The sequence below is a fragment of the Bos taurus genome, chromosome 1, assembly GCF_002263795.3.
Source record: "Bos taurus isolate L1 Dominette 01449 registration number 42190680 breed Hereford chromosome 1, ARS-UCD2.0, whole genome shotgun sequence".
NCBI lineage: Eukaryota > Metazoa > Chordata > Mammalia > Artiodactyla > Bovidae > Bos > Bos taurus.
Window position 1 is genome coordinate 148,144,086 of NC_037328.1, and position 144,179 is coordinate 148,288,264.

The 144,179-nt window shown below is 43.7% G+C and overlaps 1 long non-coding RNA gene across 1 annotated transcript; it reads right to left on the reverse strand.

Annotated features, from left to right (window-relative positions):
* Nucleotides 1-227: 227 nt before the first annotated feature.
* On the reverse strand, nt 228-114,697 carry LOC104971070 (uncharacterized). Its single transcript, XR_001501674.3, has 4 exons — nt 114,617-114,697; nt 99,967-100,091; nt 50,900-50,995; nt 228-3,562 (listed from the first exon to the last, which is right to left on the reverse strand). It is a non-coding gene; the product is annotated as an uncharacterized lncRNA (long non-coding RNA).
* Nucleotides 114,698-144,179: the final 29,482 nt, after the last annotated feature.

A 144,179-nucleotide genomic window follows, 5' to 3' on the forward strand; every position in this document is an offset into this window, starting at 1 on the left:
GACTCTGCACTTCCACTGCCGGGGCCTGGGTTTGATCCCTAGTGAGGGAACTAAGATTCCACAAACTGAGCTGTGGAGCCAAATAAAATAGTCTGAGTCTTATTATTAGGAGAAGGCAATGGCACCCCACTCCAGTACTCTTGCCTGGAAAATCCCATGGACGGAGGAGCCTGGTAGGCTGCAGTCCATGGGGTCCCGAAGAATCGAACACGACTGAGCGACTTCACTTTCACTTTTCACTTTCCTGCATTGGAGAAGGAAATGGCAACCCACTCCAGTGTTCTTGCCTGGAGAATCTCAGGGACGGGGGAGCCTGGTGGGCTGCCATCTATGGGGTCACACAGAGTCAGACACGACTGAAATGACTTAGCAGCAACTTAGCAGCAGAGTCTTATTAATGATCAAAACACAGAGAGAGGAGAGGAGAGGAGAGGAGGGTGTTTGGGTTAGGAAAATAGCTTCAGCAAAGGAGACAAATTATGAGCTGTGTTTGATGAGCACAGGGGTGGAAGGTGCTATGGAAAAGGCGAAAAGACCTGGGAGGAGGGAGACATGAATAAGAAAGGCTCAGAACCTGTCTGTGAGAACGTCATCCTGAAAGCGTAGAAAACAACTCAACTTCAAAACAAAAGTGCAGACCAGGGGCATAGCAAGAGCATCACTGAATTAGGCACCAATCGATAAAAACGACACTTCCTGTCTGCTGGACGGGGGCAAGGAGAGTGCCCTGCTGTGTTCTGGAACTCACCTTCCACACCCACGCTGTCATGACTTTGGACAAGCAAGTTCACCTCCCAGGGACCCGCTGTCCTCATCTGGGCAATAAGACGAACTGACCCCCTGGTGCCCTACTATCCTAACACCCCCATCACTCTAACACCAGCCTCTGATGTCACGAAAGTCACATCTGTCCAGAACCAGCAGCATCAGAGGGAAGGGGGCATTTGAAGGTCAGACGCCACACACAGTTCTCCTGCTGTGAACTTGACAGAGAGGTTTGCAGAAAACGAGCCTTTCTACAAATAGAGTGTCGCTGTGTCAGTCTGGGAAGCTCTGCAGGCCAATACAGCCACCTGTCCCATCTGCACAGGAGGAGGAACCCAAGAGATGGACATGAGTCCTGAGGGAATCAAGGGACAGTCTGTTGTGAGACAGGAGGACAGAGGAATTTCGAAGGGCAGCCCTTCCCGCTGAGTTCAGGCAAGCCAACCACCATCGCTCCTGAATCTTAACAAGGAAATTGATCAGGTGCATGTTTGCTAATTCCCCAGCTACTTCCTTAGCTGCCAAGAATCAGTTAATAGCTCCCACATCTGTAAAATTGAGAAATTTGTCATAGCTTCACAGGGTGGAGGAGTGAATTAGAAGATCCCCTCAAGGAGGGCATGGCAGCCCACTCCAGTATTCTTGCCTGGAGAAATCCCATGGGTACAGGACCCTGGCAGGCTACAGTCCATGGGGTTGCAAAGAGTCAACATGACTAAAGCGACATAGCATGCACACACGCACAGGTTACGTAAGATGCAAAACCCCGTGTCTGGCCTAAAGGACAAGTCAGTACATGTTCACACATTCTAAGCATGCTGTTCTCAAACCTGATTATTTCCCAGGATGCATCTCTGATATGCTGCTTCCTTCATCCTACATCCCTGTCTCACCACCAACACTCTTCTTTGCCTTTCTTTGGGTCTGGAAACTCAAGGCATTCTGTAAGTGGATGAAAGAAAGACCCAGAAAATACAGATCCAATTGGGCATCTCAAACTTCTTCTTACAGTTGACACTGTGATGTTAGCTAAAATATTGGAATAATTTTGTTTTCCATTATTAGCATGTTTCTTCCTTACCAGGGTGAAATATGGTTTCCTTTGGTTTTTTAAAAAAATGTTGCAAAAGATGAAGTAATGCCTAGTAACCTTGGTTGTTTTTTAAAACCCCTTCCTATCAACTTCTTAAGGGACTTGGTTGTAATGTTGATCCATGCCACAGTATATTTGCTTCATGCCCAGATTCTGGCTGACCTCTTAATGGGTAAATTAATTAGGTAATATGAGTCAATTAATCAGAATGCATAGTTATTTTTATGAACTCTACTGCCAGCACATGAACTCATGACATGTGTTTCATAAATGGGAAGAATGGCTAAAATATAGGTATAGATTTTTACATGATATATGGTTGTAAAAGTCAGATGCTGTGAATAATTCATCTGTTCATTCACCCAAGAAGTGTTCATTAAGGATCTACTAAGAACCAGCCGCATTTCTCAGCACTGGGTGTAATAGATGGATCAAGACAAGGAGGGACAGTAGGCATGCACACACAGATTTATGATGAGGTGGGGTTGGGGAACACAGATTTATGATGAGGTGGGGATGGTGAACACAATTTATGAGGAGGTGGGGATGGAGTAGGATGGTGCACGCGGTGGGGGCCACACCCTTGCCTGAGGGTCAACCAAGGTTTCAGAGGGGCAGAGTTACATCTAGAAGGATGTTTAGGGAATCAGTGGTGGATAGACGGGGAGAGAGGATATAATGACAGAAAGGCATACCAGGTATTGGGAATTTCCTCTACAAATGCCTCCAGGCACCAGGAAGCAGCTAGAATGTAAAGTCCTAGGGAAAGAGGAGGGAAGTGATGAATGGATGCCAAGTGGAGAAACAGACAGAGCCTGGAAGAAGACCTGAGCAGTCCACTGAGGAGTCAGGGATTCCTCCTGTTGCTCAGTGGCTAAGTTTTGTCCGCTAAGTTTTTGTGACCTCATGAACTACAGCACACCAGACTTCTCTGTCCTCACTATCTCCTGGAGTTTGCTCAAATTCATGTCCATTGAGTCAGTGATGCCATCCAACCATCTCATCCTCTGTCGTCCCCTTCTCCTCCTGCCTTCAGTCTTTCCCAACATCAGGGTCTTCTCCATTGAGTCAGTTCTTCACATCAGGAGGTCAAAGTATTGGAGCTTCAGCTTCAGCATCAGTCCTTCCAATGAATATTCAGGGTTGATTTCCTTTAGGATGGACTGGTTTGATCTCTTTGCTATCGAAGGGACTCTCCTCCTATAGGCAAGGCAGAATTTCTGAAGGGTTTTAATCACAAGGAGTGCTGTGGCCAGATGTTTAAAAGATCACTCTGGAGACAATGCTTTTGGTGGATTAGGGAGGACAAGACTGGCAGGAAGATTAGCTTAGAAAAGATATCATTAGACCCAGAGAAGAGATGGTGAAAGTCAAGGGTAAGTTAGTGGCATAAAAAAAGAAAAAAAGAGACAGTAGATTTCAGGTATATTTTTCCAGTTTTATTGAGATGTAACTGACTCAGCTATATTTAGTAACCCAAATCATCAGGGTTTGTTCATGGTTGGAGATACAGTGAATGGGAAGAGTCTGGAGTGGTAACTGGATGAATGGCAATACCATCAACTCAAGTCATGGGAAGAGTACGGGTGTTGGAGGATAATGAGCTTCAGTCATCCAAATTCAGGTACCAGAGGGATTGTACAGGTGGGGTGAAGCTCAGGGAATGCATCTGGACTGGTGAAAGGCATTCAGAAATCATCAATGCTGTGTAAAGAAATCAAGAGAAGGTGTGTGAGGGGACTTTCCTGGCAGTCCAGTGGTTAGGACACTGTGCTTCCCCTACAGGGGCACAGGTTCAATCCCCAGTCAGGGAACTAAGATCCTGCATACCATTCAGTTCAGTTCAGTTCAGTCGCTCAGTCGTGTCTGACTGCAACCCCATGGACTGCAGCCTGCCAGGCCTCCCTGTCCATCACCAACTCCCGGAGCTTGCTCAAACTCATGGCCAATGAGTCGGTGATGCCATCCAACCATCCCATCCTCCGTCATCCCCTTCTCCTCCTGCCTTCAATCTTTCCCAGCATCAGGGTCTTTTCCAAGGAGTCAGTTCTTTACATCTGGTGGCCAAAGTATTGGAGTTTCGGCTTCAGCATCAGTCCTTTCAATGAATATTCAGGACTGATTTCCTTTAGGATGGACTAGTTGGATCTCCTTGGAGTCCAAGGGACTCTCAAGAGTCTTTTCCAATACCACAGTTCAAAAGTGTCAATTCTTCAGCGCTCAGCTTTCTTTATAGTCCAGCTCTCACATCCATACATGACCACTGGAAAAACCATAGCTTTGACTAGACAGACCTTTGTCACTAAAGTAATATGGGAACTAAGATCCTGCATGCCATTCAGTACAGCCTAAATAAATAAATAAATGAGAAGATGTTTCCTGCTTAGGAGAGGCAGAGGGAAGAAGAGGAGACCAAGAAAGAAGTAAGTCCAGGGATGATCTAGCAAGACAAAGGATTATACAGAGAAAGGGGGATGGACATGGAAATCATGAGCACAAAGAGCATCTCAAGAGTGGGCTATCAACAGTCGAATGGCACAAGGAACGCACACTGGAGCACTGGATGTGTCCCGGTTTGCACACTTCAGCTCCCACGAAGTCAATAGTTGGCACTGAGTATCCACCACAAACAGGGAGGTGCCGAGTGATACAAAAGCAGATAAAATCCGGTGGCTCTCAAACTTTAACATGCGTCAGGAACACCTGAGGGACTTATTTAAATACAGATTCCTGGAGCCCCATCCTCAGAGCTTTTGATGCAGTGGGTCCATAGGTGATCCCAGGAATCTGCATTTTTAACAAGTACCCGAGAGAATTCCTAGAAGGGATCTTAGAGGATCCAGTCTTAGAAACACTGTGAAGGCACCTCCCATAAAGTCAAAACAGAGAGTTTTTTTCACAAAAGCATTTCATTAATAGGAGTGTTCCCTGGGAGTCCCTAAAATCCATCTCTCCCACTCAGAGAGACTGAGAACACTCCTGGATTGGTTTAATCTCCCAAGGGACTTCAATCTTACAACCCTCCGTATCCTCAATAGGAGATCAGCAGTCTCCACAGCTGGAAAAATAACCTGGGTGTTTAATATATAGACAATGTCCTAGTTCCCAGAGGTGGAGCTCAGGAATCCAGAAATTTCTAGGCTCCCCAGCAGATTCTGTAATTCAGCCAAGTTTAGAAACAATTGCACAGATGATCTCTAATCCAACATCAGTCCTTAGTAGTCCATCTGCTGGAGAAATCGTGTTTTGGCTGCCAAAGCATGGCCCCCATAAACCTCCCCATCAAAAAGGAAGTTTAAGATTCCTTGATGTCAGCAGAGCGATAGAAACTTTAGTCCCATTGTGAGTTTTCAGAGTAAATATTATTACAATGATGTAGAATTTTAGCTGGCCTTGTTAATTATGCAGCTGAAGGCACTTGGATGGCTCGTGCGTGCCCTGATGTAAACGTTCGGTTCCGTAATTGCTACTGTCAAGTTCAATGGCCTCTTCCAATCAGTCAGCAGAGATTAACCATTGTTGTTATAACAACAAGAGGAGTCCAGGAAGAATGAATCCTTTCATTGGCTCTGAAATAAGACTCGGGAAGCATATTTTTAAGTCAGTGCCAAATGATAAATTCTCTGGCTAATAAGAATTATTAAGGAAAACGAGGTGCCTAATCAGTAACATAAAGGGCTGGCAATCACTATCCTTCCAAAATGCCATTCCTCCGGAGGTAAAGGTGACAAATACTTGCCAAAGAGCCAGTCACCCCCATAACCTTGTCTTCTTTCCTCCTGCAGTGATCTCAGTCCTGTGCTAGCAATGGCCTGTGTCCCCAGACCAGGGGGTGCTATAAGAGAAGGCAGCTGAGGAACAGGGGGCCACACGGCAGATCAGCACTGAAAACCCTCTTGTAGAGTCTGTCTTCGTTATCTGTAGAATTTCTCTTATGATGGCCCCAGAGAGGTACCATCAGCTTCCTACAAAACAGAGGCAATTTCCCTGCTGAAAAACCTCAGTAGGATCCCCAGGGCTTACACAATAAAGCTCATATTGTTTATTGAGGCAAGAGTGTTTTCCACGAGGCCTTCACCCTCCTCTCTCCTTCCCACACATCCTTCCCTGTCCTGACTCCCACACCCTCCACAGGTACACACCCTCCACTCATGAACGCTGAACTTCTTACTCTCCACAACTCAGGGACTTTTTCTGCCTCCAATGCAAACCCCTTCCTACCCCTTTTCCCTACCGGGCAAATCTCTTCATTTTCCAAGACTCAAACAACACCACCTTGGTGAAGACTTCCCAGATTACCCCAGATGAAAAATAAGGACCCACCCTCCCTCAAAGCTCTGGAGCACTTTTTTCAACTCCTATAACATCAAAAACCCTACTAAGCTATCTTATCTAACTGCCTATTGAACTCTGCTGCTGGACTACACGGAAGCTCAAGGCCAAGCTCAGAGCAGATTCCCTAAAATATCTGATGGATTTACAGAAAGATGGATAGATGGATAGAGGAATAGAAAAGAAGGAGGCAGAAAAGAGAACCAGGCTGGAGTCAAGCTATATTTCTTTACCTGTTGTTACAACAAACATGTTTTGGGAGTAACTAACAAGTTCCAGACTGTGTGAGGAACAAGTAAGACAAATAAGGCATCCCTCTGACCCCCACTGGAGGCTCTCAGGCTAGCAAAGAACACAGGTAACCAAATACACAAGTACACGAATGTCTATTAAGTCCAGTGGAAACATACATGAGAAGGTATGATACCTTATGTGCTAAGTCACTTCAGTTGTGTCTGACTCCATGAGTATGCATAGACTGTAGCCCACCAGCTTCCTCTTCCCATAGGATTCTTCAGGCAAGAATACTGGAGTGGGTTTCCATACCCTCCTCCAGGGGATTATCCTGGCCCAGGGATCAAACCTGCATCTTCTGCATTGGATTGCAGGTTCTTTACCACTAGCGCCACCTGAGAAGCCCATGATATCTTATAGGAGCATTAACCAAAACAGTCCAGGAGGGTCAAGTTGAAAGCTGAATCCTAAACTATGAGTGGATCTGGAAGCAGTTCACATTTCCAGTAAAGCGACAGGATGTGCAAAAGTGTGAAAATAAAGAAAAGCTTGGGCAAAGAACAGAAGAAGAATGCTGAGGTGTATGTTAGCATGCAGGCAGGCGAGATGAAGCTGAAGAGAGACGCAGAGCGTGGCTATGGAGGTATCTAGAGTAAGGGCTTCCCAGGTGGCTCAGTGGGCAAAGAATCTGCCTGCAATGCAGGAGGCACAGGAGATGTGGGTTCAATCCCTGAGCCAGGAAGATACCCTGGAGGAGGAAATGGCAACCCACTCCAGTATTCTTACCTGGAGAACCCCAAGGACAGAGGAGTCTGGTGGGTTACAGTCCACGGGGTCACAAAAAGTCAGACACAGCTGAACATGCACACAGCAGACATGTGCATGGACTTGAGAGAAACCAGAGAGAAAGCTCTCACTGAACCCCAGGCCTTTCTACTTAGAATTAGGTCAGATTCCTCCAGCCAAGACCTGCCCTTTGCTTAGAGGTTCAGGAACCCTACATTCCCCCTTTCCAACATGCATCAAAGTTCTCCGAAGTGTCCTGTCTAGTATCTGATTGACCCAGTAAACTGAAGATTCACCAGGGCAAGTGTGTGTTTGTGCGTCATCGTATTTCTAGTACACAGAAAGTGCCTGACCTATAGTAGCCTTAAATATTGGTTCAGTACATGAAAGGCTGCATTGCAACAAGACTGCATTGTCTTGTTGACCAAATCTTTCCATCATGGAATCTATGAAATAATAAAAAGAATCTCACTTGGAAGGATATTTGAGAAAACCCATGGGCTTCCCAGGTGGCCTTAGTGGTAAAGAATCCATCTGCCAATGCAGGAAACATAAGAGATGTGGGTTTGATCCCCGGGTCAGGAAGATCTCCTATAGGAGGAAATGCCAACCGACTCCAGTGTTCCTGCCTGGAGAAGCCCATGGACGGAGGAGCCTGATAGGCTACAGTTCATGGGGTCACAAAGAGTTAGACATGACTCAGTGTCTGAGCACATGAGGTAAAAATCCTAGCAGAGATGGTTCGTACCCAGTTGCTGACCCTCAACCATGATGAGGCCCCCAGCAAGACAGGGCAGCTCATCATGCCTTGGTTTCTTTTTTGCCAAATGGGGCTCTTGGACTGGATGAACACTAATGATGCTTGGCACCCCACTCCAGTACTCTTGCCTGGAAAATCCCATGGACGGAAGAGCCTGGTAGGCTGCAGTCCATGGGGTTGTGAAGAGTTGGACACGACTGGGCGACTTCACTTTCACTTTTCCCTTTCATGCATTGGAGAAGGAAATGGCAACCCACTCCAGTGTTCTTGCCTGGAGAATCCCAGGGACGGGGGAGCCTGGTGGGAGGCCATCTATGGGGTCGCACAGAGTTGGACATGACGGAAGCAACTTAGCAGCAGCAGCAGCAACTCATAAAAATCAGCGATTTTCCCATGGCAGTAGTTCCAAAGACGTGATGACTCGTGGCAAGGGGTTCTTTGGTGACACTAAGTTGGGAGAAAGAGCTCAGTGCCACTCACTTCTAGAACTGTGGTCTCACTGACTTTGCACTCAGGGAAGTGGGTGCAAAGTCCACTCTTGACTCTATTCAATGTGAAATCACAGTCGGAGATGAAAAGAGAAGTCACCTTTCAATGAAAGATAACTTTTTTTTCAGTGATTCCCCAAGAGATGGATATGGAGAGCCCAGTGTCTTCCACTTTCAAGTTGAAAAGGCCCAGAAAGAGTCACCATCCATACCTCCACACCTGGGCACAGAGCTTGTTTGAGGGGCCTCCCGCAGCAGAGGGCCACGTGGTCTGCTCTAGGCCTGGGAGATTCAGAAGATTGTAAACGAATTAAGCCATGACTTAAGTAATTCCATCTATGTGTTTCCAGAGATTAATTATATTTATTGCATCTGACACCAGTCAGGGATAGCAAGCGTCTTTTGTGAGTCTTACAACAAAAGTTAAAAAGCATTAGTCGTAACGGCTGATTTTGTTTTATTATATCTGACTCTGAGCCAAAGGTAGACAGCACTTAGAGCTGTCTGTGGACATTAATGTTTGGAAAGCAACACAGACCGCTCCCCCGCCCCCGACCTCCCACTGGCACCTGCACATGCAGCCCACCCCCTTGCAGTATAAGGATGATGAGGTGGGGGCAGGGAGGCAGTTCAACACCCTTAGGAGTCACTGAGCAGCCGCTGTACCCCAAGCACAGTGCTAGGCATTGCTAGAGCCTCGGAGGTGGATAAGATCCTTGTCTTACGCATCTAACTTGGACTGGTGATCTTAAGGATGGTGGATAAGATCTTAAGGATCTCCACCCTCCATGGATACTCAGGGGTTGCTAATAGTCTAAGAACATTATCCCTCAAAAATCATATTATATGTCATAAGACAGGTAAGATAATAGTAGGATGAGGCTGTACAATAGAAGGGAAAGGTACATTCTAGTTGGGAGAAATCAGGAGAAGAGGCAGCATATGAGATGAGCCAACAAAGAAGAGGCATGCTTAGGAGGAAATGATGGGAATTGATTCAGGGTGCCAAAAACAACGTAAGCAAAGGTGGGAAACTGAGGAAGGATGGGGCATGTTCAGGCAAAGCTTGACACGGCATGTGTCCAGGGGGAGAAATAGCACACACTGGGACAGGAGAGATGGAGCATGTGGTTGAAGGCCTTGACTGCTTCCTGAAGAGCAGGCATATGTTTGGTAGTCAGTAAGGAGCGAGTCCCAGGGACGGGGGAGCCTGGTGGGCTGCCGTCTATGGGGTCGCACAGAGTCGCACACGACTGAAGTGACTTAGCAGCAGCAGCAGCAGCAAGGGGCATACAGTCAGCAAAAACAAGACTGGGAGCTAACCGCAGTTTAGATCATGAACTCCTTATTACAAAACTCAGACTTAAATGAAAGAAAATAGGGAAAATCATTAGATCATTCAGGTATGACCTAAATCAAATCCCTCATGATTATACAGTGGAAGTGACAAATAGATTCAAGGGATTAGATCTGATAGAGTGCCTGAAGAACTATGGACAGAAGTTCATGACATTGCACAGCAGGCAGTGATCAAAACCATCCCCAAGAAAAAGAAATGCAAAAAGGCAAAATGGTTGTCTGAGGAAGTCTTTCAAATAGCTGAGAAAAACAGAGAAGCGAAAGGCAAAGGAGAAAAGGAAAGATCTATCCCTCTGAATGCAGAGTTCCAAAGAATACCAAGGAAAAATAAGAAAGCCTTTCTCAGTGATCAATGCAATCAAATAGAGGAAAACAAAAGAATGGGAAAAACTAGAGATTTCTTCAAGAAAATTAGAGATACCAAGGGAATATTTCATGCAGAAATGGGCACAATAAAAGACAGAAATGGTATGAACCTAATAAAAGCAGAAAATACTAAGAAAAGATGGCAAGAATACACAGAAGAACTGTACAAAAATGATCTTCATGCAGCTCGATACCAGAAAATAAACAACCCAATCAAAAAAATAGGCCAAAGAACTAAACAGACATTTCTCCAAAGAAGACATACAGACAGCTAACAAACATATGAAAAGATGCTCAACATCACTCATCATCAGAGAACTGCAAATCAAAACCACAATGAGGTACCATCTCACACCAGTCAGAATGGCTGCTATCAAAAAGTCTACAAACAATAAATGCTGGAGAGTGTGGAGAAAAGGGAACCCTCTTACACCATTGGTGGGAATGCAAACTAGTACAGCCACTATGGATAACAGTGTGGAGATTCCTTAAAAAACTGGAAATAGAACTGCCATATGACCCAGCAATCCCACTGCTGGGCATACACACCGAGGAAACCAGAATTGAAAGAGACACGTGTACCCCAATGTTGATCGCAGCACTGTTTACAATAGCCAGGACATGGAAGCAACCTAGATGTCCATTGGCAGATGAATGGATAAGAAAGCTGTGGTTCATATACACAATGGAATATTGCTCAGCCATCAAAAAGAATGCATTTGAATCAGTTCTAATGAGGTGGATGAAGCTGTAGCCTATTATACAGAGTGAAGTAAGTCGATATAGTATACTAACCTATATACAGTATAATACAGTATACAATACCAGTACAGTATACTAACACATATATATGGAATTTAGAAAGATGGTAACGATGACCTTATATGCAAGACAGCAAAAGAGACACAGACATAAAGAACAGACTTTTAGATTCTGTGGGAGAAGGCTAGGGGGGATGATTTGAGAGAATAGCAAAGAAACATGTATATTATCATATGTGAAATAGATGACCAGTCCAAGTTAGATGCATGAAATAGGGCACTCAAAGCCAATGCACTGGGACAACCCTGAGGGATGGGATGGGGAGGGAAGAGGGAGGGGGTTCAGGATGGGGGACACATGTACACCCATGGCTGATTCATGTCAATGTATGGCAAAAACCACTACAATATCATAAAGTAATTAGCCTCCAATTAAAATAAATTAATAAATTTTTTTAAAAAAGAAAGCTGATTGCCAAAGAATTGATGCTTTTGAACTGTGGTATTGGAGAGGACTCTTGAGAGTCCCTTGGACTGCAAGGAGATCAAGCCAGTCAATCCTAAAGGAAATCAGTCCTGAATATTCATTGGAAAGACTGATGCTGAAGCTGAAACTCCAATACTTTGGCCACCTGATGCAAAGAACCGACTCATTGGAAAGGACCCTGATGCTGGGAAAGATCAGGAGGAGAAGGGGATGACAGAGGATGAGATGATTGGATGGCATTACCAACTCAACAGACATGAGTTTGAATAGGCTCCGGGAGTTGGTGATGGACAGAGAGGCCTGGCGTGCTGCAGTCCATGGGGTCGCAAAGAGTTGGACACAACTGAATGACTGAACTGAACTGATTGACTGACTGAAGGAGGATGTACTGCTTCCCAGGTGGCTCAGTGATAAAGAATCTTCCTGCCAATGCAGGAGACATCAGTTCAATCCCTGGGTCAGGTAGATTCCCAAAGAAGGAAATGCAATCCACTCCAATATGCTTGCCTGGCGGGCTATAGTCCATGGGGTCGAAAAACAATTTAGCAACTAAACAACAAAGGAGTGCGCATGCCCTTGAGCAGAGGAGTAAGAAAAGAGCTTCACTCCAGGGCAGTTAGTGCAGGGATAGTCTTAGGTATTTTTGCCTAAAAAATTCGATGGACAGAGAATCCTAGTGGGTGACAGGCCAGAGTCAGACACAAGTGAACACAGCACACAGGTTCTTTAAGAAGTTGCTTTCCGTGGCTCAACTGAGAGACCCTTTGCTAGAATTACAGACACATCTGGTGATTACAGTCTGCAGTGCTGCTTCAACACTACAGAAATTAACATGGCGGCCTTGGCAAATTTCAACCAGCTGACCTGGGAACCTAAGTAACATGTGTCTATAGAGAAGTGCAATTTTTAATTTTAAGCCATTGACTTAGAAACAAGCTTCAAAGACAGCCAATGTGTGAGTTGTGGAGGATAAAGATTTGTGTCCTATCTTTAAGGGCTGCTTCCACTTTTCATGGAGAACTTGCAATAGAAACATGGATATGTAAAACTGAACCACTTTGCTGTACAGAACTGAAAAGAACACAACATTGTTAATCAACTACACTCCAATATAAAATAAAAAATTTTAAATACATAAAAATAATTTCTTAAAATAAAGAACAATTAAAAATTAATTTAAAATAAAAGAACTTCCAATCTAGTGGGAAAAAATGAGCATACTTTGGACAAAGGAACCAGGAGATCCAAGCACGAGGGCATTTACATCCACCTGTGGCCATGACATCAGGACAAGAACACAGTCCACCAGGGAGCCACCCCCACCCCCACGGCCAGTACCTGCTGCACAATGGTCTAGCTCCATAAGCCTTAAAGAAAATAACACAGATGTGAAACGGTTCTAAACTCCATTGCATCTTCCCAGAGTTAATTTTACTGGGAAATGGTTCCCTGTTTTTAGAACACTAGTCCCTGAGGACAGAGTACAGAGGGGGAGAAACTTGTTTTTTAATGAACTTGCCTAAGAAAGTTGATACACCCTAAAACCCATCTAGTTATGCAATTCCATTGCATCTGCCCCTTGTTTGTTTACTTTGAAATCACCAATCGAATTCTTGGAACACTCAGTGCAAAATAATAATAAAAGTCTGTTCATTTTTATTAGGGTCTAAAGAAAGAAAGTAGTGGAAGAAAGGAACAAGGCCTCAGTTAATAATTAAGGAAATATGGCAGAAAGTCACATCTAGGCAAAATGAATCAAGATATCATCAAAGTAAGAAAATTTGCAATATTATTGTCCAATATTATGCAGACTTTATTCAAATTTCGTGAATTGTCCAAATAGTGACCTTGAGAACGAAGGAAAATCCGGAAAACATTACATTGGAAAGGAACATGTAAAACATTACATTGATTTGTCATATGTTCAGCCATAATGACCACCTTCGTGTATAAAGAGCAGAGAAACTGTTGGTGTCCTGCAGAATCTCAGAAAACATAATTCCCTGGAGCTCTTCCTGAGGAGTTTACTAGAGCACATGTTTCAGACAACCAAAATGACGGGATAAGCATGCACCCAGGGCAGGTGGTGAGCATTTTAACATGTGATTACTTGAAGAACAAAACTTAATGAAGTTTAAAAGGAAGACTTCGTAGTCTCTGTGACTATACAGATAAGGATCTGCCTACGGGAAATAGGAAAGTCATTAAAAAAATGGAGAATGACAGTAGCAAATGTGATAAAATGAATTTAACCATTTTCAGGAACCATAGTTGGTGGTAATAGTATTATGTTGTTATTCAGAGACTTGTGCGTGTGCTCTGGGATAAAGCAAGTGAGTAATTATGGGATGTTCTAATGCTACCACTGTAATTCTGTGTGCTTGAGAACTAAGGTTTGGGGTGTGAAATTAAGGAGCTATGGATGCAGTAGAGAGACAGCAAAGTGCAAACCCTGTCGTCTTGAATTTCAATTAGAAATCAGTGCGAATTCCTATTTACAATAGGCAGGACTTGGAAGCAACCTATTAATGAATGTCCATCAGCAGAGGAATGGATAAAAAAGATGTGGTACATATGTGCCATGAAATATTACTAAGCCATAGAAAGGGAGAAATTGTGCCATTTGCAGAGACGTGGATAGACCTAGAGTTTGTCATACACAGTGAAGTAAATCAGAAAGAGAAAAACAAATATCATATATTAATGCATGCTGTGAAATCTAGAAAAATCATATAGATAAACTTCTTTGCAAAGTGGAAATAGAGACAGAGACATAGAGAACAAATGTATGGATACCAAAGGAGAAAGGGGCAATGACCTGGAAAACTGGAATTGACGTGTCTACACAATTTATACTACATATAAAACAGATACCTGATGAGAACCTACTGTGTAGCACAGGGAACTCTACTCAATGCGCGTGGTGACCTCAATGGAAAGGAAATCTGAAAAGGGGGAGGGGGGCTGTGTATGTAAATGTATAGCTGATACATTTTGCTGTACAGCAGAAACCAACACAATATTATAAAGCAAGTATATTCCAACAAAAATTAATTTTGAAAAAGAAAGAAATCCATGTGAATTCTCAAGGCACTTTCTCTTAGATAATAGGTAGATAGGTAGGTAGAAAGATAGAGACATACATACGTATGTATTTTCCTAGTTCTGCCCACTGGGAAAGCCTAGAAATGATTACCAACCCAGTTCTAGACACATGTCAAGAAGACACAAGAACAACTAGTCATAGAAGCCTAACTTGAAAAGCTTCTCTGGGTCAAACATGGGACAATGCAAACCTGTATAAGGATGTGAATTGCCACAGACTGAAACTCATCAACTATGTTTAAATCCATGAGCTCACAATGACATTTTTTGCTGGCTTGGATTGGTTTGGTTTGGTTTTTAATTTTTATTAGAGTATGGTTGACTTTCAATACTGTGTTAGTTTCAAGTGTACAGCAAAGTAGATCAGTTCAGTTCAGTTCAGTCGCTCAGTCGTGTCCGACTCTTTGTGACCCCACGAATCACAGCACGCCAGGCCTCCCTGTCCATCACCAACTCCCAGAGTTCACTCAGATCATGTCCATCGAGTCAGTGATGCCATCCAGCCATCTCATCCTCTGACGTCCCCTTCTCTTCCTGCCCCCAATCCCTCCCAGCATCAGAGTCTTTTCCAATGAGTCAACTCTTCGCATGAGGTGGCCAAAGTACTGGAGTTTCAGCTTTAGTATCATTCCTTTCAAAGAAATCCCAGGGCTGATCTCCTTCAGAATGGACTGGTTGGATTTCCTTGCAGTCCAAGGGACTCTCAAGAGTCTTCTCCAATACCACAGTTCAAAAGCATCAATTCTTTGGCGCTCAGCTTTCTTCACAGTCCAACTCTCACATCCATACACGACCACTGGAAAAACCATAGCCTTGACTAGACAGACCTTTGTTGGCAAAGCAATGTCTCTGCTTTTCAATATGCTATCTAGGTTGGTCATAACTTTCCTTCCAAGGAGTAAGCGTCTTTTAATTTCATGGCTGCAGTCACCATCTGCAGTGATTTTGGAGCCCAAAAACATATACGTATATCTACTCTTGTTTAGATTCTTTGCCCATATAGGTTATTAGAGAATTAGGTAGAGTTTCCTGCACTTCACAGTAGGTCCTTACTAGTTATCTGTTTCATATGTAGCAGTGTGTATATGGGATTTACATATACACAGAGTGACATGTTTTAAAAGCCTAACTGGTCAACCTTCAAAGATTGCAAAGAACTAATGCATTATCTCAAAAACTAAGTAAGTGAAAGGAGAGTGTCAAACATTTATCATACTTTCCTATATGAACTAAACCATTAGGTAACCAAATAGCAGATGAAAGACAGTATCTCCTTAAAAAATTATCCCAGCTAATATAGGTGGGATAAACAAAAACAAAAGGGTGGAATTAGAACATCACAATTCTGCAGTGGCCTGTGAATAAATAAATCTAGGCAATGTACATCATATCAAAAACAAGGGAAGGACTTCCCTGGTAGTCCAGCGGTTAAGAATCCACTTTTCAAAGCAGGGGATGAGGATTCGATCCCTAGTCTGGAGACAAATATTCTACATATCAAGAAGCAACTAGGCCCACACCCTGCAACTACCAAGCCTGTGCACCTCAGTGAAGACCTGGTGCAGCCAAAATAAAAAATAAATAAAGGCAAGAGGGAAATGGGCATGTACATGATCAAGAGACACAGCACCACGTACAATCTTCTAGTCCAGGGTCTGAACCTTGGAGGTAAGACCTCTGGATCCTAGCTTCCAATTTATAGGAGGACAGAGAACAGAGGACCATGTTGATCTATACCATGAGCATGCAATCGGCAAACTCCAGCCTAGGGAACACTCCACAGATCAGAGGGCCCAGGTTCTTCAGGTTTGTATATAAAAACTTATTTGAATGGGCAAAACCCATAGTGTTTAAGGTTGTATTCTTTGGATTAACCATAAGAATGCAACAAATTTTATACTATAAAATTCATAAAAGTGATTACTTTTGGTGGGAGTGATAGAGCGTCTAGAGTAACAGGCAAAATTCTGTTACAATTAAACACTTTGAAAATACATGTAGACATCAGAAAATAAAATAGGTGTTGTTTTCAAAAGACTTTCCAGAACAGGAATCCGTTATGATCATGATATACAAACGTGGGGAAACCCTTACGGTATACATCAATATATAAAATCAATGTCTAGACGAAGTCATGTAGCTTGTACACCAAATCAGAAACTGTGAACAAGGGGTGGTACTGATGGGGCCCAGACTGAGATGGAGAGTCAGCTGAGAGGCTCAGCCCATGAAGACATTCAAGTTTAACTCGATGTATTTTCATACTATTTGCATTTCTACAAGTGCATTTTCACGTTTTGTTTATATAGATTAAGTGAATGAATCAGTCAAGGAGAGAATGAACCGAAGAATATGTGAGCTAGTAGGTGAGAGTCGATGAGCAAGTGAATAAATGAGTGAGATAATAAATGAATGAATGAGTGAGGGTGGGAGGGAAGGAGCAAATAAACAAAGAAAAAAGTATCCCAGTAAAGTAGTCAGGTCCTAATAGAAAAGTCTTCAAAAAAAAAAAAAAAAGGTCATGGGTGGGAGGGGGGTGGGGACAGAACATGGGAAATCTGGTCAACCCAGATATTCCATAGCCTGCATATTTGAAGATATTTAAATCCCTAGCCACTGACTCAATAAGGTTACATGCTAAAATTTTATAAATGAAAATTTCAGAAGGATACTTGAGGACAGACCAGTCAAGTGTGAATTCAGAACCAAATGCCACTTTGAAAGATCCTGTGCATCCATCCTAACACCTCCCTGCATGCCCTCCCCTCCAGGAAACTTCTAATCATGAGATCCCAGCAGGAAGTCTTGCTGGCCTTTTCAATTTTATCATTCCCCAAGAATTCTAAAGCACACCTCTGCATCCACCCAGAACTGCAAACATTCCTTTTAAACACAGAAGCACAGCCTCTAAATCAGTGACCTCTCCTTGTCCAAATTCGGAGCAGAGAGACGCTCTTTCAAACTTGAAGCTGTTCAAAAACAGCTAACAGTACCTCCAACCAAGTTTCTCCAAGTCACCATATTCAACCCTGGGAATTCAAGGTTCTGGAAAAGTTGTCAGAAGGAGAACGTGTTGCCTAACTTCTCTGGACTTCAGTCAGGGACTCTATCCGTAAAATGGAAGGAATTCATCACCCATTGCAGAGGGGATGTGGCCTCAATGAGAGAATTATGTGAAATGCTTAATAGGGTGCCAGCTTCATAGCAACTGCTCAGTGGGTGTTTGCTGTGGTTATTTATTTTTATTAAAGGGAAATTCACATAACATAAAATTAGCCATTTTTAAGGTGCACAATTCAGTGGCAATTAGTCATGGTTACAATGTTGTGCAACCACTTCCCTCTACATCCAAAACATTTTCATGACCCCCACAAAAACCCCATACTCATTAAGCAGTTATCTCTCTAATTCCCTCCTCTCCCTGCTCCAACAACCACTAATCTGCCTTCTGCTTCTATGGTTTTATCCATCCTGGATGGACTGTATCATATAAACAAAATAATACATGACTTTTTGTGTCTAGCTTCTTTCACTTAGTATAATGTTTTCAAGATTCATTCATATTGTAGTGTATATCAATATTCCATTCATTTTTAAGGTTGAATAATATTCTACTGTATATCACAATTTGTTTATCTGTTCATCCATTGATGGTGTTTGTGTTATTTTCCCCTTTTGGCTAACCTGAATAGTGCTGACATGAATGTCCATGTACATGTATTTGAGTACCTGTTTTCAACTCTTTGGGCTATAAACCTAGCAGTGAAATTGCTGGATCACATGGTAATTCTACATATAACTTTTTGAGAAACTGTGAAACTATTATTATTTCTAAAGTATTCATTCCAGTGCCTACTAAGAACAGGTACTCTTACAAGGGGTGGTGTAAATATCCATGAGCTATAACCCCTCCCCTCTGGGAACTTATTTTCTATGAGCAGCATTCCTGCAAAAAGAAACAAATAATCATAATTCTCCACACGCTGTTAGTTTTATTCAAAGTGAGTTACCTAAAAAAACTCATGACAATTGAACCTCAAATTTCAAAGTAACCTTTATCCCCCAAAGATATATATTTCAAATATATATGTAGGTAAATAAACCTATTCTTTTAAATAGAGCTTATAACTTCTAACTGGGCCAAATGATGTTCTATAGCCAGTAACTGATAAAATATGTTCTCAGACCTTTAATCATATACACCCTTGCAAGAACAGACGCAAAATGGCAGAAAGTCTGTCTGGTATAATTGCTCAGATGGATCCATATCTTGTAAATGAAGGTTGGAGAAAAAAATGTAGTACCATGTGGAGAAGGACCCATCAACAGAACTCATAGAAACACAGATGAAAGGACAACAGAGTAGGTTTCGGGACAACAAAGCCGGAGCAGAGATTCAAAGAGCAGACCAACGAGACCCCGATACCGAGATGCGGAGAAGATGTGCCGGTTATGGGGAGAGGCAAGGTTAAAAGATGAGAGAAGAATGTCAGTTTCACGCCCTTGCCAATATCTTTCATGGCTGATTACACCCTGACAGCCTATAAATTCCTCTAATAGTTTTCAATGAAGAAACTATTCTTCTACCCATCCCCACAACTATTAAGTAGTGTAGCTGGTTTAGACTAGCTTCCAGAATCACCCAAGTGGTGTTGATTATCACTGGTGGGTGTGGATAAGAAGGAGAAAAAGAATGCATTCTTCTGAGAACCTTCTGGGCAAAAAGCACCATGTATGGTAAATATCAGATTCTGCATATAAAATGTCATTATTTCCCAACTGAAACAAATATCTAAGGAGTACCTCTCCACTCTATGTCTTTCTTCCTCCTGTGCCTCAGACTAAGACTCCGTACAATAGCTAAGCTCTCCAACCAACCATCCCTCAAATTCACTTGTCACAGGCAAGAGATTTATATTTCCCACCATAGAAAAACTCACCATGGAATAATTCCGGCTCCATCAGCTAAGACACAAAAATTCAGTTTTCAGAGACAAAAGGTCGCTCATTTCCACCCAACAGTTTCTTTCATGGTGCTGGATGAAGACAGAGACAGCGAGCACCTAACAGGACTAAATCCCAGCGCATCGCTAGAGACAGCAAAAGAGCTCCTACACAACAGATCAGAGTCCTACAGCAATGCTACAAAGAGCCTAGCCTTTGATATTTCTAGAAAATTCTGTAGAAAGAGAGGGTACAAATATTTAGGCATCTTCTCGTATCACCATCCTGAGACTCTTGAGTTTCAAAGGGAGGGACAGTGATGGGGGTGGTGATGAGAGAAAGAAAGCAGGCAGATGTCATTCCAAAACATTCTAGAGCTTTTAGGACAAGATGTAAATGTGCCAAAGAATATAAGATAGAAACTGGGCCCATCTACAGTTTTGCAAAACGAATAAGGAGATCTCACAAATATCCATACATTTTGTATCTTTTATGCAACCCCTCCACCATCTTAAATACTATTGGAAATTTCCAACTAACTGGGGCAAAAAAAACAGTTCTCAGCCTTTCCTCAAGATGTCTGAGGAAGTGAGACTAGACCCGGGGTTTTTTGACGTGTGGCAAAAGCCACATCATGTTTTAGAAGGAAGATGGGAAGAGGTGTGTCCTGCCCAACCACACAGAATTCCTCGGCTGAGAACAGCTACTAGATCTGTGTCCCAGCTGTGAGCTGCCAGAGGATATTTGCCTAAATGCTAAAAGGACTCCAGTCATGTACTTTTTTCTGTTTGGAAAATTACTCCTTGTTCATTTGAAAAGAAAAAACAAAGATATGAGCGTTGTTCTCACATGTGAGCCTTTGTTTAAAACCAAGCTTTCTTGATGCATCTTGTGGGAACTGAAACTCAGCAATGCAAGGATATAACCCTCCTGCTGAAAGACTGATGTCTTCCCCAAAAGCTATTGGACTCTTCTTTCCAGCCCTAGAGTTCAAACTTATTTCTTTGTTTCCTGTAAAAACTTCAACTTGAAAGAACATACATGATATTCTGAACTCACATTGCAAAAAGAACAACAGCATTCTAAACTCAAGCTTTAAATAAAAATGAAATGCTTCTCTTGCCCCAGATTAGATGATTTAGAAAATGTTCAAAACCTTAATCCCATGAAATATGCAAGGTGCTGTCATGCATCCAACTCTCTTACCCTTTCTGAAGACCCCACCTGGATTGCTCCATCTCCTCTACCTGAACCAACTCCAAGTCTTCCCCAAGCTCTTTTCTTCTAAGTTTACTGAACCTCAGTCTTTAACCCCCCACATTTTCTTGCCTTGGCAAAAACCCTAAAGCTTTCAGGGTGGTTAACAAACAGTAGGTGTCGGCCTCCAAGGGTTAAGAATTCACAGATGATAATCATCAGTATATTGTTCTGGAAAATTAAATACACCTGGGCCAAGTTTCTTACGGCTGTACTCTTTGGAAATGCTTCAATCTTTAAAAAAAAAAAAAGAAGAAGAAGAAGAAGTTCAAGAATGTGAACTTCATTGCTCACATATATTTTCCTAGGATTCTTTTCTTTTTCTCTTTGATATGTCATTATGTGATTTGGGTTTTCCCCAGATTTTTACCTCTTTGATATATGAAAAATGTGCTTGCATCCTGCCATCCTAGTAGGGGCCTGAAGTGACAAAAGAAAGTGCTCATTCAAGAAGGCTTGACTGTGCTGTCATCAGATTCAGGCAATCTGACGGCAGCGCCCTCCAGCAACAAGCGTGAACTTGGTGGGGTTGGCCCTCAATCCAATTCAATCCTTCTACACACCAAACATCAGGCCCACATCAAGTCTCCAGAAAACCTATCAGGATGTTCTGGTTGTCAAGAAGTTCATATCTGTTGGGATAACAGACTAGAATAGAGGTGAGCACTGGCTCTACCCAAGGAGGAGACACCCATCATAGAAGAAAGGCCGAGGAACACATCACATAATGTAGTCACAGGTTCACATGGTGATGCAGAAGCCATGACGGCCTCCAAGGCAGAGAAACCAGTAGGAGAAAAAGTCCAGAAGTGTAAAAGGACTTAGGGGCATTCCTTGCATGCCCAGACCAGGCCATGGGGAAGAGAAACAAAAAATGAAGCCTAGAAATACCGGTCAAAAATGGGTGATGAGCGCTTTGGTGTGTTGGCCTTATTCTGCATTAAGAGGAGGGCAGAATACTCAGATTTCACTCTGGCAAGAGGTCGAACGAGGAGTTGTAACAGGAAACATGACCCAATATAGTTCTCCTCTGGCTTTGGAGAAGTTGTATGAGCAGGGAGCAGACAGCAGCAAAGAATCCTTTTCAGTTGAGGACAGCATGATGGGACTTCAGGAAGAAAGTGGCCCTTGAACCTCTTAAAGGATGAGCAGGACTCAGATGGTGAGTGACAAAGAAGGGCACCCTGATCAGAGCAGGGAGACAGGATGGCCAGCATGCATGGCTCATTCCAGGAGAAGCATGGGACCTGCCAGGGCTGGCCAAGGCTGTTGGAGGCTTAGAGCAGAAGATAGGCTGGCCAGGTAGACCAGATCACATTGTGGAGGCCTCTGATTGCCACCTTAAGGATGTTTTTCTGAAGGCAACAGGAAGCCTGCAGGGCTGGTGATGTTCAGGTTACCGCCTCCCTTTCCCTTGGCTGTGACCACATGGGATGTGAGCAGAAGTGATGGGCTCATCAGCAGATCTTCCCATCCAAGCTCCAGGGCACCCTTTCTTTGCCTTTTCCTTCCCAGCTGGCACTGAGTTCAGAGTATCCTTGAAAATCCAGTGGGCATGACGAAGCCTCCATCAGCCTGAATCTCTGAAGGAATGGCTCTGTGCACACAGTCACACCATGACCAGCTTACTTACCCAGTACTATTGGGTGAGCAAAAACCAACCATCTGTGAATTGTGTACCACTTTATGCATTGAGATCTATTTTTCATATCAGCTCTGCCTAACATACCTCATATTGGCCCCAACTACGAAGATGGCAATGGAGAGAGAAAGACAGAGTCAAGAGACTTGTGGAGGTTAGTCCTCTAGACGTGGCTACCCGTTTTAAGGGCAGGTGAGCATCAAATATGGGGCCAGTATGTCCAGGCAGAATGGAGAGGAGGATTGAGAGGCTGTTCATCTGAGTTACCACGAAAGGAGAAAAAGGTTTGGAAGAAGGTGTGTGTGTGTGCTCAGTCATATCTGACTCCTTGCAACCCTATGGACTGTAGCCCACCAGGCTCCTCTGTCTGTGGGATTTTCCAGGCAAGAATCCAAGAGTGGGCTGCCATTTCCTTCTCCAGGGCATCTTCCCAACCCAGGGGTTGAACCCATGTTTCTTGGGTCTCCTGCACTGGCAGAATTCTTTACCACTAGCACCACTTGGAAGAGGTGGGATCTATTTGGGACCTGTAGGAACTGGGACCCCCAGTGGAACTGTCCAGCAGGCAGTTAGAAACACAGGCAAGGAGCCAAACCATGGAAGCCTGGGAGAACCACACAGATGCTTCCAGAACAGCCTGTGCTGCCCAGGAAGCCTCCCCAGGCACTTTCCTCAATGTTGCAAATATCTATGTATAAAACACACAAGGACCTACTGTGTAGCACAGGGAACTATACTCAATATTTTGTAGTAACCTATTAGGGAAATGAATCTGAAAATATATATATAGTCATGGTGTGGTATGCCTGAAAGTGACACAACACTGTCAAGCAAATATTTTTTAATTGTTGTTAAAAACTGTAGATATCAAGGGTCACAGACTTTCAAAGTTTTCACAACTGCTTAGAACCTACTGAGAACTACCAGCTGCCCTGATTGATGGACGGCTAGAGGCAATAAGCAAGTGCTCACAACTGTTGGAAATGCTCCCCAGGACATCTGTGCTCCTAAGGGGACCGAGCCTTCCTGAGATGGAGGTGTCAAGTGGCAGGGAAGGCCTTCATGCCACAGTTTGCCTTTGGGGCATCTCTAGTCATGGAGAAAAGTCAAGAATCCCCAAGAAACAAACGCCAGTCAGCAAGATAACAATTCCAGGGCTTCTATAATGCTCTTCATTTTCCAAAGCATGCTCATGAGCTTCATCTCCCTTCCAAAAAAGGAGAAGGGAACTCAGGCCATTCTAAGGTCCACGGAGAGAAACAGAGGACACTGGCAGAAAACATGTAAATTGTCTCTCTTGAAAGAGGCTATTTACTGCCCCTGTTTTTCTCTGTCTCAGCCAAGACCATCTGGAGCCCAGAAGGACAGGCACAGCAGAAGGAAGGGGAGATGGCTCATTTCAGCTGCTTGGACACACCCGCCTTGGAAGGGAGCCTCCCCAGAGCATGCGGCTGCTACTGTTGCCCTCAGGGTCTCTTCTCCAGGTTGTTCTACACTCAGGTTTCACTCCGGGCACATTAGACTGGATCAGAGGCTCTGCTACGACCAGCGTGTGTGTTAGTCACTCAGTCGTGTCCTACTCTTTGTGACCCCATGGACTGTAGCCCACCAGGCTCATCTGTTCATGGAATTCTCCAGGCCAAGAATACTGGAGTGGGCTATCATTCCCTTCTCCAGGGGATCTTCCCAACCCAGGGATCGAACCCAGATCTCCCACACTGCAGGCAGGTTCTTTACTATCTGAGCCACCTGGGAAGCCCCTGCTACAACTCACTGAACGGTGACGTGCCAAGAAGTTAAAACCGAAGCAACATGATGATGCTTGAAGAGACTCCAGGGCTGGGGCTTCCACGGTGGCTCAGTGGTAAAGAACCTGCCTGTCAGTGCAGGGGACATGGGTTCAGTCACTGATCCAGGAAGATCCCGAATGCCGCAGAGCAGCCAGGCCCGCCTGCCGCAGCTACTGAGCCTGCGCGTTGCGACTGCTGAAGCCCACACACCTTAGAGCCTGTGCTCGGAAACAAGAGGAGCCACTGGCAATGAGAATCCCGGCACCACAGCTAGAGAGCAGCCCCTCGCTCGCCGCAACTAGAGAAAAACCCGAGCAGCAACTAAGACCCAGCATAGCCCAAAATAAATAAATACATAAAAATCAAGACTCCAGGGCTTCGGGCTGCTCAAACCCCAGTGCCCCGTGCTCAACGTTTTTTTTTTTTTTTAGTCACTAAGTTATGTCTCGACTGTTTGCGACCCCATGGGCTGTCGCCTGCCAGGCTCCTCTGTTCACGGGATCCTCCAGGCAAGAATACTGGAGTGGGTTGCCATTTCCTTCTCCAGGGGATCTTCCCAACCCAGGGATTGAACCCTACATCTGCATTGCAGGTGGAGGGGTGGTCAACTTGGTAGAGCGTCCATTCCCAAGTGGGAAAACCTGGGATGCTATACTGCCTTCACATTAATCCCAAGACACTCTGAGCAGTGGTTTTGAAGCCAAAAATCTCAGGGCAGTTTCTGGGCAGTTTCTGGCCCCATCTGCAGGAAGCTCGACTGTGAGCATCTCCTTTGATTCATCCACCCTCGACCTCACTGCCTTGGGAGCCGCCAGCACTGAGAACTTTCCTCCATGGTGTGCGGGTGTCCCCAGGCTTCCTTCAGGATTCCAAAGAGTTCACGGAACTTCTTCTCCCAGCTACATTCCTTTTTTCTAAGGCTTGGTTCCTATCATACCCTCCTTTTAAAAGGAGGTCAGGGGTTCTATTTTATGTTTAAAATAAAATTTAAAATCATCATTTAACATATATCTTAGAAGTCCTTCTAAGAGTCTCCAGCCCCATTAGCCATGGAATCTGCCTATTCCCTTGTTCTTTTTTGCCCAGCTTGCAGCTCATTTAAGTATCACTGGATCACTGAAGATAACCTGGACTTCCCTGGTGGTTCAGATGGCAAAGAATCCGCATGCAATGCCAGAGACCCGTGTTCGACCCCTGGGCTGGGAGATGACTCACGCTCTAGTTCTTAAAATCAAACTTCCTCTGCCAAATTCAAGACCCTGAATTTATCCAAATGATAGAAACATGCTTTTCCCAACCATCCACCAAAATACCTCCCATTCAGACCAACAATAGCCTTAATGGGTGATTCAGTCCCCTCCAGTTCTAAGGATAGTCTTCCTGCTTCACCATTGGGCCAGCAGCCTTCAATATTCTTCACACCGGCTCAGAAGATGCCACTCACCCTTTTCAAAGAGTGAGGTCCAGGTTTGAAAATGGATTGATTTCTAATTACATTAAATTAATGATGTTAACACATACACAGAAATGTGTCCCCATCAGGTATGAATCTATTTTATTAGGCAGAACTCTAATGTTGTTCCACCCTCAAGCCTTTGAAAAGCACTTATGGTGGGGAGTGGAGGCTGAGAGAAGGGACCCTTCCTGTATTTCCACCCTGGCTTCCTGGTGATGCATTTTTCAGAAAAGTTTACCTTGAACTTCTCCGCACCTCCTACCACCTCCCTGCAAATTTACACACAGAGCACCTTTGTGAGCCTGAGACAGGGACAGAGCACAGAGAAGGTGTGTCAAGCCAAACAAGTTGATTCATGTGCAAAAATCCCCCAACTGCGTTTACAGATTGAATTGGAAAAACTCTCCGCTGCTTCTGGGTGAAATTCCACTGAAACCCTTCACTGGCTGCCTATGCCTTCAGTACATATAGTTGCCAATGCTTGCACCACAGTTCACATGTGCAAACGCACATGATCAGAGGTATGTGAGAGCGTGTGGCTCCCAGATGTCTGTATCATCCGAAGGCCAACGGTTTGCTGCATATCTGCTGTGCATACACATCGCTGTCTCTAATTGTGCTGTAGCCCACAACGTTTAACATGGTTTGCTTGGTGCGGTGCTTGGATTTTGAACTTAACAACACTAGATGCTTGAATGTATTGAGCAATGGGGCGGGACTTCTTTGGTTGGCAGTCATACGTTTATGAAGAGCTCCAATGACTGGGAAGGAACAGTTATGGATCTGCAACTGTACTGTATGACAGCCACTAGCCACTTGTGGCTTTTGACACTTGAAATGTGGCTGGTTCAAATTAAGATGTGCTGTAGCTATAAAATGCACACTAAATCTCAAAGATTAGGTACCAAAAAAGAGTCCAATAACTCATTGATAACGTTTTTGGTATTTTTTTTTATTGAAGTATAGTTGATTTACAATGTTATGCTAGTTTCAGCTGCATAGCAAAGTGATTCAGTGATTATATATATATATATATACATGTTCTTTCTCTGATTCTTTCCCCTTACAGGTTTTCACAAGACATGTAAACTTCCCTGCTTGGAGTATACTCCTGTAGTACAGGAGCATAGTTCCCTGTGCTATACAATATATCGTTGATGGTTATCTGTTTTATATATGGCTGTTGTTTAGTCACTAAAGCATGTCCAACTCTTGCAACCCCATAGATTATAGCCCACCAGGCTTCTCTGTCCATGGGATTTCCCAGGCAAGAATACTAGAGTGGGTTGCCATTTCCTTCTCTAGGGGATCTTCCTGACCCTGGGATGGAACCCGTGTCTCCAGCGTCTCCTGCATTGGCAGACAGATTCTTCACCACTGAGCCACCTGAGAAGCCCATTTTATATATATAGTAGTGTGGGTGTTTAATCCCAATCTCCTAATTTATCTATTCCTCATTAATAACTTTTTAGAATGATAATATATGATATAATGATAAATTGGCTATACTAGATTAAGTAAAATGTTACTAAAATGTCACTTGTCCTTTTTTACTTTTTGTATGTGATCACTAGAAAAATTTAGCTTGCACATATGGCTCACATTATATAGTGACTGTACAGTGCTGACTCAGAGTACTTATTAAAACCAGAGTCTCATAGAAGTGGCCCAGGAATCTGCATGCTTAATAAGCACCCAGGTGATTGAGATCATTGCCATTTGGGGACCCCTGATATAGCAGGCACTGACATGGACCCCAAGGCAGAACACCTGGATTCTAAATTTGTTTCAAATTCTTTCTCATCAACATAATGCAGGGCTTGGATTAGACCTAGAAAGTTGTATGGTTTAAGGCTTCCAGTCCCATTTTTGCTGCTTAGTCTCTCAGTCATGTCCGACCCTCTGCAGCCCCATGGATTGTAGCCCACCAGGCTCTTCCATCCATGGAACTTGTCAAGCAATAATACTGAAGTGGGTTGTCATTTCCTACTCCAGGGGAACTTCCTAACCCAGGGATCAAACACGTGTCTCTTGCATATCCTTCATTGGCAGGTGGATTCTTTACCTCTAGTGCCACCTGGGAAGCCCTCCAGCCCCATTACCCACTATCCAGCAATTTGTGAGATCCCCAGAGACTGATTAGACCCAGATGGATAACAACTTCAGGCCTGAAGTTCCCCTGGAGTAGGAAATGGCAGGCTTCTCTGTCCATGGGATTTCCCAGGCAAGAATACTAGAGGGGGTTGCCATTTCCTTCTCCAGGGGATCTTCCCGACCCTGAAGTTCCCCTGGAGTACGAAATGGCAGGCTTTTCTGTCCATGGGATTTCCCAGGCAAGAATACTAGGGTGGGTTGCCATTTCCTTCTCCAGGGGATCTTCCCGACCCAGGGATGGAACCCATGTCTCCAGAGTCTCCTGCGTTGGCAGACAGATTCTTCACCACTGAGCCACCTGAGAAGCCCATTTTATATATGGTAGTGTGGACGTTTAATCCCAATCTCCTAATTTATCCATTCCTCATTAATAACTTTTTAGAATGATGAACTCACCTATAATGATAGGTCTTCCACTGGGGGGGGCGGCGGTGGGGGGAGGAGAATTGACTCATTCAAAATATTTCTAAAAGTAACCAATGAAATATGTAATACCATGTGGTTTTGGAGGAGGAAAGATAGGAAGCAGAGAAGGAAGTGGGTAAGTCCCACTTCCACCTAAACCCCAAGTACACTTCGGGAAAAGGTGTGGATCCCTGGATCCCTGGATCCCTGACTATCAAGCCCATCAGCAGTGGGTGTTAGATTTGAGATGATAGAATTTCAAGTAAACTCTTGAAATTTGAAGACTGAATTGATTGACTGAATCATGTGTGAGGACAAAGTTTACCAGCCTGCCTAAAGGGAAAAGATCCTGGTCCAAGCCTTCTCCTTAATCGATGTAACAGTCCTCACAGTTCTTCATCACTTAAGTGACATGACAAAGAAAGGCAAAAAGTGCCAGCAACAAGCTGGTCATTCTACATCCTTTTAGACATGAGTGCAGGGATCTTCTATGGCTGGGAACACTCAGCATACACAGAAAGATGATTTTCTCCACCAAAGAATAATAATCCAAGACAGAGGGCTTTGGCACTAGATGTCATGCTGAAAATCAAACACTTGCAGAAGAAGTGAGTTCCTACATCTGGCTTTGCTGAGGGCTCTCCTGCATTCAGCCTCAGACCTTCCTAGATTACATTTTCCTGTCAGTTCAATTCTCAAACCTGACCTAAATGTTGGCTTCTGCCCAAGCTCATTAAAGCAGGACTGGTCTGCCCAACAAGAACTTTACCATCCCAGCCAGACAGTGCTGCCATCAGCCAGGAGGAGGAAGACAAACAAACTTATGAGAAGTGAAATAAACTGAACTGGGACACAGATTATGAGTTTGCACCGTGAATAAACAAACACAGAGATTCCAGGTAAACTGTGGTTCTGTTTACAATGAAACAGGACGTTCTTTTGGGACTTCTCCCAGTTTATCTGATTAGCAGTTCCCATGGACAGAGGAGCCTGGAGGGCTACAACCAAAGGGTCGCAAAGAGTCAGACACACCGAGCACACTAACACACACACACAAACACATCAAATAATAATAGTGAAACTGACACAACAGAAATCTCACCGGATAGGAAAGAATCCCTGTGTTCTAGAACCAGCGCCATTGTTCATGAGTGTTATCAAGTCTTTTCACTGATCAGGGAGTACTAACCTCTGCACAGGTTATGTCCTGTGGATCTAAACTAGATGCCGAACACACCAAACAAGATTGTTCGTATTTTCCACTTAGCTACTTTGCTCTGGTGGTTTGGGTCAAAGAGTTTATATGATTGTTATGAAACAGTGTTCAAAGTTTCAGAGTTACTTTCATTGTAAAAAGCAAACTAACCAAGAAAAAAAAATAATAATGCCAAAGTACGACTTTATGGTTGAGTTTGAGAGATTACAGCCAGATGGTATCTTTTTAAAGTCACATCCTTGCTTTAGGAGTGTGTTCCAGCCACCATGTCTTCCAGCCACAGCATCACTAACTCTAGGACACTTGGGCATGTCCATGTGTGGGACACCTCAAGTGACAGCTCACCACAGTAAATGACAGCTTGAGGCCCAGGAATGAGCACCAAAGTGGACAACACAAACTGTAGAGGAGACTCCAGGGGACAAAGAACCTAGGTCTCTCCTCCTTCAGTATATTCGCCCATGTACTTGGACACGCAGGCATGCATGTGTGTGTGTTACACGTATGCATATGTTCTCCCAGACTGTCTCAAGCTCACTGAATCAGCCATGACTCAGAGTCCAGTGGGCTGACCTCTTGCTGCAGAGCAAAAGCCCCAGCGCATAGGAGTTCTTTTGTTTTCCTACAAGGAAAGAATGAAGAAGATGGCAGGGATGTATCATTCAAATGCTGCTGTTTAAATGAGAGAAAAGAGGGGATTTCCCTGGTGGTCCAGTGGTCAAGACTCCACGCTTCCACTGCAGGGGGCACGGGTTCCATCCCTGGTCAGGGAATTAAGATCCTGCATGCCATGCAGAGTGGTCAAAATTAATCAGTTAATTATGGAGAAAGAAAGAATCAAATGAAAGAGTCCCAGGTTCCTGATGTGGGGGAACAGAGGGATAACAAGGTGAATGCAATGGTAAAAATCAATGATAACAAGAAACACACTGATGGCTCCGGGAAACTCTCACATCCCCCTTCAACTCTAAAATTGGAAATACAAAGCTGGAGTGCCAGTGAGGCAGGGTGTACAGGTGCGTGAGTTCCATGCTTCAGACTACATGTCACTTCACCACAAAAGTAAAGGAAGAGGTCCTAGAAGACACGTGAAGTCCCTGAGATGGAAGGGAGAGGGGAGAGACTATGGAAAAGTTAGCAGTGGTAGTCACAGCTAGAGGTGCCGAGAAGAGGTGGAGAGAGCAAATCCCCATCCAAGGCAAGGGGAGAGGGCGCTTTCAGATCCAACAGGTGGTCACGATGCCAGATGCTGGAAAGAGATGTGGGAAGAGAGAAAGAGGACTGAGATGCAGTGTAGTTTTGCCAGTGACGTGGCCATGAGGATCCTTGGTGGCATATTTGCAATAGAGTGGCAAGGCATCACCACGTGGGACAGTCACTGAGAAAGCACACCTCACGAGGCCTCTAAACAAATGCCGGGAAAGAGAGACCCCACCTGAGAAGGCAGATAAGCAAATCTAGGAAAGAGAGACAGTGTGGGAGGAAAACTTGAACCCAAACAGCTGTGACATTTGGAGGTATGAGCTGTATGGATAAAGGCTGGCTAACTGCAATGGGATGGAAGGGATTTGAAGGGACCCAACCTGGAACTTGAAGGAGTCACTGAGGTGGAGACAGGGTAAAAGAGACCCTGGGAGCAGGTAGACTCAGCCTCCAAATCCAGTCCAGCAAGTACCCAGTGTCCCAAAGGGTTGGCAGCTAGCCACGAGTCACCAGGAGAGGCAGACAGCTTGGGCATGAGGTGAGGGAACGGGCACATTTGTCAACATGGAGAACTGTCAAGTTTTCCAGCAAATAAACTAAACCAGGAGCAGGGAGGAAGCAGCAGCAGGAGCTAGTCTAGGAGGCGGCGAGACAGACAAAGGGCATCAGAGAAGCAGGGCAGATAAACGGGGTCCCACCAGCAGACCCTGATCCAGGGGCAACACGCCAGCCCCTGGGAGGGCTGTCGAGGGCAAACAGAAAGGGCCCGTCCAACGGGAGTGGGGATACCAAGTGCCAGACAGGTTCCCCAGGGAGGGGCTGGGGCCCCATGACTTGATAGAAGCCAGCGGCAGAGCTGGGTGTAAAGCAGACCCAGAAAGGGCTGACAGAGGGATCAACTTCAGCCTGGGTCACTGTGCCAGGACCCTCGGCTCCTTCCCCTAGTAGGGAAGAAAGGGCCTGGATCAGGATGCTCAGGGAAGCCCAGCTTTATCCAGAAATGCCAAGAGAGGGCTATCAAGCTTGAGAAACAGGCAGGGGCCAGAGAAGTGATGCTTTAAGATCTAGTGAGCCTCATCTTAGAGACAGAAAAGGAAGATGATAAGGGAGAGTCCAGAGATAGTCATGAAAAGTATATTGTGGGGAGGAGACCAAGGAAGGGATGGGAAGGGATCATATTCACAAAAAAATGTGTGTCCTTAACCAGAATTGAAATAGACACGTGTACCCCAGTGTTCATCACAGCACTGTTTACAATAGCCAGGACGTGGAAGCAACCTAGATGTCCATCAGCAGACAAATGTATAAGAAAGCTGTGGTACATATACACAATGGAATATTCAGTTCAGTCGCTCAGTTGTGTCCGACTCTTTGCGACCCCATGAATTGCAGCACGCCAGGCTTCCCTGTCCATCACTAACTCCCGGAGTTCACTCAAACTCACGCCCATCAAGTCGGGGATGCCATCCAGCCATCTCATACTCTGTCGTCCCCTATTACTCAGCTATTAAAAAGAATGCATTTGAATCTGTTCTAATCAGGTAGATGAAACTGGAGCCTATTATACAGAGTGAAGTAAGTCAGAAAGAAAAACACCAATACAGTATATTAACACATATATATGGAATTTAGAAAGATGGTAACAATGACCCTATATGTGAGACAGCAAAAGAGACACAGATGTAAAGAACAGACTTCTGGACTCTGTGGGAGAAGGCAAGGGTGGGATGATTTGAGAGAACAGCATTGAAACATGTATATTATCCTATGTGAAACAGATCGCCAGTCCAGGTTCGATGCATGAGACAGGGTTCTCAGGGCTGGTGCACTGGGATGACCCTGAGGGATGGGATGGGGAGGGAGGTGGGTGGGGGGTTCAGGATGTGGAACATATGTACACCCATGGCTGATTCATGTGAATGTATGGCAAAAACCACTACAATACTGTAAAGTAATTAGCCTCCAATTTAAATAAATAAATAACTTTTAAAAAAAGAAAAAAGAAAGAAAGAAATGTATGCCTTTGCTCTCCCCGGGCCTAACCAGCCACAGACCCAGAGATACCATGGGGCAACCACTCATCAAACAAAAGGCACCTTGGAATCAGACCAAATCTGAGGCTGATCTGTCTGAGTTCAAGGAAGGGTCTCTTGATTGTGAAGATGGAGATACTCACACAAGTCCCCATGAAAGGTTATGAGCGTTGCTTCTTCGGAAATTAGTTTGTCACAGTGCCCATTCACCTGTTGTGAGAAACTTTTAGGGTTCTAACTGAGGGCTGAGAGGTGAGTTCAAGACTTCACACAGAACAAGGCAGACCTTTTCCTCCTCCAAGCTTGTCAGCTCCTGGCTGCACTGGGTTTTATGAATCTTCATGTTCAGGATAACAGCTAAAGGCTTCCTTTCAGTGAAGTGACTGAAAAGGGAGAGCTCTTCCTGGCCAAACAAAGGCTTCCTAATCATCAACTCCTGTTTTAAACCTTGCAAGTGACCCCAAGTTCTTAAATACCAACAATGGATCTTAAAAACTTTCTGACTTAAGTTGTCACCTTAAAAATTGTATGCTGGGTAAGTGAAGTCAGATAGAGAAAAAGAACAAATATCATATGATATCACTTATATGTGGAATCTAAAAAAATAAATAAATAAACTTATTAGCAAAAAAGAAAGTAGACTCACAGATAGAAAAAATGAACGGGTGTGGGACTTCTCTGGAAGTCCAGTGGTTAAGAACCCACATGCCAACACAGGAGACATGGTTCAATACCTGACCCGGGAAGATTCCACGTGCTGCAGGGCAGCTAAGCCCAAAGGCCACAAGTACTGAAGCTCGAGCACTCTAGAGTTCATGCTCCACAACCAGAGAAACCACCGCAATGAAAATAAATAAAACCTATATTAAAAAACAAAAACTTGTGGTTACCAAAGGGGAAAAGTGGGGGGATGGGGGGATAAACTGGGAGTTTGGGATCAGCAGACACACACTATCATATATAAAATAGGTAACCAACAAGGACCAACTGTACAGCACAGGGAACTATATTCAATATCCTATAATGATGTATAATGGAAAAGACTCTGAAAAAAATATATATGTACGTAGACTCATAGGAAAAGACCCCAATACTGGGAAACAGCGATGGCAGGAGGAGAAGGCAACAACAGAGGATGAGATTGGTGGATGGCATCACCGACTCGATGGACATGAGTTTGAGTGAACTCTAGGACATGGTGAAGAACAAGGAAGCCTGGCATGCTGCAGTTCATAGGGTCACAAAGAGTTGGACACAGCTTAGCAACTGAACAAAATACATATGTGTACACATACACACACACACACACACACACACACACACACATATATATATACATATATAACCGAGTCACCTTGTTATACACCTGAATCTGAATCATTGTAAATTAACTATACTTCATTGTATGCTTGGCTTTCCTTTAAGGGGAGAATATTTTGGATTTGTTTTTTTAGATGAAGGACCTACACCTTTATATTAACATCTTATCCAAAAGAATAAAGCACTGTAATTCCTCAGCTGCTGAGTCTGGGAAGCTGGGGGTTGCTGGGCAATAATCCAAAGAGAACTTTCAGAGGACGAGGAGCTAGCACCCGGCAGTCTCCTGTTTCTTTCGAGAGATTAAATCATACCTCCCCAGGTAATCAGACTGACCTTAATAAAAGTTCTCAGTCAAGAAATGAAGAGGACACCTTGACCCCAAAATCTCTGGCACATGTATCGGGAATGTGGCAGGGATACATGAGAACAAGTCTGGTTCCAAACTGTGGCTTATTTTCAAATCCAGTAAAACATAGAACATGGGTAAATTTGCAAATTTCAGTAAAAACAATTCAAACATGAAGTTGTTGGAGCTTTGGTACATGTAGTTTTTTGGGAAATCCTCTTTTCCTTTCCTCAATATCATGTATGAGATGCCTAAAAGTAGACTTTTTTTTTTTGACTCAATAAATGTATTTATTTACATGGTTCTAATAAGACACACAGGCATCCAAAACCTAGGAGATAATGAGATACTCATTATTTCATGAATCAAAACACGATTTAACTACCAGAATATTTGAGTTCTCAATAAATCATATTGATAGGCAATTTCAAACACTTCCAGAAAGAAAATAGTCTATTTCCATGGTTTGTAACCCATACGCTGATATACCAGGAATCACTCTCGCCATGCCTTTCCCTGCCTCCATCACCTGGCAGAATCTCCCCTGCCCAAAGGCCCAGGGGGTGCAGATGACAGTTAGCAGGGAGAGGATACAGGAAGCCACAGCTGCTCTGATTTCATAGATGTGGGTTTCCTCCACCCCACAGTGAACCATCTGATCTTCCCTCTCCTTTTGCGTTTCCCCAGTCCTTTCTGCTGGTTGCCTCCATTGAAATCTCCTCTCCAAAAATCCAAGAAACATCATGGGACTTACGACAGGGTAACCCTGGGCTCAAATCCTAACTCCAGGGTTAATGGATACAAACTACTCCATATGGAATAGATAAACAACAAGGTACTGCCCAAAGAATTGATGCTTTTGAACTGTAGTGTTGGAGAAGACTCTCGAGAGTCCCTTGGACTGCAAGGAGATCCAACCAGTCCATCCTAAAGGAGATCAGTCCTGAGTGTTCATTGGAAGGACTGATGCTGAAGCTGAAACTTCCCATACAAAGTGTTCCCATACTTTGGCCACCTGATGCAGAGAACCGACTCATTGGAAATGACCCTGATGCTGGGAAAGACAGAAGGCGGGAGGAGAAGGGAACGACAGAGGATGAGATGGTTGGATGGCATCACCGACTCAATGAACATGCGTTTGAGCGCTCCAGGAGTTGGTGATGGGCAGGGAAGCCTAGCGTGCTGCAGTCCACGGGGTCACAAAGAGTCGGACATGACTGAGTGAGTGAACTGAACTGAACTGTATAGCACAAGGAACTATATTCAACACCCTGGGATTAAACCACAGTGGAAATGAATATAGAAAATGATGTCTATATGTGTATAAAAGACTCACTTTGCTGCATAGCAGAAATTAACACAACATTGTATATCAACTCTGCTTAAATAAATACACAAATAAAGACCAAAAAAGTTCAAAATGGGTCTCACTTGGCTAAAATCAAGGTGTTATCGGGGCTGCATTCCTTCTGGAGGTTCTGAGTAAGATCCTTCCACCTTGCCTTTCCCAAATTCTGGTGGCAGCCTGCATTCCTTGGCTGGTAGCCCCTTCCTCCCTCCATCTTCAAAGCCAACACTGCAGCATCTTTCAATCTCCCTCTGACTCTGCTCTTCCCACTTTTTTCATAGGCACACTTCTGATTACATTGGCTAATCCTGGAAAATCTCCCCACCACCGTAGCTTTAAATTAATCATATCCAAAGTCCATTCTGCCAGGTACAGTGACCTTTTCACAGGATCAGGGGATTAGGATGTGGACATTTCTAGGGATCATGTTTCTGCCAGCCGTAGCTCAGTGTGTAGTGTGTTCTCAACACATAGGAGCTGTCATGGCAGAAGCAGAAGGAGGAGGAAGAAGAGGGAAAAGCAGGAGGAGGGGCCTAATGAAATTCATTTCCTGAATATTGAAAACTGGTTCCAAAGCGAGTTCAAATAAATCCACAGATGGCTCATCCAAAATGTCTGTGAAGGAAAACTACGGATATTTGTGGTATGTCATCAACTTTCATAGGCTAGCGTTAGAGATAACAGCTAACTCTTTCATAGGAAATATGGTTTTAGTACTAATAAACGTGGTTTAGTGATATTTACTAATACTTACTAACTATTATATAAACTGTAAGTATGGTTTATATAAACCACTTAAAATCATGAAGACTTCCATGGCAGTTGGGTGGTTAAGAATCTGCTGGCCAATGCAGGGGGCACAGGTTGGATTTCTGGTCTAGGAAGATCCTACATGCTGAAGGAGACCTGCTAAATTTAATAATACATTTAATTTTCAACAGTCAGGTGACATTATTATTTTGCCTAAGAGAACCTAAGAACACAGAAGTTAGATTCCTTGCTCAAAATCTTATAGCAAAACAAAGATTCAAACCCAAGCCCTCAGGGTCCTAAGCCTAAACTCTTAATCACTCAGTTCTATTTTTCTCAATAATTAACAGATTCATTCATAATGGTCCTACTTACATTTTTCAACATAATCATTTTTGTCCTAAAGTATTTTGATCCTCTTAAAGTTCACAGTGCCAGGCATTGCGCTTTTCTTCTGTTTGCCTTTCAGAGCAAAGACACAGACCCATTCAGTGCTTTAGTATAAAGCTACCCAAATTCCAAGAAAAACGATCTTAATTATTTTAACAAAAGACAACACTTCATAGTTGAAACGAGAATGGTCTCCTTGCCCGTTGACTGAGTGACTGCCTTGCCCATCTGTGGGCAGCACCAGCGCTGGGCCTTCAGCCATAATGTGGTTACCTAAGAGCACATAGATGGTGTCTTCTCTTCTAGATGGTTTTCCAAAATGCCCCCAGCGTCTAACACCTTCTGTCAGGCTAGACTTCTTCTCCAACATACCCATGTTGCAAATTTCTCAAATACTTCATGGATTGCATGTGTGGAGAAAAACGGGAGCTTTGATCACAGCACACACCCCAACAAAAAATTTTTATTCTATACCTCAACTAGAACACTGTTGAAAACAAAGCTGTATGAAGGGTTTCCTCTCACAACATTAACCAAATAGAGGTGGATGGAAAAAAGCAGTTTCAGAAACTGGGCTGAAAGCCTGGGCCCCACGACTAGACTGAACTGGAACCAATTTACATGAAGGATCATATTCAATATGAGCTTTGGAGACTGTCCTGAACAGTCTTGCCATGGCTTTGGCCATCAGCACCTTAACCCTTTCTCCATGTTTGAAGACACTGCCTATCTTCATAGCCTATCACCACCAAAGCTGAAAATGCCCCCACCCGCCTGCTCCAACATCTGGTGGGGAAGGCTGGCCACGTGACCTCTGGTGACCAATCAGACGCTCTGGCTGGGTTTTGCCCCTGGATTGAATGACCCAACTTTATCTTCCATCACCACACTTATCACTCCATTTATGAGCTCATGTGTTGTATTTCCCCAACTGAATATAAGGTTCCATGAGGACAGTCAATTTTGTTCACTGATATATTCCTAGTACTGAATATAATTCCTGGCTCATAAAAGGAATGTGATACGTTTCTTGAGCAAATGAATAAATGAATGGATAGATGGAATTAATGGATCCATGTGTGAAAGAAGGTGAACTTCCCTTTCCCTTTCCCAAAGGATCATGCATGATAAGGAACACATTCCTTCAGCCAACTGTTATCAGTGAGAGAAAAATATGAGGGGCAAAACAAGATCATGTTACTGCTTTGTGGAGGGAGGCATTCACTCCTTCCACTTTGCACCTTTCTCCTGAGCAGAGCTCTACACACTCTGGTCCCTGGTGGTGCATTACCAAAATTTTATTTTCAAAAGGGCAGAGTATCACCATTTGAGAATTGCAACTCCCAAAACTCCTAACATGAAAATATCACAAAATGATGCAAACATACCAAATAAGAGGCCACTGTCAGTCACCTTAGAGAACAAGAAGTGTTTAGGAGCAGTGTTAGGCAAAAAAAAAAAAAAAAAGCCCCGATTTTTTTTTTAATTTATTTATTTGTAATTAGAGGATAATTCAGTTCAGTTCAGTCACTCAGTCACAGCACGCCAGACCTCCCTGTCCATCACAAACTCCGGAGTTCACTCAAACTCATGTCCATTGAGTCGGTGATGCCATCCAGCCATCTCATCCTCTGTCATCCCCTTCTCCTCCTGCCCCCAATCCCTCCCAGCATCTGAGTCTTTTCCAGTGAGTCAACTCTTCACATGAGGTGGCCAAAGTATTGGAGTTTCAGCTTCAGCATCAGTCCCTCCAATGAACACCCAGGACTGATCTCCTTTAGGATGGACTGGTTGGATCTCCTTGCAGTCCAAGGGACTCTAACAAGTCTTCTCCAACACCACAGTTCAAAAGCATCAATTCTTCAGTGCTCAGCTAATTGCTTTACCATATTATGTTGGTTTCTGCCATATATCAACATGAATCAGTCATAGGCACACATATGCCCCAATATTTTTAAAGGGAAGAGGATTTCTAGAATATACCACAATATTTAATATCAACTCCTTTAAAAATCTACAACAGATTAACAGCTATCATGAAATCTGCATATTTTAATGAACATACATCTCCATCCCACCTATATTTCACTCCCCATGCAGAATATGCCCAGCTGCCTCCGCAATTACCTTATGACATATTTTCTAGAACAATCACCATCATAGATGTCCTTCACTTGATAAATCCCAACTTATGTATGTGCATTAGAAATTACAATATCCAGAGCTAGGGGTCAGTCAGTTCAGTTCAGTCGCTCAGTCGTGTCCGACTCTTTGCGACCCCATGAATCACAGCACGCCGGGCCTCCCTATCTATCACAAACCCCCAGAGTTCACTCAGACTCAAGTCCATCGAGTCAGTGATGCCCTCCAGCCATCTCATCTTCTGGTGTCCCTTTCTCCTCCTGCCCCCAATCCCTTCCAGCATCAGAGTCTTTTCCAATGAGTCAACTCTTCGCATGAGGTGGCCAAAGTACTGGAGTTTCAGCTTCAGCATCATTCCCTCCAAAGAAATCCCAGGGCTGATCTCCTTAAGAATGGACTGATTGGATCTCCTTGCAGTCCAAGGGACTCCCAAGAGTCTTCTCCAACACCACAGTTCAAAAGCATCAATTCTTCGGCGCTCAGCCTTCTTCACAGTCCAACTCTCACATCCATACATGACCACAGGAAAAACCATAGCCTTGACTAGACGGACCTTTGTTGGCAAAGTAATGTCTCTGCTTTTCAATATGCTATCTAGGTTGGTCATAACTTTCCTTCCAAGGAGTAAGCGTCTCTTAATTTCATGGCTGCAGTCACCATCTGCAGTGATTTTGGAGCCCAGAAAAATAAAGTCTGACACTGTTTCCACTGTCTCCCCATCTATTTCCCACAAAGTGATGGGACCGGATGCCATGATCTTCATTTTCTGAATGTTGAGCTTTAAGCCAACTTTTTCACTCTCCACTTTCACTCTCATCAAGAGGCTTTTAGTTCCTCTTCACTTTCTGCCATAAGGGTGGTGTCATCTGCATCTCTGAGGTTATTGATATTTCTCCCGGCAATCTTGATTCCAGCTTGTGTTTCTTCCAGTCCAGCGTTCCTCATGATGTACTCTGCATATAAGTTAAATAAGCAGGGTGACAATATACAGCCTTGATGAACTCTTTTTCCTATTTGGAACCAGTCTGTTGTTCCATGTCCAGTTCTAACTGTTGCTTCCTGACCTGCATACATATTTCTCAAGAGGCAGATCAGGTGGTCTGGTATTCCCATCTCTTGAACATTTTTCCACAGTTTATTGTGATCCACATAGTCAAAGGCTTTGGCATACATAGTCAGTAAAGCAGAAATAGATGTTTTTCTGGAACTCTCTTGCTTTTTCCATGATCCAGTGGATGTTGGCAATTTGGTCTCTGGTTCCTCTGCCTTTTGTAAAACCAGCTTGAACATCTGGAAGTTCACGGTTCACATATTGCTAAAGCCTGGCTTGGAGAATTTTGAGTATTATTTTACTAGTGTGTGAGATGAGTGCAATTATGTGGTAGTTTGAGCATTCTTTGGCATTGCCTTTCTTTGGGATTGGAATGAAAACTGACCTTTTCCAGTCCTGTGGTCACTGCTGAGTTTTCCAAATTTGCTGGCATATTGAGTGCAGCACTTTCACAGCATCATCTTTCAGAATTTGAAATAGCTCGACTGGAATTCCAATGTGCAGTATGAAGAAGCTGCTAAAAAATAAATGAAATCATGGGCTACTTTGATCATCACTCACCCTTTTAGTATCAATAGATGTCTATCAAAGTAGCCCATGATTTCATTTTTTCTTTTAGCAGCTTCTTCATACTGCACATTAGAATTGCTCCTAAGCTGATTGCTACACACTCTTCAGATTTCATAAAAAAGATGAAGAGTTGAACTCAGTGACAAACTTAGGATATTCACCTAGTTCCCCTCATGCTCCACATTCTTATAAAGGACTGAAGAGATGATTTTTAAAATACTGGACTATAAGAGGGGTGAAAAACACTAAGCAGTACCCAACATTAACTAGAAAATTTGAGACAAAAAGTCAGAAAGACAAAAACCAGACAGGATCAATTTGTTGGAGGAAAATATAACCAAACACCTGTGAGGAAGAAGGCTTCTACAGAGAGGGGTGATTGCACTGTCCTCCAAGCTCCAAGGCAATGGATCCAAGAAGCAAGAGGGGCAAATCCAGCAAAAAATGATAGAAGGTCAATTAGGTCACTGCATTTGGAGCAGCCACATCTCTTGGCTCCTCACTCTTGCCCTCTTGAACTGAGTGGTGACTAACAGGTTAAAGTGATAGACTTGGGGCCCCCAGGCTGGAGAGGCATCAGTCACCTGAAGCTATGGCAGAAAGTGGCTTGATGCTCACCAAGGCCATCTTCCTCTTCCTGTACACAGGAAAGCTATATTTGCCAGCTTCCTTTGTAGTTCGGTTGAGACAAGGAGATCAAACCAGTCAATCCTAAAGGAAATCCCCTGAATATTCATTGGAAGGACTGAGGCTGAAGCTCCAATCCTTTGGTCACCTGATGCGAAGAGCCAACTCATTGGAAAAGACCCTGATGTTGGGAAAGATTGAAGGCAAAAGGAGAAGGGGGAGGCAGGGGATGAGATGGTTAGATAGCATCACTGACTCAATGGACAAGAGTTTGAGCAAACTCTGAGAGATAGTTAAGGACAGCGGAGCCTGGTGTGCTGCAGTCCTGAGGGTCGCAAAGAGTCAGACACAACTTAGTGACTGAACAACATGTAATTACTTTCTAGCCAGTGGGGGTCAATGAAATGTACCCCTTCCAGGCCTGGTTATGAAAGTGCTGTACAATTATCCTCAGTCTTTCTTCTCTGAAAGTAAAGGATCCAAGGAAGGTCTATGAGGGGGCCCCAGAAGACAATGGAAATTGTCAGGATCCTGAATTCAAGAGAGAGAAAAACAAATCTTTATTGAGCTACTAAGTCTGTGGGTTATTTCTTAAAGTTACCATGAGTTCCCCGACTAATCCCATAGCCCAAGAAACCCTGAGAGGATATGGAAGAGCTACAACAAAAAAAAAAGCTGCACACCAGCATCTCCATCAGGGTGCTTCCAGGAAATGGACAGCATATTCAAGAAGTTTATCAATGAGATACTCACAAATAGACTATTTCAAGAGGTAAAGACAGGGCTGAGGGAATCATCCGGGGATGATGAAGCTCTCAAGGGTCTCAGTGGAGAACATGACCTCCTCCAGGCCTGAAGGGTGAAAGATGGAGCACTTACCAAGTTTTAGGGGAAGACTGTCCCTCAGAGGAGGACTTCAGAATCTAGGCAGAAATACCACCTCTGCCAAAACCAGGACGACAGAGGGAGGGTGAGAGAGAAGAGGAGATCGATACTCCTGTCTTTCTTCCTGTCCTCTAGACTCAGCTGAGTGTCCCTTTGGCTGAGCCAACCAAAAGGGAGTGGGCAAGGGAGCCCAGTGATGCAGAGATCAGCCTCCCAGGGCCCATAGTGAGGCTGATTAGGATGAAGCGTGGATTTGGGAGACAAACTGAGAAGAACCTGAACACCTTCCCAGCAGCCCATCCTGCCAATCCCCAGGCACCAGGGAAGGGCATCTGTGACCAGAAAGAGCATCCACAGAGAGACAAACTAAATGAAGATGACAAAGAATACAAAGAATCAAAGATTTAAGGAAAAAGGAGCACAAAAGCAGAAGAAAGAAGACATCAAAGCCTAAGGAGCAAATAGAAGAGGATTAACACATTTTATCTTGTGAAAATCCAAGAATTGGCTATTGCAAACCCCAGATGGCACAGTGGTAAAGAATCTGCCTGCCAAGCAGGAGACTCAGGTTTGATCCCTGGGTAGGAAAGATCCCCTGGAGAAGGAAATGGCAACGCAGTACAGCATTCTTGCCTGGGAAATCCTGTGGTCAGAGGGATCTGGCGGTCTACAGTCCATGGGATCACAAAGAGTCGGACACCACTTAGTGACTAAACAGAAGCAGCATCATATCTATAAATTAAGAATCAGCTACTATACAAGAAAATTTTAGAAATGTTAAGAATTGACTCAGAAAACAAAATAGTCACTGAATATATGGAGTGGAGAAAGTTCACAGTAACTTGTTGACCTGGAAAAATTGAGCCAAGGGATTCTTTAAGACTATATTACCAGAAGGAAAAAATGGAAAATACATATTTTTTAAAGAGTATGAAGTGCCAATCCATCTAGTGAAAATTCTAGAAATAGAGAACAGAAAAAATTCTAGGAATGGAAAAGAACAAGTAATGAAGGGAAAAAAAAATTTCCCAGGGCTGAATAAACATGAATTAAAACTTTTCATCAAGACCTACTCTTTGATTTTTTTTTTTTACTCTACTGTTTTAAAATTCAGAAGTTCAAAGATAAAAGAAAATCCTAAGTGCTTCTTTGAGAGAATAAAATAGGTTACTTAAAGTTAATGAGTTTCTGAGCAGCATCAAATTTCTCCTTGACAAGACTTAATGCTAAAAATATAATACACTAATACCTTAAAAGTTCTGACGGGCAATTACTTTGAATGTAGAATCTGATTCCTACCCAAATTAACTTTGAAAAGGAAAAACAAAGGCATTTTCACAGACATTCAAAGATTCACACACAGGCCTCCTCAAATAGATTTAACGAAGCAGGAAAGAGAAGTTAGTTCAAATAGAGGAAAATGTGGGACCCATGGATCAACAGAAAACAGAAAAACTAGTAAAAACATAGTTCACTTAGAGATATCTTTAAAAATTTTTGTAGATGGGAGGGAGGTTAGAAAGGGAGGGGATATATGTATACCTATGGCTGATTCATGTTGAGATTTGACAGAAAACAACAAAATTTCATAAAGCAATTATCCTTCAATAAAAAAAATTATTAAAATAAATTTTTGACAATAATTTGCAACTTAAAAATCCCAGAAGACCTCAATATGGGAGGCGGCAGGGTTGGGGAGTAGAGGGAAATTAGTGAAAATAATCCTAAATGTCTAGATTTGTTTGAAATGTGAAACAGAAATATTATAGATAACTAATTTCAAATAATTAATTTGGAAAGAGAGGTAGAAAATGTGAGTAGATGAATACCTATATAAGGATTTAAAAAGTAGCAAACTTGAGTCTTTAAAAAAAAAAGATGGTGCCAAGACCAAACATTTCCTAGGGATTTCTGTTCCTTAAAAAAAGTGGTAATCCTTAAATTATACATCTATCTGAAAGTACACAATAGTAAAGAGAATCCAGACTCATTCTGCACAGTTAACATCACTTTGATTCCAAAACCAGAAGACAAGGTGAACTCGAGACCAAAAGAAAGAAGAAGCCATAGGTCAAAGTTACCTATGTATGAACATAGATATAAAATACTAAAAAATATATTAGCAAATAAAATTCAGAATATATTATTATTTTTAATTATAGCCAAACAGAATCCACCTAGAAAATGCAAGAATAGGTCAATATTAGGAAAGTTATGATGCTGTTGTTTAGTCACTAAGTCATGCTCATTCTTTTGGGACCCAATAGACTGTAACTGGCAGGCAGTTCCCTCTGTCCATGGGATTTCCCAGGACAATATTAGGAAAGTTATGATGTCATCGGCATTCCCAGATATCTCAGTTGGTAAAGAATCAGCCTGCAATGCAGGAGACCCTGGTTTGGGAAGATCTGCTGGAGAAAGGGATAGGTTACCCACTCCAGTATTCTTGGGCTTCCCTTGTGGCTCAGCTGGTAAAGAAAGAAAAGAAAAGAAAGAAAGTGAAGTCACTCAGGCATGTCCAACTCTTTGTGAACCCATGGACTGTAGCCTACCAGCCTCCTCTGTCCATGGGATTTTCCAGGCAAGAATACTGGAGTGGGTTGCCATTTCAGCTGGTAAAGAATCTGCCTGCAATGCAGGAGACCTGGGTTCGATCCCTGGGTTAGGAAGATCCCCTGGAAAAGGGAAAGACTACCCACTCCAGTATTCTGGCCTAGAGAATTCATTCATGGACTATATAGTCCATGGGGTCGCAAAGAGTCGGACATGACTGAGCAACTTTCACTTTGCAGGATTGAGACCCAAGTATTAATGTGGGTTGGAATCACAATAAGAATAAAATAATAAGGGCTTATAGGCGTGAGAATCAGGATAAAAAATCTCTATTACAAAATGTAATGATAGATTTTGGAGAAGAAAATGGCAACCCACTCCAGTATTCTTGCCTAGAAAATTCCATGGACTGAGGAACCTTGTAGGCTACAGTTCATGGGATCACAAAGAGTTGGACACGATTGAGTGACTTCACTTTCACTTTCTTTAATGATATTTTTAATAAGGTAAATGCAGTCATTATGAATGGAAAGATAAAAATTATAAAGATGTTACTTCTCCCCAAATTAATCTGTAAATTCAATACAATTTGAATAATATCCAACAGAACTTTTTATGGAATTGGCAAGATGATTTTCAAGTTCATCATAAAGAGAAAATATAAGAACTTCGTTTTGAAAAGATCAAAGGGAACTATTAAATATCAAAACAGACTTCAAATCTGAGTTAATGAAAAGAGTGTGTTATTGGTACAGAAATAGAGAAATAAATCAATAAAATAACAGAGTCCAGAAACAGAAACAACCCAATGGGAAAAACATGGATAAACGAATGGTGTGGAGACAATTAGGTATTTATTAAGAAAAATTAAGCTAGACTTCCCTTCTATACAGAATACTTCAAAACAAAGCCCAGATGGGTTGAAAAGCTAAGCATCTTTTTTAAAAGACTATAAATATTAGCCAAAATATTGCCTAATATTGCATAAATAAATAAATATTAGGCAAAAATACAGAGAATTTATAACTTTGGATAAAGTCATTTTTAACCAAGACAAAACCAGAATTTCAAAAATCCAAAGATTTGCTATCGTGAACATTTAATGCATTCATAAGAAAAGATTCCTTTTAAAATTAAAACACAAGAAACAAACTTGGAGAAAATCTTTACAACAATTAATGAAGGTAATATCTAGACTCTTTAGAGAACTCATGCAAGTCCAGAAGAAAAAAAAAATTATAAAATGAAAACAAGAAAGGGTATAAACCAGAAATTCCAAATAATATAAAGGTACAAGTGTCCAAAAGCAAACGAAATGCTCTGATAATCTGGAAATTGCTAATTAAAACAAGAATAATGCTTTATGCCCTTATCAGCATGACAGAAATTTAATAGACTGATAAAAGCAGTGTTCATAAGGGTGGAATATGGGGGAAATTGGGGAATATGGGGGAAATTACATTCTTGGTAAAAGGACAAACTGATAAAGCTTTTCTGGTAATAATCTTCAGAAATCATAATCATTATCTTTGATCCAAGAATTCCTAAAGAAACACTCACAGATGTGTTATATATATAATGATATCTGATGCAATATTGCATGAAATAGCAAAAAAAAAAAAAAATCAGAAACATTTATGTGGGAAGCAGTTTAATAAATCACAATCACCAATTTAAAATCATGGGCTTTTATACATAACAGAGTGATATGAAAAAATGTCATAGAATATCTATAGAGCACTATCACTTTTTTATTAAAATGTGTATAAATCTGTGGTGGTAGAAAACCTACAGAGAAAAAACTGAACACACAGTTGTGTCCCCTCACTTTAGCCATCACAGCACACCATACCCAACTGCATTTATTTGTTTTCATGTCTGCCTCCTCCCTGAGCTATCACGGTTTTCTTTCTTTTTCTCTCCACAGAAAGCATTCTGCAGGCATCCGTTAAATGGCTGCATGGCTGTCTGACCTCAGCCCTGTCCTACTCAGCATTTTAGAGGTTAAAAGGATCGTATAATCCAATATGTCTCAGTTTCAATCCCAATAGTGCCATTTACTACTTGTATGACCTTGAGCCCCCCTTTTTTTCATCCATCAGAAGGAGAAATAATGCCTGTGGCATCTCACTGTTAGGAGGACTAAGAAAATACATGAAAAGCCCGTAGTGCAATGCCTGGTGCTGTTCTTACTGCTGTGAACCAACTTGGTCCAAACTTAGAGGTTTAAAACAGCAGCGATTCACTGTGCCCATGAACCCGATCTTGAGCAGGGCTCAGGAGGGAGAGTTCATCCTTGCCCCTCCTGGAAAGAGCCAGGGCCACTCTCCTGGGGCTGATCCATCACTTCCAAGGTGACCTGCCCTTAGCTGGCAACTGTTCTGGCTGTTGGTTCCTCCCCCAGTAAAACGTCTCCGCAGAGCAGCTTGAGTCTCCTCCCAACATGGTGGCTGGATTCCAAGAATAAGCATCTCAAGAAACAGGAGGTAGAAGTTGCCCGTATCTTCAGGTCTAGGCCCGAAAACTGGCACAATGTCACTTCCTCATATCTGTCGCTCAAGCAGTTACAGGGCCCAGATTCAGGCTGCCTCTGGACACGTATTATGTGCAAAATACACACACTGGGAGCAAGCCCAACCAAAGTCTCATTACTGTAAGTCAAGTCCAAGTATAAGTGAAGCTCCTTAGTGTGGCTCTTCCTAAAGAACTCACTGAGGTTGTTCATGACCATCTGAATGCAATGAACTATGGCATCCGGTCCCATCACTTCATGGCAATAGATGGGGAGGAAATGGAAACAGTGACAGACTATTTTCTCGGGCTCCAAAATCACTGCAGATGGTGACTGTAGCCATGAAATTAAAAGACTCTTGCTCCTTGGAAGAAAAGCTATGACCATCCTAGACAGCCTATTAAAAAGCAGAGACATTACCCACAAAGGTCCATCTAGTCAAAGCTATGGTTTTTCCAGTAGTCATGTATGGATGTGAGAGTTGGACTGTAAAGAGAGCTGAGCACTGAAGAATTGATGCTTTTGAACTGTGGTGTTGGAGAAGACTCTTGAGAGTCCCTTGGACTGCAAGGAGATCCAACCAGCCCATCCTAAAGGAAATCAGTCCTGAATACTCACTGGAAGGACCGATGCTGAAGCTGAAGCTCCAATACTTTGGCCACCTGATGCAAAGAACTGATTCATTGGAAAAGACCCTGATTCTGGGAAAGACTGAAGGCAGGAGAAGAAGGGGACAACAGAGGATGAGATGGTTGGATGGCATCACCGACTTGATGGACATGAGTTTGAGCACGCTCTGGGAGTTGGTGATGGACAGGGAAGCCTAGCATGCTGCAGTCCATGGAGTTGCAATGAGTCAGACACAACTGAGCAACTGAGCAACTGAACTGAACTGATAGAGGCTAGTTATTTTCAACCCTACATGCAGACACGTACTCCACACAAAATGGTGGGACGAGCATAGAATAACCACAGTAGACACTCCTGTTCAAAAAAGGGAGAAACAAGAGGCTGCATCAGCACAGTTGCAAAGCAGTTATGTGCTCCAGCTGTACAGATGGCGAAGTTTCTTTCTAGGGCCCTGGACTCTCTGGTGGATGTTGGCTGCACCCTCTGGACTGTCGTCTCTTCCTGTAACATCCTTTGTTTTCCGTAAGAACACTCCATTGGTGCTGTAGCTTTCTCAGCCTACTTCCTACCCATACAAGTTGGAGCTTTATTTTGTCTCTTTCAACTCAGCCTGGTGGTGCTTCCTATCAATAAGGGCTTCCCTGGTGCCTCATTTGGTAAAGTATCTGCCTGCAATGCAAGAGACCTGGGTTCAATCCCTGGGTCAGGAAGGTCCCATGGAGAAGGAAATGGCACCCCACTCCAGTATTCTTGCCTGGAGAATCCCATGGACAGAGGAGTCTGGCAGGCTACAGTCCATAGCTTGACAAAAAGCCAGACATGACTGAACAACTAACACACATCAGTTAGTAAGTATTAGAGTCAAGGTCAGGAAGCAACAGTTAGAACTGGACATGGAACAACAGACTGGTTCCAAATAGGAAAAGGAGTACGTCAAGGCTGTATATTGTCACCCTGCTTATTTAACTTCTATGCAGAGTACATCATGAGAAATGCTGGGCTGGAAGAAACACAAGCTGGAATCAAGATTGCCGGGAGAAATATCAATAACCTCAGATATGCAGATGACACCACCCTTATGGCAGAAAGTGAAGAGGAACTAAAAAGCCTCTTGATGAGAGTGAAAGTGGAGAGTGAAAAAGTTGGCTTAAAGCTCAACATTCAGAAAATGAAGATCATGGCATCCAGTCCCATCACTTCATGGGAAATTGATGGGGAAACAGTGGAAACAGTGTCAGACTTTATTTTTCTGGGCTCCAAAATCACTGCAGATGGTGACTGCAGCCATGAAATTAAAAGACGCTTACTCCTTGGAAGGAAAGTTATGACCAACCTAGATAGCATATTCAAAAGCAGAGACATTACTTTGCCAACAAAGGTCCATCTAGTCAAGGCTATGGTTTTTCCTGTGGTCATGTATGGATGTGAGAGTTGGACTGTGAAGAAGGCTGAGCACCGAAGAATTGATGCTTTTGAACTGTGGTGTTGGAGAAGACTCTTGAGAGTCCCTTGGACTGCAAGAAGATCCAACCAGTCCATTTTGAAGGAAATCAGCCCTGGGATTTCTTTGGGAGGAATGATACTAAAGCTGAAACTCCAGTACTTTGGCCACCTCATGCGAAGAGTTGACTCATTAGAAAAGACTCTGATGCTGGGAGGGATTGGGGGCAAGAGGAGAAGGGGACGTCAGAGGATGAGATGGCTGGATGGCATCACTGACTCGATGGACGTGAGTCTGGGTGAACTCCGGGAGTTGGTATTGGACAGGGAGGCCTGGCGTGCTGCAATTCATGGGGTGGCAAAGAGTTGGACATGACTGAGCAACTGATCTGATCTGATTGAGTCAATAATACTATATTATTAGAGTCAATGTGTGCTATAAACAAAGTGAATTTAGCATGCGTCCATGCATGCTAAATTGCCTCAGTCATATCTGACCCTGCAACCTTATGGACTGTAGCCTGCCAGGCTCCTGTATCCATGGGATTCTCCAGGCAAGAATACTGGAGTGGGTTATCATGCCCTTCTCCAGGGGATCTTCCCGACTCAGCAATCAAACCCATGTCTCAGTTTCCTGCATTGGCAGGTGAGTTCTTCACAACTAGCGCCACCTGGGAAGGCCAGGGGCTCTTACTGTTACTATGATTAATAACATGGATAAAGATACTAAGGTGCCTTACCAAGCAGGCAATATTTACAGAATCTTTGCAGAACACAATTAAATAGGGAAAAAGAACAAGATGACATTTAATAAGGGTAAATAAAAGTCCTGTATGTAGACTTTAAAAATCAATTTCATAATTACAGGATGGGGAAGCTTTGGTTTACTGGCATGCCTGTCTCCCCAACTAAGCTGTAAGCCTTTTGTAGGAGAAAATTGAGGGGATTCAGTTGACAGCAAGCTCACAATGAAACAAAAGCATGAAGAGACACACACTGTAAGTGGCATTCTGACAATGTAGCTTATAATCAGGATGGTGAGGGAAGTAAAACCACATCACAGGAGTAACTTTTGAGCAAAGAAATGACTTCACCAGGAGAAGAAAAAGCCTCAGGGAAGTAAGACCAACCTGGGGGCAGGTGAGCCAACTTCATAGTCTGAAAGGCTGTCATGTAAAAGAAGAGATGGACTTGGCTCCAGAGGACAGAGTTGGCATGGATGGGGTGGTACCTCCAGGAAAGCTGACTTCCATAAGAAAAGCACTAGAGCCGTTGCTGTCAACCTCAGAGTTATTGGCATCATGTCAAGAGTTTTAAGTAATACTGATGCCAGGACCCACCCCCCAGAACAATCCTATCTGAGTCTCTGAGCATGGGCCCCAGGCAGTAAGGATTTTGTCAGACTTACCAGGAGGTTACATAGTGCTGCCATGACGGTATATGTGGGACTGACCCAGATAAGTGAGCAGACTTACAGAGAATTGACTTATCCATCACCAGAGGGGTTCCAACAGGAGTCAGTATTGTGACTGGAGATTCTGCATTAAGTGAGGGACCAAGTGAACTTAAAAAACCCCTATAAGATCCACAGATTCAAGGGCGGTAAATGAATCAACTCCATCACAGAGAACTCAGAGATTTTTCCTTGCTGAGGGAGCTGTGTGCCGAGGCCCACATCCTCCAACCATGGCGCTCTTACCTCCTGGAACAGAGAGCTGTACTCCCTCCTCTCCACAGCAGGGGTCTCTCAGATAGGCTTCTGGGCCCAAACGGGCAGTTTGAGTCAGAGAGTAACCTGTTTGGAATGGTTAAGAAAATGGGAAGTTTAGGGGAGAGCAAGAGAGGAAATGAGGCACGAAAGCCCATGACCTGGGTATTTGAAATTCTGTGACCCCATTTCTACAGAGGCCCTCCTGCCTCCTCAATTTCCACCCACTGAATCCTCAACCCAACTCCAGCTCTTCATTTTTTTTTAATGTTTATTGGAGTATAGTTGCTTTCCCATGTGGTTACTTTCTGTTGTACCACAAAGCGAATCAGCTATATGTACACATACATGCCCTCTTTTTTGGATTTCCTCCCCATTTAGGTCCCCACAGTGCACTGAGTAGAGTTCCCTGGGCTATACAGTCCTTTTGCACAGCAGAGTGTGTCAGTTGCCCCGTTGTTAGGCTGACTCTTTGCGACCCCATGGACTATAGCCTGCCAGACTCTTCTGTCCATGGAATTCTCTAGGCAAGAATACTAGAGTGGGTTGCCACTTCCTTCCCCAGGGGATCTTCCCAACCCAAGGATCAAACCCAGGTCTCCCACATTGCAGGCAGGTTTTTACCATCTGAGCTACCAGGGAAGCCCTTGGCACAGCAAAGGAAACTATAAACAAGGTGGAAAGGCAACCCTCAGAATGGGAGAAAATATTTGCAAGCAAAGCAACTGAAAAGGGATCTATCTCCAAAATATACAAGCAGCTTAATATCACACACATAAACAACCAAATCAAAAAATGGGCCTTAGACCTAAGGAGACATCTCTCCAAAGAAGACATCCAGCTCTTTATCTCAAGCTGAACTGTTCTCTTTTTTTGAATTGCGTTTCTTTCCATTTAGACAGCTAACATTATCTGCCATTTGCTGTTGGCACAGTCCTCGTGAGATAGTTCATTCTTGTAAGTCAGTGTCTGGAGCCTCAGCTACCCAATTCTCTGCCCTTTTCTGAGCTCTCCAGTTCATTTCTAGACCTTTTTATTAATGAAGTGCAGTAGGGCATTAAACATTCCAGCTCTTACCAGCAGCCTGGAAAGGGAAATAACCATTCTGATCATCAGATGATCCACTTCTGCCAAAATTGTATTTCACAAGCAGAATCCTTCCACGTCACGACTCCCGCCTTGAAAGAAGACACCAGTGCAACCCCATATCCCACACACCAAGAGCAGATACCTAACATGTCCAGAAGGATATCTTCTTTTTCCACAAGATCTTAATTGTTTTTCTATTTTCAAATACGGGGATCCCTGACATCGAGCATTGACCAGCACAGGTGGCCAAAAAGAAAAATTTTCTTATAATTTGAATACAGATGAAAGAGGGGGAAAAAAGTGTTCTAAATCACAGCACTGTCTTCTGAAGGCCAAGTGCATATTATAAAACTTTCCCGGTTCATTTCAAGCAACTGTTGAGCTCATCAATGCTTTATTTGTGAAAGCAAATGCCTAGCCTTACAAAACATCTATTCAAACAACCATGACTCAGAATTCTGGGACTTTCCTGCCTGTCTGGGAATTATGCTTATGATACAAATGCCGAGTTAATAAAAGCCCGCCTTCCACGCGTCAAAGACCTTTGCAATCTTAAAGAAAGAGGAAAAAAAAGAAAGCTTGCACTGGCAGCCCTTCTTTTGCTATGTAAATGACATTTGTGAGGTTTCATTGTACTTAGAAATAATCAGAGGATTTTTAGGGCAGTGAAACTACTCTGTGCTCACTGCACTGGTGGATACATGTCATGATACACTGATCCAAGCCCAGAGAAGGCGTAGCACCAAGAGTGAACCCTCATGTAAACTATGGACTCTAGGTGATGATGCCGTGTCAATGTATGTTTGTCAACTGTAAGAAACGTACCCCTTTGGCCAGGGCTATTGGTAATGGGGAGGCCATGTTTGTGTGGAGATAGGGCGGTGTTTGGGAAATCTCTGAAACTTCTGCCCAATTTTACTATAAACCTAAAACCTCATCTAAAAAGTGAAGTCTATTTAAGAGACATCCATGTAGAGAACAAATGTATGGACACCAAGAGGGGAAAGGTGAGTGGGATGAATCGGGAGATGGGGGTTGACATATACGCTAGGGATATTATGCATAAGGGCTTCCCAGGAGGCGCTAGTGGTCAAGAATCCACCTGCTAATGCAGGAGACACAAGAGATGAGGGTTCGATCTCTGGGTCAGGAAGATCCCCTGGAAAAGGAAATGGCACCACAGTCCAGTATCTTGGCTGGAAAATTCTGCAGACAAGAGGAGTCTGGCGGACTACAGTCCATGGGGCTACAAAGAGCGACTGAGCACTCTATGCATAAAATAGATAATTAAAGAGAACCTACTGAATAGCACAGGAAACGCTCTGTGGTGACCTAAATGGAAAGAAAATCCAAAAAAGAGGAGATATATACATAAAAGCTTAGCTGATTCACTTTGGGGTCCAGTAGGAACTAGGCTTCCCAGCTAGTGCTGAGGGCAAAGAACATGCCTGCCAATGCAAGAGACAAGAGAGACGTGGGTTCGATCCCTGGGTCGGGAAGATCCCCTGGAGAAGGGAATGGCAACCCACTCCAGTATTCATGCCTGGAGAATCCCACGGACAGAGGAGCCTGGCAGGCTGCAGTCCATGTGGTCGCAAAGAGTCGGACATGACTGAAGCGACTTAGCACGCATGCACAGTAGAAACCAACATTGTAAAGCATCTATGGTCCAATTAAAATTTTTTAAACCAAAAGTAAAGTCTATTCTTTAAAAACTAACCATCTTGTTGGAAGAAGGTCTTAGTGCTCTCATGGACTCTGAATGAATTTTGCAAGAATGCTTCCTCTTGAAACACAGGAAAGTATGGATACATCGAGGATGTTGCCTTTGGAAGCTGGAGTTTTTAGGGTAGATTGTTACTCCTTTGAGGTGTCTGTACCTATCTCCCAACCTGGAAATCTCTTCCCCCTCCTCCCTGTCACGCTGAACTCAGCTGAAATGTCATCCTCTCGGAGAACCCATAACTCCTTCCTTCTCTCCCTCATCATCCTACCTGAAATAGCCCCCGTTTCTTGGCATCACACCAGCCTGTCCTTCCATCACTGCACCCCAGTCTTAACCCAGTGTGTCATAATGCTTTTCTCTCTCCCTCAGATTAGAGTTTGCCCCGTGCTGAGAAAGGTGTCTCTTCATTCTGTAATATTTATCAAGAACCAATGAACCATTAGAGAGAGGTGTCTGCCTCCATTCCCAGAACCCTGCCCAGTTGATACAGAGAAAGTCAGATCTCTGTGTTAAACCACCAGCAGTGAATCACCAGGTCATCCACAGCATAGATCTATTTGGGGGTTGGCAGGGCTTCCCAGGTGGCTTAGACGGTAAAGAATCTGCCTGCTTTTCAGAAGACCCAGGTTCAATCTGTGGGTCGGGAAGATCCTCTGGAGAAGAACATGGCATCCCATTCTAGTATTCTTGCCTGGAGAATCCCATGGACAGAGGAGCCTGGTGGGCTACAGTCCATGGGGTCGAAAAGAGTCAGACAGGACTAAACGACTAACACTTTCACTTTCAGGAGCTGGAAGAGGACTGAGGGAGGGCAAAGAAGAAGGGATGGGGGAATCATTCAGAAGTTAAGAAACCACACTGTCACTTGGTTAAGATCCATAGACTCCACTCTTAAATGGATATCACAGCCTAAGATATTTATGAATATTGAAAATATCCCACTCCCTTGGGATAATGGCTTAAAAACGCAATGAGGCCACTTATATGCTCACAAGCCTCCCAAGCAATCAGTGGGAAATTTACTTGGAGGTTCCATGGTTTGTTTGCCAACTCCCAAGAATACACACACATAGCAGCAGCAGCAGCATCCAGACCTTCTAACACTCTCGGATCTTGACCTGGTTAGGCAAAACTTGCTAAGTCCCCTTAGTGAGACGGGAGTCACCTCTAATACGCTTTCTCCCAACACCCATTATCTGTGTCACCTCCCTTCCCACATTCTACTGCTCAACACCAAGCTCCCAAAAAGTGTTCAGTGGCCACAGCCATGGTGGAGGAGCCAGGAGATACATACATATTCCAGGGGAGGGAGTTATTTAGTTTCATCCGTGCATTAGACCCAACACAAGGGGGAAAAGTCAGCAAGTGCAAGGGAAAAAGTTTCTTTGATCTTCAGTCTGGAAACAAAACACATTGACTTGAAGCCATGAGAAGCCAGAAACCATGAGAAGCCAAATGAGAAACCACAACTTGACTCTCAAAATTAAACATCATTATCAAGTTTTTGCAGGTCCCTTACGGCCCCTAAAAGCTCCATTTCAAAACAAACTAAAACTATGGCTGGAGCTGAAGAGGCTCTCATAATAGGTGAGCCTGTGGCCTGGGTGAGAGTCAATGTCTTTCTCAGCTCCCCTCGCTCAAAGGCATTAACACCTAAAATCTTCACCCCCAACATAACTCAGTGCGGCCACTCTTTTTATCTTGGCAGCCTCTGGAAAACTTTCGCCAAGGTTCTGGGCTCTTTCAGTCAACATGACCAATTCCACATCCTTTTATTAATTACTAACCATTTCCCCTTGTAGTCCTTCCTGAAATCCCTGCTTTGATCTGCCTGACATGTCATATGGTGAGCGCGTCAGAGACCAACCCCTCCGGTGGCTGACTCAGAACTGGCAGGCCTGGCAGACACACACACAAGTAAGGGAGACATTTCCTGGAGATGCTAGAGGAATTCTACCAGGAAATTGACAGCCATGCGCAGAGAATTCATTTTGTTCATTCCCTCTCTATTTATGGATTGATCGTCTCTTGATATGTGCTAAAAAAACAAATTTCAGGGGCTATCATAAATGCCCTACATCCTGTCCCTAACTTATTTAGTTCAAGAAAAGAGTGTGGATTATGAAACCAGTCAATTCTGATGAGCTAAATTAGGTTCTTAACCAAGAAGACCCACAGACAAGTCCCCTGGCAGCTTCTGTTAACTTTTCCAAAGGCACCTAGGTGTCTGAAGCTCCTGATCAGGTCAGAATGGCTAGTGATGCCACGCTCTCTCAATTCATCCCACCTTCTCCTTCCCTGACTCTGTCCACAATTCTGTCCTCTGTCTGTGAGAGAGTAGCTTTGAAACATATACACTACCATATGTGAAATTAGACAGTCAGTGGGAATTTTCTGTGTAACACCGGGAGCTCAAATCCAGCACTCTGTGACAACCTAGAGGGGTGGGATAGGTTGGGGAGGTGCGGGGGGGAGTTCAAGAGGGACGGAACAAACATGTACCTCTGGCTGAGTCATCTTGATTTACAGCAGAAGCCAATTATATATATATATATATATATATATATATATATATATACACACACACACATGGTGTGGTGGTTTAGTCCAACTCTTACAACCCCTTGGACTGTAGCCCACCAGGCTCCTCTGTCCATGGGATTCTCCAGGCAAGAATACTGGAGTGGGTTGCCATTTCCTTCTCCAGGGGATCTTCCCAGCCCAGGAATCGAACCCAGGTCTCCTGCATTGCAGGAAAATTCTTTACCGACTGAGCTACAGGGGAAGCCTATATATATACATATATATATATATATATATATATATGTATATATATTTAAAAGAATGGCTTGTGATGAGACGCCTAGTCTTGTAACCAGGATGTAAGACGTGAGCTGATGGCCCCCCTCCAGCTCCACTATCTTCCTTGGACTCCTCTGTATATAAACAGCCTTTCTGATATTTCAAATTGGCCTAATGAGAAGCGGGAAGTATTTCCAAGGGCAACATACAAATCTGTTCTCTCCCCGCAGCCTGACAACAGATGCTTCCAGGGAAGTCTGAGGCAAGCATTGTACTGAATTTAACAAAAATAATTGAATTTTTGGAGCCTACCCCAAGGATTGAAAAGAAAATGGCCATTACCAGCAAGCAGCTGATCTTACATGAAGCTGAAACTGGCCACATGATTAAAAACATTAAATGACCAATGATTTGCCCTTAATGAATATTCAGATCATTTCCATTTAACAAAAAGGTGAATCTTTCTTCTTTGCACAGCTTAAGATGCAGGTAAGCTAAAGCTCATCTTAACTTCCTCTTGGCAACCCCTGCACAGACAAGTCGGTCTTGCCTATTCCACTGCAATAAAAAAATTTAAAAAAAAATGCTACATCAACTGTGCTTCTGCTGAAATTGCTGTCTGACACTCCAGTGTTCTTGCCTGGAGAATCCCAGGGACAAGGGAGCCTGGTGGGCTGCCGTCTACGGAGTCACACAGAGTCGGACACAACTGAAGTGACTTAGCAGCAGCAGCAGCAGCAAAGATCAAAGGGGCCTTTTCCCCTGCAGATTACTTGTCTACCATGCCCTGGACTCTCAGTGTGGTCTCAGCGGCTCCCTCTCGTCCCGTGCTGCTCTGGAGTTAGCAGCCGCCTAGCTCTCCCAGCTATAGGATCTGGCTTGTAATGACAGTAATTGCCAGTCTGTTAACTTACCTCCAATCAGGAAGGAAAATGCCCTCGGGCCACACTTCTCAGAACCACATGAAGAGATAGGAATGAATTCAATAAAAGAAAATTATCCAGTCCTGTTCATAGAGTGCCACTAAGACCAGCAGGCATTTTTTTTCTTTTTGTTAATAGGAATATTAAACACTGCTGGGCCACAAAATGGAACAAAGGTCTTTAGTCTGTTCCCTCCAGTGTCCGTATCCTTGACTTCCTTTAACCACCGGAAACCCACCCAGAAGCAATTGGTTCTTGAACATGTCACATCTCTCCAAGTATTGCTGAGCTGGAGAAACCTTTAAGAAGATACCTGCCCAGGGAAGGGACCACCTGGGTTCTTGTCTGAAATGTAAGATGTTTCATTTCATTTCTTCACTACCTTTTCTGTTTAAATTTGATCCTTTTCATTATTGTAGAAAGACAGGATTGGCATGGCCCAGGCATAGGATTTAAATGATCATTTTTGTCTTGTTTCTTACCCGTGAAGCTGATTGGATAATTAGTTTGAATAAATATTAACATGAACTTTTTAAATATCATATCCATTAGCATCTATACAACTTCACGGTTGTTTGTATATGCTAGATTATAATGTGATATGATCCACAGAGATGGGTTTAAAACAAAGGTAACTTAATAAAATATATTTCACTCATTAATTTAACCAATTAATTTAATAATTTATTTTTTGGGGTTCCAAAATCACTGCAGATGGTGACTGCAGCCATGAAATTGAAAGACGCTTGCTCCTTGGAAGAAAAGCTATGATGAATCTAGGGAGCATATTAAAAAGCTTAGACATCACTTTGTTGACAAACGTCCGTATAGGTAAAGCTACGGTTTTTTCAGTAGAGAAATGTGAGAGTTGGACCACAAAGAAGGCTGGTAGTGGTGGTTTGGTCGCTAAGTCATGTCGGACTCTTGCAATCCCAGGGACTATAGCCTGCCAGGCTCCTCTGTCCATGGGATTCTCCAGGCAAGAATACTAGAGTAGGTTGCCATGCCCTCCTCCAGGGGATCTTCCCAACCCAGGAATTGAACCCAGGTCTCCTGCACTGCAGATTCTTCACCAACTGAGCTACGAGGGAAGCCCTGAGTGCTGAAGAATTGATGCTTTCAAACTGTGGTGTTGAAGAAGACTCTTGAGAATCCTTTGGACAGCAAGAAGATCAAACCAGTCAATCCTAAAGGAAATCAGCCCTGAATATTCATTGGAAGGACTGATGCTGAAGCTGAAGTTTCTGTACTTTGGCCACCTGATGCGAAGAGCTAATTCATTGGAAAAGACCCTGATGCTGGTAAAGACTGAGGGAAGGAGAAGGAGGATGAGGTGGTTGGATGGCATCACTGATTCAATGGACATGAGTCTGAGCAAACTCCAGGAGATGGTGAAGGATAGGGAAGCCTTGCATGCTGTAGTCCATTGGGTCACAAAGAGTCAGACATGACTGAGCAACTGAAAAACAACAAATTTAATCAAGTAATGTGCACCTACTTTAAATTTCTGCAGGATTTGTCCTTGGAAACACTTGGGGGCTGACTAAGGTCTCTTGTTTCTCAGCTCCACATTCTCCCTTCTTTATCCTCCCCTCTGACGCTGGGGCAAAAAGTCTGAAAACCACATTTCCCAGTTTCCCTGGCCAACCAGTCCCCTGTTGGGCTCTACTAATGTGAAGCACCAGCAGCAAACTGGAAGATAGGCAGAAGGAAGATGCTCTGTTTCCACCTTTTTGCAGTGCTTTGGCGGCAGCCCCAACAAAGGTGGCACCATGGCTTCTGGATTTCTGCTAAGTGAGCTCAGTTTTAGCAACAACAGAAAACTGGGCTTCCCAGGTGGTGCTAGTGATAAAGAACCCGCCTGCCAATGAAGGAGACTTAAGAGACGCGCGTTCAATCCCTGGGTCGGCAAGATCCCCTGGAGACAGGCATGGAAACCCACTCCAGTATTCTTGCCTGGAGAATCCCAAGGACAGAGGAGCCTGGCGAGCTACATACAGTCCATGGGGTTGCAAAGAATCAGACATAAGTGAGCAACTGAGCACACCCAGAATGGTAATAGACGGCAACATAATATAAGCATAACCTTTTATATATGCACTGGGAAACCAAAAAATTCATGTGACTCACTTTATTGCAATATTCACTATATTGCAGTGAAACCAAACCCACAATGTCTCCAAGATATGCCTGTATCAAATTCCTTCTTTGAGATATCTACAGTGCTTTCTGAACAGAAAATTGCACTGATTGGAAACCGATTGATTTAACTTATACAAGTCATTTAACTGCATTCACAATGAAGCAAATTTTAATCAAATGGTTTCAGGATGATGCTAAAGTCATTTCATTCAGTCTGCCAAACTCATGGCAGAATTAGGAATAAAAGTTTAATTATATAAATTCTCCTGCTAAGGCTCCGTGAAATAAATAGGCAGTGAGTGGTGCAATCCCTTCTCCAATGGCTTTGGTTTGGATTTTATGCTTGTTGGGTTTGGGTTTGCCCATGTGGATCACGTGCTGGCCTGCTGCAGAATTTCAGGATTGTCACTGAGCTTGCACGGCTATTCCCTGACCTAACGAGGCAGCTATTGGATGCCAGAGCTTTGATCCATGCACATGCACAGGATATAGACATTAGAGCTCCCCAAGCAAACTGGAAAGAGTCCCCGTGGGAATACTCCACGACATATTAATCAAAGTCAAATGGCAGAGCAAATTGAACTGGTTCATTAATTATGAAAATTCTCTCCCAAAGTGACATCTTGTTAACTATGTGGAAGCTTAGCACATTTTCACAAGGTCCTTTCTGTCTACTCAGATCTAAAAATGTCACATTGAGTAATAAATTGAGACATTTTTTTCCTTGTTTAGGAAAAAAAGCAACTTCATGCCTAACCCACATCTAAATATACATCCATGTGTTTACCTATGCCCACTAGGGGTAAATAGAGGTATTTATTGGTTAAAGGAAGTTTATAATACCAGGGTTTGTTTTACAAAATACATAGGAGGAATTGGGCTCCCCAGGTGACTCAGGCAGTAAAGAATCTGCCTGCAATGCAGGAGACCTGGGTTTGATCCCTGAGCGGGGAAGATCCCCTAGAGAAGGGAAAGGCAACCCACTTCAGTATTTTTGCCTGGAGAATTCCATGGACAGAAGAGCCTGGCTGACCAAAGCCCATGGGGTCGCAAAGAGTAGGACATGACTGAGTGACTAACACATAGGAGGAATTAGGAAAACAGATGTTGATTATTTTAAAGCCTCTAAAGCCATGTCAAATGGCCACATGCTAAGTCGCTTCTGTCGTGTCCACTGGCTAAAATAGTGAAAAGAATCTGTGTCTTCTCTCTACTATTGTTCAAAGGAACTTGAGTTCCTTGGGTCTTTTCTTTCTTCAACATGTGGGAATGACAAGTTTAAGTCACTAAATGTTCCTTTTCAATATTCAGACCTTTGACATAAACCGAGATGTTCATGAGACACTGTTTGATTACCTCCTGTGTGTCTCATCTACCCACTCTTATGACAAGGCGTGATCGCTGGAAATCCTTTCTGGATCAGTTAGGTTACTAAGCTGGCTGCTGTAACACAGGCCAAATTAACAGTGTCTTTAACTGATAGAAGCTTGTTTCTTTCACACCGTGGTCTAATCATAAGTGTTTGAAGGCTGTTACACTACCTGACAACATCCAAGTCCCAACTCTGTCTTCCTGCTCTGTCACTCAGAACACACGTCTTCTACTCTGCCAGCTGATACGTGTGTATCTCAGCCAGTGCCTAGATGCCAAATGACAGCCCCTACCCACAGCCCTCAAGCTCAGAGCCCATTGGCCAGAATTTAATTTCAAGGCACTCCGCACTGCAAGAGAATATGGGAAAGTTTTTCTCCTGAGCTGCCCTGTGCTCAACAATACTAAAGAAGGAGGTCAGTGATTGGCCACTTCTGCTATACTCTCCCATTTGTTAAGGTGCTATGTGTCTCTATTAGTACAGAGAAGACACAAAATACATAATTGTTCAAGAATAAATAGATAAATGAGTGGATAAAATCCTTAAGGGAATGCTAGTTTAATAACAGATATGAAGACAAATTGCTAGGATGTCCATGGTTCATTTCTTCATCACGCTCTCAGAAGTGAAATTTGGTTTTTATTAGATAGTTAAGTTGATTCAGAAATCATATATTTGTACATGTGAATCAGAATAGCAGTATAAATGTCCCACTGATGACTTCATCAGATTTTTTCTCCAGACCTTCCCAAACTCATACAGTCATGGAACCCTTTTTCAGAGAATATTCACTAACAATTCATGAGTTGTTGTTGTTCAGTGGCTAAGTCCTGTCCAATTCTTTTCGACTGCATGGGCTGCAGCGTACCAGGCTTCTCTGTCCTTCACTGTCTCCCAGAGTTGCTCAAATTCATGTCCACTGAGTCGGTGATGCCATCCAACCATCTCATCCACTGGTGCTCCCTTCTCCTCCCGCCCTCAGTCTTTCCCAGCATCAGGGTCTTTTCCAAGGAGTCAGCTCTTTGTGGTGGCCGAAGTATTGGAGCTTCAGCTTCAGCATCAATCCTTCCAATGAATATTCAGGGTTGGTTTCCTTTAGGATTGACTGGTTTGATCTCCTTGCTGTCCAAGGGACTCTCAAGAGTCTTCTCCTGCAGCACAATTAGAAAGCATCATTTCTTTGGCACTCCACCTCCCTTACGGTCCAATTCTCATGTCTGTACATGACTATGGGAAAAAACATAGCTTTGATTGGATGGACCTTTTCCACAAAGTGTTGTCTCTGCTTTTTAATACACTGCGTAGGTTCGTCATAGCTTTTCTTCCAAGAAGCAAGAGTCTTTTAATGTAATGGCTGCAGTCACCATCCGCAGTGATTTTGAAGACCAAGAAAATAAAATCTGCCACTGTTTCCACTTTTTCCCCATCTATTAGCCATGAAGTGATGGGACTGGATGTCATGAACGTAGCTTTTTGAATGTTGAGTTTTAAGCCAGCTTTTTCACTGTCCTCTTTCACGTCAAGAGGCTGTTTAGTTTCTCTTTGCTTTCTGCCATTAGAGTGGTATCATCTGCATATCTGAAAATGTTGATATTTCTCCCAGAAATCTTGATTCCAGTTTGGCATTCATCTATCCCTGGCATTTTGCATGATGTACTCTGCATATAAGTTAAATAAGCAGGGTGAAAATATACAGCCTTGACTTAGTCCTTTCCCAATCTGGAACCAGCCTGTTGTTCCACATATGGTTCTAACTGTTGCTTCTTGACCCACATACAGTTTTCTCAGGAGACAGGTATAAGGTGGTCTGGTACTCCTATCTCTTTAAGAATTTTCCACAGTTTGTTGTGATCCACATAGTCAAAGGCTTTAGCGTGTCTGACTCTTGTGACTCCCATGGACCATCCGCCGCAAGGCTCCTCTGTCCATGGGGTCTCCCAGGCAAGAATATTGGAGTAGGTTGCCATTTTCTTCTCCAGGGGATCTTCCTGACTCAGAGCTCAAACTCATGTCTCCTGGATTCTTTATCACTGAACTACCAAGGAAGTCCCCATAATGGTGGATACATGTCATTAAACATTTGTCCAAACCCATAAATATACATCACCAAGAATGAACTGTTACATAACATTGAGTAGAGTTCCCTGTGCTATGCAGTAAGTCCTTGTTCATTATCCATTTTAAATATGTACATTTTACATATGTGTGTACATGTCAGTCCCAGACTCCCTAACTAACCCTCGCCTACCCTACCACCTGATAACCCTAAATTCATTCTCTATGAGTCTGTTTCTGTTTTTTAAAAGTTTGTATCATTTTTGTCTAGATTCCACATATTTCTCTTTCTCTGTCTGACTTACACCTGAAATTAACACAACATTGTTCATCAACTGTACTCCAATATAAAATAAGAAGCTTTTTAAAAATCAGATTTTTAGGAAAAAAAATGAAGAAATTAAACTTTCTTTGCGGAAAAAAAAAAGTGAACCGTAAGGTGAACTGTGGACTTTGGGTGATTATGATGTAGTCAATGCAGGTTCATTAACTGTAATAAGTGTAGCACCTGGGCGGGGGTGTTGTTAGTGGAGGAGGCTTTGCATGTGGGGCGTGGGGATATGTGGGAAACCCTGGTATATTCTGCTCAGTTTTGCTGTGAAGTAACACCCCTCTAGAAAAATAAAAGCTAGTTCTTAAAGAGCAGAAGAGAAGTCTTTTCAGAGCACACTAATGATCATGCCACAGTCTCTTTCCGTGGCGGTGAGACAAGCGCGCACCAGCCACCTTCCGTGATAACCTCATCTCCCCGGGATTTTCCAACAGTCACAGAAGGTTAGAAATGCCCGTCCATCTGCCTTCAGGTCCTGATGTCACTGCAGGACTGAGAGAAAACAGCATCAGAACGAAACCTCATGACATGACCTCATTCGAGCCCAGGTCTGGGTAACATCGCTTCCACTTGAAGTAAACACCTAAAAGGGAAGGTTATCCAGACAGATGACCTTTACTGCACTGTTATTTGTGGACCAGGGGATTGCAACCTTCAGTCCCAGGAAATCTGGCATTTATTTGGAGAACACATCTGGATTCTGAAAGGGCTCGACCTGACACCTTCAGAGTATGCCCAGAGGTCTTTGAGGAAGCTCGCTCATAAAGAGGATGCGACTGTGGGAGGAACTGGGACTGATGCTACTTTTATGCTGCAGTTCTTGCTCAAAAGGGAACTTAGTCCAGTTCCCCTTTGAAACAGCTTCTCAGCAGCAGGTGGCCACCAACCACTCACAGAGCAGGCGCATGAAGGCAGCTGTCTTGAAATGTCACTGTTTTGTAATGATTCTCCCCTCATCCATTAAAAAGCCTTGAGGGTGAGAGCAGAGAGGGTTGATTGTTACTTGATAATAGTCTCTTTGGAATTATGAAACTCAGTGTATCACAGAGAGACTGGGTCATTTCTCCTATTTGGAAGAAAATGTTATCAGATGCTTGTACTAATGAAAAGCTAAGTGTTGGAGACCTCTCTGTAATTTGCATGACTTCAGGGAGCTGAGTTGAAGAGGAAGTCCACTGAAAATAGTTTGGAATAGTCTACTCTTCCTCTTCAACTCAACTCCCTTAAACCATGCAAATTAGTTTTCATTTTTCCACTTATGAGTTCTTTTTTTTTTTTTTTTTTTGTCTCAAGGTTTTATTCCAGACTGGCAGACTTTTTTTCTCCAAATTCATTTTTCTCTTAATTGAACTATAGTTGATTTACAATGTTGTGTTAGTTTCAAGAGTACAACAAAGTGATTTTATCATACATATACATATTCTTTTTCTGATTCTTTTCCATTATCAATTATTCAGTTCAGTTCAGTCACTCAGTCATGTCCGACTCTTTGCGACCAGCATGCCAGGCCTCCCTGTCCATCACCAACTCCCAGAGTCCACCCAAACCCATGTCCAACGAGTCAGTGATGCCATCCATCCATCTCATCCTCTATCATCCCCTTCTCCTCCTGCCCCCAATCCCTCCCAGCATCAAGGCCTTTTACAGTGAGTCAACTCTTCACATGAGGTAGCCAAAGTATTGGAGTTTCAGCTTTAGCTGAAATGAACACCCAGGACTGATCTCCTTTATGATGGACTGGTTGGATCTCCTTGCAGTCCAAGGGACTCTCAAGAGTCTTCTCCAACACCACAGTTCAAAAGCATCAATTCTTCGGCGCTCAGCCTTCTTTACAGTCCAACTCTCACATCCATACATGACCACAGGAAAAACCATAGCCTTGACTAGATCGACCTTTGTTGGCAAAGTAATGTCTCTGCTTTTGAATATACTATCTAGCGTGGTCATAACTTTTTCAAGGAGTAAGCGTCTTTTAATTTGATGGCTGCAGTCACCATCTGCAGTGATTTTGGAGCCCAAAAAAATAAAATCTGACACTGTTTCCACTGTCTCCCCATCTATTTCCCATGAAGTGATGGGACCGGATGCCATGATCTTCGTTTTCTGAATGTTGAGCTTTAAGCCACCTTTTTCACTCTCCTCTTTCACTTTCATCAAGAGGCTTTTTAGTTCCTCTTCACTTTCTGCCATAAGGGTGGTGTCATCTGCATCTCTGAGGTTATTGATATTTCTCCCGGCAATCTTGATTCCAGCTTGTGTTTCTTCCAGTCCAGCGTTTCTCATGATGTACTCTGCATATAAGTTAAATAAGCAGGGTGACAATATACAGTCTTGATGAACTCCTTTTCCTATTTGGAACCAGTCTGTTGTTCCATGTCCAGTTCTAACTGTTGCTTTCTGACCTGCATACATATTTCTCAAGAGGCAGATCAGGTGGTCTGGTATTCCCATCTCTTGAACATTTTTCCACAGTTTATTGTGACCCACATAGTCAAAGGCTTTGGCATAGTCAATACAGCAGAAATAGATGTTTTTCTGGAACTCTCTTGCTTTTTCCATGATCCAGCAGATGTTGGCAATTTGATCTCTGGTTCCTCTGTCTTTTCTAAAACCAGCTTGAACATCTGCAAGTTCACGGTTCACGTATTGCTAAAGCCTGGCTTGGAGAATTTTGAGCATTACTTTACTAGCATGTGAGATGAGTGCAATTGTGCAGTAGTTTGAGCATTCTTTGGCATTGCCTTTCTTTGGGATTGGAATGAAAACTGACCTTTTCCAGTCCTGTGGTCACTGCTGAGTTTTCCAAATTTGCTGGCATATTGAGTGCAACACTTTCACAGCATCATCTTTCAGGATTTGAAATAGCTCAACTGGAATTCCATCACCTCCACTAGCTTTGTTCATAGTGATGCTTTCTAAGGCCCACTTGACTTCACATTCCAGGATGTCTGGCTCTAGGTTAGTGACCACATCATCGTGAGTACCTGGGCCGTGAAGATCTTTTTTGTACAGTTCTTCTGTGTATTCTTGCCACCTCTTCTTAATATCTTCTGCTTCTGTAAGGTCCATACCATTTCTATCCTTTATCAAGCCCATCTTTGCATGAAAAATTCCCTTGGCATCTCTAATTTTCTTGAAGAGATTTCTAGTCTTTCCCATTCTGTTGTTTTCCTCTATTTCTTTGCATTGATCACTGAGGAAGGCTTTCTTATCTCTCCTTGCTATTCTTTGGAACTCTCCATTCAGATGCTTTTATCTTTCCTTTAATCCTTTTGATTATTACAAGACATCAAATATAGTTCCCTGTGCTATACAGCCAATCCTTGCTTATTTTACATATAGTGGTGTGTATCTGTTAATATCATACTCCTAATTAACAGTCCTGGGTGTTCATTGGAAGGACTAATGCTAAAGCTGAAACTCCAGTACTTTGGCCACCTCATGTGAAGACTTGAATCATTGGAAAAGACCCTGATGCTGGGAGGGATTGGGGGCAGGAGGAGAAGAGGACGACAGAGAATGAGATGGCTGGGTGGCATCACTGACTCGATGGATGCAAGTCTGAGTGAACTCCGGGAGTTGGTGATGGACAGGGAAGCCTGGCGTGCTACGATTCATGGGGTCGCAAAGAGTCGGACACGACTGAGCGACTGAACTGAACTGAATTTATCCCCTTCCTCCCTTTTCTCCTTTAGTAACCATAAGTTTGTTTTCTGTGTCCACTAATGAATTCTGAGTCTCCAGAAATATTTTTAAAAGATTGTTTCTCAGTTTATCTGAGCAGGAATCCACTTAAATGAAATTAAATCTAGAGACTGAGGGAAACTAGATAACAAAAGAAATACTTATGCTAATTTTAAAAAGAAAAGAAAAAGAGCAAGGTTAATGTTGGTTATGGTCAATATTAATGAAAAATGTGTGTTATTCAGTGTAGTCACTAAAAGGATGGAAATATTTTCAAATGTGATTCATTCCAATTGAAACAGGAAGGGGAGCAAAAACATCAGCATCTGACAAGGCAGTTAACCTCCAGAAGTAAGAGCAGCTCTGCCCCTGTGGGGAGGAAACCACCCTCCTCCCAGTGGGGGCTAGACCAGCTCACTGCCACCAGCATCCTCTGGAGAAACAGTCATGGAAACACAGAGAGAGAGAGAGAGTGAGAGAAACAATAGTCAGCAGGAGAGTGTGAGAGAGAGAGGGGCTGCATCAACCCCTTCAGGACCAGGGCAGTCAGAAAATACCCTTCAAGAAGAAAAGGAATTAAGAAAAAGCAGAGGAAGAAGTGGGTGGAAGAGACAGTCCTCAACACTTCTGGTTTTGTGCTGCCCAATTGGAATAGATTTTTGCTCAAGTAAACTTAAAATTTTTAAAAAAGAAAAAAAAAAAAGTTAACAGAAAGCTCAGGTCAAAATCTTGTTGGGAGGGAGTTGATCCAGTTTTCTGGATTCTGGGGTCCTGAGACAGAAGTCTAAATGGCATTAGTAGGTAACTCTGGTGAGGAAGCCAAAGCAGACTTGGAGGGAAAAGGACTGGTCTCCCAGGAAAACACACTGTGAGTGGGCAGGTCTTGAGGATTTGCGACTTGAAGAAAACGACCAGAAGTTCCCTCTGAAAGCTAGAAAAAGGTACAGAAGGCACAAGCATTTAGGGACTTCCCTGACGGTCCAGGTGGCGCAGTGGTAAAGAATCCACCTGCCAATGTAGGAGACAAAAGAGACTCGGGTTCGATTCCTGGGTCAGGAAGATCCCCTGGAGGAGGAAATGGCAACCCACTCCAGCATTGTTGCCTGGGAAATCCCATGGACACAGGAGCCTGGTGGGCTACTGTCCATGGGGCTACAAAGCGTTGGACATGACTGAGTACAGCACACCCTCCTAATAACTCCTGGCAGTCCCGTGGTTAAGACTCCCATTTCACTGCAGGAGACATGGGTTCCATCCTTGGCCATGGAACTAAGATCCCACATGCTGTACAGGGCAGCCAAAAGGAAAATAAAAGTGAAAACTCAAGCATTTAAAAAAGGAGGTTTGTGAAGTAGAAGAAAGGCAGGACCTTGGCTTCTATGTGTCTATGCTCCTACTTTCAGTTTCCTTCACTAGAAAGAAAAAAAAAAAAAAAAAACACCTTTGTGCAATCATACTTTTGAAACCCATAAGTAGAAAACATGCGGGAAATAATCAGCATGAGCTACCAAAGCACAGATAGTTTTACATTTACCTAACTTTCCTGCAAGAAAAGCCACAGGCTCCACATTACAGAGGAGTAAATGAAGGTCATTCATTTTTTATTTTTTCAAGATTTTTACTTAATGTAATCAAAATAGACAACCACCCTAGGGAGGCAGACCCAGTTATAGCCTTGAGGTATACTCTGATCTAGAACCTTCCTCCTCACTTGCCTGAGCTCAGCATCCCCCATCCGGCTGCACTGGCCACCCCACCATGAGGCCCTGCAGACCCTCCATGAACTCAGTAGACTCCCTTCCCCCACTGTCTCTCCTCTTTAACTTTCACATCCCTTCTCTCAACCTACTCTGCCACTCTCTTCTACATCTCAGTTAATGAGGTCACTACACATCCGATTTCCAATGCTAGGAATATTCTGGCACATCCTTGACTAAACTAACTCTGTAACCTCCCCTCACATAGAGGATAAAATCCAAACCTTTCCAGCTCCATGGAGAAAAGTCCTTCACGTTCAGGTCCCCATCTACCTTTCAATCCCTCTCCACCCTTGCTCCCAACACGGCCATGGGTCCTACAAGGCTCCATGGCCACTCATGCTCCAGGGCCCTTGGACACATTCCTTTCATCGGGGCACTCCCCTTCTTGGTCTGGGGAACTGCTACCCCACTGCAAGGCTCTGCTGAAGTACCTCCTCTTCTGTGAAGAGCCTCCTAAGTTCCCAGGCCAAGTCTGGCAGTCTGACTTTCATCCTCTTGGGTTTATAGAATCACATTCACCCAGCTGACTGGTAACTATTGTGTTTCTGAGACTCTCCTGCCCAGTGAGCGGTTAGAGGGCAGGAAGATACCTTACTAATCTTGAGGATGAGCAGTAAGTATCTTAGTCACCTTTACCTAACATTGTAACATACATCCATCCTGCTGTGTTTTTCTCTATAGCACTAATATATACACAGTTTGCCTGTTCATTCGTTTATTATCTGGCTCCCTCTGCTAGAATATGAGCTCCGTGAAATCAAGTATTTTTTGTCTACTCTGTTCTCCCGTCTGCTACCAAGTCCCAGAATAATACCTGGCATGAGTGCGCTTGCGTGCTAAATCTGTTCCATCGTGTCCAACTCTTTGTGACCCAGAGGATTGTAGCCCACCAGGCTCTTCCATCCATGGGATTTCCCAGGCAAGAATACTGTAGTGGGTTGCCATGCCCTCCTCCAGGGGATCTTCCCTTCCCAGGGATCAAACCCAAGTCTCTTATGTCTCCTGCATTGGCAGACGGGTTCTTTACCACTGAGCCACCTGGGAAGCCTAATACCCAGCATGTGGTGGACACTTAATATTTTGATAAATATGCATCCAAAAATGATTCGAATGGTGTCTGCCTATTCGATGTATTCGTTGTTGAATGAATGCTAAAATCCCACCTGCCCCTTAGAATGTTCTGTGTTCTTTCCACCAACCCACATTGATTCTGGATTAATTCAGCTCATTGCTAGTTTTTTCCAAAAATCTAGAAAAACCAAATAAAGAAAAATAATCACCCACAAACTCATCATCCAAAAACAAACACTATTAATATTAACTCTATGATCTGGTCTTTTTCATTCCACATATTTTTAAATAGGCATCATCATCCTATACATAAAAGTTGATTATACCAAGGTTCTAACTAATATTTAAGGTTTTTTCCCATATTTATAATAAATATTATAAGTATATAATAATTATTGTTTATCCATGAAAATAAATATTTTTCAAGATTTTTTTAGTGTGTATATTTCCCTTGTGAATTTATTCTTTCCCTACATACATGGTTGTGGCCTTGATGATTTTCTTGTACATTTTATAAAGAATACTTTCTGAAAATTGCTAAGACATTAGATTATTAGATTTTTAAATTTTTAACCAAAAAAAGTTATAACTGTGTGAGATGATGTGATTCTTACCTGGAGAATCCCACAGACAGAGGAGCCTGGTGGGCTACAGTCCATAGGGCCTCAAAGAGTCAGACACAACTGAAGTAACTTAGCACACATGCACATACACGAGACGATGTGGTGGATATGTGAACAAACCTAATTGTGGTAATTCACTCACCATACAGGCATACATCTAATCATTATGTTGCATACCTTAAACTTACTCATTTATATAAATCATATCTCAATAGAGCTGACAAAAATTAATATTAAAAAAGAATACTCTTACCCCTTTTTTCTGAATTATTTTCTATGCTGTTTCTCAGTTCTTTGCCTAATACATGCCTAACATTTTGCTGACTGCAAAATTAATGTGACATAATTGGTTGATTAATCATTTAGAATTATTTACACAACCAAGTGATCATGGTTCACATCATCAGTAATAAGTCATGCTGATATGACGTATTTCTTTCTGATATGAAACAATGAGAAAATCATTTCACCTTCTTGGTATTCTTCCCCAAAATCCATAACCCCAGTCAAATCACGAGAAAACATCAAGCAAACTCAAGTTGAGAGACGTTCTAAGAAATACTTAACCAGTTCTTTCAGAAATGTCAAGGTCTTGAAAGATGAGGAAAGACTGAGAAATTGCCACAGATTGGGGAAGGCTAAGGAGACATAATGACCAAATGCATCATGCTATTCTGGATTAGATTCCCTATAGAGAAAAGACATTCACGGGAAAGCTGGTAAAATTAGAGTAAGTTCTGTCATCTAAGGGCTTCTCTGGTGGCACAGCTGGTAAAGAATCCGCCTGCAGTGTGGGAGACCTGGGTTCGATCCCTGGGTTGGGAAGATCCCCTGGAGGAGGGCATGGCAACCCACTCCAGTATTCTGACCTGGAGAATCCCACGGACTGTACACGTATAGTCCACGGGGTCGCAAAGAGTCGGACACGACTTTCACTTCACTGTCATCTAAGCAATACTATTGTACCAATGTTAATGTCTTAGCCTTGATAAGATGCTGTGGTAGATGAGTTGCTGACATTAAGGGAATGCCTGGAAAATCCCATGGATGGAGGAGCCTGGTAGGCTACAGTCCATGGGGTTGCTAAGAGTTGGACACGACTGAGCGACTTCACTTTTGCTTTTCACTTTCATGCCCTGGAGAAGGAAATGGCAACCCACTCCGGTGTTCTTGCATGGAGAATCCCAGGGATGGGGGAGCCTGGTGGGCTGCCATCTATGGGGTCGCACAGAGTTGGACATGACTGAAGCGACTTAGCAGTAGGGTGAAGAACACACAGGAAATCTCTGTATTATCTGTCCAACTCTTCTGTAAATTTGGTTATTTTAACATAAAAAGTTTTTTCTTTTCTTTAAGTCATTCACTCTGGATACACAACTGGCATTATTTCACAGAAGAGCACAACTTTACCTGACACAACCTTAGCTCTTTCATCAACAACTTTAAATGACAAAATAAAAGAACTATTTAATGGCTTCATAATAAATTAGGGGCTTCCCTTGTAGCTGAGGTAGTAAACAATCTGCCTGCAATGCAGGAGACTAGGGTTCTATCTCTGGGTCAGGAAGATCCCCTAGAGAAGGGAATGGCAACCCACTCCAGTATTCTTGCCTGGAGAATCCCATGGATAGAGGGGCAGGCTACAGACTATAGGGTTGCAAAGAGTCGAACACTACTGAACGACTGTCCACATTAATAAATTAGAGGGTAACTGAGACCCAGAAATATTATGTATTGGATGTCAGTCTGCCAAGTTGGAAAAGAGATCAGAAACATGACAAGGTCAGTAAGACAGGTCAAAATCACCTTTCTAAGGCAGAAAGGGTAGACGCTTCCCTTGTAGCTCAGTCGGTAAAGAATCTGCCTGCAATGCAGGAGACCCAGCTTAGATTCCTGGGTTGGGAAGATTCCCTGGAGAAGGAAATGGCAACCCACTCCAGAATTCTTGCCTGGAGAATCTCAGGGACAGAGGAGCCTGGTGGGCTGCCATCTATGGGGTCGCACAGAGTCGGACACGACTGAAGCAACAGCAGCAGCAGCAGAATAGGAATCATGAAACTTTCTTCCTAAGATAAGAAATAGGTTTTGTGGATCAGACGGTCTGAGTCACGGCTATTAAACTCTGCCAATGTACTTTGAAAGTAGCCGTAGAGAATACATAAAAGTGTGGTCAGAGTCTCAAAGAAGAGATTAGCTGGGGAAGAAAAAGGAGAAGGGGGAAGGAGGAGGAGGAGATAGGAAGGAAGGGGAGAAGGAGGAGGAGAAGAGATTGCAACTTTCATATGCCACCGAATTCCCCCATTTCACTGCCAGAATATTGGTGAGGAAGTCCTGTCTGCAGAGCCCTCCATTTCCAAATGTAAATGCTGTTCACGTATTAGCACCTGGGAATACAACAACTATAACATATATTTGCTGTGTTACTTTTAAATATTCAGTATGATTATAGAAGACAAGAAAAATAAGTGAGGTGGCTGCAACTCAAAGGATATATTCAGTTCAGTCAGTTGTGTCTGACTCTTTGTGACTCCATGGACTGTAGCATGCCAGGCCTCCCTGTCCATCACCAATTCCTGGAGTTTACTCAAACTCATGTCCATTGTGTCGGAGATACCATCCAACCATCTCATTCTCTGTCGTGCCCTCCTCCTCCTGCCTTCAATCTTTCCCAGCATCAGGATCTTTTCCAATGAGTCAATTCTTCGCATCAGGTGGTCAAAGTATTGGAGTTTCAGCTTCAGCATCAGTACTTCCGATAAACACTCAGGACTGATCTCTGTCTATGGGGTCGCACAAAGTCGGACACAACTGAAGCAACTTAGCAGCAGCAGCAGCAGCAGCAGGTTGGATCTCCTTGCAGTCCAAGGGACTCTCAAAAAAGGCTATATTACTTAGATAGTAAGTAAGCTAGTGACTTGTTCAAGGCAGGTGGAATTCATTGATGTGAATAGTGAATTCACATTCATAGATAGTGAATACACATATAGCATAATCCAGAAGACATGTATATCTTGAAATAGTATAGCCATGTAGGGATGTATCCTAATCTTCTTGTAAGCAATGAGTCATATTGGATTGGGGCTCACCCTGGTGATCTCTTACATGTGCCCCCTGCAATGGAAGGCCAGAGTCTTAATCACTGAACTGCTGGGAAAGTCCTGACCTCATTTTAATTAAACTACCACTGCAAAGACCAAATCTTCAAACATGGTCACACTATCAGGCACTGGTGGCTATGAATTCAACTGGAATGGGGGGCACAATTCAGCACATAACACTTCGCTTTTCCAACTTCTAGAGGCCTTCTGCATTCCTGGACTCATGGCTCCTTCCTTCACCTTCAAAGCCAGCAGTACAGCACCTTCAAGCAGACATCTAGCTCTCTGAGCTCTGCTTCCATCATCAATCACATCTCTTCTCTAACTGACTCCCCAGCCTCCCACTTTCCTGAAAGGATCTTTGTAATTACATTGAACCCACCAGATAATCCAGGATAACTTCCCCATTTCAAGCTGTTTTATCATGTCTGCAAAGTCCTTTTGGCCATGTAAGGCTCACATTCACAGTTCTAGGGACTAAGACTTGGGCCACTTTGGGGGCCATTTTACTGCCTAACGCAACCAGCCAGCAGGTTGGTTCAGGACCTATGGCTACGTCTGGACATCTTTCCAATAGAGCAAGAGTGTGCTGGCTACAGGCACCTTCCACCTACTGAATTCTTTGCTTAACCTCAACTCTAGTCCTTGTAACCTAATGGATAGCAAGAGTGATGCAACAGATAGAGTCAGAATGTTGCCAAGGGTTCTAGAATCCTGGAAGTATGGTCTTTCCACCCTGCAGACACTGGATCCTAATTGATTCATTACATCGATTTCTCAAACCAGTGTGTTTTGAATTGGTTGAATAAGCCATGTAAATTGAGCATATTATCTGGTCTGTGAGCCTTTCTATTCCATGACAGCTGGGATAGTCTGCCTGGTGGGGGATGTTAGAGGCTGTAACTGCATCAAGGTCATTGCCCACACGTCATCAGCTTTCATACAGAAGAAGATTGTTGAGCCAACAGAGCACAGTGAAATTTGATGGATGAGTGTACAGGGGCCTTGGGCTCAGAGAGGGTGGAGTTAGGTGGAACCCAGCAATGAGCAGCCCAGGATCCCATGAAGGCCTCAGCATGAGAAGACTGGAAGTGAGCGAACATCCACCATGGAGGAGGACCCTGCCAGCCAACTTCCGCTGGCAGGCTGCACAGACCAGTTCTGCCTGATAGTGCCTGAAGCTCATGCCAGGCCAGCTTCCAGGGCACTGTGGCAACTTGCTTTAAGGCAGCAGACACACCAATGATTGTGGAATAGTGTGGGAAATCTGACAGTCAGCACACCAATAGGAGAGCTAGGAAAGGAGCAGCGAACAAAACTCCTGTTTCCTCTTTTGTGCTGTTTCTGAGCCATGACTTCCATAATCTGTGAAATCCAAAGCAGAAAATAAATGTTAAAAGACCTGTCCCTACAAATAGGTTTAAAACACTTTCTGTCCTTTTCCCAAAATACCAAAATCAGAACCATTCCAGATTTCGGGAAGGAAATACATATTTAATTTAATTTTTTTTAAAGGAATGCCATTTGAAAAACATTAAAAGGTGCTCTTGATACCAAAATCTTACTTCTAGAAATCAATGTATTTTTACTTCAGAAAGGCTCTAAAAAGTAAACATCCTTTTTAAGTCAATGTCAACCTTTTAAAAATTAAAAAGAGTTTTTTTCATTGGTAATTGTCACATTTCACACCCTACCTTTTGGATCTTTTTGGAAAATAGAAGTAAACTGTGTCCTCTCTGGTGAAAGGACACAGTGTCACATGCCAAAAACTCTGCCCTTTAGATTCCAAATTCTGCATCAGAATGAGCCTTGTGTGTGTCATCTACATTAAGTCCACCACAGTGGTTGGAATAAAGTGTTTCTTTGAGTGATGGGCATTCTTAATAATTCACATGTGACCACTCACAGGTCCCTCCAAGCGGCAGAAGACCCTCTGAAATCTATGAAGCTGGGTAACTGAGCCCAAACAGCAGAGTTACAAAAGCAGTCTTTACTGACAGAAACCTTCAGAGTTAAGTTGGCAGGAAATACATGCTACTGGTGTAAGGCAAGGAGAAAAATAGCTTTTTTGCAAAACAGAACAATCTGAGTTTTCCTACCCCCAATGTTGTCTTATATGAGGCGATGCTACATGAGAAACACTTTCCAAACTTCAGATACAATCCTAGTTTCACAATCCCCTGATTCAACCTTGAGTTTATAACAAAAAGGAATACCATTTCAAAGCATAAAACAAACAAAACAGATAACTAAAAGGATGGAGAATTCTTCTTGAAAAAGTTTGCATTTTGCTTCCCTATCGACTGAGACGGTAAAGAATCTGCCTGCAATGTGGGAGAGCTGGGTTCAATCCCTGAGTTGGGTAAATCTCCTGGAGGAGGGCATGGCAACACACTCCAGTATTCTTGCCTGGAGAATCCCCCCAGACAGAGAAGGCTGGCGGACTACAGTCCATGGCGTCTCAAAGAGTCAGGCATGACTGAGCAACTCAGCACAGTCAAGAATACATGTGCCCTTACAGATGGACAGGAGGCATACGACAAGACGTTCAATGTTGCTAAGAATTAGAGAAGTGCAAATCAAAGTCACAATGAGATATTACCTCACATCAATCAGAATGGCCACCACCAAAAAGTTTGCAAGCAATAAATGCTGGAGGTGTTGAGAAAGGGGAACCCTCCTACACTTTGGTGTGGTGGGAATGTAAATTGATACAAGTACTAGGGAGAACAGTATGGAGTTTCCTTTAAAAAAAAAAAAAAAAAAAACAAGAATAGAGCTACCATGGGCTTCTCCAGTGGCTCAGTGGTAAAGAATCCAAGTGCAATGCAGAAGACTCAGGTTTGATCCCTGGATGGGGCAGATCCCCTGGAGGAGGGCATGGTAACTCATTCCAATGTTCTTGCCTGGAGAATCCCAAGGACAGAGGAGCCTGGTGGGCTACAGTCCATGGGGTGGAAGAGTCCAACATGACTGAAGTGACTGAGCACACACACAAGAGCTACCATATGATCCAGCAATCTCACTCCTGGGTACAGGTCCAGAGAAAATCTTGGTTCAAAAGGATACATGCACCCCAGTGTTCATAGCAGGTTGTCTACAATAGTCAAGACTTGGGAAGCAACCTCAATGTCCATGAACAGATAAATGGATAAAGAGGATGTGGTACACATGTACAATGGAATATTACTCAGCCATTAAAAAGAATGAAATAATGTCATTTGTACAACACGGATGGATATGGAGATCATCATACTGAGTGACAGAGACAGACAAATAGCATATGATATCACTTATATGCAGAATCTAAAAAGAATTTTACAAAGACTCAGAGAATGAATTTATGGTTACTGGGGTGGATGGGAGAGGGGTATATTGGGAGTTTGGAATTGACATGTACTCACTGTTATGTTTAATAGATAACCAACGAGGACTTTCTGTATAGCACAAGGAACTTGGCTCAACATTCTGTAATAACATAAGTGGGAAAAGAATTTGAAAAAGAATGGATACTTGTAGAAGTATAACTGAATCGCTTTGCTGTACACCTGTAACTAACACATTATTAGTCAATTACATTTCAATATAAAATAAAAATTACATTAATTTTTTAAAATGCCAAACAAAAACAAACAAAACAATGCTTATGTTCTCCTTTTAAATTCCAATTATAGATATTTATACTAAGGAATTAATCAGAGATGTGGAAAATGAGCATATAACAATATTTCAGCATCATTTCTGAAGTAAATTTGGAACAACCTAAGTGTCCATCAACAGGAAAATGATTAGACATGGTGAAGCACAGATGAAAGGGGAAATAATACATTGCCACTAAAAATTGAGTTTCTGAAGAGTAATAATACGGGGATATATATTCATCATAATATAATACAAAAAGGAGGATATAAAATTATGAACACAGTCTGATTTCACTTTTGTCTCTAAAATAGTAAGGATTCTTTTTTCCTTACTTTTCTGTTTTTTCCAAATTTTCTACTATGGAAATGTTATCACTTCCATAATGGAGTGGGTGGGGAATACATATTATTCAAAGAGATGGATTTATCCAAGAAAACTCTCCTGCTTTCAGTTCTACTGTCTTCCAACAGCCCAGCACGTGGATGGGAAAAGCGGCTACAGTGAAGGCTGCAATGACCCCACCCTGTGGGCAGTTTCTTCCCAGGCCCCAGCAAAGCGTCTCAGTTTAATACTGTGTCTGCAACCCCCAGGGGAAACACTGCAGACAGACCAGGAATCAGCTCAAGGAGAACTTTTCTGTCACTTCAATGATTCAAAGTTTGACCCCAAGGCAGCATTGGAGTGGGTCCTGTCTATTCAACAACAGACGATCTGAGCCCCTTGTAATCACAGAAGAGCAGTTCAACAGACGTACTATCCTCGGAAACAACAGGTTGACGCAAAAAAAGTGTGTTGACACAGAAAGTGCTATCCAAGAGTGTGTGTGTGTGCACTCGCCTGTGGGCAAGAGAGAAGGCTAGGGAGAGAGGGAGGGAACGCAACGAAGCGGGGGAGTGTTCACACCATGACTCAAGTCTGTGCCTGGCTAATTTCAAAATTCGCTGACTCTAAAATTTTCCTCGTATTTCCAGGAGAGGGAAGAACACATCTCTAATCCCAACTAAAGGAGAAGAGTGCCTTCTGTTCCTTCTTCCAACAACTTACTGTGAATACCACCAGCTTTGTGTGTGTACACAGTGTCTAGAGCACTTGAAACCGGTGCCCAGAGCAAAGGGAGAACTGAGCCCTTCTTTCAGCAATATTTCCTAGCCAAGGCTGCAGGCATTATCTGCAAGCGTTCATGAGGTTTGCCTATTACCGCAGGTCTAGCACGGACGTCGAGAGACACCTAGTGTTCAGTTGGGTGAAAAACTGAGCAACATACAGATCGCAGACGAAGCAACATACAAGTGCACTTTATGCAATAAATTAGAATTAAACATCGAATGCACACCAAGCTATATTTTGGGGAATATAAGGAACAAGACAAACAAAATAAGAGTTTTCCATTATTGGTATCATATTTTCATCAGGATTTTCCATAATTTGTAAATGTGTCTCATCAGAAAATGTTCTGTTTATGACAGACAAAACAATGTCCCAGATTCAACACAATATGTCTATCAAAGGAAAGCCAAATTATTTGCTTTCTCCTAGTAAGGCAATGATTTTCAAAAAGCTCTAGGAATAAAAGATTGTTCTGTTAGCAATTCCAAATACGCAATCCTTGCAAACAAGCTGGTTTCTTTCTTTGATTTTTTTAAACAATTTCCCCATATTCCTTCTCCCAACCCAGAGGACTGAACAGTATAGAAACAGTGCTTTAAGAGTGAGTTTATTTAAAGAGTGAGTTTATTTGTTCTGATAAGCTTAGAAATTAATTTCATCGCATGCTTTATGTTAATCGGCTCAAGCATTAGGCTCACAAACTAGCCAAAAGAAAATATAAGACTAACATTCTGAATTCAGGTCTCTATAATACTATCAATGGTTGGTACACAGAAACTTTTCCATGCTAAGAATGCAAAGGTGTGTGTGTGTGCATGTATGTGTTTAATCTTTGAATACCTCCCATCACTAAGAAATGTCTATATGTGGAAATTCTAAGCTCTTTTTTATCTTCAATTATATCATAGTGTATTGCAAATATAAAATGGCACATTACAAATCACTCTATCATACATTTCTTTTCTTACAAGAGAAGGAAAACAGTTCAATACTCTGTCCTTGGAGTGCTAGAGAGGTTTGTGATCTATCTTAAGAAAGGTTGGTAGATTTCTTCCAGGGTGGGCCAATGGCAGTCCAATTACCCAATCTCGTAAGACCCATATAAGTAAAAGCAACTCAACTTAGAGATTAGCCTATTTAGGGGTTTTGTGAATAAGAAACACAGGATATGCCATTTATTTCAAAAGCAAAGACTAAGAAACATTGAATTATTCTGTAAATGCAGTAAGTGAAAATAAGCTTCCGTTCTACATTATGTACATTTCAGGAAAATACATAGTGATGTGGTGGGGAAGGAATCTGGAAAAAAAAGACAAATTATGAGACCAACCTGGGTCTTATCATTTGCCACTTGCCACGAAGGCAGAATGGCTTTCTTTGGGAAGAAAATCTCAACCCTTTAGACTCAAAGGATGAGTAAATCTGGCCAAAATTTTTTAATTTAAAAATATTTTTTAACCATTGCCGCTTGATATCATTTTGTTCTTCCTCATTTCCTTCCCAAATGACCAGAGTGCCACTTCATACAGCCCTCCCAAACCCCTCCAGCCCACAGCAGGGCATCCTTGGAGCTGGCTGAGCCTCTGTGACCTGTTTCATAGCCTTGCTTCTCTGTCTCAACAGACTGTGACTTTTCTTTACAGACCTGCAGATCCCTTGCACAGTTGTCATGGTTCAGTGGCTAAGTCGTATCTGACTCTTTGCAGCCCCATGGACTGCAGCATGGCAGGCTTCCCTGTCCTTCACCACCTCCTGGAGCTTGCTCAAACTCATGTCCACTGAGTTGGTGATGCCATCCAACCATCTCATCCTCTGTCGCCCTCTTCTCCTTTTGTCTTCAATCTTCCCCATCATCGGAGTTCTGTCCAAGCAGTCAGCTCTTCTCATCAGGTGGCCAAAGTATTGGAGATTCAGCTTCAGTATCAGTTCTTTCAATGAATATTCAGGGTTGATTTCCTTTAGGAATGATTGGTTTGATCTCCTTGTTGTCCAAGTGACTCGCAAAAGTTTTCTCCAGCACCACAGTTTAAAAGCATCAATGCTTTGGCAGTCAGCCTTCTTTATGGTCACATCTGTACATTACTACTGGAAAAATCATAGTTTGACTGTGTGGATCTTTGTCAGCAAAGTAATGTGTCTGCTTTTAATACACTGTCTAGGTTTGTCATAGCTTTCCTTCCAAGGAGCAAGTGTTTTTTAATTTCATGGCTTCAGTCACCATCCACAGTGATTTTGGAGTCCAAGAAGATAAAATCTGACACTGTTTTCATTTTTTCCCCCATCTATTTGCCATGAAGTGATACAACCAGATGATCCATGATCTTAGTTTTCTGAATGTTGAGTTTTAAGCCAGCATTTTCACTCTCCTCTTTCACCTTCATCAAGAGGCTCTTTAGTTCCTCTTTGCTTTCTGCCATTAGAGTGGTATCATCTGCACACCTGAGGTTGATATTCCTCCTGGCAGTCTTGATTCCAGCTTGTGATTCATCCAGCCTTGCATGGTACCTGCCTGTAGAAAAACCAGGGTAGGGAGAACACTGTATTTCCTGCCTGTCACAGGTGAAACCCTTTCTCTTCAGTCATTTGTACAGTCAGGCCTCTGGAACAGCTCACCTGCCACAGTCTCCTCAACAGGCATCTTCCACCTGGCTTTGAATCCTAGCATCTTGTTAGGCTGAGCCCACCCAGGAAGCGCTGCAATGAGGCTTGAGTCAGAAGCGTCTGACCCCATGAGCGTTGCATATACTTAGTGCACACACATTCTCACGCACACACTTGTGTTTAGTCAGGATAATTTTATGAGATAAATGAATAACTGGCCAACTGTCAGAAGAAAGGGCCTCGTGCTTCCGAATAAAAAATACCCAGAGAAATTACTAAGAGAGTTACAGTGATCAATCAAACTGGCAGATTTAGAATTTACTTTCAAACAGGCTTTCTCTCTTGCCTCCATTCACGACAGCATGTGCAGGACAGCCCAGCAGCCCAGCGACACCTGCACTCAGGCGCCCACCGCTTGGGCTCTCGTCACAGCCTGCAGTGGGGCCCGCCATGCCTCCCCTCCCCCAGGTCTGCACCCAGGTGTGTCTCAGCCCTGCAGCCTGTTGCAGGGTAGCTGTCACCCCACTAGCCCAGGCCAGCCCCAGCTGACACTGGCTGTTGTTGTGCACGTGTGCCCAGTTGTGTTGGGTTCTTTTGCCCAGTGGACTGTAGCCCGCCAGGACCTCCCAGCCGTGGGATTTCCTCCTTCAGGGAATCTTTCCATCCTGAGGATTGAACCTGCATCTTCTGGGTCTCCTGCATTGGCAGGCGGTTTCTTTACCACTAGGCTATCTGGGAAGCCCTGATGCTAATTAACCTTTCATGATTATTATTAGCACCCTCTTTTATTCTGCAAGGAGTCCTGGTTTAGATAACACATTACATGGTAACTCACCTTTGGGGAACATTCTCCCCACCAACACACCTTTCCGGTCTGCTCAGCTGCAGAGTCGGCTGAGTTGCACTTGTGTGGTCCCGTGATCGTGCCCTGGATTCACCCATGGCTCCCCAAGGCTATCCTGGCCCCCTTGTACACCATCTATTAGTCCAAGGTAGATGGATCACACATGGTTTCTGCACCTACCTTCCCCTACAGGTTCAATCGCATCAGATACACTTATGCCTGGATATTTATGACAGACAAACTCTAACATATGTAGTCCTGTCAATTGATATGTATAGAAAATAAGATAATGTAAGTTAGGGAAAATACTCAGTTATAAGTAATCATTTGTGAAACCGTTTAGAGAGGCTCATTCAAAATTTAAATAGGATGAAACTAACAAACATCACGATTTGCTTATAATCATTGGTGACTCCAAAAGTCACAGAGCATAGTTCAAAAGAATTACTAGAACTGATATTCAAGTGTCTTTAGTTTATAGATGTCATCATTATTCTGTCCAACCGGGAACACATACCTACCACGACCTGGTAGACACTCGACAAGTGTTTGTTGATTCATTCATTAACAGAAGGGGAACCACTTCAAAGACCACGTTTATAGGCAGCATGGCCAAGGTGAAGACAATCAGGCACACCTCCCTCAACAGCCCAGCTCTACCCTTTTCAACCTCTTTGACTTGAAATAATCTCCCCTCTCTGAGATTGCTTCCAACACTGTGAAGTAGGGATAGGTGTCACCAACCACTTAGCATTGTTACAACACTGCACGTAACAACAGATGGATGGATAAAGACAATGTGGTGTATGTATATATATATATATATATAATGGAATATCACTCAGCTATTTAAGAAATGAAATTTTGCCATCTGCAGCAACAGGGATAGACTTGGACGGCATCATACAAAGCAAAGTAAGTGATACAGAGGAAGACAGACACTGCGGGCTCCCAGGTGGCTCAGCAGGAAAGAATCCACCTGCCAGTGCAGGAGACACAGGTTCGATCTCTGGGTCAGGAAGATGCCTTGCAGAAGGAAATGGCAACTCACTCCAGTATTCTTGCCTGGGAAATCCCATGGACAGAGGAGCCTGGTGGGCTACAATCCACAGAATCCCGAAAAAATCAGACAGGACTCCGCAACTGGACAACATATGTGTGTGCATGCCGAGTTCCTTCAGTCATGTTGGCCTCTTTGCAACCCCATGGATGGTAGCCCACCAGGCTCGTCTGTCCATGGGATTCTCCAAGCAAGGATACTGGATTGAATTGTCACGCCTTTCTCCAGGGAATCTTCCTGACCCAGGGATCTAACCTGTGTCTCTTATGTCTCCTGCATTGGCAAGCAGATTCTTTACCACTAGCACTGCCTGGGAAGCCCCAAACAACAACGGCAGCATTTATATGTGGAATCAAAGAAATGTAACAAACTAGGGAATATAACAGGAAAAAAAAAAAAAAGGCAGACTCACAGATACAAAGAACAAACTAGCGATTATCAGAGGGGAGAAGGAGGGGGTGGGGACAATATAAGGTTGGGGAGTGAGAGGCACAGACTATTATATAATAGGCTGAAGAATATAGTGTACAACACAGAGAATATGGCCAATTTTTGTAACAACTATAAATGCAGTATAGCCTTTAAAAATCACATTAAATTTTTTAGTTTAAAAAAAATATTGTGCTTAAAGTGTTTGATACAGTGCCTGGCATCTAATAAGATTTCAATTGTTATTTTTATTTATCAAATGCATATTATGTTTATCAAGTGTCACACCCATTTCTGAGCACTTTACAAATATAAATTCATTTACTCCTCATAACAGCCCCATGATATATATAGTAGATATTAGTTCTATCTTCATTTAACAGATAAAAACTGAGACAAAGAAAAGTTAGATCCTCTGCCCGGGATGCCACACTTGGTTACCATCCAGTCTGTCTGGCTCAAGATGCTGTGTGCTTCACCAGTGTGCCAGGCTCTTCCAGTTTTCCACATGGGTTGAGACCACAGAGGGAATCATTAGGACTCGCTGAGACTGGTCGCTTAGCAGAGCTGAGGTACAAGGTCCACAGTAGCTTCTGGTCCACAGGCTTAGACACAAGGATGGCTACTGTCACCACGACACACCAGGACGGTGACCCACATACATAATCAGTAGCTGGATCATTCGAGCTCAAACCCAGCTGCGTCCTGCATCAACTTCTATTACATTTTTTTTAAGACTTCCGTTTCCTCCTTGTAGTGATCTAATAAATAAGGAATCAACCTCCAACAGCACAGCCTCCTCAGGTAAAGAACCAATGCCAAATTATTCCTTCAAAATGGAAGTGTTCTGAAGGGTCTTGCTGCTTTCATTTTTTAGAAGACACAGAACTTCCGGTCAGAAATACATTCAGTCAAAAGTCAGAATTTACTGACAGCTAGCAGGACCTTCTGAATTCACCAGTAGGTGAGGGACAGGACCTATGATGGCTGAATTGTGTTCCCCAAAAAGATATGCTGGAGTCTTAACCCTGAGTATCTCAGAGTGTGACTTTATTTGAAGACAAGGTCTTTGCAGAGGTCATGCAGTTACAATGAGATCATTAGGGTGGGCCCCAGTGCAGTACAGGAAGATCCCCTGGAGGAGGGACTGTCCACCCACTCCAGTACTCTTGCCTGGAGAATCCATGGACAGAGGAGCCTGGCGGGCTGAAGTCCACGGGGTCACAGAGAGTCGGACACGACTGAGCAACTAACACCCTCACTTTTCAGTGCAGTACAACTACGTCCTTAAAGAAGGGGAAATTTGGACTCAGAAACAGGCAAACTCAGAGGGAAGATGATGTGAAGAGAGGCAAAGAAAAGATGGTCAGCTTCAAGCCAAGGGGAGAGCTCTGATAGGGAAGATTTCCTCACAATCCTAAGAAGGACCAACCCTACTAACAGCTTGATCTTGGACTTCCAGCCTCCAAAAGTAGAAGAAAATACATTTCTACCGTTTAAGCCTCCCAGCTTGTGGCACCTGGTTACAGCAACCCTAGGAAATTAATACAGACATTGGCATCAGGAGTAGAGTGGCTTAAACTCAGAAACCTAACTGCCAACGTACCAAGGGGTACCCAGGAGACACACAGGGAGCTGATGTGAGTAAGACTGTGGGCAGGCAGGGCACCAGGTGAGACCGGAAGACTCCCATCCTTGGCCCCAGTCGGAGGGGGTGAGGGTGGGCCACACGGCCCTAAGCATAGAGCATCACCAGCCACCCTGTGGAGCCAGGAGCAGTCTTCACTGTCCCCATCCAACTCAGCCCCTGGCCATTCCAGCTGGGAGCAGACTGGCTCTAACTTTTGGCTATAAACCCCTTGCTCTAATCTCTGTCAGTCCCCTCTCTCCTTCATGTTGCGAGTCCTCTCGACTGGTCTGCAGGGCTCTCGATGCCTACTTGACTATGATCTGGGACAGCCTCAGCTCCTAGAAGATAGGGCAGGCATATGTCAATGTGGGTTTCTCTCTGTTTCGATTAACCCTCCACCTAATTGTCAGAGATGTAGCAAATGAAGCCAGTTGAACCTGAGGGTGCTACCCTGTAAAAGCGTAAGTCCTGCCCCGGACTCTTATCACTGTCCTTAACCTCAGGCCTTGCCTAACGAGTAACTTACCAGCCTGTGTACCTTAACGCCTCTACACTGCTTCTGATCACTTGTGTGACGAACACAATACTCCACCCTTTTAAATCCCAACTCCTCCGCATCCTCGGTGAATACTGTTCTGGGTTCAGGGCTGTGGAAGGGATACACAAGGGCAGGAGGGATGGTTTGAGCTCTATAAAATATTGCCTTTACATTCAACATCAGCTTGAGCTGAACTCTCCAGATTTGGAGAAATCACTTCTGTTACGGCAATTTAATTACTTCTCTGATTTTGGTCTACCCGAAAACAAATACAATTATAGAACATAACATAAAAAACAGAAAAGACAGTGCCAGATATCTGACTACATTTTTCCTATTTTAAAACTATAGGTCCTAATTTCCTTCAAATATCTCTTGCCTTGTTGATGAAGTATAGTTTTTTTTTTAAATAAACAAAAGGGAAAATAATCCTTTATGCAATGTTGTCTTGCAAACACCAGCTATCTAGCCATGCCAAGGATCAAAGAACCTGAAATTAACCAATGAAAGCCTTAACCATTCCTAGTGTAACCAAAAAAATTCACTAACATGGGGAAATTATTTATACACCAATGTCAAAGGGAAAAGAGTAGAATTCAGAATTATACTGATATATTTGTAATGTATATAAAATCACACAATGATTCTATACATACATAGGTAATAGAAAAAAGGAAATGCTTCAAATCATGGTAATTATAGCTGAGTGATAAATGCCAGGTTGCTTTCTGCACCTTTGTGTATTGTCTAAAATAAGTTTGCTTTACTTTTTAATCAGAAAAAAATGTTATTCTAACTATTTGTTAAATAATACACATACGCTATAAAGTATATGAATATCTGATTTCTTAGCCTATTAGGTAATAGGCTATACCTAATAGGTATACCTATTAGGTATAGCCAAATGCAAAGGTCATTATGAGCTGTGTCCTGGACCCCATAGAAGCACACTACGCACACCTGTAATTAACAGGTAAAGAAAATACAGAGGTGGTTATCACTTGAGCAATTTCATTTTTGGTAACTGACTCTGTTTCCATTTGCCATGAGAAATATATCCTCTTTGTCTATGTCCTCCCTTCCTTTTCTGGGTGTTTAAAATGACAGCCTGCATGACAATCAAACTGAGGCCAAATTACCAATACACTGTGTGTGGCTGGAGATCAGAAGTTCCTTCGTAAACAGCCCTGAGGCTCAGACGAGTTTCTATTTTTTTCAGCAGTCTCTCTCCCAAATTCACATAACAAAAAAAAAAAAAAGAAGAAGAAGAAGCAGCAGCAGCAGAAAAGGGAGCAGAGCTAGCAACAGGGAGCTCAGTGCTCTAACTGAAGTCACCCTGGGTTATGCTCTCTGAAGGTAATTTAACTGAAAATTACTTTTTTTGTTGTTTTTATGTTTGAGGTTCATGGGTCTGTATGAGTGTCCTGGCTGGCTTCCCTTCATTTTCTTTGCCAAAAAGCAGCCGACATGCTGTGTCTGCCCAGTCCATCAATTTGGCCAACCACCTGGAATTGCAGGGGCAAGGAGCTCCAGCCCAGTTCTGTCTAGTCTCCTCCAGTCCCCTGGGTCACCAGATGTTGCTGAGAGATTGTCAGAAGTGGCAGAAGTTTCTGGAGGAAAGTAGATAGCTTACTAGTATGAAGGGTCCAGGGAGAGGGCTGTGCATGTTTTGATTTTTGTTTCAAACCTAACCCTCCCTTCGGTCTCTGCTTAACAGAAAGGAAAGAGTGAAATATTCTGGAAAATATAAACAGTAGAATCATTAATTGAATACTCTTAGGAATAGTGTTCTAGAAACCCACTCTCACTGTCCTTCAGACAGGAATTAGCAAAATCGTTTCAGGAAATAGCAATAATCTTTATAACTCAGCATTTCCTATAAAGGCACAGAGGAAAGAGGGGAAATAACACATTCTACTTGCAGAAACTGCAGCTTCTAACACATGCCAACTCTTATTACCTAAAGGCTTCAAAAGTCAACCCAATAGGAGAAATTAGAAAATTGGAATTGACACATATGCACCATTGATACTACGTATAAACACAGACACCTAACGAGAACAAGTGCAGCACAGGGAACTCTACTCAGTGCACTGTGGTGACTCGAATGAGAAGGAAATCCAAAACAGAGCGCATATATGTATATGTCTGTCTGATTCATTTAGCTGCACAGTAGAAACTAGGGCTCCCCTGGTGGCTCAGTGGTAAAGAATCCACCTGCCAATACAGGAGACTCAGGTTTGACCCTTGGATCAGGAGGATCCCTGGAGGAGGAAATGGCAACCCACTCCAGTATTCTTACCTGGGAAATCTCACGGACAGAGGCTGGTGGGCCACAGTCCAGGGGGTCAAGAAGAGTTGGACACAACCTGGTGAGTAGGCAACAACAGTAGAAACTAACACAACACAGAAAAGCAGCTAAAAATTAATTTAAAAAATAAAATAGTAACAATTATTAAAATATAAAATCAAACTTCATTGAAAGGGCGTGACAGTAAATGCAAATATGTAAATTTTTTCACTTAAGGTTGTTTAGCAAGAAAATAAATAAGTTTTTCTGATAGACTCTTCTAAAAAGTCAACCCGAATGTGAATACAGATCATCATTGGTTGAGATGATGGTGCTTATATTGGTTATTAATAATATTCTGTCACACTGATGCTCCAAATGTGAAGTTTCCTGCAAGGATTTTGGGATATGTCATATTAGCCAAAGACTTTATAGTAGATATTTTTGCTACACTGAAGAGTTTTTCCTTCTTAGATAAGGATCAGACAAGAACCTTAAATGACAACTCTTTAAAAAACCTGTCTGCCTTTTTCTAGAGAAAATTCTCTTTTTTAAATGGCAACCCACTCCAAAAGAAAAAGAAGTATGCCATTCTTTTTCTAACAAAAAATGTATTGGGGTACAGGTAATTTATAATGTGTTAGTTTCAGGGGTACAAAGTGAAGCTGTTACACATACATCCACTCTTTTCGAATACAGGCTATTATAGAGTATAATGGTGTTCATTATGATGGCTTTGTTCAAAGTAAAGCTCTTGAAAGTAACCCAGGTAGGATTACCTACAGGTTGTTCTTGGAATTCATCTCAGCTTATGGGAGAATTGTCAACTATTTTCATATTTCATAGTCTGTGGTCAACAGAGGCTCATTAAATCCCAAAGCAGCCAGTCAAGGAAGACTACCCCGTCCCCAGGCGAGACAGGGCTACATCTGGGTCAACATCATGAAGAAATACATTATCAATGTGTCAGCGTGAGCAGTTTCAGGAAGACGGCCTTCACATTCCTGCCCTGTGTTTCATCGAAACCTGCACACGGAACTCACACTTCAGAACAAATGTTGGTTCCACGTTACCCCTGCTTACCTCACATTCACTGACACTTCAGGAAAGCAGAGTTGCCTGGATGAAACCAAAGAATCCTCTAGTCACCCCGAATCCTGCCCCTGACAGCAGCCTATACAAAGTAAGTCTGAGAAATGTGATACATCTCAGGAATGCACCTGAAAAACAGCAGTATTATATCTACCAGGGGAAAGTCTTCCTGGGGATTAGCGTGGGCTCTGAAAGTTGATGCTCCCCCAGCTTTCATAATTGTTATCCCAATTAACGGAACTGCAGACACCATTCCTCTGTTCCCAGGTACAATCATGTCTCATTCCTCGGAAGCTCACAAAGCCATTTGCTTCAACACTGCCCTCGGGGAGGGAGTCTCGAGGTTAACGCACTATCTTCCACCTACTGTACAAGTGTATTTTCTTTGCATTTCAGTCATGCCCTGATCTTGGAGAGGACAGTGGAAAGGAGAATGCCTGATGAATTTTCCATTTATAAACCAATTATTTTCTTATTGGCACCTTCATTCTGCAATCACTGACATAAAATCTTTTACCAAACAAAATGTAAGGAATGAGAAATCGATTGGATTTCTAAAGTTTGCTTTGAACTCAGTCATTAAGAAGAGGTGTCCTTTAAGGAGAAAAGTCTATAGAAGTGACTCCACGTGAAACCCAGTTACACTGCTGTCCGAGGAGAGGCAGACGCACCCAATCAAAGTATGAAGTGAAAGTCACTCAGTCATGTCCAGCTCTTTGTGATCCCATGGACTGTAGTCCATGGAATTCTCCAGGCCAGAATACTGGCGTGGGCAGCTTTTCCCTTCTCCAGGGGATCTTTCCAGCTCAGGGATCAAACCCAGGTCTCCCGCATTGCAGGCAGATTCTCTACCAACTGACCTAATGGGGAAGCCCTAATCAAAGCATAGAAATTCTTATTCATTTTTAAACGAATAAACAAAAAAGTACTACTTTCTACCAAAAAAAAAAAAAAGGAAGGAAGGAAGGAAAGATTGCTTTCACAGAGATCTATGCAAGCTAAACTTACACCAAAAGCTCATGCAAGGTCGATGAATAACAAACTTTTCTGCTTCTACCGCAGACTCTGCCCTGACATGACCCTCCCAGATGATCTACCCAGAGGTCATCTTGACTGTCTCCTTTCCTGTCTCCAGGTCTTCATTTAAATGCCATCTTGTAAACGAGGCTTCCCTAACCACCTGTTGACAATTGTGAGGCCCCTACCCACTGACTTTCTCCACTCAACTGTCCCTTATGGTGCCTCTACATCCGACAGTCTTTACATCTCATCTAGTCATTTATTCTGCTTTCCTCCTGTTGCTTTCCTCCCCCCATAAGAAGGAATGCTTCAGGAGATAACAACCCCTAAACAGAAATCATCATAGAGCAGGCATTTCGTAAGTATAATGATATAAAATGTTCAAAATGGAAAGTCAAAATAAAATCGCCTTGGGACTTCACTGGTGGTCCAGTGGCTAAGACTCCACGCTCCCGATACAGGGGGCCCAGGGTTGACCCCTGATCAGGGAACTAGATCCCCCATGCCACAGTTAAGAGTTTGCATGCAGCAACTAAGTCCTGGTGCCGCCAAATAAACAGATATTAAAAAAAAAAAAAAAAAGATGACAGAGGAGATGAGATAGTAAGAACTGCCTGTGTCCCTTATTTTGTTGTTGTTCAATCGCTAAGTCATGTCCAACTCTTTGAGACTCAAGGGACTGTAGCATGTCAGGCTTCCCTGTCCTTCACCATCTCCTGGAGTTTGCTCAAACTCATGTTCATTGAGTCGGTGATGCCATCCAACCATCTCATCCTCTGTTGTCCCCTTCTCCTCCCACCTTCAATCTTCCCCAGCATCAGGGTCTTTTCCATGAATCGGCTCTTCGCATGAGGTGTCCCTTATACAGAAATGTTTTGTTTTGAAGGGGGACTAGGTTAGTCTGCGTCTTCTGAAAAACAAGAGAGGATTAAATGTCAAAGTAATTTATTAACAGAAATACCTATGGAAGGATGTGGAAAAGGAGCCAGGCTCCAAGAGGTGATGAACCATGATTCAGGTCTGATCTGAAGGAAGGGGGTTATGTGGATGCCTCCTGGGCTCCCTGCAGCTCTATAGAAAGTTCAGCAAGGCCACAAAGGGAGGCTGCAAGCCGCAGCCAGAGGAGTCCCATCACCGAGAAATGGACCTGCCTCAGGGTCCTGCCTCACTAAGCCTTGGCAGTTCCAGCTAGTGATGGTGCTCAAAGCTCAGGGACAGAGGATGGAGGTTAGATGTGGTCCCTACCACTGGAGATCTGATGTCATTCTCATGGCCCCCAGTGCACCCACAAAACACATCTGCAGACCAGTAGTCTGAGACCCTGCCTGGGCCCAGGTTATAGTTACTTTCTTCATTCTCTCAACATCTCTCCCTTGATGAACCACTGCTGTCTCTCCACGTCTGTTCATCTCTTCAGACCCAAGGTGACTTTAGTTACCCACCACCCAGTTCAGAGACATTGGGAGGATTCATCAGTTGAAAAACAAGCCTTGCACTGCTAGGAGCAAACATTTTCAAAGCCAGTTATCCTTATAGATCTGTTGGAAATCAGTCCCTGGAATTGCCTCCAGGCCAGAAACTCTGGATCCAGTGTCAGGCTGTTTGTTCCATGTCCCCATGGAGGTCACAGCGCCCTTGGCTAAATGTGCTTCCAGAGCCAGATACGTTATGCAGGAACAAACAGCATTTTTTTAACCAATTACTCTCCCACCAGGCTCCTCTGTCCATGGAATTCTCCAGGCAAGAATACTGGAGTGGGTAGCCATTCCCTTCTCCAGGGGATCTTCCTGGCCCCATATTAAACTTGAGTCTCTCACATTGCAGCAGGATGCTTTACTGTCTGAGCCACCAGGGTAGACCTAATTAATATTACACCAGTTTTTGAAGCAGAAAGGAATCTCTCATCCTCTCCTTTTCATACAGAAAAGTGTTCCCCTTAGGAAAGCTTCAGTGATCCCACTGTAGCTCTGAGGGATACACAAATACATCAGAACGGCACTTTGAATGTTAAGAAGACAAAGCCCTTAGGACTTCCAGCCCCAGGGTCTGGGAAAATATTAGCAGCAGTGTTGCCGCATGGCAGGGCTACAAGTCTCATGACTGTATTCCCCAAAGTGGCCTCAAGTTAGCAAAATTATGCCATTGAAGGCCAAAAGAAAATAAAGAATAAAGCTCCCTGTCCAACTCATTGCGACCCCATGGACTGCAGCCTCCCAGGCTCCTCCATCCATGGGATTTCCAGGCAAGAGTACTGGAGTGGGTTGCCATTTCCTTCTCCAGGGGATCTTCCTGACCCAGGGATTGAACCCCGGTCTCTGGCACTGCAGGCGGACGCCTTACCCTCTAAACCACTAGGGAAGCCCCTGTACATAGGGAGCCAGTGCGGAGAACAACAAAAAAGGGTATTCTTGTAAAAACACAAATGAGATATGAAATATGAAGGAGGATTAACAGCTAAGCCTTCATGGGGAACCCAGAGAAGAAAGATAAATTTGTTGTGGACATGTCCAAAGTGCCACCTGAGAAGGCTGATTGAAGGGGCTCCTTGGGGGGAAACGATGGTCTTCCTCTTCAAGATCCTTTCTCTAAAGGATCCAGAGCCTGTAAACACACGGCATGCGTTCTAGGGAAGAGATGAGTGGAGAAACACTTTGTCAAGAACTAACATGGCTTCCCCAAGCGCTCCATGGACAAAGAATCTGCCTGCAATGCAGGAAACACAGGGGCCATGGGTTCAATCCCTGGGTCTGAGGAAATCCCCTGGAGGAAGAAGGGGCAACCCACCCCAGCATTCTTGCCTGGAAAATCCCATGGACAGAGGAGCCTGGTGGGCTCCAGTCCACCGGGTCACAAAGAGTCAGACAAGACTAAGAAACCAAGCAACAACAACACTGACATGGGTATAGAAGAATCAAAATGTGAGACTTGGGCATGAGCAACATTTGACTGAGGTTGTTAACCAAGTACAGAGTCACACTATGGGTTCTAAACGTGGAATCATGACATGATCTGTGTGCATGATCTGTGTGCTGCCTTTCCAAGTCATCGGTCACCTTCTAGGACACCCCAGCATCTTCAAATCCAACCTGTCCCCGCAACAAACATGCCCTCAGATTCTCTTTCAGGACATGGTGGCCCCATCTACTCAGCTGCACTCACTGGAACCCTACCCATGTTGGAAATTCCTCCCCTCCACCCTTACACAACCCATCGTGCAGACTTCTTGGTTTTTCTTCCTCCTGATTCCATGGGCTCCTCTTAACCCTAACCTTCACCTGGCCTGAACAAATGTCACCTTCCTCCTCTTCCAGAGGCAGCCTTGCAACTGGTCCCCTTGGCTCGGCTCTTTTTCCAATCCCCATCACTCTCCAAAGAGCAGCCAGTTATCTTCCCAAGACAGAAATGGCTCATATTATTCCACGGTAGCCTCAACCTCTCCAGTCGTTTCCAGTTCTGCGTTGATTACAAAGACCCTCATCCTCAACCTGCCCAACAAGACCCTCCTGTGTGTATTCCCCCTTGCTAATGCATGCCCCCCGTTTTCTCAGCCCCTACACGATGGTGACACTGCCTCCTTCAGTTCTTCAAACACTGTGCCTCACTCAGAGCCTTTGCAAATACCGTTCCTCCTGCCTCCCTCCCTTCACCACTTCCCTCCTGCATTTCATGGAATTCAGATGGATTTTCCTCAGGAAAGCCTTCCCTGAGACATCCTTAACTACCTCATCCAAGAACAACTGAGTTCCTTCTCATTCTTTTTGTAGCATGGTTGCCATCTCAGTGTCTTTATGGCATGATCTGACTAATCTCTGTCTTTATATCTAGAGGAAGGCCAGGAACCACGTCTGTTTTCTTAATTATTTTCCTTGTGGCTATAGATGAATGTTAGATGAATAATTGTGTTGGATGGATAGACAGAAGGATGGAAGGATGGGTGGAAGACTAAGTGCAAAAATATTATAAATCCATAAACCAAGTACATCTTTCCAGAAGAAGAGATGAATTTCAAGTGTAGATAAATGCTAATGGGTTTATACCACATTTTCAATGTTTTAATTGCCTTAAATAGTAATACATTCACAGGCTTCAAAAAGACATTCATTGAGAAGCTTTGTTCCTACACTGTATCTGTCTGTTCTGTTCTTTGCCACCCTTATAAGGCACCCTATTGCCTTTTAAGGTGCTTGCAGCCTTGAAATTAAAAGACGCTTACTCCTTGGAAGGAAAGTTATGACCAACCTAGACAGCATATTAAAAAGCAGAGACATTACTTTGTCAACAAAGGTCCGTCTAGTCATGGCTATGGTTTTTCCAGTGGTCATGTATGGATGTGAGATTTGGACTATAAAGAAAGCTGAGTGCCGAACTTTGGCAAATCTTAAAATAAGATTACGAAACATCGTGGAAACGTTTTATCTTTTTATGAAATCAACCTTTTTTGGTTCTGTTTTCATCATGGCACTTGCACAACTATGACTCATGAATTATGTGCGTAATTTTTTATTTGAGGTCAGCCTCCCAGGTGGTACTACACTGATCTGTTTACATCCCAATGCCCCATAGATTAAGGGGCGCATAGTAGGTGCTCAAGAAAATATCGATGCTATCTTTGTAACAGAACCATGATTTCATCATCTCGATGGATCACCGAGCTGTTTCAAAAGCACTCTGCTTCATTTCCCAGTTTTGTTATTACACTATTATTAAGCAAGATGCTACAGGGGTGAAGGGTACGGGGTACCTCCCTGTGTATATTTTTTTTGCAATTTCCTGTGAACCTATGACAAAAAGCAGAGACATTACTTTGTCAACAAGGGTCCCTCTAGTCAAGGCTATGGTTTTTCCTGTGGTCATGTATGGATGTGAGAGTTGGACTGTGAAGAAAGCTGAATGCAGAAGAATGGATGCTTTTGAACTGTGGTGTTGGAGAAGACTCTTGAGAGTCCCTTGGACTGCAAGGAGATCCAACCAGTCTGTCTTACAGGAGATCAGTCCTGGGTGTTCATCGGAAGACCTGATGTTGAACCTGAAACTCCAATATTTTGGCCATTGATGCAAAAAGCTAACTCATTAGAAAAGACCCTGATGCTGGGAAAGACTGAGGGCAGGAGGAGAAGCGGACAACAGAGGATGAGATGGTTGGATGGCATCACTGACTCAATGAACATGGGTTTGGGTGGACTCTGGGAGTTGGTGATGGACAGGGAGGCCTGGCGTGATGTGGCTCATGGGGTCGCAAAGAGTCGGACACGACTGAGCAACTGAACTGACTGAAGGCACCTTACTTCTACTAGTATCTTATATCCTTTGTTTTCTTCACCCAGACATAAGCAAACACAAATATTAATATATGTTCTTAGTTTTGCTTTTTCTTACACAAGAGAGAGTATGATATACATACTAATATACACACTGTCAGTTCACTGAGAGCTCCTCGCTCTTCTAAACAAGCGCAGGATGGTCCATGTATTTAACTCTTCCCCTCCTGCTGTTTTTGGTGGTGCTGGTGGTGTTCTTTCAAGCAACACTGCAATGAATGACATTGTGCGTGTGTCATTCTGTACGTGTCCAGGTCTGACTGCAACGTCGTCTTCTGCAGAAGTGAGATACCTAAGTGTGAATACACTGGTAATTTTGCTAGATTGCCATCCATATGTATTTTCAAATTTCATTTTAGAAATCCATAATCTTGAGGAAAAGAAGTAAGTTAGGGAATAGTGGAGTTAGCCTCAGAGCCAGAAATGTCTGGGTTTGAAGGTTCACTCTATTATTTATCAACTATGTCAACATGGGTTAGGTGACCTCTCGGGGCCTCAGTTTTGTGGCTTCAAACAATTCTCGAGCCTCCGTCTTCAGCCAAGACTCTCTTCACTTGTCCAGGTGCCAAGTGAACACCTCCCCTTGTGTGCCCCACATCCTCAAATTCAACTATTCAAAGCAAAACTCACCGTCTATCCCTTAAGCTGAATTCTTTGCCACATTCTCCAGTCATCCAGAGACACAGAGACTTGGGAATTTTCTTCTGCTCTGTCTCCTTCTCCCCACCTTCCCAATCCAGTTACCAAATCCTGACCACTCTTTCCCCCACAGCTTTCTGGAATCTATTTTTTCCTTCATTCAAGTTCAGTCATGTCCCAAATCAGCTGTTCAGAGCTTCCAACTGGACTGTTACAAAAGAGACCAGGCTAGTTGACCTGACTCTGATCTCAGGGCCTTTCGGGACAATCTCTCTGATCAGCCATAAAGTTCATTCTCGAACAAAAACCTGGCCTTGTTCCTCCCTTGATGAAAGCCACTTGTTTGTCCTCCATCTTCTGTGAGCAGGTGTCTAAATAAATAGCACATAAGCCATGAAAACCACAGCCTTCTCTCTGCCTCACCTCCAGCTTCTCGCAGCGCCTCCGGCGACAGCAAACTTCCGCCTTCCTCTGGGAACCTGTCTCGCCCAAGCAGATTTCTCTTTGCACAGGGAACTCTTCCTGTATGTTTTTCACTCACTTACTCATTCAGCAAAATATATTTCTGAGTGCCTACAATATGACATGTATCTTTTTTTTAATTTCATTTTTTTAAACATCAGAAACATTTTGTATTGGGGTACAGCCGATTAACAATGCTGTGACAGTTTCAAGTCAACAGTGAAGGGACTCAGCCATGCACATACATGTATCCATTTCCCCCCAACCCCTCTCCCACCCAGGCTGGCACATAACATTGAGCAGAGCTCCATGTGCTATACAGCAGATTTTTGTTGGTTATCCATTTTAAATAGAGCAGTGTGTACATGACCTTCCCAAAGTCCTTAACTATCCCTTCCCCCTGGGAACCTTGAGTTTGTTTTCTAAGTCTGTGAGTTTCTTTCCGTTTGGTAAGTAAGCTTCATTTGTATCATTTCCTTTTAGATTCCATATATAAGGGATTATGATATTTATCTTTTAATTTTTAAGAAAAAGGGTGTCTGGCATGCTCCAGACCACTGGACCCCTAGGAGCTTCACTGATGCAATAGATCCCTGAATTTTCACAGGATTAATCTCCCATCTCTGCTAAACAGTGTCTTGCCAAGGCAGTATTTCTCAACACCGTTACTGTTAAAATTTGAGGACAAACAAGTCTTCATTGGAGGGTGAGGGTTGTCAAGAAACAGAGTTGGGAGGTGGGAGGGATTTTCAAGACATGAGTATACCTATGGTTGACTCATTTTGAAATGTAGCAGAAACCCACACAATATTGTAAAGCAATTATCCTCCAATTAAAAATAAATAAATTCCTTTGTTTTTTATAAAGATCAGGAGAAAATGAAATAATATATGTGCTGTCAGAAAACAGCTGTCAATCTAGAATTCTAAAATGACTTACCTAAATTACTATCCAGAGGGAAGATGAATTCAAGACATTTTCAAACACAGAGAGTTTTCCACTCCCAAATCCCAGTGAAAAGAACTTCTGAAAGATTAACTTTGGCAAGAAAGTGAAGTCAAGAGGAGTAAGTGAGCTAGAAGTCTACACTGAGCAAAGAAGTCAATAAATGTCAGTAAATCCAGATCTAACTGCCTGGACAAATAGCAAAGATAACTAATTGGAAGTGGGAAGCTAAAGAATGGAATAGTAACAAGATCTGTAGTTTAGTTAACCATATTGTATCCATGCCAACCACCTGTTGTGATCATGTACTCTGGTTAGATAAGACGCTATCGTTGGCAGAAGTCGAGTGCAGACTTCTCAGTACTCTTTTTTTTTTAACTTCTCGTGAGTCTAACATTATTTCAGATTTTAAAAAACTCTGAATTATAAGTGGAAAAATAACATTCATTTTGTTCAGGAGGCAGAGAAAGAGACTGGTCAACCTATGGTTGACTCATTTTGAAATGTAGCAGAAACCCACACAATATTATAAAGCAATTATCCTCCAATTAAAAATAAATAAATTTCAATTAAGAAACAGAGTTAAGTGGATGGATTTTGAAGTTTACATAGTAAATCCATTCGAATAATCCCAACTTTTTGAGCCTACCCTTTCTTCATACTCCACCACCTCCATCTTATCAACTGTAGGTCATCATCCTGCCTAAATGTCAAGGAGTCACTTCTACAGACCAGCTCCGAGTGACCATGACAATCTAACACCCTCAAGACCCCTCCTGCGTGTCTTTGCTGGTACACATTTGACAGTTGCTATTTGTCCACTCAGAGAAGGCAAAGGCACCCCACTCCAGTACTCTTGCTGGAGAATCCCATGGATGGAGGAGCCTGGTGGGCTACAGTCCATGGGGTCGCTAAGAGTCAGACACAACTGACACGTAGATTGTTTTCCTTGGAGAAGAGTGTAATTCCCCACTGAAGCTGTGCTCAGACTCTGGCTATTACCTGGAAGACAACAAGGAATGATGGGGACTGACCTTGAGAAAAACAATGGTGAGCTACAAAGCATCTCCTCCAGGAGGTCATGGTATGATCCCCTGAAGGGGAATCTGATCTCTGCTAGTTTTGGGGACAGCTTCTGCCAGCCAGGAAGCTTCAGGTAGTTTGGGATCCAATATTCTCAGGGGCTTCCCAGGTAACTGGTAATGAAACTACCGGCCAATGCAGGAGATGCAATAGACGCAGGTTCGATCCTTGGGTTGGGAAGATCCCCTGGAGAAGGAAATGGTAACCCACTCCAGTATTCTTGCCTGGAAAATTCCATGGACAGAGGAGCCTGGCAGGTTATAGTCCATGGGGTCACAAAGAGTCGGACATGACTGAGCAGCTGAGTGCACGCATGCCCACGTGCACACGCGCACACACACACACACACACACATACATTCTCAGTTTCAACCAGGCATATGTAACCATCCTAGGTCTCAGGTTCTCACTCTTTCCATATCAGAAAATGCTCTTTGACACTGAAGAGCTGTTAAGGCTGAGCATCTGTTCTTTACATTTCTAACATAATCAGATCCTCATTTTAAAGTGGGCTTCCCCTGTGGCTCAGCTGGTAAAGAATCCACCTGCAATACAGGAGACCTGGGTTTGATTCCTGGGTCAGGAAGATTCCCTGGAGAAGGGAAAGGTTACCCACTCCAGTATTCTGGCCTGGAGAATTCCATGGACAGTATAGTCCATGGGGTCGCAAAGAGTCAGACATGACTGAGCAACTTTCACTTTCACTCACATTTTAAAGTTGCCTGCTTTGCAGATGTAGGAGATGAGAACCCCCTTTAAAATTACCCCAGGAATACTCTGACTTCAAAGAGAGCCTCAAGATAGCACCTGTCATTTTCCCTTTTTTTTTTAAGATCTTTTTTATTTATTTTTTTTAATTTTATTTTATTTTTTAACTTTACAATATTGTATTAGTTTTGCCAAATATCGAAATGAATCTGCCATAGGTATACCTGTGTTCCCCATCCTTAACCCTCCTCCCTCCTCCCTCCCCATACCCTCCCTCTTTTGCAAGGCTTCCAGAGCCTTCAACGGGGATCACCCCACATCACAATCCTAACAGTTCTCATTGCCCTCCGATGGATACAGTGCCAAAGTGAGCTGACATCTCCAAGCTTTTCCTCCATCGTATCCTCATCCTCATTAACTTCAGATAAAAGCTTTAGTAATCATGACGCTACAATGCGTGGGAGGTTGTCACCACATACCCACCCCTGCCAGAGCCCACCAGAGGGTCCTGTTTTCTAGAGCCAACCTAGGTTCCAACTTTCTTGGCCCAGATCCTCTAGACAACAGACCCCGGAGCATAGGTTTATTTGTTAACATTTCACTGAAAAGTGTGATCCTAGAGAAGGGTGGGCATGGGCAGAAGCGCTGCAAGGCAGGTGACAGGGAACTCTAATGCACGGCCAGCACTCTGAGTTGGCCAGAGCTTTGTGACAGCCTGGCTGACTGTGTGGCCTAGAGTGATGCTTTCAGGAAGGCTGTAGGACTGTTGTATCTCAGAACAGTCTCTGAGGGTGGAGGAGAAAGGAGAGAGAACTCATCGACCAGCCCCTTCCTATCCACCGCCTCCCATCGGGTGAACTTGTCCCCATGGGGTTTTAAACTCTCTGCTTCCAATATGTCTCCCAGCCTCCTCTGGAGCAATGGCCTCTTCTTGCTGGTCAGGCTGTATGGACAGTGGTGGCTTCAGTAACCTACCTTCACAACAGCAGGAACAGAGCAAGTCATTGCTGGGGCAGCTCCAGCCAAGAGGAGAGAGGGTTGTGCTGATCTGGGCAGGTTCAGAAGCTGAGTCTGGCACCAGCCTGGAGGACGAGCCTTACCTTTGGATTAAATAAGGTCAATGAGTTGGATAAAAAGAACATCAGCTCTGCACAAACACAAGATACAAAGACTTGCAAAATCTTCTCATATTCTTTTCAAATTTACGTCCTTAGTTTTCCTTTTTATAAGAAAGAAAGTTTTATAGCAGCTAAGATATTGACATTTCCTTAATACATTCATTGACCTTGAGAAACTAACCACAGATTTTCAGGGAATTCTACCTGTTTAACCAAGGAAGTTAATGTAGAAAGCCAGAAATGTTTTAAATTGTAAATTCTGTGCCACTGGGCACAGTCTTGCAGCTCATGACTGCTATTCCGTCAGATGGATTTTTGCTTTAACAAGTCAAACTGCATAAATTCTCCATTTCTATTTGTACTCTGTAGCCAAAGCTCCTTTAACACCTATTCTCCAACTGAAAGACATCTCTGACTTCAGAGAACTCTACCTGTGTGCTGGAGCAAAGAGTCAACTTGTCCGAAACTACAATTTGGCAAACTACAAGACAAGGGGCCAGAGAGAAAGGAAAGGATATGAAAAGTCTTCCAGGGGCTTTGCTGGTGGTCCAGTGGCTAAGACTCTGAGTTCCCAGAGCAGGGGGCCCAGGTTCAATCCCTGCTCAGGGAACTAGATCCCACGTGCCACAAGTAAAAGATTCCGTGTGCCACAACTAAGGCCCAGGGCAGCCAAGTAAATAAATAAATGTTTCTTAAAGGAAAAGTCTCTCATTTGTGCTAATTGTGAGGCTGAATTCTAGGGACTTGTGTGTTTTAATTGCAAAACCTACTATGTCTGACTGCATTACGGATTCTGCTCTCAGTGAAATAAAGTGAAGTCACTCAGTCATGTCCAGCTCTTTACAACCCCACGGACTGTAGACTGCCAGGATCCTCCATCCATGGGATTTTCCAGGCAACAATACTGGAGTGGGTTGTCATTTCCTTCTCCAGGAGATCTTCCCAACCCAAAGATCAAACCGGGGTCTCCTGCACTGTAGGAGACTCCTTACTGTCTGAGCCACCAGGGAAGTCTCAAGTCCCACCAGGAAGTCTGCTCTTAAAGTGGCATCAGAATGAACCACATCATATTTTATCTGGATTTGGAAAACTGCTCTTTACAGATACTACTGTAATGAGGAATATGGGATTAGCAAACTACTATACATAAAATAGGGCTTCCCAGGTGGCTCAGTGGTAAAGAATCTGCCTGCAGTGCAGGAGACCTGGATTAAATACCTGGGTCAAGAAGACCCCCTGGAGAAGGTAATGGCTATCCACTCCAGTATTTTTGCATGGAGAATTCCATGGACAGAGGAGCCTGCTGGGCTACAGTCCCTGTGCTTGAGAAGAGTTGGACACAACTGAGCAACTAAACAGCAGCATACGTGAAATAGATAAGCGACAAGGATTTACTGGATAGCAGAGGGAACATTATACCCAATATCTTATAATAACCTATAATGGAACAAAATCTGCAAAAAGAAAAATCATCATGTTGTACACCTGAAACTAACACAATATTGTAAATCAATTATGATTCAATTTAAAAAAAAGATTCTGAAGTGATATTTTTTTGCTAAGTGTAATTTTTTGATATGAAGTTATCACAATTTTTTCATGTTTTGTATTTTCAAATCTCTCCAAAAATCTTTCAGGAGACTATCCCTGTATTTCACATATTTGAATTTCGAGCATAGCATCCAAAATATGCCTCTCTCCTGCATTAAATGAACAATGCAATGAAATACGAACCAAAAGCAGAAGTAAAAATAAAAATGCATTCAATGACCTGAGGGCAAGTCTTCTGTTTCATGCTACCCAAGACAACTTGCTGTCACCATATTATTTTGGCTTTCCATTCAGTAAAACAACAGTCACGTGGCATTTGGACGCCAAGACAGGGCAAAGTTTAGAGCATAAATTTTCATTTTAGTCTTCCGTCCTCGTGAGATGTGACATATACACGGCTATCTTTGGATCTCTCGACTCAAAACACCCACTTGCTCCCTGCACGGACACAGGCCCCCAGAGGAACGAGACTGATAGCTCTGAAGTGGGAACAGCCACACAAATTGAACCTGCAGTTGGAATATGGGGTGCTTTTAGAGGTTTGAGGGGTTTTGCTTTTTTTTTTTTTTTCCAATAAAAACTTCCTGAATCTTTTACACAGGACCCGAAAGGGACTCAAAACAGCCAAACAGGAGTCACCCTTCGTTCCCAGCCACAGTGCCCTCTGCTGGGTATCTAAGAGGTCTCCCACAAGCCAACTTTGCTTCAGACCCGTAACTATTTTCTAATACTCACTTTCTGGAGTAAAGTGAGGAAGAAAATTACATAGGTAAGAGCCATGTAAGAGAGAAAAAGACCTCACACAGCAAAAGTATCCACTAAATCTTTGATGAGTGAATGAGTGAACATATCTGAGTATGACATGGCACACAGTGTCTTTTTGAACCTAAGATTCTACATAACCAGTCGAAGCTTTGGTAAGATAAATTAAGCAGTGTCTTTTTCGTCTCTTCTTAAAATATAGACGCTATCATACATTTTTAAAGTAATAAAACTAAAGTATGGAAAATAAGAAATGGAAGTTCTCAAAGTCTTATTTCTTAGATGCTATCTCCCGTAACAGTTTGCTGCATATTCTTGGCAAGAGTACTGGAGTGGGTTACATATTCTTTATGCACACATAAAATCCATGTACATATTTTTTATAAATGGAGTCCTATACTGCATTAATATTCTGTAAGTCACCTTTTTGGCCTTCTTGGCTGTACCACACAGCTTGCAGGATCTTAGTTCCCCAACCAGGTATCCAAGCTGGGTGGTGGCAGTGAAAGCTCCAAGTCCTAACCACTGAAGGGTCGGAGAACTTCCTATAAGTCATTTTTTAAATCTAAGTATCTATCACAGACATTTTCCATGTCAGAATATGTAGTAACTATACCTCACTTCTTCAAAGGCTGAATAATATTCCATAAGTCACCTGGCTGACCCCCTAGAGATGAAGTATAATTGTTAAGGTCGAAAATATAGACACTCTTTAAAAATACGTATGGTCAAATTTATCTCTAAATAATTATACCACCATCATCAATATTGAGTACTCTTACTCATCTTAATATGTGTGATATCATGGAGGAAGTGCTATTTCGTTGTTTTAATTTGTATTAATTTGATTATCAGTGAGGATAAGCAGCATCTCTTCTGCTTAGGAGATATTTATACATTTTCTTCAATGAATTCTTTTTTCATATCCTTTTTCCATTTTAAATTGGATTAGCACTGAATCCAATTTAAAGCTTTAACATGTTAATTGCCTTCTTACTGATACTTAGACACTTCTTATATTAACCTTTTTAAGTTACATGTGGTGAATATCTTTCCCAGCTTGATATGCTTTTTAAAGTTGGGGTTATATAGCTTTTAGTTATACAGAAGAGTTTTGTTTCAATGTTATCAAATATATCATTCTAAATCACTTGACTTCTGGGCCATATGTCATTCTTTTTCAGTGCTTTGCTCACCTCAACATAATAAAAATATTTCCTATGTATTTACTAGTATTTAAAAGATTTTTTTGTGTTTAGAACTATAATCATTTCAAATTTACTTTTGTATGTATGTGTTATAAGTTAAAGACATAACTTTCTTTTTAAATGTTTTAACTTCTTAAATCTTAGCTTGATTACTTTTTAATTTTACCAAATTGTGGCCAGATGTATAAAGATAATTTGTTCAATAATTTATCCTTTCTGCAGTGATGTAAAATACCTACTTTATCATCGACCAATTCTTCATGTATGTTGAAGGCTTTACGAGCAAAGACTGATGTTTTTAGAAGAATAAGCAATTCTGCCCAAGACTGCAACACAAAAACCCTGGCTGAATCTCCTGGTTCCTGGCCTGCGGCATCTGGACTCAAGACAGTAATGTCAGCTCTCAGCATCGCCTCATCTCTCGGTCTAATCCTGAGCCAACATTTCACTCTTTTCATAACTGTAACTTTATAATTCATTTTCCCATCCAGAAAAATAAAACTCCCCTTCATTCTTCCTTTTCAAACATTTCTTGGCTCTTCTAAGGGCATTTGCTTTTCCAGATTAACTTTAAAATCAAATCTGCAATACAGTAAGTCCCCTACACACAAACCTTCAAGTTGCGAACTTTCTAAGAAGCAAACATGTGCCAGCCCCGGTATGCCAGCTATTGTCCTGTACCACTGTACTTCTCAAGGTACTGCACTGTAGGATTAAAAGATGTTTTATTTAACTTTTGTCTTTGTTCTCTAGGTATTACTTGTGTGAAAGGTATTATCAGTCTATTACCATACAGTACTGTTGTGTTAGCTGTGTAGGTAGATCAATTGTGTTAGCTCAATACCTAAGCTAATTTTGTTGAACTTAAACAAAAAAATTGGACTTAAGAACACACTCTTGGACCAGAATTTGTTTATATGCAAGGGACTTACTGTAGTACAATCATATACATTCTGGTTTGGAAGGTTTCCTCTTTTCCTCTCTCCAGAGTACACTAAGCCTCTTCTTCGTACTGGCCATTGCATGTAGGGACCACTCTTACACTGGTTCCAAACACCAGAGAGCCCACAGTCTAAGATGGCATGGGCTAATAAATAGTACCTTTCTACAGTGGTGGGAGAAATGAAGGATGACCTGGATGCTCAAAGAAGAGTTGTCTAACCCAGATGTTCAGTTCAATTCAGTTCAGTCGCTCAGTCATGTCCAACTCTTTGTGACCTCATGAACCGCAGCACACCAGGCCTCCCTGTCCGTCACCAACTCTCAGAGTTTACTCAAACTCATGTCCATTGAGTCGGTGATGCCATCCAACCATTTCATCCTCTGTCATCCCCTTCTCCTCCTGCCTTCAATCTTTCCCAGCATCAGGGTCTTTTCAAATGAGTCAGCTCTTCACATCAGGTGGCCAAAGGATTGGAGTTTCAACTTCAACATCAGGCCTTCCAATGAACACCCAGGACTGATTTCCTTTAGGATGGACTGGTTGGATCTCCTTGCAGTCCAAGGGACTCTCAAGAGTCTTCTCTAATACCACAGTTCAAAAGCATCAATTCTTCTGCACTCAGCTTTCTTTATAGTCCAACTCTCACATCCATATATGACTACTGGAAAAGCCATAGCTTTGACTAGACAGACCTTTGTTGACAAAGTAATGTCTCTGCTTTTTAATATGCTGTCTAGGTTGGTCATAACTTTCCTTCCAAGGAGTAAGTGTCTTTTAATTTCATGGCTGCAATCACCATCTTCAGTGATTTTGGAGCCCAAAAAAGTAAAGTCACCCAGATGTAGAGCTTCAGAAAAGTTTCCATAGGAAGTGACATATAAATGTTGATGGAAACAATTATGGGAGTTAGCCAGAGAAAACAGAAGGAGGAGAGTATTTCAGGGAGGCAGAACAACTGGACAATAGGGAAGAGAAGGCACATTGAACCACAAGACCTGAAATATCCAGGGTGACTGGAAAATGGTGGCCAGGGCCAGGGGCCTAACAAGCTGTATGAAGGTGTCTGTGTTCTTTCCCAAGAGCAATGAACTGCCTTCAAAAGGGTTTTGAGCAGACTAGAGTAAAGGAAATGAGACATTGCGTAGTCATTGAGTACCCAAGCACGCCCCTTCCCAGAGAAGGCTAGCGCTAAGGACGCATTGCCGTGGACCAGTTCTGGCTGATGCGCTGTGAGTGGAAGTGATCCGTGGCGTCTTTATGATGAAGCATTTAAAAACTGACCCTCCCATCCTGGTTGCCACAACAACCTGGAAACCACATACAGAGACATTGGCTTCCCAAGATGGAAGCGGCCCGGATCGCTAAGTCCCTGCGTGGAGGACAGTGTTCTGAAGACTGGCCCAACCCACACCAGAATTTTCACAAGCGAGAAAGAACTCTTTATTGTGTAAGCCATGGAGTTCTAAGGTTTATGTATTGCTACAGTACAGCTTGGTGCTAACCTGACTAATAAGGTCTCCAAATATAAATCTGATGACTGAGGATCCAGCTTTTCAGAGCTCCCCAACGTCATTGAAAGTCCTCATCTTCAAAAACTAAGAATGCTCCTTCCTCTTTGGGGCAGAAAATGACTAATGTAGACAAGGCTATCCCTATGCCTTCTTAGGGGTTTACAAGCAAATCCACTAATGAACACACTGCACTACTGAGCGGGTGTGAGGTGCTTCCTGCACAGCATGTGAATAATCCACAATTTTCCATTCCCTCTCCTGTTTCAGTTGTACCTTCCTTTCTCATGTCTGTCTGTTCCTTCATCCCTGACCTGTTTCCTGTCTTCCTTGAGCAGTAAGATGGTCCTGGATGGTCCCTCAAGGGTGGTCACGTGACAGCTACAACCACAAGTATGCCTTTCCCTCCAGCCCCGCTGAACCCCCACAGAAAGTGGACAGACTTCTGAGCACTGCTGCGCCTGCAGGCAGAGAGATCCAAGTTCAAATCCAGCCTGCTCACTTCTTCTTTGTATGAAGTTTGAGAGTTGCTTGACTTCTCTGAGATTTCATTTCCTAGTCTGCAAAATGAGGATGGCAACTTGCTTGAGAGTGTTACCGAGGATCAGAGGAAACAATCAGTATAAAGTTCCCAGCACCATGCCTGGCACAGAATAGGAACTTCCTAAGAGTGTGTTTCCTTTGCTCTTTCTCCTGAGGGAGAAACTGACTCCTCTCAGATCTCCACGATTTAATCCTACATCTACTTATATCGGCCTTTTGATGGACAAAACCACATCCTTAGGTCTGTAGGGGACACAAATGATTGGACAATGTAACTGGGGAGGCAAGACATTCACACAGGGAAAAGTTAGCAGGTTTATTAACTAGATGTGTAAATATCCAAGTGTTTAATTAATATAAGCCATGAAAAGTTTGTTAGTTGCTCAGTATCTGACTTTTTGTGACCCTATGGACTGTAGCCCACCAGGCTCCTCTGTCCTTGGGATTTCCCAGGCAAGAATCCTAGAGTGGGTTGCCATTTCCTACAAAGTGTCATAAGAGGTACTCATGGCTCTGCAAACATCATCTGCTAATGCCCTCAAACTTCTAAATGGGTGGTGTCAGCTTCTTATTGGGAATCTCACCTTACTCAGCTCACATGTGCTGCGGCCTAGATGAACAATGCCTTTCAAAAATCTCACAATAGAGGGTATCATTTAGCAAATGTATAGAAATATTGAATCGCTATCATATGCACTTGGAACTAGTACAGAGTTGTAGGTCAATTACACTTCAATTGTTTTAAAAAAGAGAGAAAATAAAGGATGTAATTACAGTATTCTAACAGGTTCTGTCTGCAGTGAATAACAGTTACATTATTATTATCTTGCAAACACTAATTATTGGCATAATTAAAAATAGGATAATTTGGGGGAGAGAATGAGGAAGGAGAGGTGGACTAAATCTTCATCTCTTATAACATTGATAAATTTAAAAATTGCTGTTTTCTTTTCTCTTTATTGTATCTATATAAGATGACAGATGTTAACTAAACCTATGGTGGTAATCATTTCACAATTCACATAAATCAAACCATCATACTGTACACCTTAAACTTTTACAGCAATGTTTGCCAATGATTTCTCAATAAAACTGGGGGGAGGGGGTGGAAATCTAACAAAGCTCCAGCCACCATTCCCAAAGGAGAACATGATTCATAGTGTGATCGCATCACAGTAAGTATGCAAAAATATGCAAAGTTGCATATCAGCATAATATGTCCACTGGCTGAAGATTCTCATATCAAATGACATATTCAAAGGCCAAGATAAAAGCAAAACAAATTAATAGTGACTAGGTCAAAATGTTCACTTCATCTTCTTTACCAAACTCTCCAGGTACATGGGCTTCCCTGGTGGCTCAGCTGGTAAAGAATCTGCTTGCATTTCGGGAGACCTGGGTTTGATCCCTGGGTTGGGAAGATCCCCTGGAGAAGGGAACAGCTACCCACTCCAGTATTCTGGCCTGGAGAATTCCATGGACTATATAGTCCATGGGGTCACAAAGAGTCAGACATGACTGAGGGACTTTCACTTTCTGGGTACATGGAAATGGAATGGCAGGTTGATTATTTTTCAAACTTTAAGGTAAACACAAGCCAATAGTGTGACACAGTTGCCAAAAAATACAATGAGATCTCAGGATGGATGAATTAATAGAAGTATAATGTCATAAACAAAGGAGGTGACAGATCTCCAGATGTGAGCACTGTGTGGGGTCCACAGTGTGGCTGAGTGACCCCTGCAGGAGGTGACTGTGTCCCTCCTTCACATCAGAAAGCAGTGAGGACAGTCAGACGATAAGACAACACAGACACCAGTGTCATCTTTAAACACAGAAAGGACCTCCGTATGGAGAGACCTGGATTTGTTCATATCGTTCCAAAGGATAACACTGAGACTAGGAGGCACAATTGATAGGGAGCCGATTTTTAGCCAAATGCAAGGGAGGCCTTTCCCACAAAGAAGACTATTCAAAAACTGGAACCATCTCATGAGGTGGTGAGCCCTCCTAGCACTGAAATTTTCCTACAAAGGTGTCTTTCCACTTTTTTTTTTTTTTTTTTGGCTGTGTGGAACTTTAGAGGAACGTGAGATTCTTCAAGCTTCAAGTCAGGTCCTCCCTGAGGACAGAAAGGTTAGGCCGGGTAGCCTCAAATGACTGCATACAAGCTAACCCAAAATTCTAGCTTCCTTGTATAATATGTTCCCCTATTACAAAGGTTAAGAGTTTCCCCAGCTCAGATTTTAACAACATGATGGACATGAGTTTGAGTAAACTCTGGCAGTTGGTGATGGGCAGGGAAGCCTGGCTGATGGGGTCCCAAAGAGTCAGACACGACTGAGTGACTGAACTGAACCAAACCAGATCACTAAGGTTCCCACTCTTTCTTCCCCCAACTGGGAAAAGATCCTGTGCTCACCCGCTTTTGTTGGGTTCTGCCCCCACCCGTACCCCTACCCCCATCCCCAAAGTCACACCAGCACTCTTGCTAAAAGCTGCGGACTGTCAACCTCATCGTTTATAATGCAGAAAGAGAACGATTGATTTTGTTCTGATCAGTCATCATAAGGCCTCTCTCTCACATGTACTTAAAACACTGCAGTTTCTCCAAAAACAGGAAGCTTTCCTTTCTATGGGAGAGTCTCAGTAGCTCTCTGAACAGACACCAGCTGGGCCAACAGTGCAGAGAATTTCAGGGGGCTGCCAGAGGACCACCACGCGCTCAGCCACCACCCAGCAGCTGTCCGCCCAGTGGCCAGATTACAAACAGCGGTGGAGTGATTCCTTTTGATCTAACAGGGATGCTTCTGTTTCTGAAGAGGACGTTCCAGCTAGCTTTATGATTAGTCACAAAGCTCGAAAGTGATAAATGTTCCATCGCATCAGCCCGTGTGTCTCTCTTCCAGGATTAGGACTGCTCGGAGCCTGAGCATCAGCTCTGCAACAAGAAATAGAATCACAGCTGGCCTCCAGGTAAGGGGCCGGCACGAAGGGCTTCCCCACCCCCACCCCCCACCAAGTCCTCATTTCTCCGCAGCCTTCACTGCCCACCCTGTGCAGCCCTGCCCGGGGGATAAGGCCTTCTGTCCTTTGCAGCATTAAGCAGGTCAACACAGAAGGCAACACGCATGAAAGCATAGCTCACCTCTTGCTCCTAAGAATTCCTAGAATCCTTAGAATTCCCAGCAGCTGTTTAATAGGGTATATTTCCTGGTGGATCAGACAATAAAGAATCTTCCCACAAAGCAAGAAACCCAGGTTCTATCCCTGGGTGGGAAAGATCCCCTGGAGGAGGGCATGGCAACCCACTCCAGTATTCTTGACCTGGAGAAGTCCATGGACAGAGGAGCCTGGTGGGCTGCAGTCCATGGGGTCGCAGAGAGTCAGACACGACTGAGTGACTAATACCCACACATGCCCACCCACCTTTTCTGATTGCTGAGGCTGGATGAGATGGGGTGAAGATAAGATGAATGAACAATTCCTGTGAGATGGAAGACTGTTGAATAACCAGTTGGCATTCTCCCCTTAAGGAATGTTCTAGTGTTGGGGCAAGGCAGATTTGAGAAGGGCTGCAGCCTCCTCGTGTGCTGGGGGAAGCAGGCTGCTGCCGCTGCTACGTAGCTTCAGTTGTGTCCCCAGCTCTTTCTGACTCTGTAGGCCGCCAGGCTCCTCTGTCCATAGCATTCTCCAGGCAAGAATACTGGAGTGGGTTGCCATGCCCTCCTTCAGAGAATCTTTCCCACCCAGGGATCAAACCCGCATCTCTTACGTCTCCTGCATTGGCAAGCAGGTTCTGGGAAAAGCCACCAGGGAAACCCAGGCAAAGCAAACTGGTCAGAGGCTTTTGCTATGCAGAGTTTCCTTGTAGTTGGCTCTGGGAGTATCCCCAGCTCAAAGCACCAGCAGGCACTGCAGCAAAAGGAACTGGAACAGGGTCTTCATGCAGGTCTGACCCCAGGCACAGTCAGCCCTCCAGACAGGCCACAGTGAAATTGGAGCCTGTCTCCTCTGGGTGGTGGGACCGCTTGACTACTTGTTCTGCAGGAGGAAGTAGGAAGCTACGTCTTTATGTGGCATCTTCTCATTAAGTGGAGTCAAAGCCCTTTTCTATCCCTGGATATTGTGGTTGCCTTGACTGGGTAGTGTCTTTACATTCCAAATTGCCAGCTACAAACACTTTTATTTATTTTCAATCTGTCTTTATACATGCTGGAACACACTCAAAGGAAGCTGAGCCTCATTCTTTTTCTGGGAGGTGCCAAGTGCAGGCTGCAGAACCCTGACCACATTACTAATGTTGGGTCCACCTGGGCCAGGTCTTAATGCTGAACGCTGACCAGAGGCTTTTAAGTAAATACAGGACTCAGTGAAAACAGAACTATTAAACCCTTCTTGTAAACAGAAAGCTAAATTCTATGTATATTGGTTCTCTCATGTTGCATTAATCGTTCAGTCATGTCTGACTCTTTGTGACCCCATGGACTGTAGCTCACCAGGCTCCTCTGTCCACGGGATTTCTCAAGCAAGAATACTTGAGTGGGTTGCCATTCCCTTCTCCAGGGGATCTTCCCGGCACAGGGATTGAACCCCAGTGTCCTGCCTTACAGGAAGATTCTTTAGCATCTGAGTCACCAGGGAAGCCCATTAGAAGGTGACTTAGGCATTGGTGACATCCACATCGGAAACTCACGTTTATCAAGAAACTGATATCAACAAGGCGTGAGACCCGGAGCAACAAGGAGCTGTCTCCTCTTCTTTGAAGAGAGGAAAGGAGCCGAGCTCAACAAGGACAGAATCTGGAAAGACGTGGTGGGGAGGGACAGCGGGAGGCAGGTGGGAGCTTTCTTTGTTCACAGAAAAGCACACGTGAGCAGAGAGGGCACAGGTGATGAAGGCAGCCTCGGAGAAGCCGCATTCGACTGCCACGGAGACCCAGGGACCGTGTCTCACCTTCTCTCCACGCTCCGCCTTTGCCCTTCCTCTGCTCTCCCAGACCTTCAGGGGGAAGCCCCTGGGTCGTGGGGCGGTGTCCAAGCTCCAGGCACCCGTGTCCTGTCCCTGGACACAGCAGGGGGAGCCGCCGACTTCCCTGGGTGAGGGCAGCACACTGGCCGCGATGGTCCAGACCCATGCTTGCTCCAGTTTCTACCTGCTGCCCCTGGAGGGCCGCCCTGGTCATCCGCTCTGGATCTGATCCCAGGGACCCTGCACTTCCTGTCCTCTGTACCCTGCATCCTAGGGACCTAACTTTTGGTTTTTCCTTACGTGTTGCCCCTAGTTTTCTTTCTGTATCAATTGCAGATCTTCCTCACCTGTGTCTGCTTCCCTTAGATTGACAAGTGTCCACAGCCACCTTGGGCTTCCCTGGTGGCTCAGCTGGTAAGGAATCCACCTGCCATGCAGGAGACCTGGGTTCGATCCCTGGGTTGGGAAGATTCCCTGCAGAAGGGAAAGGCTACCCACTCCAATATTCTGGCCTGGAGAACTCCATGGACTCTATTAGCCCATGGGGTCGCAAAGAGTCGGATACAACAGAGCTACTTTCACTTTCACAGACTGTAAAGAATCTTCCCACAAAGCAAGAGACCTGGGTTCTATCCCTGGGTGGGGAAGATCCCCTGGAGAAGGGAATGGCCAACCACTCCAGTATTCTTGACCTGGAGAATTCCATGGACAGAGGAGCCTGGTGGGCTGCGGTCCATGGGGTCACAGAGAGTGGGACATGACTGAGTTACTAATACCCACACATGCCCACCCACCTTCTCTGATTGCTGAGGCTGGATGAGATGGGGTGAAGATAAGATGAATGGATGACTCCTGTGAGATGGACTGTTGAATAACCAGTTGGCATTCTCCCCTTAAGGAATGTTCTAGTGTTGGGGCGACACAGGTTTGAGAAGGGCTGCAGCCTCCTTTCACTCACTTTCACAGCCACTTTGCTGAAAACCTGGGCAAAGCCCAGAGCTCTGGCTCCCTCTCCATCCCCTGTGCTCTCTCTGACAGCCATATGCTCCATGGCAGGCAGTGCCCTGCATTTTCCAGGAGAGGGATCATTGGGGAGAGGCGTTTCTCTGCTGGGTTCCAAGCTGGAAATGTTTCCTTTCATGTGGAGCCATAAATACTATGACGTGTTGGGAAGGGAAAGTCAACAACAGCTGGCATGAGATGTGAAGGCAGGGAGAGGATCCCTCTGTGAGTCCCCAACTTTGAACTTAGATGACTGAGTGGATGGCAGGTGAGAGGAAATAGACAAAAGAGAAGGAGATGTGGGTGGACATCCATGTGGAATCTTCCCTCAAAGGTAACAGCTACCTGGAATGTTGTTAATCATCCCCTTGCTTCATCACGGGGCTTCCCTGGTGGCTCAGCTGGTAAAAAATCTGCCTGCAGTGTGGGAGACCTGGGTTCGATCCCTGGGTTGGGAAGATCCCCTGGCAAAGAGAATGGCTACCCACTCCAGTATTCTGGCCTGGAGAACTCCATGGGCTGTACATAGTCCCCAGGGTCACAAAGAGTCAGACACGACTGAGTGACTTCCGCTTTCACTTTGCTCCACCATATGTATAAGTAGTGAATTGGTAAATGCTTAACAATCAGTTCTCCAAAAATTAAATGTGTGCCTGCATCCTCCCAGTTTGTTGTAAGTTTTTTGATACAAAGAATTATAGCACCCAATTTACAAATTATAATAAAATATATATAATATCCCTTATCGTAAATCTATACAGTCAAATGATTCTCAAAGACTGTTTTTGTTGATTTTTGCCAAACCTTCATAATTGCCACCAACGTATGATTGCAACCGATGAACCAACATAGTTTCAGGATGAAGGTGGGTTGATGTTTGTTTTTACATTGATCAGTAAAAAAAGCAAAATGACAAAGACACATGGTAGAAAATCACTTTTCATCAATCATGAAAGCAACTGCTTTGTTGAATCAGATAGCTTTCAAATACTAGAAGACTGTTTCCTCAGTTTCTGTGTGATTCACAATGTCACAGACATGACAAGCTTTTCAGCTTAATCCGTTTATCATTACTAACATTTTGCCCACCATTCTGTTATGTCGGTCTGATCAGCCAAAACCATCAAGCCCTGATGTGCAGCATTTGCCAATTTCTTTCATATAAATAGTGGCCCATTTCAAGCTACCAAGGTGATGTCACTGAAAGATAAATTGTAAAGAGATCCAAGTAGCACGCCAGTTTATAGGATCTTCACCACACAGATGCAACAGATATAATAACCTCCAAAGCACAGATAATAGTATAAGAAGTACAATAATTAAGAGGTGATGAGTCAGAGTATTTATTACTGTCCTCTTTGCTATAATTTACTTTATTGTAAGTTTATATGATTTAATTTTTTAATAACAGCTGTGTTTAACAACTGACTTGCTAAATTCCTGAGAATTTAACTAATGGATTTCACAAGCCAGTTTCTCAAGCTAGCTCTGGCACACCATTGCCTGAATGTTCAAACAATACGTTCAGTTTTGTTCCTAATAAAAAATGGCACCATGTTGGAAATTCCCTAGTGGTCCAGTAATTAGGACTCTGTGCTCTCAGGGCCTGGAGAAGGCGATGGCACCCCACTCCAGTACTCTTTCCTGGAAAATCCCATGGACGGAGGAGCCTGGTGGGCTACAGTCCGTGGGGTCTCGAAAAGTCGGACACAACTGAGCAACTTCACTTTCACTTTTCACTTTCATGCATTGGAAAAGGAAATGGCAACCCGCTCCAGTGTTCTTGCCTGGAGAATCCCAGGGATGGGGGAGCCTGGTGGGCTGCCATCTATGGGGTCACACAGAGTCAGACACGACTGAAGTGACTTAGCAGCAGTAGCAGCAGCAGCAGCTCTCATGGCCAAGAGCCCAGGTTCAATCCCTGGTCTGAGAACTAAGATGTCACAAGCGTGTGGTGCAGCCAGAATAAAAAATGGACCATGTTGTAAGTAATCTCTTGGGAACTGCTTTGTCACTCACCTTTGTGTTACTCTTGTCTCAGGACACTCAGCACCATCCCATCCCCTTCGGTCTCATCTCTGTCACAGGAAGTAGAAGCCTGAGGACCACAACTCCCAGAATCCCTTGCTAACAGGATCCTGTTCTGTGACCATTGACGGGTGGGCACTGGGGACAAAGGCGGACGTCACTCTTCCTTAGGCAGCAACGGTGTCTCCAGTAGCCATAGCAGCTTCCTGCTGTATCCTGGTTTCCAAGGAGCACCCCCACTTCTGGATTTTGCCCCCCTCCCATCCCTTCCAACAATTTCATAGGACTTGATTTCCTGTCCTAAATCCTTCCTGCTGGGACTATATAGAGGGTTTCTGGGCTTCAGGTTAAAAGAATAGGATTTATTCATGCTGATGCACACAGCCTAAGACCAGTTTTCACTGTAGCATAATAGTCCATGCTCTGATGGTATCACATAGGATTCTCCATAGTTAGGCTCCAGTTTACATACTGCCTGCCCACCTTTGACACTTTCAGTACAGCCAGTACTGCCTAGATGATACTGCCACAGGCAACACATGACCATGCCCTGGTGTTTGCCCACATGGTCCTCGCGCTCACTCACTGAACTCATCATTCCTGCTCTTATCACCTCCTCCATCTTCTTCCGTGGATGGATCCTGGATCCTGCTTTCCAGTCCATCAACCTTGGCCAAACATGCTATCAGGTATTAAAGGAGGGTCTGTTGGTGATAGTATTCAACCCTGAATATTCACTGGAAAGACTGATGCTGAAGCTGAAGCTCCAATACTTGGCCACCTGATGCGAAGAGTCGACTCACTGGAAAAGACCCTGATGCTGGGAAAGATGGAACGTAGGAGGAGAAGGGGACAATGAAGGATGAGAGGATTGGATGGCATCACCAACTCGATGGATATGGGTTTGAGCAGACTCCAGGAAATAGGGAAGGACAGCAAAGCCTGGTATCCTTGGAGGTCCATGGGGTCACAAAGAGTTGGAACAAATGAGCAACTGAACAACAACTGTAATGGGTGATAAAGAAGTCTGGTTCCTGTGGGTCAGGACAGGGTTGCAGTCACAGCATGGAAAAAAATCATATAATAAAAATGTAGCTTATCTGCTCACAGTAAATTACATGAAAGTTGACAACTGTGCCCTGAGGAGACAACCTCAGTCCCCTTTTCCCCCAGCACTGAGAACTACCGGTGTAGCCCATCCAAAGGGTGAGAGTGAGAACAAGCAAAGAGGCCGTCACTAAATTATAGTCTAGCATCGTCCAGGACTTTAATGCACTGGATAGAGATCTAAGCATCTGCACTGCCTTTTCACAGCTAACAGTAAACAGAACTGTGACAGCACCATAGAAGCCACTGGGTTGGGGCATCAGTTAGATCTCTCCAGTCACACCCTCTAGGAATCTGAGGGGTGGGTGTGTAAATGGCTCACCCAAATGGAATAGTCTGGACTTGAACCCAGAACTGTGGGTTTCCAACCCTCTGTTCTGAAGTAATAGCCTGCTCTTATAATCCTACTAAGAAAGGGGAAGACACACTGGGGGTTAAAATTAAGGCAATGGAAAATCAAGTTGACCCTTAAGGAAAAAAAAAAAATTACATATCAATACTAGTACCTGGTGGCTCAGATGGTAAAAAATCTGCCTGCAATCCAGGAGACCTGGGTTCAATCCCTGGGTCAGGAAGATCCCATGGAGGAGGGCACTGCCATATTCTTGCCTGGAGAATCCCATGGACAGAGGAGCCTGGCGGGCTGCAGTCCATGGGGTCGCAAAGAGTTGGACACGACTGAGCGACTAACACTTTCACTTTTCACTGGTCTCTTAAGAGTTAAAAATACAAAAGCCTTTAGGTATTTCATGTGGGCAAATGAGTGCCAGAATTTGTATCAACGTGGACTTTAATTCCTACATAAAATGTTTCAGTACAAGCCCTCATGAGCTGCTCTCTTTTCTGCATCCAGAAAAGTGCTCACCATCCAGGACGGAAAGGAGAGAAGTGCCAAAACCTAGTTCAGCGAAAGCCTTGGTGAACTTCAGTGGAGTACCTCTGCCGCCTGGTGGCGAGTTGAAGAATTGCCCTTCAAACGTGCGACGCCACGAGGTCCTTCGCAATGTGCGATTGACTAAGTGCCTCCGCTGCTGAGTCAGACACGAATCGATGCTCCAAAGTGACTAACCAGATTGACACCAGATTTTAGCAAGTTGGAGAGCAGAAAAACTATTGATTACATATGGAATTACAAAGCTTGAGCAACTCCTAAAGAAAAACATTATTTTGACTTTAAACTTTCCCTGAGAAGCTAACATGCCCCTCATCCTAATTCTCAGAAATATTTTCAGTGCACTATAATGCTTTGCTTTGGAGGCAGAGAAAGACAGCAAGAAAGAAGGCAGGGGATAAAGAAGAAATGGAAAAGAGGGGTCACTCCCGCCATATGCAGCGCCAAAACCCATAATTCTTTTAAAAACATGTGCATATTAGCCAAAGATGTTTAAATGTGTGAATCAGGTTCTCTCAGGAATCCAGAAAAACATCATCTAAAAAAATGAATAATTATTTCTTAGCTAACATCATAAATCTACTTAAAAGTGGGATTAGTGACCAATACTAAGATACATATACATAACTCATGTTGGTAAAAAAAAAAAATAATAATTTCCTCCAATTGTTTTATATTTCAAATGTAATTGTCTCATGTCTACGTTCCTCAAACCTTTAAACTGTTCTCTTCCTCTGTGCAGTTATATCATAGAAAAACTTACAACACATTTTCATTAATCTGATATTTTCCTGAGCATCTGCTATGTATCAGGCATTGGAATATAGCAGTGAATGAGAGATATCCTACTCCCATGGGGGCCACACTTCAACCAGGAGAAAGGTGAACCACAGCCTCTGTGGACAGTGTTAAGCGTCATCTCATTTAATTTTCACAGCTCTATGTGGTCGGTTTTATTAATCCCATTTTATACATGAGTAAACAGAAGCTTGGAGAGATTCAGTGGACTGTCCAAGAACTCAGAAGATCAAATGGCAGAAGCAGGATTCAAAATCAGATATATCTTGGGACTTCCCTGGTGGTCCAGTGGTTAAGACTATGCTCTTCCAAAGCAAGGGGTTTGGGTTCCATTTCTGGTTGATTTCCACATGCTGCATGGAGTGCCAAAAAAAAAGAGAAAAAAAAAATCAGATATATCTTCTCCAAAGCCCTGCTCTCAACACCCATACCATCCAGTCACAAGTTCTCAACAGTGCCCTGAGAATTGATATGGCCAGGGCTTGATGCCAGACCCTGAGGGGTACAGAGGAGGTACCCCGAGCCTTAGAACAGCATCTGTCTGCAAAGATTAGTACATGAGGCTTCCAGCTCAAAAACACAGTCCTCCACTCACCAGCATTCTTTAAAAATAACAAATTATCCCAGACTCCATTCCAGCATGCTGAGGACAGGGGGGAAGAATCATTCTTCAAATTACAATTTAAAATGTATAATAAAAGTGAAACTCTCATAAGAAAGATTATCATTAAGAGGAGATCTTGCAATTTCCTCCATAGAGGGAAGGAAAGTCAGGTTTGGGGCCACAGATTCTAAATTCACAGATTCCTCCCTCGGGATGATGGAGGCCAACGGCTGGAATTTCCAGGTGGCCAAACACAGCAACTGACGTGGAGATCTTGTTTCTGTACCAAGAGTGCATTCTGAAAGGCTCAGGGAGGCAGAATGGACATGGAGGAATGAGAAACTACAAAAGACACTCCACTTGAACAGAAGGAACGTCAGCACTTCCAGATATCAAGTGCCTCTAGGGCGGGTATCCTAAGTCTAGACTGCATCTCAAGAAAACTGAAGTTGACCTCCAGAGAGGATCCCCGCGGTACACACCGCAGTTTAAAGCCCATTCCTCCTGGCCATTTCTGGCAGACCTCTGATTTCCACTTCTTGTCTGAAACACACTGTTTGCTTGGCCAAGCCAGGAGACCTGAGCACCTCCTAGGACAAATGTCGATCTAAAGGAAATGTCCTAAGTGATTGGTGGTGTTTATCCAGGTATTATTTCCGCCACCTGCGCTGAGTTTATCAAGCAGGTGGGGAGGGTTGCTCCCTCCTGCGTGTTCCACTTGAGTTGCCTGGATACCACTTGTTATGTTCAACAGGGAACATAAGTGTAATTGTTCCTCTCTTCACTGGAACCCCAAGGATTCCAAATTAGATCGTATCGCTGAACCACAGGAAGGAACCCTGGGCACATGAGCTCTGCGGCTGACCAGAGCTGCCCTCTGAAACCAGAGGTGGTGAGCTTTGCAATCGAGAAGATATTTCAGGGTGTCGCCAAACAAGCCAGCGTTCCAGAACCCGCCCTCTTGGCAGGCGTCAGTTTTGCTGTGATCACTCCTCATTGCTGGTGATACCAAGGAGCGGATCTCCGAGGTCTCATTCCTTCTCTGCAGCCAAATTGCTGACGTACATTGAAAACACCCTCATAAGCAGCCATTTGTGGGCAAAACCATCATGCCCATTCCAAGACAGACTTGGCTTCCACAGACTGGAAAAAAGAAGAAATTGGAAAAAATAAAATAAAATAAAATAAGCCCAGAGAAGAACACAGTTACAATAAACGTAATACAAGGAGTAAAATCCAAAGTTGCACCTACCATAAAATCTTTGGCAAATCTGAAAATAAGGTTATGAAACATCGTGGAAACGTTTTAAGTTATCTTTTTGCGAAACCAACCTTTTTTGGGTTCTGTTTTCATCATGGCACTTGCACAACTATGACTCATGAATTATGTGCGTAATTTTTTATTTGAGGTCAGCCTCCCAGGTGGTACTACACTGATCTGTTTACATTCCCAACGCCCCATAGATTAAGGGGCGCATAGTAGGTGCTCAAGAAAATATTCATGCTATCTTTGCAACAGAACCGTGATTTCATCATCTTGATGGGTCACCGAGCTGTTTCAAAAGCACTCTGCTTCATTTCCCAGTTTTGTTATTACACTTTTATTAAGCAAGATGCTACAGGGGTGAAGGGTACGGGGTACCTCCCTGTGTATATTTTTTTTTTGCAATTTCCTGTGAACCTATGACAAAAAGCAGAGACATTACTTTGTCAACAAGGGTCCCTCTAGTCAAGGCTATGGTCTTTCCAGTGGTCATGTATGGATGTGAGAGTTGGACTATAAAGAAAACTGAGCACCAAAGAATTGATGCTTTTGAACTGTGGTGTTGGAGAAGACTCTTGAGAGTCCCTTGGACTGCAAGGAGATCTGACCAGTCCATCCTAAAGGAGATCAGTCCTGGGTGTTCATTGGAGGGACTGATGTTGAAGCTGAAGCTCCAATATTTTGGCCACTGATGTGAAGAGCTGACTCATTTGAAAAGACCCTGATGCTGGGAAAGATTGAGGGCAGGAGGAGAAGGGGACGACAGAGGATGAGATGGCTAGATGGCATTACCGACTCAATGGACATGGGTTTGGGTGGACTCCAGGAGTTGGTGATGGACAGGGAGGCCTGGCGTGCTGCGGCTCATGGGGTCGCAAAGAGTCGGACATGACTGAGCGACTAAACTGATGATTACTCCAATCTTGGATTTTACCTAAATAGTGGAATTTCCATGGCGCTCATCATCACCGCCATGATGTCCAATGCCCATGGCTTCCCGGGCTTCACCAGTACTTTCTGGGTTTCCCCACCTCTCCTTCCAACAATCAGACACTCTGGGCAGCCCAGTAACAGCTTTTTCTTTTGCCCTCTAACTCATGGCAGAGAACCTCTCTCTACATAACAGCTACCCTTCTGAGGCACCAGCCAAGAAGCCAAGTGTGAGGACAACTTTCACACCATTTACCCTTCTCTGCCTTCTCCACACAAAGACCACCCACGGCAGTAACTTTCAAGAAGAACCAGCTGGAGTTCCAAGGGTCAGGGAGACGTGTTATGTTGCTAAGCCACCCATGCCCTCAAGATTGTTAGCTGGCAATTGTGTCCAGGCTCCAAGTCGGTGAGCCACATGCTCCTGACTCGTCTCTAGCCACGTCCACACAGCCTTGTGTTACACAAAGAATCAAGACACCACTGAGCTGCCAAGAGTCTTGGAAAACTGTACAAATTGCATTAAAATCAACAGAAAAGCTTCCCGTGTCACAATATTTGGATAACTTCTCACCCCTGCATGCCACCACCCCCCGACCTCAAAAGCCGCTGGCTGAAGCCTGACATTGGCTTGAATCGCACAGTCAGATTCAAACTTTTAAACAAACCACAGTGCAGATATTAACTTCCCCGGGGTCCTGGGAACACAATCCAGACCCGCTGGATGTGAGGAGAGATCCCGTATCTGGAGGCAGAGACGAGTTAGGACTGCAGAATGCACTCAGACACTGAGTTGACCAGTGGTCCCCACCATCCCCGAGCTGAGTCCACTCTCTGGCTCTTTTGCTCCCATGACCTTCCCCAGGAGAAAAAAAAACAATTCCTGCCTTTAATAGTCACATCAGCCTCTGTGGGTCATAAGACAAAGGCTGTCTGACTTTTCAGGATCTTCACAGGCCTGGAGCATCATCTTCTATTTTATCTTGTAAAAGCAGATGACGGCAGCTCAAGAAAGAACAGCTTTGAATCCTGCTCCAGGAGTCAGATCAGGCTACCAGGAAAGAGAAAAAGAAGTGAAAACCAGTTTTCATTGCCTCCTGGACCAAAGTGGAAGAGAGGAAGACAGGGCCACCAAAGGTGAGAGAAATGATCTTCATTTATTAAAATGCTTTGATAAGGTAGCATGATCACGACGTATTCTCACCGCCAGTCAATAATCCAGAGACAGACACATGCCCCATCCTCTCACGGACTGTTTTTAGTGGAAAAGTAATGTCCATTGGTATAGCATTTTTTAATTTATTTATTTTTAATTGAAGGATAATTACAACATTGTCTTGGTTTTTGCCATACATCAACATGGATCAGCCATAGGTATACATATATCCCCTCCCTCTTAAGCCTCCCTTCCACTTCTTACCCCATCCACCCCTCCAAGTTGTCACAGAGGTAGAGCATTTTTAAATCAATAATGTACTTACACATACAGAAACTCACAAACTCTTAGCAGCCCTAATCTATTGTACCCACTTTACAGGTGAGGAAACTGAGGCTCATAGAAACATAGAGTAAGGGGAGAACCAGGGTAACAGTGGGAGATTCAGCAGCCAGTCTGAGATGGAAGAAACAGGTGAGAAGCGCCTTTCTTCTCTTTGAAGAAAAATTAGAATAAAACATAGTCCCCAGATCAGGGTGTGGGAGTTCATCTCCACTTTTGTGATGGGCCTAGGGTTACGGAAAGGACTTCAGAGAGTTTGTTTCTTCTTATTCTGACAATTCAAAGAGAACAGCCCCTAAAGCTGATAAATTCTCATTTCAAAAGTGAGTCATAGGACACAGTCTCCAAAAAGAAATCCACCCAGAAATGTGAGAGGAGAGGAGAGATTTATAACCAAAGGGCCCCGGCGGTTACTTGAATCGGTAGGTGCCTCAAATGGGACAGCAGCTTCGGCCGAAACATCAAAGGCCTTTAAAGCTGGGCAGCTTACCTGGAAGTGACTCTGGAATAAAACTCGGCCGCAGATGGAGCTGGGGAAGCTCCACCCAGGCCCCCGGTGGCCGCAGGAGGTCAAGTTCAAGGCTCAAACCTCTGACCTCGAATAATGAAAGGCAAGTGGGCCATACCCCCTGGGGCTGCTGGAGAAGCTCTCTGATCCAGGCTTCACAGAACGCCCATGATTTGTCCTTGTGACTTCCAGGTGGAAACAGACGTGGCTGTGGGGGATGGGCCATAGGGAGGGAGAGGAAAGGGTACCCTGGGTGCAACGGGAGGGGTGCTGACCTGCGCCCTGCCCCTCAGCTCAGTTCAGTTCAGTTCAGTCACTCAGTCGTGTCCAACTCTTTGCAACCCCATGGACTGCAGCACGCCAGGCCTCCCTGTCCATCACCAACTCCCGGAGTTTACCCAAACTCATGCCCATCGAGTCAGTGATGCCATCCAACCATCTCATCCTCTGTCATCCCCTTCTCCTCCTGCCCTCAATCTTTCCCAGCATCAGGGTCTTGTCAAGTGAGTCAGCTCTTCACATCAGGTGGCCAAATTATTGGAGTTTCAGCTTCAACATCAGTCCTTCCAATGAATATTCAGGACTGATTTCCTTTAGGATTGACCGGTTGGATCTCCTTGCAGTCCAAGGGACTCTCAAGAATCTTCTCAAACACCACATTTCAAAAGCATCAATTCTTTGGCACTCAGCTTTCTTTATAGTCCAACTCTCACATCCATACATGACCGCTAGAAAAACCATAGCTTTGACTAGACGGACCTTTGTTGGCAAAGTAATGTCTCTGCTTTTTAATATGCTGTCTGCTGCTGCTGCTGCTAAGTCACTTCAGTCATGTCCGACTCTGTGCGACCCCAGAGATGGCAGCCCACCAGGCTCCCGCTTCCCTGGGATTCTGGTTGGTCATAATATGCTGTCTAGGTTGCCCCTCAGATCCCCGTCCTAATAACTCATCCTAGCCTGACAGTGCTGGGGTACAAATCCAAGCCTGGAGGGTCCCCCTTGATTATATAAAAGTAAAAGTATATATAAAACCTTGCGGAAAGGAGTTTGCTGTCAAATTCAACCTACAATTGCCTTTGTGTTCAGTCACTCAGTTGTGTCTGACTCTTGCGACCCCGTGGACTGCAGCCCACCAGGCCCCTCTTGTCCGTGGGACCCTCCAGGCAAGAATACTGGAGTGGGTTGCCATTTCCACCTCCAGGGGATCTTCCCCACCCAGGGATGGACCAGGAGTCCCTTGCATCTCCTGCCTTGGCATGTGAGTGCTTTACCTTTGTGGGGGCCAGGAGTTTCTCCACTCTTTTTTTTTTTTTTTTTTCTACTTTTTGGGCATGCCACACAGCATGTGGGATCCTAGCTTCCCCAACCAAAAGTATAGAACCCAGGCCCCCTAGGGTGAAAGTGCAGACTTTTAACCTCTGGACCACCAGGGAAGTCCCACCTTTAGGGAACTTTTCCGACTGGTTTCCTCTGCCTTCTCCAGCTGTGTTCTCTGCAACCACATTGGTGTCCCCACAGGCTGTGGGGGAGGAGGCACTTGGTTATTTCCATGTATTGAATCCAGTTGACCTTCCCAGGGCTGGGTCACTCAGACTGTATCTCCCCCTCTGGTAGAGAATCTGGGGACACCCCACCCTGGGCGGGGGCTGAGAGCAAAGAGTGCACTCCCCAACTGTAAACACCCAACTCAACCTGAAGGCTGGGTAAGGGACTGGGCAGGGACCCTGAAGAAGGCCCGGCCCCTGTCTGCCAGGCCCTAGGGTGACCCCTGGAGCGGCAACCACTGAGCGGCCCCCCACCCCCACCCACACCTGCTGGGGAAAGAGAAATAAATGTCTCTTTGAAGGTGCTCCAAACACACACAAAAGCAGAATAGAGGGAGGTGGCAGCCTAGGATGGAACTTCCTTTTGATGAGAATTTGGTTTCTATGTCCTTTTTTTTTTTTTTGGCTGCACTGGGTTTTGGGGCTCCCCCTAGTTGTGGCCAGTGGAGGCAACCCTTCCTTGAGGTGTGCGGGCCTCTCATTGTGGTGGAAAGCAGTGTCAGACTTTATTTTTCTGGGCTCCAAAAATCACTGCAGATGGTGACTGCAGCCATGAAATTAAAAGACGCTTACTCCTTGGAAGGAAAGTTATGACCAACCTAGATAGCATATTAAAAAGCAGAGACAATACTTTGCCAACAAAGGTCCATCTAGTCAAAGCTATGGTTTTTCAGTAGTCATGGATGGATGGGAGAGTTGGACTATAAAGAAAGCTGAGCACTGAAGAATTGATGCTTTTGAACTGTGGTGTTGGAGAAGACTCTTGAGAGTCCCTTGGACTGCAAGGAGATCCAACCAGTCCCTCCTAAAGGAAATCAGTCCTGAATATTCATTGGAAGGACTCATGCTGAAGCTGGAACTCCAATCCTTTGACCACCTGATGTGAAGAACTGACTCATCAGAAAAGACCCTGATGCTGGGAAAGATTGGAGGCGGGAGGAGAAGGGGTCAACAGAGGATGAGATGGTTGGCTGGCATCACCTAATTGATGGACATGAGTTTGGGTAAACTCCGGGAGTTGGTGATGGACAGGGAGGCCTGGTGTGCTGCAGTCCACGGGGTCTCAGAGAGTTGGACACAACTGAGCAACTGAACAACAACTCTAGTTGTGGAGCGCAGGCTTTAGGGTGTGTGTGCTTCTGGAGTTGTGGCTCCCAGGCTCTAGAGCACAGGCTCAGTAGCTGTGGTGCACAGGCTTAGCTGCCCCACGGCACGTGGATTCTTCCCAAACCTGGAATGGAATCTGTGTCCCCTGCAGTAACATACAGATTCTTAACCACTAGACCACCAGGAAAATCCTCTGTCTTATGGTTTAATCCACCAGTTGGTCTCACTTCACACCCTGTGAAATAACCAAGCTTCCCTCCATTTTCCCCAACTCAGTTTTCAGAAGTTTTCTTCCAGATTTCTCTTCTCACTCTAAAAGTTACAACAAATTAGGCCCTTTTCTTGCCTTTTCATTTTTTTTTTATTGTGGTAAAATACCACATAAAATTGACCATCTTCACCGTTTTTAAGTGTGCGGTCCAGGGGCATTCAGTACATTCACATTGTTGTACAGTCTACACACCATCATCTCCAGAACTCTTTCAACATCTCGAACAGAAACTCTGTTTCCAGTAAATAGTAACTCCACTCCAGCCTCTGCTAACGACCCTTCTGCTTTCTGTCTCGATGGATCTGACTCATCCTGGCATCGCATGCAAGTGGAACCATTCAATGTCTGCTCTTTTATGACCAACTTTTGTCTCCCAGCACGTGTGCACGCATGAACAATTGCTCAGTCAGGTCTGAATCTTTGTGACCCCATGGACTGTGGCCCACCAGGCTTCTCTGTCCATGGGATTCTCCAGGCTAGAATACTGGAGTGGGTTGCCATTTCTTCCTCCAAGGGATCTTCCCCACCCAGGGATCGAACCCCTGTGTCTCTTGTGTCTCCTGCTTTGGCAGACAACCCTTTATCCCTAGCACCACCTGGGAAGCCCATCTCTCAGAATAATGAAAAGCAACCTCGTGGTTCATCTGTGTGTGCCAGTGTCAGGATTCCCTTCCTTTTCAAGACTGAATAATATTCCATTCTGTGGGTGGACCACGTGTTGCCTACCCAGTCATCCTTCAATAGACACTTGCGTTGTTTCCACCTTTTGGCAGTTGTGAAGGATGCTGCTATAAACATTTGCCCACAAGTGCTGTTAGATTTTGCTGCTCTTTCTTACAGCTCCCCAGACTGTTCAGTTCAGTTCAGTTGCTCAGTCATGTCCGACTCTTTGCGACCCCATGAACCGCAGCACGCCAGGCCTCCCTGTCCATCACCAACTCCTGGAGTCTACCCAAACCCATGTCCATTGAGTCAGTGACGCCATCCAACCATCATATCCTCTGTCGCCCCCTTCTCCTCCTGCCCTCAATCTTTCCCAGCATCAGGGTTTTTTCCAATGATTCAGCTCTTCACATCAGGTGGCCAAAGTATTGGAGCTTCAGCTTCAACATCAGTCCTTCCAATGAATATTCAGGACTGATTTCCTTTAGGAGGAACTGGTTGGATCTCCTTGCAGTCCAAGGGACTCTCAAGAGTCTTCTCCAACACCACAGTTCAAAAGCATCAATTCTTCGGCGCTCAGCTTTCTTTACATGACCACTGGGAAAACCAGACTGAGAGGGTTAGAAATGAACGGTGCCTCACAGAAGACTGGAGGTTGCCTGTCACAACGCCCCAGCATCCCCGTCTGAAGCTTGAGCTCAGGGATCTGTCTCAGCAACTCCCAAGGGCCCTTTGCTTTCCGTGCCTCCCCAGATGATCACCAACCCCCACCACAGGCCCAGTCATCAAAAAATACAGACCTCCAACTCACACACGACTCAACCTTCACACAACACAACTCTCATACAAAACCTAACTCACACACAACGCAGTTCTCATGCACCCCACCTCTCTCACACAACCTTGATCCCCAGAGGCCGCGTTGTCTCTGTGGACCTCACGGAGCAGGCTCCCACCTACACACCACTTCCCAGCCTCATGGCATCACTCCAGGGCCCCAGCACTTTCATCCCCGTCCTCAGCCCCCTCTAAACCGCACACTTTTGAAAACAGAATGCTTCAGGCCTCTGTCCCGGGGGCAAGGGCAGCTCCAGGTCTCCTAGAAACAAAAGCCCTGCCCTCCCTTCAGACATCAGAAGTTGAGAAAACGCACCCCCGTGAATCATCCTGCCCTGTGAAGGGTTTTGCATCCTCTCTGACTCTGCCCTCTTCGGTTCTATTTTTATTACTTTACGTTCACTTTGCCTCTGAAGGAAGGAATCGATTAGAGAAACACATTTTAAATATCCCCATGAGATTCTCCTGCTGTCCTTGGGACGTAGATGATACAGAAAAAATATGGAGAGAATTTTTAAGGAAGGACAATGTGTCTAGAAGCTCTTCTGTGGGTTGGAGAGAAACAGACCATGCAAGTCTCATTCACAACTACAGCCCCAGGGTGTGTAGTTGGTGCTCAGTATATAACTGCTGGATGAGAAATGAATGAATGTTGGAAGTCAACGGAAGGATGAAGGGAGAGAATAGGAGCCCCCTTGTGCGCCTGCCTTCACCGTGATCAGCCAGGGCTGCTCGGGACAGGGAACTCTGGGGAAAACAGGGAATCAGCCCGATGGCTCTTTGCTCTGAGCTCATTACAAGAGCACAGGCCAAGGAGAAATTCACAGGCAGAGGACTCGGTGTGCACCCACCCAGCTCATGGACCATACCCAGCCTTTCTCTAAACGGTGGCCATGTGAAATGTAAGGACAAATGCCATGAGAATCACACAGATGCTGCTTCCCAGGTGGCTCAGTGGTAAAGGATCCACCTGCCAATGCAGAAGACGTGGGTTCAATCCCTGGGTCAGGAAGACCTCCTGGAGTTTGAAATGACAGCCCACTCTAGTACTCCTGCCTGGGAAACCCCATGAACAGAGGAGCCTGGCGGGTTACAGTCCATCGGGTCACAAAGATTTAGACACAACTTAGCAACACAACAACAACAGGAAAGGCAGTCCGTCTTCCTGGGTCAAGTTGACAGTGGGATGGATACCCATGGCAACAAGAACAGGAAGGGACGGCACATGTCACCCTGGACTTGACCCCCTAGGGAGGAAGACTCACTGCTCAATAGACAAGCACCCTTCACCCTTCAACCACGGGCAGGTAAACATCAAGACGGTCAAAGAGGGGAGAAAGATGCTTTTCCTCACTCTTCAGAAGATTGGAGAAGAAAAGGCTCTTGCCAACAACATCTGTACATGGACTGGCTCTGCCGAGCCTGTGGATGGTGCCAGCCATGGATTTGGACAAGATGCACAAGGCAAAATGTCCCAGGGAGCAGAAACCACGTCTGCTTCTCAGCAGGGTCCTGGGGGGCAGGGATGGAGGGACCAATGAAGTTTCTTTTAGGAAACGTGAACAGAAACGATGGAAAGGACATCTTCTGGGCCATCTCCATTAGATGGGCCTTTTTCTGCACCAGACCTGGAGTTTCTGTCATTTGAGCCGGTGCATGTAGCCGTATCTCGAAAGACACCTGGCTCTGGATCCATCAGGGGTCCAGAGGAAGACTGGAAACCATGCCACTGGGAACCAGGACAGGCAACCTACGAGGAATTGCCAAGCCATCGGAAGCTCTTGTAGAACGTGTTGCTCTCGGTTTATTTAAAGCGCTAGGGCAACTACAGAAATAATTCCCTGCAGTAAAAAGACTACTCTCCACTTCAGGCGACCTCTTCACAGCAACTGAAACCCAGGAAAGCCTGTCATTAGGCCCAGAGAGAAGAGAACGGCGAGTCAACATTGAGGTTTTGTGGTGAGCGGAGATGGAACCTCCCTGGAGTTCGCTGGTTCTGTTTCACCCAGCTACTTTATCCCAGCATGGCTGTGGTTTGGTCTTCAAACAAGCTGAAAGATAAGCAAACACCCTGCCTCCTAGGTTACATCTGATTTCCCTCAGCATCTAGTGTGTGAACACCAGCAGTACAGTAGAAAGCCACAACTCATCCACACTCAACCACAGAACCCTCACCCAGAATAAACCATGACTAGGGCAGCAGCTCCTCCCCAAACAACAAAATGAAGTTTGTTTAAAAGGTGACACTGCCAGCCTCTTTCAGCCACTGATCATTTTGATGTGGGAAATGTGAGAGTCAGGGAGATCAAATAGATGATTCAAGCCACTATAAATCACAAATGATGTCTTACCATCAGAAATGAACACCTTGGGATGGATTGAGAGACTAAACGTGTACTGTCCAGTTGAGTATCCCTAGACGCATGTAGTTATTTAACTTTCAGCTAATTAAAATGAAATAAAATTTAAAATTCAGCTCCTCGGTCATGCTAAGCACACATGTCCAGTGCTCAAGTCTATGCCGAGCTCTGGACTTGGGCCTAGACGTAAAACATTTTCAGGAACTTCTCTGTGATGGAGCTAGTGGTTAAGAATCCACCTGCCAATGCAGGGGACGTGAGTTCGATTCCTGGTCAAGGAATAAAGATCCCACCTGCCGCAACTACAGAACCCGCACCACAGAGAGGCCTGTGTACCGCCATGAAGACCCAGCACAGCCCAAAAGAGAAAACATTTCCATCCTCCCAGGAAGTGTTAGTGGACAGCACAAGACTAAATACTAAGAAAGGGAGAAGGAAAGGAGGCTTAAAAAGAAATAAAAGGGCTTGTTTTGTTTTTAATTGGAAACTTAACTACTGGGTGCATCTCTCAGTGTTGGCTGAAGGCGCACTCAAACACGGCAAACCCGTTAATGACTTGACGCGCGCCTCCAGGACTACACACGTCAATACTCCTCCGTAAAGAGGTAGTAATAGTACATGTGCCATGCGTAATTATTTTTATGGTTGTCATGGCTTTTTAAACAGACTGAGAACAACACTTTGAACAAAAGTGTGATTGGTGGTCTCATACTCATTTTGGTGTAGTGTTCTTTGTATTTTTGCTGCAGAAAGCGGAGACAATGAAAGCTTTTTGGTTACTCATGGTAGCTCATTTTTTATGGCAAACATTAATATTGCATTTCTTTAATTCCATTTACCCACATTTTTCATACTAAAGATTCATTTCTAAAGGAATACTTCTCCCTGGTATTGAAAAAAATAATTTGTTTCCGTGTGGATCTTTCCACCAGGTTATGTTTCCTCTCCCTAGAGTTCCCAGAATAACATAAAGATCAAGTCATTTAGAATGGAACTGGGTCTGCCTTATTGGTTTGGCCCAGAATGCCCAATCAAGTAGGTGAAAAGCTAAATTTTGTCCGTCCCATTGGCCTTTCATGTCTTAATGGTCCAAACTTTCAAGATTCCCAGCAATACACCCAGTTTCCCCTCTGTTCATGGTTAATGGAATAACAGGAAAAAAATACAGATTTTGAAGTCATATACCACTGATAAGCTCAATGATTTTGAGCAAATTATTTATTGACACAGAGCCTGTTTACTCATCTGAAAATAAGGTTAATAATAGAAATATCATAGGTTAATTTTAAACATTAAATGAGTCAATGTGCGTAAAGCACCTAACCTAGTCCTCAGCACACAATAATTCAATCTATATTAGTGTTGGAAGTTTTGTTGTTGTCTTTCTTTCTACGGCATTGCTTTTAATATGTACTGTGTTTCTGAAAGTGATCTTCTTTAGTTTGGTCTTGAAAGAATTCCCTCTCTCCACAGTCTAATGGTCCAAGTCCCTCCCCAAACTCAGTTCCAATCCTGGAGTGCACCTCAGTCCAGACATTGAAACAAAGGAACATCAAGAGAAAAGCATTTTCTTTGAAACGGGTAATAAATATAGAGATGCTTCTGTAAGTCTGGTTACAGAAAAGAGAGAAAGCATGAATTAAAGAGATTAGGAATGAAGAACAGAAGTAGAAATATACATGTCCAAACTTAAAGATAGAAAATTATAAACAATTTTGATCAATAATTAGAGAACGCTCATCTAGAATCTGTTGAGTTGAAATAGATAAACATCTGCTACTGCTGCTAAGTCGCTTCAGTCGTGTCCGACTCTGTGCAACCCCATAGACAGCAGCCCGCCAGGCTCCCCTGTCCCTGGGATTCTCCAGGCAAGAACACTGGAGCGGGTTGCCATTTCCTTCTCCAATGCATGAAAGTGAAAAGTGGAAAGTGAAGTCGCTCAGTCATGTCTGACTCTTTGCGGCCCCATGGACTCTAACCTACCAGGCTCCTCTGTCCATGGGATTTTCCAAGCAAGAGTACTGGAGTGGGGTGCCATTGCCTTCTCCAGATAAATATCTAGCAAAACTCTGTCAAAAATGAGTATGGAAGAGATAGAAAACCTGCAGGGTTCTATAACTATTTACAAAATTTAATCACTAATTTAAATTCTTTTCTCAGCTGGATCATAAGTACATGGAGTTTATGACACTATTCTCTTCAATTTTTATGTTGGCAAATTTGAAGTACAAACAAAAGTAAAATGAACAATAACTCCCCACATAGAAACGTTTTTGCAGGTAAATTCTATCAAACACTCAAGTAAGAGGAATTCTAGTTTCTTTTTTTTTTTTTCTTTTTTAATTGGAGGAAAATTGCTTTATGATGTTGGTTTGTTTTCTGCCATAAAACGACGTGAATCAGCCATAAATATATGTACATCCCCGCAGAATTTTAATTTCTCATACAATTTTTCAGATACTAGGAAAAGAGGAAATAGCACAACTCACCTTTTATGCAAATAAAATCTTGAAGTCAAAAGCAGATGAGGATGAAAAAGGAAGCTTTAGGCCAGAGGAGTGAGTCACACTGAGAACTGATGTGTGTCCATGCAGAGGTTGAATTCCATGGTGACCTTTGCCCTTCAATAAAATCAAGCCATATTTTACATTAAAATCCTTCTCATCCTTCCCCTTTTACATTGTGATTTATTGTAAGACCCTTCCATTAACACCTGATAAATTCACACACTTGGAGAAGTGAGAATAGGGAGACAGAAGAGGGGACAGAAGTGAGAAATAAAGCCTGCCGTGCACCCGCCGCCTGCCTCCCAGAGACCCACACAGCACACAGAGGTCTCTGGCCCCCGTGTCCTAGATGAAAGTCATAAGCAGAGTGAGTGGTGAGGATGTAAGTGTCTCTTCCTTTTTAAGATTTCTTTGTTTATATGGGCCATTTTTAAAGTCTTCATTGAATTTGGCCATTGAATTTGGTCAGTGAATATTGCTTCTGTTTTATGTTTTGGTTTTTTGCCTCCCACGAGGCAGGTGGGATTTTAGCTCCCCGACCAAGGATCCAACCAGTGCCCCTCATTGGAAAGCAAAGTCTTAACCACTGGACCACCTGGGAAGTCCCTGTAGGTGATTCCTAATGGCTTTGCTGTGGCTCAGGCCTCATACCTAGGTGACTATTCAAAGAAATGATTTGATCTGGACAAATCTCATGCGTCAGCCATGTACACCCCGCAGCAGCCCCACAACCACAACTCAGGACTGGCAGATAGCTTCCCCCATCCCCTCTCATCAAAAGTGAGGCCCACTCCTCACCGCCTCTCCCCCAAAGGGGTGACATCAGAAACATTGGAGGTTTGAGCCGTCGACAACTTCACTCCTCTGTCTCTCCTGCTGGCATTGTGACCTCATTCGTATCATTAGCCCAACTATACACTGTCTTGCTAAGTGAGACCAATTTTAGCAACTTCAGGCACAAACATTTTCTTGTGGTAAATTTCCCATTTTCCAAGGCTAGATCATTTCAAACAGAACCATGTAAGTGGTGGTGGGCAGGAGGCATTTAAGAGGCTGGGAGGTTATCAGGCTGATTGAGGTGGAGAGCAATTTGGGGAGTACTAAATGGTACATTGAGTTATACCAAGCTAGATCAAGATGAGGGTGATTTTACGTGTTTGAATAGGCTGAAGGTTTTCCAGCATTTTTTTTTAGCAACAGTGTAGCTTTGGGGAATTAAATTTTATGTAGGTCTTCAATATGTAGAGTTGATCACATCAGAGCTGGTCTTCTTATGGTAAGAGGATAGAGATTCACACACTTGACCTTATCTTACCCCTCCGAGTTGACTCCTCCAGACCCTGGACTCCAGCCTTCAATACTCTGGGTCCTGAGCACATGGCTTAAAACCCACTGCCATAGGCGCTGAGTACCCAGTGAAACCTTCCTCACAGGGCCATGTATAATCTAGAGGCAGGAAGTTTGTGTAAACCAAACCCTTAATTTTACCGATGAGAAAACAGTGAGAAGGGTCTTTCCTGACCTGTCTGAAGTTCACAGCTATTCAATGGCAGAGCCACAGCACATATGTGTTTTGACCCCTACCTCCTCCTATTTCTACCCTACCCAACTGACACCATTAAATAGAATTGAAATTTTTGAACTTGCGTCCCCTAATGACTCCTATATGGCTAAATCTTCCCATATTTGAATAATATGTGTATGCACTTCTCCACAGTTGTAAGGATACGTGTAGCAGAAGTCCCAGCCAGGCTGTGGATGAAGCTTGTAGAGATGGCTGGACCACCCACACACATGTCGTTCACTAAGTATCATGGGGGCCAGAGGCCTCCCAGAAATCACTTTAATATCTGTTGAAACTGGGGGCAGCCCTTTTACACAACTGGACCTTTGAGCAAAGCTGAGCACCCAAGTTATACTCCATAGAGACTTGTAGGCAAAGAATGGGCATGCGTGTGTGCTCAGTCATTTAAGTTGTATCCGACTCTTTGTGACCCTATGGACTGTAGGCCACCAGGCTCCTCATCCAGGCAAGAATACTGGAGTGGGTTGCCATGCCCTTCTCCAGAGGATCTTCCCAACCCAGGGATCCTACCCACGTCTCCTGCATTGCAGGTGGATTCTTTACCAACTGAGCCACCACGGACACCCACGAAGAATGGGATGTCATTGCAAACTCTGGAATAAGGGGGCCCAGCTTATTAAGCACTGATATGTGGGGGCAATTGGATAATTCAATAGATTCCTCCATTAACTATTTCCAAATGAAAAAGTGACAACGGATCTGGAAGATGTTACAAGAGCATTAAATGACTGGGATGGAAATGTTATGGGAACTCAGATACTAATGTTTATGTCCTTTCCTGTATTCAGCTCTGGAGCAGCATTTGTGACACTGGCATTTCCTGTGGGGAATGAGCCTCCTGCATGGAATCCCATTTGTTATCACCAGGCATGGACTTCTTTATTTTTAACTATTAATAAAAACAACCTCTTTAGTTTGTTTAAAAAAAATAAAGGAAGAAACTGGGGACAGGAAGAACAGGGCCAAGTAAGGACAATCAATAGAAGGCAGGACTAGAGGAGATGGTGAGGTTCCCTGGGAAAGAGCAACCATGCTGGAGAAAGGGTTGGGTCTGAACGGGCCAGTTTCACCAGCAGGACCTAAGGGATAGAGGGGAATGGCAATTCCAGGTGTGATAAATGCCTCCCCTGGACACTGCCCAAACTCAACCATACTGACAGTGCACACGCGACTTGGGAAAGAAAAGGTATGGAACACAAACACTTAAGAAAACTGCAACTCATTCACAATAGCCAGAACATGAAAGCCACCTAAATGCCCAGCAACAGAAGAGTGGAAAAGACAATGTGGCACATAAATTACCACATTAGAATATTACTCACACCATAGTGGAATATTACTCACACCACAGTGGAATACTACTCACACCATGGTGGAATACTACTCACACCACGGTGGAATACTACTCACACCACGGTGGAATACTACTCACACCACGGTGGAATACTACTCACACCACGGTGGAATACTACTCACACCACGGTGGAATACTACTCACACCACGGTGGAATACTACTCACACCACGGTGGAATACTACTCACTCCAAGGTGGAATATTACTCACACCACGGTGGAATACTACTCACACCACGGTGGAATACTACTCACACCACGGTGGAATACTACTCACACCACGGTGGAATACTACTCACACCACGGTGGAATACTACTCACACCACGGTGGAATACTACTCACACCACGGTGGAATACTACTCACACCACGGTGGAATACTACTCACTCCAAGGTGGAATACTACTCACACCACGGTGGAATACTACTCACACCACGGTGGAATACTACTCACACCACGGTGGAATACTACTCACACCACGGTGGAATACTACTCACACCACGGTGGAATACTACTCACTCCAAGGTGGAATACTACTCACACCACGGTGGAATACTACTCACACCACGGTGGAATACTACTCACACCACGGTGGAATACTACTCACACCACGGTGGAATACTACTCACACCACGGTGGAATACTACTCACTCCAAGGTGGAATACTACTCACACCACGGTGGAATACTACTCACACCACGGTGGAATACTACTCACACCACGGTGGAATACTACTCACACCACGGTGGAATACTACTCACTCCAAGGTGGAATACTACTCACACCACGGTGGAATACTACTCACACCACGGTGGAATACTACTCACACCACGGTGGAATACTACTCACACCACGGTGGAATACTACTCACTCCAAGGTGGAATATTACTCACACCACGGTGGAATATTACTCACACCACGGTGGAATACTACTCACACCACGGTGGAATACTACTCACACCACGGTGGAATACTACTCACTCCAAGGTGGAATATTACTCACACCACGGTGGAATATTACTCACACCACAGTGGAATACTACTCACACCACAGTGGAATACTACTCACACCACGGTGGAATACTACTCACTCCAAGGTGGAATACTACTCACACCACGGTGGAATACTACTCACTCCAAGGTGGAATATTACTCACTCCACGGTGGAATATTACTCATACCACGGTGGAATATTACTCATACCATAGTGGAATATTACTCATTCCACAGTGGAATATTACTCATACCATAGTGGAATATTACTCAGCCATTAAAAGGAACAAAATTAGGTCATTTGTAGACATGTGGACGGACCTAGAGACTGTCGTACAGAGCAAAATAATTCAAAAAGAGGAAAAAACCATATATTAACAGACATGTGGAATCTAGAGAAGTGGTATAGATGCACTTATGTGCAAAGCAGAAATACAGACACAGACACAAGAGACGAACATATGGACACCAGGTTGGGGGAGGGGGAGGGGAATGGACTGGGAGATCGGGACTGATATAAATACACGATTGATGCTGTGTATTAAAGTAGAAAACTAATGAGAACCAACTATAAAAATAACGTTTTTAAGAAATTTAAAAAGAAAATTAAGTCCTTGAAGTAATCTAGGACTTAAGCACCCAGCATCTGCACAGATGCCCCCCACTCCTTAAGACAGAGACGGGAAAGGTGTCCCTTAACAGCAAGAGGGGAGTTGAGTGAGCTTCGGGACATGACCAGGAGGCCTTTTCCCCCTACACCAACTCTCCACCCGCTACCCTCAAGTAAGTATCAGCAGTCTGAAAGCATCTTGGAGCTCCAGCAGACTTGGAGTTCCAAACACAAGCTCTCTCTGCAAGTCTAATATACAAAACCCCAGAAAAAGCCACAAATAGGCCCTGCGTGTGTCCCGTGGCAATGCCTGGCACCAACCACCATGGTGGAAAGGACGAGGTACCATGAGCGGTACACTTGGTGCCCACAGGCAAGCCAGCCTCCCAGCCACCACACGTGATGGGGGAAGAATGGCACGACCCCAAAGGTGAGGAGAAAAGCTACTGTGGGAGGGATGAGTGCAAAGTAGATCGTACTAGCAGGTACCTATCAAGACTGTGCTTGAGAAATTTCTAGACGGTTACCCCAAAAGGTCAAGAATAAAAGGCTTGAATAAGCTAAAATCATTTTAGAGAGGAAAAAGAAGATGCAACGAGGAGAATTTAAGAAGGTAACCATCACATCCAAGAGGATAATATAGAAAAAGATAAGGAGCTGAGGCAACCAAAGACAGAGGTGCAGGAACGCAAATGAAAGGAATAAACGGAAGAATAATCAAAGCCACACAGCGCGTGGCCTCACATCCTAGCACTACATGCATTGTTCATTTCATCCTCCCAACAACCCTGCCCTGCAGGGTGTCTTCCCTCCCCTTCTGCCCCTCCCCGTGAGAGCTGAGAAATCTAGAGTTCCCGAGGTCAAATAAACCAAGGTCATTCAGCTGGTTACGATGCAGAACTGGACATCAAACTGAGGTCCGAGGGCCTGAAACCTCTCCCACCACTTCTCACGTGTCTCTGCTCCCTTGCGCCGGCCCCCAGTGTCCCCCTCCACCACACTGTCTCCCTGCAGAGCCTGGATGCGACTTTACTATGGGGCCGTGGGCATCATCTGGGCAGAGGTGGCCTGGCCGTTAAATGGAGGCATGAAATCCAAAACACAAAAACAGAAACACTCTGTAGGGTGTTAAAGCCAAGTCATGAGGGTTTGGGAACTGGCACAAATGTTTTTGAAAATACAATAATAGCCATCCTAGCAGTTAGTGAATAAGAATTCAGTCACTACTTAAGAGTGTACCCAGAAGCAAGAGAAGAGAGCTGGGAAAGCAGGAGGGGAGTATTGGACGTGAATGCTGAAAGCAGCCCTGGGTCCTTGCTACACTGCACCTTCTGGGTTCTCCTCCAGAGATTAGGACTCCTTGGGCGTGAGGCAAAACCCAGGAACTGCAGCTTCAACAAGCACCAGGGACTCTGGGCCAGAACAGAGTTCAGAAACACTGGTGAGAAACCAGGGAGGATACCAAGTGTGATAGGAATGGGAGAAAGATGTACGTGTTCTAATACTGGGGGAACCGGAAGAGGGGAAAGAGAACGTGTCCAAGGCCACTGCGAAATCCACTTATCTGCACTTGAAGATGGATGTAGTTTTTGTCCCAGAAAGAGAATATTCTGGAAGAGCCAGGCAACTGCTTGGGGAGGGTGGGGGGGAGGAAGGGGGAGGTACCTCCTGCATTGCTAAGTGGCAAAGGACCAAACCTAAGCTAAGGCTTAAAACAATTATTAATACTTGATCTAAGGCTATAAAAGAGTAAGGAAGGAAAATAAGAGGAAAGAATGCACTAAGTCAACGTTATTGATTTACACTCTGAAAGAAATGCCAGAACTATTATTTAGATGTCAAAATAACTCCAAGAAGAGTACAAGGCTGTTTTGATCATTTGAAACCGAATACCTGCCTTCTTTGAGATGGGGCTTTCAGACACAGAGCCTCCTTAAATACCACTGCGATGCTCTGAGCAGATCACATTTCCCCTTCAAAGGTTGTACCACGTTAAATTATATGCAATTTCAAAAAGAACAAGTCGTTGTCCTACTTTGAGTCCCCTTCTCTTAAAAGCATGTTTTGACTAAGATGAATTTATAGCCCAAGGAGATTTGGGGAAAGGAAAAAGCCTTGAAATTGCAAGTAAAAATAACTAAGAATTCCGGTCGCTTCTTAAATATCAAGTGACGTTGTTTGGGGACTAAGACCAGAATTGGCGCAGAGCTACAGGTAGATGGGCCGTCTGTGGGATCTGCCGTCTCCAGCAGACACTCAAGGGGGAGAATTCTAGCTGGAGGTGACGATCGGGGAATATCCATAAGGGGAACCCAACATGGCGGGGCGGGGGGTGGGGGGGCAATCTGCCCATCCAATGGAAATCAGAGAGCAGGAATAGGAAAGTAGATGCTTACTTCACACGGATGTTGCTAGACTCCTTAATGAATGTTCCTGGAGCCCTGGCCCTGAAGATGGCTCATGGCTGCTTCTTTAGGCTTCTATAAAACACGCTCTAGTTCCCTGGATAAGTGCAGCTTGAGCACTCCTACCAAAGCAACCACAGACAGGCTCATCTATTTCTACCCTAAAGAAGATCCTTGATCTACTTGTAAGGTCTGTTCATAATAATTTATCATTAGTGTTTCTTTTAAAAGAAAGAGAGATCTCCTTGTGCTTTTTTTGTGCTTTCTTTCTCTCCAGGCATTTATCTGGAGAAAACTCTAATTCGAAAAGATACATGCACCCCTGCGTTCATAACAGCACTATTCACAACAGCCAAGATAAAGAAGTGACCTAAATGACAGAGGAATGGGTAAGGAAGGTGCGGTACCCATACACAACGGAATACCACTCAGCCATCAAAAAGAGTGAGAACAGAGTAAGATAAATATTATATGAAATCACTTACAGGTGGAATCGAAAACAAAAGACACAAATGAACTTATTTACAAAATGTACCCACAGACAGAGAAAACAAACTAGAGGTTACCACGGGGGATATTGGGTGAGGGATAAATTAGGAGCTGGGGATTAACATATACACACTACTGTACATAAAATAGAGAACCAACAAGGAGCTACTGTATAGCACAGAAAACTACCTCAATATCTTATAATAAACTATAAAGGAAAAGAATCTGAAAAAAATATATATATGTATACATACAATGGAATGACATTGCTGTACACCTGAAAACACAATATCATAAATCAACTTTTCATTAAATTTTTCATTAAAAAAAAAAACAAGCACCTTCCTGTGCTTTTTTTGCATGTTTTCTTTATGCGTATTACCAATCTTTTCATCACTCTCTTCCATAACACTTGCTCTAACAATAGAACTCATTGCATAAGTGAAAGAGCCCCAGAAGAGCCTACATAGCAGATAGAACTAGGGTTCGTTTAACCACCAAAGGAAGAAAAGCTTCTTAAACTTCTCATCTTTTTCGTATAGTCACTTTGGTAATTCTATTTTCCAGTGTTTTTTTTTTTTTTTTTTAATTATTCAAATGCAAATTACTGAAAGGAAAAGATGTTTCCAGTAGGATAGGGGATTCGGTACTTGAATTGTGGCTTTGATCTGTTGGGGCATTTCCTGAGTCCTGGTCCAACACTTATTTCCTTAAAGAGAGGATCTATTAGCCTGCTAGGTCTGCCATAACAAAATCCCACAGCTAAATGGCTTAAACAACAGACATTTGTCATCTCACAGTTCTGAAGGCTGGACCTCCAAGATTACAGTGTCAGTAGGTCTGGCTTTTCCTACGGCCTTTCCGCTTGGCTTGCAGACAGCTGCCTCCTCCCTGTGCCTCACATGGCCTCTCCGTATGCACACATCCCTGGCGTCTTTACCTCTTTTTAGGGAACCAGTCCAATTGGAATAGGACCTACCCTCGACTCTATTGTATTAGTGGATCTCTCCAGGGAAACAGAACTAACAGGAGAGTAGGGGAGAGATTATAGGAATTGGCTCATGGTTACGGAGGCCAGAAATTCCCACAATCTTATCTACAAGCCCGAGAACCAGGAAAGCGAGTGGTATAATTCTGTGGAGTTCAAAAGTCTGAGAATCAAGGGTCTGGTGATCTGAGTCAGAGAACCGAGAGTGCCAGTGTCCAAGGTCAGGAGAAGATGAACAGAAAGTGAATTCACCCCTGCTCCACCTTTTAATTCTGTTTAGGCCCTCAGTGAACTGGATAATGCGCACCCATACTGCAGAGGGTATCTGCTTTACAGAGTTCACCAATTCAGATGCTAGTCTCCTCTAGAACACTCTCACACGCATCCAGAAAGAATGTTTTACCAGCTATGCCTTCACCCAGTCACGCTGACATATAAAATTAGCTATCACACTCACTTCACCTTATTCACTCAAGGTCCTGTCTGCAAAGGCGCTCACATGGAAGGTTAGAGCTTGAACATGTGAATTTGTGGGAACACAATGCAGACCATGACAGAGATTATGCCAGAAACATTAGCAGAACCAACTGTTAAAGCTCTGTAGAGGGTACTTCCCTGGTGGTACAGTGGCTAAGATTCTGCACTCCTAATGCAGGGAGCTGGGATTCGATCCCTGGTTAGGGAACTAGATCCCACATGCTGCAACTAAGACCCAGCACAGCCAAATAAATAAATAAAAATACTTTTTAAAAAACTCTGTAGAATGATGGAGAAGTTTAAGGTATTACTCTCTTTTAACTTGACCCATAAAAGCATTAATGTACAAATACCATGAGTTAAACCATACCACTAAAATAAATATCTATCTTTTTGTTGTTTAGTCACCAAGTTGTGTCTGACTCTTTGCAACCCTGTGGACTGTAGCCCACCAGGCTCCTCTGTCCATAGGATTTCCCAGGCAAGGATACTGGAGTGGATTGCCATTTCCTTCTCCAGCGGATCTTCCTGACCCAGGGATCAAACCCACGTCTCCTGCATTGGCAGGTGGATTCTTTACCACTGAGCCACCTGGGAAGTAAATTTATGATAATTTATTTATTATCTATCTATAATAAAACACTGGGAAGTAAATTTATGGGAAGTAAATTCTATTCCTAACCTTTATCTTTTAATATAATTTAAAGGGGCTTCCCCTCAATCAGAAACCCTTGGACATTCATTTCAGATCAAAATGATAAAGTAAGTCAAAGTACATATCCTAGAAATCATCTGTAGTTAGCTTCTGATGGGGAAAAAATGTGGCTATAGCATTTAATAAATAAAAAACAACTTTTCACTCAATGTCCTTATGATCTGAAAAACCACTGTTGTTAAACTTAATAACCATTACTGTTTCAATAAGCAATGAGACACAATCTAGAAGGCACTTAACCCAAGATTGTAAAATCTATGCAAATCATCAAATGTGACTAGCCAATGAGGGAGTTACAGCTTCCGGCACTGCAACACTATTGGCTCATGGTGTTTATTATTTTTCTTCACAAAGATGCCTGACTTTACAACTCCCTGAGGACTGACATATATCTGTTCTGTAAATGAACAACCAAGGGGTAACTTACAACATGGGAACATTGAAAGGAAGGGTAAGGTCTTGGGAACAGTCTTAGGTTATATCAAACAGCATCTTAAAACACATTTAACCAAAACCTACAGAGAGATTTTTCTGAACCTCAGGGTAACCAACCTTTTTTGGCAGCTCATGAATTTCTATCAGCTGCCCCACACCTGACATCATCAAAGTAAAAATGTGCCAGTGTCTTCTTAGCCTAATCAATATAGTTAGTTTAAATTTCCCATTTGCTTTTCATTGTCATTTTCTGCCTGCTTCCAGCATTAGGTTCCTTTCAGTTAAGTCCCAAATCCATGCTATTGGTGGTGCTGCTGCTGCTGCTAAGTCACTTCAGTCGTGTCCGACTCTGTGCGACCCCAGAGACGGCAGCCCACCAGGCTCCCCCGTCCCTGGGATTCTCCAGGCAAGAACACTGGAGCGGGTTGCCATTTATTTCTCCAATGCATGAAAGTGAACAGTGAAAGTGAAGTCGCTCAATCATGTCCGACTCTTAGCGACCCCATGGACTGCAGCCTATCAGGCTCCTCTGTCCATGGGATTTGCCAGTCAAGAGCACTGGAGTGGGTTGCCATTGCCTTCTCCGAATCCATGCTATTATGTATGACTAAATCTTCATACAATGTGTCCGAACTTCCATGGAGGTTCTCTTTCAACTTCTTTGGTGCTAGAGTGCTAGAGTGATGAAGACCTACTAATAATTATTAGCAAAATGGGATGGATCAGATGGTAGGATGACATCACCGACTCAATGGACATGAGTTTGAGCAAACTCCGGGAGATGGTGAAGGACAGGGAAGCCTGGCGTGCTGCAGTCCATGGGGTCGCAAAGAGTTGGACACAAATGAGCAACTGAGCAACTGAGCAACAATGGCAAGAAGAAACAGTGCAATTGAGAAGGAAACGCAAGAAGGAATATCCAGAGAACATATTTCTTCGCAGTAAATGTATTTGTAGATTTATAACATATTTTACCATTAAGGTATTAATATCTGATGCAACACAAATATGGCTGATAACGGTGTCAGAACTGAGGAAACTCTCGTTTTTGACACTTCCTCTAAAGTGAGAAGAACCAAGGCCAAGTTCTTTCTGTCAATGACACCAAAGTTCTGAAAAGCTTCCACAAATAGGACTAACTCTGGCCCATTTCTTTCCTGATTGCTGCTCCCAAGTTATTAGCCCAAAAAGTATACTATAGGTCAGGACCTATATTCTCCTATTGCTATAAAATAGCAAATTGTATGTTACTTCAGTAAGGTATATTAAAGGTGAGTAGTACAAAACATTATATTACATTAAATTCTCAAGATGGACAGGGAGGCCTGGCATGCTGCAGTCCCTGGGGTTGCAAAGAGTTGGGCACGACTGAGTTGAACTGAACTGAACTGAAGCATCTTCTCACTTGGTTTAGAGTAAAGATGGCCCTATTGGTTCCCCTAGCTTGATTTAAGTTTAGACAACCTAATTCTCCATTCTTGCTTGACCTCCTTTTACTTAGAGCATTTTTTTGTAGAAGACTTGTCATCATAAATTCTGTCTGCCACTTTGAGATGTATATAAACTGTTATAAAGTCACTGCTAGCTTTACAACCTGGGGGTGTCTTCCTCAAGGACATGGGAACCATGTTCTTAAAATGTAATCATCAAGGAAGAGAGTCCCCTATCTCCCAGTCCCTAGAGGAGGGTAGGAACCTAACTTGATGACCTTAATCACAGAGATTAAAATTCAATATTTGCAAATTCAGGAAATAACTCCATGTACTCAACACATCCCACTGATCAACCTCCCCTACCATCCTCCAGTATTTTTCCACTAGCTCATCCCAGCACTTAAAACACTGCCTGCCCTTTGCTGCAGTAGATTTGAGCTCAGACTTTGTTCTAGCCTCTTGCTCTCCTATTGCAATAGCCTTCAATAAACTTTCCCTTGCCTGTTTAAATCTGACCACTGCAATTCTTGCTTTGACAAGGGTTTATCATTTCTACAGCTCTGCCCTTCAAAGAATAAAAGGTAAAAGATCCTCTTCTTTCGGCTTCAAAGAGTTACTTGTTTCGCAATTATTCATAACAAAGGATCCACAATTCCTTCAGGGTATAATGTCTATAAGATATCTGCTGCAAATTGCTGGCAAGCATATATGTTTGTTTATAGGGATTTCTACTAGTATTCTCCATCATCATCATTACTCAACAAATGCTTGTTGGATTTTGGCCAGAAACTGCCTGGTCCTGGGAAAGCACTGGGCAGCATGCAGACACAATCCATGCTGGAAACTTTAGTCCAGCATCAGTGTTAACAAGGATAGACGTTTGCAAAGCATTAATATGCTTTTCTCTTTTGCTTTGGAGACATGCCTTGGCTTGGGAGGGAAAAATGAGAATTATATAAGGACAGCAAAGAGACCAAGGTAATATCAACTTCATGCAACTTTAATCTAGCATCAGTGTTACAAGGGTAACCATTTGCAAAGCATTAGTATGTGTTTCTCTTTTGTTTTTCTCTTTGCTCTGATCTTTGGAGACATGCCACTGCTTGGAAGGGGAAATGAGAATTATATAAGGAAAGCAAAGAGGCAGAGGAAGGTAATTCTCACCTTCATGCACTAACAAT